We start from the raw sequence: 141,628 nt of genomic DNA, 5'->3' as shown, positions 1-141,628 counted from the left end.
TTATTATAGTTTTTTTCTTTGATTACAATAGTTAGAGTACCGTGTGTATATGGTTCGAGAATTTTATCCATCCTAATACTTCTTACAATTCTTAGAGATGGAAGAATTGTAACATACTTAACTCGAAACATGCATAATATTTATCTTCATCTTTACACAATTTATTACTTTTGTATATTTATATTGACACTGGCGGCTGGCGCTATAATTATAATCACTTAACAATTTAAAATCAACCAAAAAATATTCCGCCGTGCATCGCACGTGAGTTAACACTAATTTTTTTAAATTTGAAAATTGCATTAATAATAACTCATATCTATTTGTGTGGTGAATTAAATCACTTGGTTACAGAGGAAATGTCCAAGATGACATTTAATACACGATTTAAGATTCACTTGGTTGGAGAGAAAACATTTGAAAAATAATTAACTTTTTCTAGCATTATTTAATATTCCACATGTTTAGACTTTATCTTGCCAAAAAAAAAAAATCAATGTTGATGGAGATGGATCTTATATATTTACATAACCCTTCTTCTGCTTTTTTTATGGATAAAGGGATGAAAGTGATAGTTCTTAGCCTATAGCTGAATCCACATCTCACATGATACTACTCTATGTTTTGATAATATTTTTTTTATCAATATAATATTGATAAAATTATTACTATCAAATAAGTGGTGGATGTACTATCTTTTATTCTTATATTCCTATGCAAGTAACATAGTCGCTCAAGCCAGAAATTGTCAATCATCAAGCAACAATTCAAAAGAAGCCTCCAACCAAAAACACTAAAAACGAGAAATCCAACCAAATCAAGCAAACAAGGCCGGTGAAGAAAATGAGTGGAAATATATGCATTCCATTTCCACCCTTTTCTAACATTCAAAATCAAGATTAATTGTGAACAAGCATGCTGTAAAAGATGCAAAACAAGCAAAATAATTATGAGATTTTGGGCTACTAATCTTAAAAATGGCAAAAAAGGATAGCATAATTAGTTAGAGCGTCCAATTATAGTACAAGTTTGTGATTATCTAAGCACAGCCGTACACACAATATAAAGCCTAAAAACACCACAGAACACAACCACCAGTGACAGACAGAATCAATCCTCGGCAACCTTTCCACCAAAGCGATCGCCCATGTCAAATTGTTCTCGTAAATCCAGTGGCAAACCTCAATCAACCCGGGGCCCGACCCCAACCATGAAGCCGTGTCGAGGTGGCAGATCGCAGCGACGCCGTGGTTGATCATGGACTCGGATTTCGGATCCAGGATATCGGCTTCGTAGACCTTGACTTTTGGGACAGAATGGCAGTAGTGACACAAGACTGATTTCGTCGTCCGCGCCGTGACATTTGGACCCAGCACTGACGTGGCGAAGTCGACCATGTCCTCCGTGATGTCTGGCATAGGCATACCCAATTTATCGCGGATGTCTGGCATAGGCATGATGGCACCAGCCTTCAACGTGAAGAACATCCCTGGCTCAACCACGTTCTCCGTTTTTGTTTGTGCCTTTGTAGTTTTTAAACGAGTAGGATTGAAACAGAGGAGGTTGTCCTTTGTGCAGAACTGGGGGAGATCCGAGGAAAGCGAGCTCTGATCGGTCGAACAGGAAAGCTGGCGTAGGGACGTCCTGGGTGATATGCTTCTTCTGTAATGCTTTGCGTAACCCTTGGGCATAAGAATACATTGTGAGATAAAATGGTTGATCTAAGTGGAGAAAAAGATAAAATATAAGAGAGATTACATTGCATGCGAGGAGCAAGAAGATGATGAGAGGCGGAGGCAGAGGCAGAGCGCATTGTTGTTGTTTTAGCCATAGGAGAGTGAGAATGTTGGTGGTGGCTTTCCGGTTTGAGGCACCATCTTTTTATAGAGTTATTTGTGAAGAGTTTGGTCACACACATGGTGCCAATCAATATGAGCACATGTGATGGGTGTGTGCAATTTGGTGTGGGTGTGGGTGTGGTGTTAAATCTCACTCGTGCCTTAAACCTTATTTTCTTTTAAAATTAGCATCCAAATGTATTATTCATGGAACTATCATTATAATTTAGATAAGCTTTCATCCACTTACGAAACTACTATTGATGAAGTCTAGAATAGATAATAGAGTGATCACAATTATTGATAGGGTTATAGATTTTGTTACTCAAATTTTAATTCAAACGCATTAAAGATTGACCAATTATTTTAATGTAAAATGAGTGACCAAGGTATATTAATTTAATATTTAAATTTCGAATTTATAATATACATTTATTTGTCAATTGCGCCTTATCAGTAACAAGAAAAAATGAATCTTAGTAAATATATTATCGTTTTCAGTACCTTTTGATGCACTTTTTATTAGCACTAAAAATACCTGCAAGTATATAGGATAGATCTAGCGTAGCTAAAGGTCAGTACCGAATATCGAACACGGGGAATATAGTTGCAACTGGCTATTATGTACTAAGCGTTAAATACTATCTAGAGAAACAAGAGAAGTTTTGGATTTTTGAAAGTAAAAACAATTAGAAGCAATCAAACAACTAAAAGCAATTAAATACAGATAAAATATGAGAGATAAGAGAAATCAGATGTGCGTTCACAGTTATGGTTATACAAATTCCAAACTACAATACCCTAGCACAGTTATTACTTTGATAGAACGAGTCACCTAGCTTATGATCATGCGATGCAAACGTTGATTACAAGATTAGGGTTGTCAATCCTAACACGTAACTCCAAAAAGCTCTAAGGCCCTTGAAAAGTCCCCACTCTCAATTAACAGTGTCGTTTTAAGGGAAGCTAACTGTAGTGTCTACTAAGTGAATCTAACTCGCTAGAACTCTGTCACAGTTATGAAGCAAGTTATATTAAATCATACACGATTGTGTCACTCAATCATGCAGCATCAAAACTACTTAGGGAAGAAACAAAGTAAAAACAAAACGGATATTAGATAGAAAAAGGAATTTTCTAAACCAATAAAAGTTACTAACACATCCAAAGAATCCTATGAATTTAGTTAGACATAATTAAATAGGCTAAAAACATAGATTGAAGTGAAAACAATTGGAACATAAAACCAAAGCAAATAAAACCCGTAGGTTGAATCCTTGTCGTTCTTGATGTTCTTGCTTCTTTCTCCAACCCCTTGCACAAAGAAGAACTCTCAAATTTATGCTATGGAAGTAATTGGCAAAAAGATGATGAAGGATTAGGGTTGGAGGAGGAGCTATGAAAGTTCCCCTTTTGGGGGCTAAGGAAGGGTTAAATTTTATGAATGAGGTTAGAAGGATTTAAATTTGGTAATAAGTGTCCTCCAAGCATTAGGAAGTATATAATTTTCGTTCCCCATAGTAGAAGGAAAAGATTTGGCTTCACAAGGTAATATCTTCTTTCCTTCTTCAAACTCTCGCATAGACTGCAGCTGGCAGCTTTGCGCGACTTTGGTAGAACGACCATACCTCTCTCCAAAGAACTCCGATTGAGTTGATTCTTGAACCATCTTGAAGCTCTTTTCAAGACGAAGAGAATGGTGTGTAGAACTCTCCGATCGGACTTCAGGATCGCCAAAAAATTGAGTTTGAATACAGCTATCGTGCGCCGCATTTTTGTGGCGGGCCGCCGCACCTTTGCCGGCGGTCGCCGCGCGCAGTCCAGTAGCTCCTAACTCCTTGTGGCGGTCGCCACGCACTTCCCAGCGGTCGCCGGGCGTGTCTTTGTGTCCGCTAAGTGCCGGCGGTCGCCGAAGAAGCTCCAGATTTCCTACTTCGCGTTTTTACTCCCTTTTTAAGCTCAAATATGCACATTTCTCACAAAACATGTCAAAATACCAAAATAGATAAAATATGCAAATAATGGACATGTAATGCAACTTTGACCTTAAAAACGGGCCAAATAATGACTTTAAAACCGTGCAAAATCCGAGCGTATCACCTTTTCACTAAGAATTGCATATATATGTTAATATGAATATTTTTATTCAGTAAGTATTTTTAAAAAAAATATATACTCCCTCCGTCTCACTTTAGGAGTCCCGGTTGAGTTCGGCACGGGTATTAAGAAATACAAAGGAAAGTTGGTGAAAAAAGATGGTGGAGTGTGGGTCCTACTTTTATATATTAGTTTTATAATAGAATGTGAGTGGAAAAAGGTGAGTGGAATGTGGGTCCTATTACCAATTATGGAATATTTCAACCGGGACTCCTAAAGTGGGACACCCAAAAGTAGTAAACCGGGACTGCTAAAGTGGAACGGAAGGAGTATTAGATTCAACTTGACTTCATGTTTAATTTTGAGCCTAGTCTATTCACCATTTATGGACTTTATTAAAATAGTTACGTTCCTAATCATGGAATCATTAACTAAATCCTTTTTGGTTCTATTTTGTTTAAAGACCAAATTTATCATTATTTATGTTAGAATTATGCATAAAAACTTTTGATAAGTTTTAATAATGAATGGAGATCTCTTTAACAATTGAAACGAGACAAAGCTTTTTGAAATTAGAAAAAGGAAAAATAAAAAACCAAAATATTGAAAAGGTGCTTGCAAAGGGAATATATAAACAAAAAACACCAAAGGTAATTTAATCATGAAAAGAAAGGCACTGTATTACATGAAATGAAAAAAGGAGTATAATGATTGATAAGAAAATGATGACAAAACCAAATTAATGAACAAATAATCTTCTCCAATGTATATACCAAATAATTTGTAATACTACTAACATTTGTTCCTCGAAAACTAGAATATTATTAAAATGAACAAAATGTTTGAAAATTATAAATATTGATAGAAATCTAATTAATCCCGTAATTTTAAAATTTAATCTTAAAAACTGAATTTTATGAGAATAAAATCGTCAGCAAATTTTAATACTACCTCCGTCCTCCAAATTTTGACACAGTTTACTATTTCGGTCCGTCCCCCAAATTTTGACACACTTCACTTTTACCATTTTTGGTAGTGGACCACATATTCCATTAACTCATTCTTACTCACATTTTATTATAAAACTAATACTTTAAAAGTAGGACCCACATCCCACTAACCTTTTCAACTCACATTCCATTATATTTCTTAAAACTCGTGTCGGGTCAAAGTGTGTTAAAATTTGGGAGACGAAGGTAGTATCATTTTCTTAACACACTAAGCAAATAACTCAACAACATCATCAACTTGAAATACATGTACATTGAACCATCAATATATTACAAATTTTAAAAAAATAAAATTTGTGTACAGAAAATTGAGAAAAATGCATTAAGATTCATAATTTTAACGGTTGATTTTTGAATATATTTTTTTTTGGCAATATACTCCAATTAAAATTTATCATAAAATTGACAAATCGAAAGTGAATGACAATGGAGAACGACATGCATCATAGATGGGGGGCACTTTTATAATATCTGCGGGCCATTTATGTGAAAAATGATAAGTTTTGCATCATGAGAATTTATTCTTGTACCACAAAAAATAATTAATGGTAGTCTTGTGGAGTATATGATTGATTGAAACTATATACATATTTTTTACTTAGATAAAGAAAATTCGACAAAATGGGGTCCAATTCAATAGTGCATAGTTTTCATGCATCATAAATCAATATACCAATTAAGGCATTCATATCCAAATTTTTTAATCATCAATACTTATTTATCTAAATACTTATCTCAATTTTCTTCCATTTTTTTTACCATTAATATGTCAATAATTTTCATGCATCATAAATTAATATACCAATTAAGTCATTCATATCCAAATTTTTTAATTATCGATACTTATTTACCTAAATACTTAATCTCAATTTACATCCAATTTATTAATCTGTCAATAATAGTTAGTAACAAAAGTAATCCACTGCTAATAAGCTGCAAAATAATCTGTCAATAGGTAGTATTTTTGTAGTGACTATGTTTGGAATTTTTATTTATGAATTACAACGTGCAACTTGACAAAATAAAATGTATGACTTGGTAGACTTTTTATAAAACATTGAATTGAATTAAAATTCATATAAAAGCATATAATTGGCGGAAGTGGTTGTACTCGATTATCATTTCAACTGCAGTACCATTTTAATTTAATCAAATAGCATAAAATAAAAAAAATTATAAACATTATTTCACATGCTATTATTCATATAAACGATAAAGTGTTACAATAACGACATAAAGTGTTTTCCCTGGTTGTTTTTTCTTATAATCTTTACTATACTACCCATTTCTTTTCTTTTTGTATTAATATTGGAACAATTTTACAATGAAGACATGATTTGACCTCTAGTTATTTCCCACATACAAATATATTCTTCTTTTTATTTATTCTTTTCATATTTTTAATTTCTTCAATAATTTTTTTCCTGTCAAATCAATATATTTCTTCACGGTCCAAAAATAACATGTTCTCAGGCCGAATGATCAACACCAAGCCCAGAAACGACTCTTACACGAGCTAAGAGTGCAGAATCAGTAGCTCTTAAGCTGGATGCATGCTGGAATGAATGTCTCTCCAGCAACAGAAACCACCTGCAACAACACTAGGATTATTGGTTCGATCTCGCGATCAATCAAATTGTGTCTACTCACTCTTAACGGTTGATTTTTGTTTTGTTTTTTTTTTTTGTTTTTTTTTTTTGCAATATACTCCAATTAAAATTTACCATAAAATTGACAAATCAGAAGTGAATGACAATGGAGAACCGACATGCATCATGTGGTACATTGAAAATTATCAAAATACAAATATATGACTTAGATCAAAGATGTGATGTTGAGAAATAATTTAAAGATACTTAAATTTCAAGAAACGGTAATTTAAAGGAGAAAAAAGACAAGACATGATAAGGATTTAAATGCTCGGCGTAGCGTGGCCTATCATAAATATATTGATTTGACAGGAAAAAAATTATTGAAGAAATTAAAAATATGAAAAGATAAAAAGAAGAATATGTTTGTATGTGTGAAATAACTAGAGGTCAAATGATGTCTTCATTGTAAAAAAAATGGAAGAAAATTGAGATAAGTATTTAGATAAATAAGTATTGATGATTAAAAATTTTGGATATGAATGCCTTAATTGGTATATTGATTTATGATGCATGAAAAATTGAAAACTATGCACTATTAAATTGGACTCCATTTTGTCGAATTTTCTTTGTCCAAGTAAAATATACTCTTCAGTCCCATTAAAAATGAAAGGTTTTCCTTTTTTGGTTGTCTCATTAAAAATAAAATGTTTCTTAAAATAGAAACAACTCTATCCTTATTTTTTTATATCTCTTATTTTACTCTCTTTTCATTAACTCACAAAATAACACTTCATAAAATCATGTGCCAATTCCCAAATATTTCATTTTAAGTAGGACGATGGGATTATATAGTTTCAATCAATCATATACACAAGACTACCATTAATTATTTTTTGTGGTACAAGAATAAATTCTCATGATGCAAAACTTGAAATTTTGCACATCAATGGCCCGCCGACAAAAGTGGCCCAACCATCTATGACGGGCACTGTTTTAAAGCATTAAATTTATAGTATTAAAATTATTTAGGATACTGATATGTTGAGAATTCTCTCTTTTTCGGTAATTGCAGAACTAATTTGGATGATTAAATTATTATACATGTATAATATCAGTCAAATGCTATACATAAATTGTATAATATGGTCTAATATCGCTCTAATTTTTTTTTTATATTGTGTATGGTGAAAGCATAAATTGTCATTTGTGGTTTCATAACTCATACAATCCGTAAATAAAATTAAAATGATAATTTGTGGTGTGTGATTTCCAATCTCTCATTCTGAATATTGACTAAACCTGTCAATATCTTACTATGAAATTTGGCAAGTCAAATCAAGAATTCAGCTTCTTAATAATCGTTTTAATGATCATTGAAGATAAGATAAGAATGAAGTGTAGATATAATACAAATAAAAGTAGGTAATGAAAACTTATATTTGTTGAAATTATATCAGTCCGGCCCCATACACACATATCACTAATTTAGAGATAGCAACTCTAAATAAATAAATAAAGACACTTTTTAAAAAGTTGATGAGTCTACTTATCTAAATTGCAAACAATATTTGTTGAACAAATAATTTTATATAAGCTACATGGATAACATACTTGATTCTGTTGTTATGAACTTAAACGTTTGCAACATAAAATACTACTTAGTATTTAATTACAAGTTGAAACAAATAATGGAATAAACAAGAACAAAATTCAAAATATTACTCCGTATTTTATTGTTTTTACAATGGAAGAAACTAACTGCTAAAATGATTGAATGATACACAGATTAAAAAAGCAAACTTTGAAAAGCTGTTGGCCTTTTCTAAGGGAATCCAATGTGGGCTTCTCTCTTTTGTCACACTTAAATGCTATCGGAAAAGAGTAATGTGTTGTTTTTTAAAGATTAGGACAATTAGTACTTTTGTTACCTATTTAGTCTTCTCCAAACAATGATTAATCCTGTTATTATAATGATTGATGGTTAGTTTTGTTTGCTTAACTATGTCACTTTTGGAACTAAACTAGCTTTTCAATTGAATAAGATTTTACTTTAATTGTGAACTCCCCCACCTTAACGTGTTGTCTTAATCAACTTTGAAAGCTGACCTTTTTTTTTTGTCGATAAATGAGAAGAAATAGGCAGGCAGGTGGAAAGGTGGCATAGCTATTTATGGCAATATTGAATATCTACATTCTATATATGGCTATATATGGTCGTTGAAGTATGACTGCTGCCTAACTCTTTACCTCCTTTTCGGAAATCTTCACGTGGTCTCTTTTTATTCATACCCACCATTATTTATTATTATTATTACTGTCCGTTTTTTATAATTGAGATAAAAAATTTTAGCACGGAGTTTTAGAAATGAATGTTGGATGTGTTAAATAAATAGATAAAAAAGTAAGAGAGAGAAAAAGGTAGAGGGAATAAAGTATAGAGGGAATAAAGTAGAGAGAATGAAGTAAGAAAGAGAAAAAAACTATTATATATAGAAATGACTCAACTATAAAGAAACTTTCCGAAATGGAAAAATGACACAACTATGAAAAAACGGAGGAAGTATTATTTTCTTGTAAAATATAAATTTATCTAGTATTTTAATATTATCGTGTAAGTTTGTTAGAACACTTATAATTTGGGAGTAGAATTTCACGTGTGTGTGTATTATGTACACACACAACTTGATATATAGATACTAATAAACTAATTTTTTTACATTTATTAAATATTTATTTGAAACTAATTAATATTAAGAGATTAATGGGTCATCAATTAATAGGGCAAGTCACGCAAGCAAAGAAATTTCGTTTTGGGCTTTCGCACTACCAAATTTAGACGCAATAAATTCTTAGAACTGAGTTTAATTCGATATTTATTTCTAGAGTTCCATGGAAAACAATTAAATGCTTAAATTGTATAATTTGTTTCTAATATTTTGCACCAGTAAGCTAAATGCTATATGTATCCATTACAAAAAAATTTGTCTTTCTGTAAAAAAAAAAAAGAAAAAGTAAATAATAGTAAATAAAATTTCAGCCACAATTTATTTTAGCCCGCATGTTTTTAGTGTGAAATTGAAAGAAAGGAACTGTCACATGGGGTTGCGCTATAAAAAATAACTCATTTACCAATTAGTGTAGGCAACATGTAAAGGAAATAAACCTACAAGTACGTAATAAAAAATCACAAGCATCATATAATCAAGAGAAATATTGGTGAAGACTCCAATATAACAATAAGAAAATATACGAGATACAAATTCAACTTAGTAGATATTATTGTAGAAATATGAAATGCCCAAATCTTAAGTTTGTGATTAATTATTTAAAATATGTATGAAAAAAGTTTTAGTGCTTGAATCTTGGGCTTTTAATTCGGCCCATTATAATTATACCATGATCTGGTTTCACAGTTTGGGGTTATATAGTGGGCCCTATTGAGTAAATAGGGTGTAGATGTGGGCCCGAATGGACATGTATGTAGTGGAGTATATTTTATTTCAAGTCTTTAATACTCCATTAGGCATTAGTTCGTTATAAACGGTTAACACTTAATATAAACATTACTTAATATATTATCTTCAAAACAATGGCATTTTGTCCTTATCTATAACATGACTCATTCACTTTCTTGATCGGAGTATTATTCAATCGTTATAAACACTTATTTTAAAGTGAGACTCTTTAATTCTCTACTCACATTATATGAATCATTTTTATTAATATCTGCCGCACACCTTCACCTTACTTTGAAGTCAGATTTAGTTATAATGTGTCTTTAAATAATTCAGAATGTAGTCACATTACAATTATGGAATTGATGTATATGTAATCCATGCTTTTTAATATTTAGTTATTCACATTAGTTATAATCGTTACAAAATGTCATTTTTTCATAACCAAAGCCCCACAATTCCCACGCCTTTCCTTCATTTTCTCTCACACTTTTATACCCCATTCCTCAATTTCCATTTTCTTTTTTAGTACTAATATGTTCTCATTTTTGAATTAATATTTCCCCATCTAGAAATCATCCTCCTAAATGCTCCCACTAAATAATACTCCCTCCGTTCCATAGTAATGGAGTCATTTTTCCATTTTCATACGTTATACGTTCCATAGTAATAGAGTCATTTCCTTTTTTAGCACAAAATGATACGTTCCAAAGTAACACAATTTCTCACTCTTACTTTTCCATCTCTCTTACTTTATTCTCTGTACTTTTTCTTCTCTCCTATTTCATTATCTTTTTATTTAATATATTACACATATTTTTCTTAATCTCTGTGTCGGAAAGTAATGCCTCTATTACTATGGAATGGAGGGAGTAGTACTTCTTCATCCGTCCCACAAGAATGCATTTTTAGTTGGACACGAATTTTAATTTAAAATTAGTAAAATAAGAGAGAAGTAGATTGAAAAAATAATTAAAGTATTGTCAGTGGAGAGTTAGTCTATCTCATTTAAAATAGTTTCCAAATTTTAAAAATACATATTCCTGTGGAATGAACTTAAAAGGAAAAAAATGCATATTTTTTTTAAATGAAGGGAGTACTGATGTGAGAATGGAATCAAACTAAAGTAAAATAAAAAGTAGTGAAATAAAAATTCCAATACATAGTTTGCGTCTGGTACATTAGATAAGAGGAGTTTTAAAATCTATAATACGGGATGAATCAAATTAAAGCATAAGAATACATTGTGAGATAAAATGCTTGAATCAGTGGAAAAAAAGATAAATATAAGAGAGATTACATTGGGAGATGCAATGGAGTAGCGGGCGAGGAGCAAGATGATGATGAGAGGCAGAGTGGCAGCAGAGCACATTGTTGTTTTAGTCACACAAAGGAGAGTGAGAATGTTGGTGGTGGCTTGATTCCGGTTGGCAACACCTTTTTATAGAGTTATTCATCTCTAAAACTAGGATAAGAAGAGCACATGTAAAAAAGTTTAGTAACAGTCAAATCAATTATCACATGTTAGGTAATTGGGTTGGACCATAATAGTCAGAGGCGGACCTACGTGGAGGTATGGGGGTTCCTTGGACCCCCCATCCATTTGGCTATTAGTATAGTATATATAACTATACGCCAATTTAGAAGCAATTAGGTAGCTCAGTTGGTTGCCGAGTTTGTCATGTAACCAGATGGTGGCGTGTCAATTTTGCAAGCCTTTTCTGGATTTATTCTCTTTTTTTTTAATTCTGAGCAATGCTCTAATGCTCACAAACATAATAAGAGAAACATATCATTTTATCTTTGCATTCTTTTTTCACTCAGATATTAAAACAAAACAAATGTGGACTAGAGTACTATAAAAGCATAACAGAAATTAAACAAAATATTAAATACAAATATATAAGAGAAGGAAAAAATTGTATATATTATAACTTACTGGGGCAGCCATGATAATTGATAAATATGAAGCATATAAGAGGAGAAAAATGCAGCTCAAACTATTTATATCTCTCATTCATCTTTCGCGCAGCTTCGTAATGTGTAAGGTTATTTCTAGAATCGTCAACACTAAAAATATGCAATTATCGTTAATAGTAATTTGGATCCCCCAGTATAAAAATCCTGCGTCCGCCACTGATAATAGTGGACCAATAACATGATTTTCAAGATGCAAATTTCGAGCAAATTCAAGTAGTATTTGATTTAAACATTTCTACAATTCAATGAATATGAATTATTTTTTTGTCAAACACCCTATATTACTAAGATATAATAAGGCGCTAAACATCCGTTGAGAACGCACTTACGATTGATTCCACCAATGATATTTCAATTAAGAAATAACCCACGTTTGAAAATGACTCTTAAGATTATATATCAACTAGTAATAAAAATGACTTAAAACATAAAAACAATATTGTCAAGAAATACAAGTTCATTTTCCTAACAACAATGAAAGGAAGCCAACTAAAAAGGACGCCGGAATCTGAAATATTTGCTTACCTATATTAACGTAAAAAGAGCTGCGAAAGGAAATTTCCCCCAGCATTAAACAAGATGATGCAATATTGCAATCAAATAAAAAGTCCAAATTGGAAACTTCCCACTAATTTCCCTATAAATTCTTTTCATGAAAATGTGTATGCAAGCTTCCAACTTTCACCAAAGACTTGTACCGAATGTGGTTGTTATAGTCATCAGCTTAATTAAGTATTCTTAATAAGGATGTGGAACATGTGTTTCTCACATAATGTAACTTATCTTAAAACGTTAATTTGTATGTCAGTTTATATACCGAATTATATGGACGGAAGTATCTCGCAGGAAAAATATCTTGCCGGCAATGCAATATTCCCTACCCCAGTGCCATATCTTAATTTGAGTGTTTAATAGACAATAGTCGCCGGCAATGCAACATTCCCTACACCACTGCCATATCTTAATTTGAGTGTCGAATAGTAAAATTGTTCAACGAGGTTCTTTTTATAATATTATCAAAGAGTTTTCTCGATTTTCATTTCTATAGTACTAAGTAGTTTTTATATTTTCCATCACTCTCTGCCATTGTGATTAAATCGACTCAAATCAAAGTTCTTTCAAAAATAAGTTTAAGGATTAATATGAGTCGTGCAAGTCATAGTAACACTTTTTTAAAGCATATGCCAATTATATTCCTATTAACAAATAAATCCACAAATAACACATCTTCATATATCGAGTTATTTTTATATTAAATCCGATTTTTTTTTTATTCTCAAAATTAATTGGTGGACAAAATAATTTATCAAATTTAGATTTCACTTCCATTTAAGTTACACCCTCCAATCCAATTATACATGCATGATGCATGATTTCCTTCGTCAAAAGTCACAAGCATTTATTAATCACAATTGAACATATTAAAAAATTTAGTTATATAAACCTTTCTCAATACTTTTCAACCTTATGAAAAGGGACAGATATCAATTTTAATAGAAGATAGTAATATATAAAGGGTAAAAGAGTAACACGTTATTTGAAAGGTCCCAAAAAATGTCAAATCGAGTGGGATAATAATTCAATTTCACTTTCATCTAATAAACAGGCTTTATGTATTTTCTATTCGGTTAAAAATCTGGAGTGGTACAGTAATTGCAAAATATTTAACCTCTCATTAACCACAGTCATTAATCATATTAGAGCATCCACAATGGATACCCGATCTCACGCCCGATCGGCCGAGATTGGGTTCGGGCGTGATCGGGCATCCACTGCAGAGGTCGGGCGTGCCCGAAGACGACCGAGAGTTCAATCGCGACCGATCTCTCGCCCGATCCATCGGGCGTGAGATCGGGCGCCCATTGCAATACAACGCCCGAGTCCAATCTCGGAATTTTTTTTATTAAAAACCGATTTTTAATTCTAAAAAATCAATTTTTAACTTGAAATAAAAAAAACTATAATTTCACAATGATCCATACTAAAAGACAGATCCGTGAATTAGTGAAAGAATAATCCTTCACACTAAATGAGCAAGTTTTGCATTACTTGAGTAAACTTTTTATAGATAGGTTTTCAACTCCAACTTTCATTGTGACTTCGATGTAGGACAAATGGTAGTTTTATAGATAGGTTTTCAACTACAAATTTATTTGTGATTTCGATGTGGGACAATTAATTTCACACTTAAAAGAGAGTATTTTTGTTGCTTTTTATTTTTGTTTGACCTTAAATTTTATTTTGGAACTACACTAATATTCTTCGGCACAAAATAAAATATATTTTGTGATTATAATAAAGTACTACTGTATAATAGTATTAGAATGCGTTAATACACTAAACTATATATATCTATTTCTTACAAAGAAAATTTGTATGGATTGGAGCATCTAAGATTTTCTGTATGAGACTTTTTTTTAACCTTTACTCTGCAATTAGTTTTACTTTATTATGCATTGAAAGCTTTGTAGATAAACATAAGATAAATGAAGGATGAACTGGAAGTTTTTCGTGTGTAGCAGAGTATCAAATAATACAATGAATATATACTACTCTAGAGAAGGATCTAGAATCATAGTTGTGAAACCCTAGTCCGGCTAAAGAACAAATATGCATTCTGACAGGCAGTTACAAGGTTGAATCCTTATCCAATCCTACATATCTTTCTGGCAGCTGGGCAGACAACCTTGGGCAGGACCACTTGATTTTATCTTGTGCTATATGGTTCATGTAGCCCAGTGGATGGCTTTCCTTCATGATCAACTTCAACAAGTGTGCTTAGGAGAGCATGCTTTACACTTCCCCTCAATTCGAGCGAAGATAGAGAAATGACACCAAGCTTGTTTCTCAGCTTCGAGAAGAATTGATTCCCAAGAGGTTTCGTTAGAATATCAGCTATTTGATCAACTGAAGGGACATGCCTGAGTTCAAACAACTTGGCTTGCACTTTATCTCGGAAAAAATGTATGTCGAGCTCAATATGCTTGGTGCGAGCATGAAGCACCGGATTGCTAGCGAGAGAAATTGTGCTTATGTTATCAACCCACACAGTAGGAGTGTTCGAACACTTAATCTGCAGCTCACCAAGTAACGACTTGATCCATGAAATTTCAGATACTACTTGAGCTAAGCTCCTGTATTCGGCTTCGGTGCTGGATCGGGATACCACGGTTTGCTTCTTCGAGCACCATGAGATCAAGTTGCTGCCAAAAAATACACAGTACCCTGTAACTGAACGCCTATCATCTATGTCTGCAGCCCAATCAGAGTCGGAAAAAGCAGTTAGATCTCGGTTTGAACTCTTAATGTGAAGACCAAAATCCACAGAACCAGCTAAGTACCTAAGAATTCTTTTAACAGCCTTCCAATGCTCATCCAGAGGACTAGCCATGTATTGGCTCACTTTATTCACACTAAAACTGATTTCAGGACGAGTGATAGTTGCATATTAAAGGGCACCTACTGTGCTTCTATATAACTTACCATCAGAGAAGGGATTTCCATCAACCTTAGAAAGTTTAGAGCTTGATATCATTGGAGTTGGGCAGCCATTTGCTTCCGAAATTTTAACCTTTTGAAGAAGTTCCTTAATGTAACCAGCTTGATGAAGACGAAGACCATCAACTGTATGTGTAACTTCAACTCCGAGAAAGCATTTCACTTCTCCTATATTTTTGAGTGAGAATTGAGCACTCAATTTGGAGATCACATTATTTATGGCAGTAGGAGAGCTCCCTGTCACAAGCATATCATCCACATAAATTAAGAGGTAAATAATATCAGATTTTCTGTTCCGAATGAAGAGAGATGTGTCGGCCTTGGATTGAGAGAAGCCAAGCTTGAGCGGAGCTGATTGAACAGTCAAGAACCATGAACGCAAGGCTTGCTTCAAGCCATAAATAGCCTTATTCAACTTGCAAACCAGATGAGGTCCACCTTGTTCGAAACCAAGAGATTGTTTCATGTAACTCTCTTTATTCAAGTTGCCATGTAAAAATGCATTATTGACATCCAAGTGAGTAATCTGCCAAGATGAGGACACCGCAATAGACAAGATCAAACGGATGGTGTTTGGTTTTACCACCGGGCTAAATGTTTCAGTAAAATCGAACCCAGGTTCTTGTGAGAAACCTTGAGCCACCAAACGTGCTTTGTATCTCGCTATGCTTCCATTAGCATCCTTCTTGAGTCTAAAAATCCATGTACAACCTATAATATTCTTTCCGGGAGGAAGTATGGTGAGGACCCAACTGTTGTTTCTCAAAAGAGCTAGAAACTCCTCCATCATGGCCTGCCTCCATACAAGAATTATTAAAGCTTGAGTAATGGATTTAGGGAGAGAAGTTATGAGTAGGACTGTGAAAGTTCGAGGCTTGATGATTCCTGCTTTACTCCTTGTGACCATATGATGAGTAGGAGCCGGGGGTTGGTCAGGAGAGGATGTAGAATCAGTAGTAGACTCACTGATGGAATGGTTAGGAGAAGTATACATCAAGAAAAGGTTCAAGACCATAGCCTCGAACTGTAGCCAAAACTTGTTGGCGCCACATGAGAAAATTATCATCAGAAAGCTTGAGGGAGATAGGGTGGGAATGGGGAAAAAGAGGAGTGATTTGTAACTGATTTTGTGGCTGGGTGAAAGGGATGTCAGCCATTTTAAGAGAGAGACAAGAGATAGAAGTAGGTCCAAGGATTTTACTGTTGTGATACCATGAAAGCTTTGTAGATAAACATAAGAGAAATGAAGGATGAACTGGAAGTTTTTCGTGTGTAGCAGAGTATCAAATAATACAATGAATATATACTACTCTAGAGAAGGATCTAGAATCATAGCTGTGAAACCCTAGTCCAGCTAAAGAACAAATATGCATTCTGACAGGCAATTACAAGGTTGAATCCTTATCCAATCCTACATATCTTTCTGACAGCTGGGGAGACAACCTTGGGCAGGACCGCTTAATTTTATCTTGTGCTATATGGTTCATGTAGCCCAGTGGATGGCTTTCCTTCATGATCAACTTCAACAAGTGTGCTTAGGAGAGCATGCTTTACATGCATGATATTCATTTAATTTAGTATTTAATTTTTCTATTTATAATATGTGAAAATATAAAATAAAAAAAAAATTGAAATGAGAAATGGATAATAGATAGGACATGCACTAGGGCTCTACCATTGCAGAAATATAGGACATGCTGACGTGGCAACCACTAGAGCTTTCACTGGAGCTTCCACTAGGACATCCATTGTGGATGCTCTTAGGCTGCGTTTGGTAGCTATGTTTCGCTGAGATAAGAAAGTAATCTGGGTTTATTTGTGTGTTTGGTAGTTATGTTACCAAACATAGTAGCCCGTGTTTTATATCCGGCCCGCACAAAGCCCAACCAAAATCCTATATTTTAATCATATTTGTAACTACCCAAAATCCTATGTTATTTATCATGGAAGCCTAGTTAATTTAGCAAAATACAATTATACCCATCAAAATGTTAACCCTAAACCAAAAAGGAAAAAGAACTCAGACACAATCTCTTCTTCACAACAATAGCGATTGAGAGTTCATTCTAAATTCTCTCAATCTGCCTACTTCCCGGCGGGCCCAAATTCTGAATCTCTTCCGGCGACTCCATTTTTGAATCAAGGTTAGGATGTTTGTAATTATTCTTCTAGATTTTTCGGCAATACCCACAAAAAATTGCTGCTCGACGCCTCACCCTCACCCTCACCCTGTTGTGTTATTTGTGCAAATGGATATGTAAAATACTACACTGGTATAAAGGCTATGAAAACACAGCTGAACAGTTTATCCAAGCAACTCCGAACAACATTTAAGCCTGTAACAACAGATTCTCGCTGCTCAAGCTCGACGCCCTAGTTTCGATTCCGATCAGCTTTCGTTCGCCACCGTCTGTGCAATTATCTGATTCTTCTCCATTAGTTCAAATTGATTTTTTTTTTTTCAGATTTCCATTTGATTTTATGTGTATTTATTTTCCTGATGAAAATAGAGGTTGTGTGTGGTTGCAAGAGTCCCACCAAATTCAGATCTTTCCAAGAGAAAAATACACATCAAAGCATTCTTCTAGAGCTCACCTCTAGTCATTTTGTTGTGTTCCTATGTCTATTTTTCCCAATTATTGAGAAAAAGTTGCCCAACTGTGATATCTAAAAGTTGAGCATTCATATTGTAGAAAATCAGCAACAACCGATAGCAGCTCTCAGTGAGATGGACATTCTGTTTGCAAGAGAGAAGGGCAACAACAGCATGATGATAGTTTTAGTCATTAAGTTAAATTAACAGGGATAATTTAGACAATTCTAATTTTTATCGTTATTGTAACTTGTTGTACCAAACAATTAAATAGGATAACTCACAATTATCTTTAGCTACCAAACACCTAATCAAGATAAATTAACTAATCAAAATTATGATTATTATCATAATGGTATCATGTCTAGTTGAAACATGACATAGCTACCAAACGAGCCCTTAAAGCAAAGTACATGTGTCGATATCACGTTCCACCTTCTTAGTTTAGTCCACGAATGACGTCGTATTGAAGAATCCCCCCTTTTTTAACCTCACCCAACTATGGTTCGATTATATCCAAACCAAGGTTTAGCCCCACTTCTGAAGCAGTTTATATACAAATTGCTCTTTACTTTAGTATAATTTTGATTATTTTTAATAATTTTTTTGATAGCATGATCATTAACATATATTTACTTAACTTAATCATAAAATATAAACACATATATACATACAAACATTATTTAACAACAAGGACATTTTTGTCATTTTACATCTATCTATAAAGCACTATCATACCAATCAAACAACATCATAAAAATACTATCTGATACTAACTTACTTTCGGCCCAAAAACACTATCTCTATCTAGTTTTCTTGCATTGTACTCTCGTACCAATCAAACGCATCCTGTCTAGGCAACATGTAAAGGGAATAAACCTAAAAATATGTAATAAAAAATCACAAGTATTATACAATCGAGAGAAGTATTGGTGAAGAGTGAAGACTCCAATATAACAATAAGAAAATATACGAGATACAAATTCAACTTAGTAGATATTATTGTAGAAATATGATATGCCCAAATCTTAAGTTTGTGATTAATTATTTAAAAATATGTATGAAAAAAGTTTGAGTGCTTGAATCTTGGGCTTTTAATTCGGCCCATTATAATTATACCATGATCTGGTTTCACAGTTTGGGGTTATATAGTGGGCCCTATTGAGTAATAGATGTGGGCCCGAGTGGACATGTATGTAGTGGAGTACGAAGTACTCCCTCCGTCCATAAAAAATAGAGCATAATTATCATTTTTGGTCGTCCACAAAAAATAGAGCACAATCATTTATAGAAAGTTTTCAACAAATAATAACCCTACACATCATTCCACTTACACCATTTTCTCTTACTTTTTTCTCTTATCACTTACTTTATCAATTCTACATTAAAACCCGTGTCATACACAAATTGCTCTATTTTTTGGGACTATATAGTGGGCCCTATTAAGTAAATATTGTAGTACGGAGTATATTTTATTTCATGTCTTAATACTCCATCAGTTCGTTATAAAAGGTTAATACTTAATATAAACACTTCATAATATATTATCATCAAAATAACGGCATTCTTTATCACTTTCTTGATCGGAGTATTATTTAATCGTTATAAACACTTACTAGTATCTGAAAGTGAGACTCTTTAATTCTCTACTCACAGTACATCGACCATTTTTATCAAAACCTGTCGCACATCTTCACCCTACTTTGAAGTGAGATTTAGTTATAATGTGTCTTTAAATAATTCAGAATGTACTCATTAGTGGTCCTCGATGAGTGTAAAAATTATGGAATTGATGTGTATGTAATATATGCTTTTTAATATTTAGTTATTCACATTAGTTATAATCGTTAAAAAAAAAAGTCATTTTTTCATACAATTCCCATGGCTTTCCTTCATTTTCTGTCACACTTTTGATACCCCATTCCTCAATTTTTCATAACCAAAGCCCCACAATTCCCACGCCTTTCTCTCACACTTTTTATGACTGCTGCCTAACTCTTTACCTCTTTTTCGGAAATCTTCATTCAACTATGGTTCGGTTATATCCAAACCACGGTTTAGCCCCACTTCTGAAGCACTTTACTTTATATACAAACTCAACCACTCCATTTCAATTAGCAACAAAACAGAAACCCTCATCTCCCACCACCAAAAATATTGCAGATAAACTAAGAGAATTCGAGCTCGATCTGTGGCGATTATACCCCACACGGATCAACAACCTTTGATCACCCCTGTCAAATTGTTCTCATAAATCCAGTGGCACGCGTCTATTTTCCCGGGGCCCGACCCCGATGAAGGCTTCATGACCCGGGCTCCATGGAGGCAGATTGGTCGACACGTCTTCATGGAGGCCAGGTCATGAAGTCTTCATCCCATTGGGGTCGGCCCGGGGAAATAGAGGTGTGCCACTGGTGAGAATGATTTCACATGAGCGATCGCAGATGATCCGTACGTGTTCGCATTTGGGTTGAGGTTAGAATTGGAGCAGTTATGATATGGAAAGGGTGAACCACTGGTTCGACCATGTTATAATAATTGAACTCATGTTGGATATTTTAGTGTAATTGGGTTAACTTGATTGATTAGTATTATCATAATGATACATCGTATAAGTATGGAAGTGCGGAGTGCACGCTTATTTGAATTCATTATGATGGACGGGGGTCCGGGGGCAGCGCCCCCGGGTAGCGGGGTCCAAGGGGCATAGCCCTTGGCTGGGGTCAGCTTGGAAATTTTTTATTTCCAACGAAGTTGCTGTGTAAGAAATTCATCCGAAAATGTAATTTCTGAAAGTCAAAGGACTAGTTTGCAATTTCGGAAACCTTTTGAAAAACAGTTAATTCGGTTTTTTCCCTCAACAGAACTGGTTCATCTTCTTCAAAATCTGATCGATTCTTTTGGTTCTATATACTTTTCAAACATCAACATATAATAGTTCTGAATTTTCTGAATTATATCCAATCAAATATTTTGGTAGAACCACCGAAATTGATTTGATCTGAAAGTGATATCATCACGACTTTCAGATTATCCGTTTTGTTCAATATTTTAAATCTCCCTAATAACCCATTCTATGCTAAGCCTAACTTATTTATTTATTTTCAACGTTGAATAGTTGATTAATTCAATGTTCTATGTTATTTAATCAGTTATATAAATGTGGTATGCCTCCTTCCCTTTCCTATTTTCCTTATGTGCTATGATTTTATAAATTGTATGAGAACCCAAACACATTTATATGCACTTCTTATTCACATGGGCTCTTCTTATGCTATCTTGTTGAAATGTGTTCTCTTATCCTAGTTTTAAAGGTTCAAGCATTTTATCTCACAATGTATTCTTATGCTGTGAACGCGATCCATAGTTTTTGTTATTGGCAGTACTGTCGCGGGAAACAGATTGAGCAGAACTTGGGGAGATGCGATGAAGGCGAGCTCTGATCGGCTAGCGTATTGGGCGACGAAGCGGATCTCTATTTGATTACACACCCACCAACACAACCCCTTTCCCTTCACGTTGCATTCATTTTTTATAGCTATGTTTTTCATTAAATAAATGTAGTATTTCATTAAACGTAATTATTCCTCACCGCCAGTTTTTGCCTTTATTTGTTTTTATTAAGTAATTATTTATTCGGTGATTCGTCACAAAGGTTTTTGAAATGGAACCAAAAAACAACTAAATAAGTATAATTTCTTGAGAACGTAATATAATTTTAAATCAAACTTGACTCTTAAAACAGTTTTTTTTTTCAGCTATAAATAACTTAAAACTAAAATAATAAAAGATCATTAAAAAAATACTCTAGTAAAATAACGTTTAAATAGTAATTATAAGCAATCACAATTCACATAGAAATATCTATAAATGAAGAGCTGAGGCACAGGCCTGGGATTGATAAAGGCCCAATGGCTAGGCCCATAGTAATTTAAATAGGCCCGCCCACCCAATCACATAGCCCAGTGACCACTGCACACAATTAAAACCAATCTATTTATTTAAAAATGTATGAATATGAATTTATTAAATGCAATAGTATTTTATAAACTAGAGAAAATAAAAAGAAATTAATCTGGCAAGTCTATTTACAAAATCCTTAGTATGCCACATGCAACTCCAACAAAGCTAACAATTGTAGCAGCTACTTTTCCGTCATTTTCTATTTTAAAAAACTTTTTTCTTCCAAATGACTCATTATTCACTAATAATATTTTAATTATTTTTTTAATTGCTCTTACTTGCCTATTGTGTAGTATTATTTCTTTTATGTTCTTGAATTTTGTTTGATGAGCTAAAATGATGTGTGTAGCTTTTGGGGCGATTTGCTATGGATGAATAGAGAAGAAGGTAATTTATATTCTTAAATCGTTTTATTTTTCTAGTTTTATGATATGAGTGAACTTGTTTCTAGAATCTACATTGTTAGTGGAAAGATTTTAGTCTCGTTTTGGAAGCATGATCAATAATAAATTGGTATTAATGTGAGATTAGTTTGAGGATCTTTATTTTCGCTATTTATAAAAGTTTCATCGAAGATATCGAGGAGAGACAAGTAGACAAGTGACATTATTACGAGCACATCATATGATCCCAAATTCTCTAGATATAATCAGAGAACACCCGCACAGAAAATGTTTTAAAGAGAGGACAATCTGATAAAAGAATCGGTAAAAGGGTTATGTATATTATTTTCTGATTTTTACATTCTACATGGAGTACCAATATATAGGACTAGGGATTACTCTACAAGGTAAATCTGATTAACATAATTACAAAGATTGCATATATCCTATAATTGTAAAGAGATAATTTAGGCATATCTTCCTCCTGATATAGTGCAAACTTCTCTAACACAATCGAAAAAGCCTAAAATTAGAGAGTGCAACATCTAAAACGTGTGATCAATGGTAAAAAGACGCCTCAGTAACCAAGGGCGGGGCAGCCAGATCATAGATAGGTCATATGTTTGCCCAATCCCAGACATCAAGATTCAATACACAGAATACATGCCAATTTAGCAATCGTTACTTATGCTTAATCGAATATAAAATGGATTACACATTATTGCAACTGTGTGTATTAATTAAATCGAAACTATTTTCCATGCTACAACTACTCCGGTTTCCACTATCCAACAATGCTACACTATAAAAATATGATAATAGCTCAATTACACTCACGCAAGTTATAACTTTATGTTTTTAAATAAACTTTTACATACTACTATAATTTATGTACGACGTATCTTTTTTATTTGTACTTCCACCTCAATTAAATTAATTAATTACACGATAAATTGTTTTATTAATACTAATATAATTAAATTAATTGTAGATGTAATTAATTGAAAATAAGGTTAGAAATTTAGCTATAGGTTTGGCTGGCCGAACTCGAGGAGTTGGTCTGATTCAAATTAAATATTTTTTTTGAATTTTCGAACTCAAAGTTTTAAAATTAAATTTGAATAAAATTCTCCTCTTGACAGGTGGTGGTTTCCAAATTTTTTGAAGGTGGTGGTTTCCAAATTTGGCCGACACTTGACAGGAAAGGGATAGAGCTAAAACTAAAAGATGAGATTGAAATCAATGCAATAAATCAATAAAAATTTGTAAAAGAATGAATGCTTTTTTTTTTGTCCACTCACCTAAAGTTACAAAACCCTCCACCATTGGCATCAAATATTATAATATTACTCCACAACTTAGGAGGTATATGAACCTTAAAATGTAAATTAAGGGCGTTTTCTCGAAAAGGGTTGAGTTGTGGGCATAAATTTATGGTCGATCCTAAATTTTTTAAAAGAAACAAGACAAGACAACAAAAGTGAAATAAAAATCGAATCTTTCACTTTCGAATCGATTTCACAATGGCCACCACCATATCTAGTCATGGTCACAAAACAAGGATAGGAAATTTCTACTCACAAATTCATCAAAGGCATTGAACAAAGCAAAATGGACCCCACCCCACCTCCCTTCCAATCAACAACACAAACACATAGATCAAACATCCAATTCTCCAAAAACCACAAGAACACAAAACATACACAAATTTAATCAAGATATGACCCTTGCTATAACAACCAAGAATTTAGGGCTCTCCAATCGGCTACTCGCGGGTCCCGATCACGAAAACCCAAGCATGAACCCGATTAATCCGAACACAATCTACCTAAACCCGAACCCGGATATTTTCGGGTCGGATCGGGATATCCCGAAAATTTCGGGCACCACCCAAACCCGACTAATCCGAACAAAGTCTACCTGAACCCAAACCTAACACCAAGTACCGACGATTATCGGGTCGGATCTGGTAATCTCGAAATTTTTGGGCACCCAATCCCTAAAACCCAAACACGACCCAACCCCAATTAATCCGAACCCAATCTACTTGAACCCGAACCCGAAGCCCGGTAGCCGATGATTATTCGGTGGGATCAGGTATACCATATACCGAATTGGACAAACTAACCAAGAAGAGTAAAACTCCCTTGTAGACTCTGAAACCAAGGGTTGATGTTTCAAACAAGCATGATGCACTCATACACACAAATCCAAGAAAATATTGAGAAATGGGAGTTTTTCACTTTTCTAACATGGTTTCATTTTCATATTTCAGCACACAAACATCAAATAACCATGCATGAATCAAGCTCAGCCCCAAAATTGAAGTAGTAAAATTGAATTCAAGATTAAGCTTATTTTTTCCCCCAATTTATGTTCTCAACAAAACCTAGCTAGCTTCACTAACATCTAAACCAGGTTGAAATTGATCAAAAGTGAAACTGAAATTGCGAAATAAACATTCTTCGAAATTGAAATTGGGGCTAAGAGAAAAGAGGGGGAAAATTAGGGTTACTGTACAAGCACAAGCCTACTCCGATTCCCCAAATCCCCGCCGCCGCCGCCGCCGTCCTCCTCCTTCGGCACGGTCACCACCAGCTCGCCGTCCTCGTAGGCGGCGGAAACGAGCTCGGGGCGCGTGGACGGCGGCAGGCGGAACCGCCACAGATCGAGCTCGAATTCCGTCCCGGAGACATCGACGACGCCGTCTCCCCTCACGACGATCTTCGTGACGCCGGGGTAGATCGCGACGGCCTCCGCCCTCACGTCGCCGCTGATGTCGTCGGTGGCGGCGGTGAATCGGATCGACAGCGGCGTGTCCTCGATCGAGACGTCGGCGTCGGAGTGGAAGGGGAGCTCCAGCACCTTGGCGAAGATGTGAGGGAGGCGCCGCAGCTTCTTCTGCCGGCAGCCCTCCGATTGGGCGAGGATCGATGCGACGTCGTATCGCAGCGTGATGTTGCGCTTCCGCGGCGCTGGGTGGACCTTCATGGATTCAAATTGGGGGAAAAATTGAATCTGAATTGAACCGATTTTGATGAAATTGGGGGAAAAGGAAGAATCTTGCACAGGAAAAAGGGCGGTGCTTTGTGAAATTTGAGGATTAATCAATCGATTTTGGAGAAATGAATTGGGATTGTTGTGAAGAAAATCCAAGAAAAAAGAAAGAGGTGGTTTTGGGAGAGAAGGGAAGAGAGAGAAAGAAGATGATGCAGTTATATTGATTTTTTTAAATCTGATTTTATTCAATTTATGTAATATCAAATTATTTAGAGAAGTAAATTTAATTGATTATCCTCGTGCATTTCTTATAATGGCTCCATTGTTGGGGATATTTCGATGACTTTATTACTGAATTAGGAAAATATTCGATAAATTAATTGAATATTTATCTAAATTCAGCTTATTTTCTAGTTCCACAATCTTGATAATTGCATTTATTGTTCAATGCGGAAATTGTTTTGAGCTCAATTTTCATAAGGTTGAAAACTATTGAGAAAGGTTTATATTAGTAAAAATTTAAATATGTTCTATTGTGATTAATTAATGCTTGTGGGGTTTGAAAAAGGAAATCATGCATTGGAGGGTGTAATTTAAATGGTAGTGAAATCTAAATTTGATAAATTATGTTTTAAAAAGTGTTACTAGACTTGCACGAGTCATATTAATCTACTAGTATAAACTTATTTTAGAAAGAGCTTTTGATTTGAGTCGATTTAATCACAATGGCAGATAGCGAATGCAAAAAATAAAAACTAATACTATAAAAATGAAAATCGAGAAAACTCTTTGATAATAATACTACTTTTATAAACCTCAGTTTTTATTATTCAACACTCAAACAAATTATAATATGGCAGTGGTGTAGGGAATGTTAATTGCCGGCGAGATACCATTGTCCATATAGTTCGATATTTAAACTGACATACAAATTAGCGTTTTAAGATAAATTAATTGACATGATGTTAGAAACACATGTTAAGTGCTTTACCGAAACTTTGTTCACCGTTAACAATTAATACGATTTCGATAATCGAATAAGTACAATTTAGCATGTAGTATATACTTTTTGGAAGCTCCATTTCTATCCCAAATAAGCTCTTATAAGGAAGTCAAATAGTATTTAGCAACAAATAATGCATAGTTATATATGAGTTGAAGGTAATGAGTAGCGAAGCATAGTTATCTGTGGTTGGTAATCAGTTCCAAGGTAATGAGCATCGAATAAGTCATCAATTATATGTGTTGGCTCATCAATGTACTCCACTGGCTCATCATTATACAGCATTGGCGGATTAATGTACTCAATTGGCTGATCAATGTAATCCATTCGCATTGCACGGATGCTAGTGTCTCGCCGATTGGCCACCATTGGCGTTGCAGCATAGAAGCCTGTGTCTTTTGGCGTTGCACAAATGCTTCTCTCATTCATCACGTTATAAGAAGCTTTTACCTCTTTTTCTTTGCTTTGCCTGCTCACGGAAATCCTATACTTCTGAAAAATAAACATAAAATCGAATATCAAAACTCTAACTAGATTGATTACTACTAGAAGAAGAAGCATAGCATTTTTACCTGTAAGTGGCTAGCTACATTATCTCTTGTTAGAGTAGGCTCTCCCATTAAGTCAAGTATTTTCTTGGGGCCAGCTTCTTCAAACATACAATTGTACAATCATAAACCAAAGAATGAATTAGAAGGCCAACTTCTTCCATTACAAAATTGTAAACCAAAGAAAAATCATAAACCAAAGAATGAATTACAAGGCCAGCTTCATCCATCAGAAAATTGTCAACCACAAATCATAAACCAAAGAAAAGTCATAAACCAAAGAAAATTAATGTACTTACTCTCTAATCCTCCGATGCCGCGGACAGCATTCACGAACTTGTGGTGAAGTTCAGGGGTCCAAACCACCCGAGGTTTCTTGTTGGGTGGATCTGCACGATCAACACCAACACCAACACCAATATTATCCATCTGTTTTCTTTTGTTGCCAACACGAATATTAGTAGAATTATCATCTCGTTGGTGCATTCTCTTCCGAAACACGTGCTGCCATATGCCGCGGATCTCCTTAAGCCTTATGGGCTTGACGAGACAGTGGCAGGCGCCGTGCTGAACCCCTTTCATCACCTTGCTCGTCTCCCCGTCATCACACATCACTGCAACTCAACTCAACAAACCCTAATTAAATCATTCAAACCCTAAATATTTAAAACTCACACACAAAAAATCTAATTATCAACATGAACTCACTTATAACCGGAATCTCCGTCTTATCAACTACTTGTTGGACAAACTCGAAACCATCCACGTCCGGCAAGTCCACATCACCGAGTACTAGGTCGAATTCATCTTCTCGTGTGTCGAGCAGATCAAGTGCCTCTTGTGCTGAATTACATATAGTAGCTGAAAACAAGAATGCATAACATCTTAATTAATCTATATATGTACTTACAATGGAAAAAGGGGGAAATACCTTTGTATTTGCACTTGAGAAGCATCTTGTGAAGAGAGTCCAACCCTTGAGGATCATGATCCACAACCAAAATCCCAAGACCCTCAGGAAAACAATGAGACTCCATTAATGCAAATTATCCAAACTAGAAAAATAATACTCCTATTTGAAAAGGGGAAGACTAGAAATTCTCCAAACTAGGAAAATAATACTTCTACTATATAGTGATTAATTGAAAAGGGGAAGGCTCATTATTTAACAGAAAGTCGAGCATATATCTCCATAATTATTAATATATATTAGTAGTTTTTTCCCAAGAGGAGTGATTATCGGTTTATGGTTTTAATTACTTTTAAATTAATTCCTATGTTACATATTTTTGCTAAAAAACCGTGTGAGATATTTTTTCATGTATATCTCCTCTCTTTTCCACATTTTTTCTGTCATCTCTCCTCTCCTATATTTTCTCTCACCTCTCACTACTTCACAACTTTTTTATTATTTATAAACTTCTGTCTCCTCCTCCACTATTTATGATTGTAACATCTCTTTCCATAAAATAAGGAAAAGAACATAATTGATGAAAAGAAAAAAAAGAACAAAGTAAGGGTATCAAGATCATTCAAAAATCAAAACTTAACCGAGAACCGAAAAAATAAGGTTCGGTTCTCGGTTAACCATTTCCCAGGCCTATTCAAAATTGCTTACCTTCATAATCGGTTTCATAAATTGTAATTATAATATAGTTCAAATAAAAATATTTTTTGTCCTTTCATCGGATGTATGTGGTGTGATTTGTTCGATTGTGTACTTTCATAGGTCTCATCTTATGCTTTGCTCTACGGATGATCGTTTCAATACATATTGCTTATTGATTTTGTGCATTGCAAATTGATTTTGTTCCTTATTTTATTGTAGTTTTAGATGAGACAGACGGCTTTAAAGATGACAAACGAGTTATTTTACCTTCGAGTTATGTTGAAGAGTGACGAATTGTAAAGTATTGAAGGTTTTAGTTTATAATGAGATTGATTTTAATTTTAAAGTTAATGTAGTGTACAAAGAAGTTTTAAAAATAACGAGTAATTATCTATTGTGTTTAATTCTTTATCGTGATAGATTTTTTATCAACCTACTCCATGATTTAATATTTAAATATTATATTATGTATGCAGTTTGTTTAAAGTTTATTATGATTCAATGTTGATTTGTACACATTTTTTATTCTTATAAAATTGTTACCCATATTGTTCATTGTTAATATTGATTCTAATTTTATTTAATTAATTTAAAATTGAAAATTAATGTTTTAAAAATATACATATATTATCTGTGAGCACATATATGATTCTAGTTTCTTATAATGGCTCGATTGTTGAGGATATTTCGATGACTTTACTACTGAATTAGGAAAATATTCAATAAATTAATTGAATATTTATCTAAATTGAGCTTATTTTCTAGTTCCACAATCTTGATAATTGCATTTATTGTTCAATACGGAAATTGTTTTGAGCTCATGGAGATTTTCACAAGGTTGAAAAGTATTGAGAGGTTTATATTAGTAAATTTTTAATATGTGCAATTGTGATTAATTAATGCTTGTGGCGTTTGAAAAAGGAAATCATGCATGTATAATTTGGATTGGAGGGTGTAATTTAAATGGAAGTGAAATCTAAATTTGATAAATTATTTTGTCCAACAATTAATTTTGAGAATAAACGCTACTATAAAATAAAAATTCGGATTTAATATAAAAATAACCCGATGTATGAAGATGAGTTATTAATGGATTTATTTGTTAATAGGAATATAATTAGCATATGCTTTAAAAATAGTATTACTATGAGTTGCACGAGTCATATTAATCTATCAACTTATTTTAGAAAGAATTTGATTTGAGTCAATTTAATCTCAATGGCAGATAGCGATGGAAAAAAAGTAAAAACTACTTAGGTCATGTTTGGTTGCCAGGATTCTGTCTGTGAAAGTAATCTGATTCCTTAAATTTTAAATTTAAGTGTTTGTTTCGGTTTTTTAATCAAACTGGGAAAGTAATCAGAATCCGAGAACAAGGAAAGTTAATACAACTTTCCAGAATTCTGAATCCTGACTTTTCTTAGATATTCTTTTTCACAGTTTTAGGATTCTTACATATTTAAGCAATATAGTATAGGTTTATTATTATTATTATTATTATTATTATTATTATTATTTACAATGTTTTAAAAATAATTTAAAATTATAAATCATACTTAATTTCACTATAATAAATAACTATAATTAAAATTATCATAATTATAACTATATTTTATAATAATTCATAATAGTAATTAATAAATAATTATTATTATATTTCATAAGTTAATAATTAATCAATAATGTCATAGTGCTATTTTAATTTATAAAATTTATTCATTATTATATTTGTAAATATTATAATTATAGTATAATAATTATTATATTTATTATTATAATAAATGAGTATAATACTCCATGTAACTATATATTAGAATATATTATGATGGAAAATCCATATTTAAACTATCCATCGTAATAATAAATATAATAATATAATTATTATTATTTATAACTAAAAATTTATTAAAAGTTTTACAATATTATTTTTTTTATAAATAAAAAATAATAAGTATATTTTTAGTTTGGTGTTTAAATTAAATATAAATTTAAAATCTTGATATTGTCCAAACACAGGAAAGTAAAGTTACTAGGAATCATATTCCCGAGATTCATTTTCCCGGGAATCATTTTCCTTGCCAGCTTTACTTTCCTGCAAATCAAACATGGCCTTAGTACTATATAAATGAAAAATCGAGAAAACTCTTTGATAATAATACCAAAAGGGAACCTCGTTGAATAGTTTTTACTATTCAACACTCAAATTATAATATGGCAGTGGTATAGGGAATGCTACATTGCTGGCTAGATATTATTGTCAATTAGTAATAGCTAATATAGTATGACTAAAATAATCTCTCAATTCAATCCTATATTATATCTTGCTATTATTTTATTTTAGAAAAATCGAACATCACTTTAATATTATTAATAATCTTTATCTAAATTTGATTATATATCTCTAGAACTTTCTCTATCATGCCTAGTGTTGGGTCATTTTCAACCGCGATAAAATTGTGTACTATGTGCTCATATTAATGAATTATTTATGTGGCACCTACAATTTCGTGGGAGTATCGATTTTATTGGATTCATTTGGGAGAAATATTATGCATTAAAGCCCTAGGCTTAATGATTATTTTAAAAATGTTTCTATTACAGTGTTATTCATATCTACTTTATTTTTTCTCGAATTAGCTCAAAATTATATTAAATCTCGCATCAAAAATTAAATATTTAGTGGGACGGAGGAAATAATTACCTCTCAAATTTATGAAATCTCCCTAATTTTGACCAAAATTTCTACTCCCTTTGTCTTTCCATAATCGATTTTTTATTTGTTTTTATAGTGTCTTATATAGAGTGCATCATTTCATTTTCAAAATAATAATAGTACAGCTCAATTATTTTCTTTTACATTATTTTTTCTCCTATTTTATTATTTCCTCCGTCCTATATAAGTTTAGTCAAAACTTTAGACACGGAGATTAAAAAATTGTGTTGAAAAATAGGAGGGAATGGATAAAGTAGGAAAAATAAAGAGAGTGTAAAGTAGGTGGTGGATTAGAGTAAGAGTGATCGGATATTTTGGTTTCTGTCAAATAAAAAAAGACCCAATTTAGTTTAAACATTCCAAAAAGAAATACGACTCAACTTAGCTGGGGCTGGAGAATTATCTCTTAACTCTTCTATTTTATTGCACCTTCCGTTCGAAAATGTTGTCCATATTTGACTTGAATGCAGGTTTTAAGAAATGTGATTGGAAAAAGTTAGCAGAATGTGGATTCAACATTTATACTACTCCCTCCGTCCCACAAAAGATGTCACACTTGTGATATGACACGAGATTTTAGGAGGTTTTGTTTTTTGTGTTAGGTGGAAAGAGAAAATAGGGAGTAATATTTATATTAATATGAGAGAGAACTTTTTCCAAAAAATGAAATATGACATCTTTTGTGGGACAAACTATAAAGGAGAGTGAGACATCTTTTATGGGACGGAGGGAGTACTATTCTATCCGTCTCAACATAAGCGAGTCACTTTCCTTTTAGGGATATCCCACCATAAGTGAGCCATATCCATTTTAAACAAAAAATCACTTGTATTAGTACTTTATTTTTCCTACCTACTTTATCTTTTCACTTTTCTATTTTCCCTCTTATACTTTACTCTCGGCACTTTAACTTTTTAATTATTAATTTCTAAAATCTTGTGCCAAAAAGAAGTGTCTCACTTATGGTGCGACGGATGAAGTATTAATTTTATATAGAATGTGAGTGTAATAATTAGTTACTACCTCCATCCCCCAAATTTTGACACAGTTTACTATTTTGGTTCGTCCCTGAAAATTTGACACACTTCACTTTTTACCATTTTTGGTAGTGGACCTCATATTCTACTAACTCATTTTTATTCACATTTTATTATAAAACTAATACTTTAAAAGTAGGACCCACATCCCATCAACTTTTTCAACTCACTTTCCATTACATTTCTTAAAATCCGTGCCGGGTCAAAGTGTGTCAAAATTTGAGGGACGGACGTGGTAGTAAAAAGTGAGCTCCATTTATCAAAAATGGAAAAAAAGCAAAAAATGGACAACATGTTACAGATGAACCGAAATGAAAAAAGTGGACAATATTTTGCAGACAAAGAGAGTATATATTAAATTTCGTATTTTATTCTCTCACACTTTATTATTTAATGTTAACTCTCTAAATATATTGTTCTTAAATTATACTCCCTCTGTTCTATAGTAGTAAAGTCATTTTGCCATTTTGATACGTTCCATAGTAGCAGAGTCATTTTCTCTTTTGGTAAAAGTCAAAACATTTCTTCCCACCTACTTTACTCCCTCTTACTTTATTTTCTCTACCTTTTTCATTTCCTACTTAACTCATCTAACACAACTTTTTCTTAATCTTCATACCGAAAAGAAATGTCTCCACTGCTACATAATGGAGGGAGTAGTAGGAGTAAATACGGGAGGGAGGAAGGGAATTCTTTATAAGGGTAAAATTGTGACAGGAATTTTTTATTACGTCAGATTGAATATTTGAATTACACAAGGGGTAATTAGCAGTTACTTTCAGGGGCCATTTCGTAATTTAAAAATTACTGACGCACTCACATCACGACAGCACGCCGTTCCTGAAAATGAGATTTAAATACAACTGTGAGTCCATTTGAGATCCGAAGATTTCTTTTCTCTCTCACAAAATTACAAATCAAAAGGCTCTCGCAGACTGCTCTCTACTGAACTTCCAATCGCTCTCTCTCTCTCTCTCTACAAACGAGCTAAATCAGACCTTTACATCGATTCACACTCCAAAATACACTCGATTAAGCCGATTATTTCCGAACAAAGGACATTTGATTCGAAGATTTCGTTTGTGAAATCAGGTTTGTTCCATTCCTGTGCGTGTTTTTCCCCCAATATTAATTTTTTTATTGATTGTCCTTTTTTGGTGTTTATTTTGTGTGTAATGTTGGTAGATCTGAAGAAACTGAAGAGTGAGGGTACGGTTGTTTTGAATAAGTTCGTATATAGATATATGTTTGATGATTTGGACGGTTTGGCTGAAATAGAGGTTGATCTACTGAGGTTTTGGTGGTTGTGGCGGAAATTTAAACCTGCTGATTGCTTAAGATTGATAGGCTTAGAATTGTGAAAGTCGTTGATTTGATAGATCTAGCTAAGATTAGCTCAGAAAGAGAGACCGAAGTGAAAATTTGGGGGAAATGGAAACGTTAGTTGCTATTGCTCATCACAGAAATCATCAGTACCATGGAAGAAGCCGTGGCCATGGCTCGACAAGGTTTGGGTCTAGTTCACCACCTATGGGGGGGTTTCGGGGAATTAATTGTAGGACATTTCATTCTGGGGATGGATTGCTCTCAACTCCAGCTAAATCTGGCTCGAGTAAAACGAAAGCCTCTGCTACGAAAAAAGCATTTTGCCCTACCTTATCGCCTAAAACTCCTTCCCCGTCTGCCTGTGAACCCCCGAAAATACTGAAAAGAATTGCTAAGAGCTGTTCTATTCCAATACCTATGGATATCAAGTTTGAGAGCAGGGTTGAAGGGTTTCAATTTTCTGAGCTGTGGGCTGGACCTGCCTATTCCAATTCACCTCCCCCGAGTTCTTTGCCGATGCCTAAATTCTCACTGATGCCTAAAAGAACTGTTTCTCTTGATTTTCCGATGGTGGCATCGGAAATTGATCTGCCTTGCCTCTCTAAATCTGCACCTGCTTCCCCTAGGGAGCGCAGTCCGTCTCCTAGTGATTTGTTTGACATTGCTGATTCTGCGACGAAGACCCTGCGTCGCATGCTTAATCTTGATATTGATGAGGAATGAAGGGTGGTCTGGGGTGGTGGTGCTGGTGGTGGTTAATAATGTTCCTGTAATTAAGGAATTTAGCTTTATGTAGTTCAGTAGTGGTAGGGTTTAAGTCTAATAAAAATGATCATGCGATGCTAAAGCACTGGTGTCATGGTAGTGCTGGAGCTGTATCTTGTTGATCGATGATCTCTGGAACTGGAATCGGAACCTCTTGTGTGGTTGGGAATGTATGGTTTGGTTGCTCGGACATGGATTTTGCATATGGAAGTTGTGAAATGGAAAACAGGGGTTGATCAAGGGTTCAATTGGCATGCTTTATTGGAAATCTTATGGTTTAAAGTTCTTATGATTGCTCCATTAAAAGCAATCAAATTTTCAGATTGGGGTAACCTAGATGCTATTGAAAGTGGAATTTCAGCTTTCCATTCACTTCTCCTAACCTTTTCCTCAGTAGTTAGATTTTTTATACAGAATGTACATTCAGTGTATAACCTAACTTTTTTAGTGTCAATAGTTTGCCTGTTTCTTTTCTCCATGTTTCCGTCCTAATATTCTCTTTAGTCTCCTTTCACTTTCCTGTTCAGATGCTCTTGCATTCTCTTTTCGTTGTTATTAGAGTCGCCTCATCATCCTTTTTTCCCTTTTCTCTAGTTAAAAATGTTACCGACTTCTGATCTAGGTTTTCCCTTCACCAACTTTTCTTGGTTTTATAAAAAGAAAACTGGGAATGGGAATAGGTTAGTCGATCTCTTCACCTATAGTGCTTCCATTCCATAGTAGTTGAATTTGTTCTTGCAAGCTTAGCCTTTTCTCTTTGTTGATGAGGTGATTCCTTCTTTTAGTGCCTAAGCTTGATCCTTTCCGTGCATTCCTCTGTGTTGCCTATCTACTTCCATGAAGTGGGTTTTTACCTTCAACTCTTTCCTTGTTGGTCTTTAGTTCCATTGATACCGGAGATTGTCGATCTATGATGCTGTTCAAGGTAATTGCTTTTTTATTAGTAATATTTGTTTCATAGTAGATGCTAATATAGTACTCTCACTCATTCTCTTTGCCAGTGCTTGTTCATGTAGATGGATGGAAGAAAGATTCTTCTGGAGGCTGTTCCAGTGTCTCGTATCGCTGATCTGTTGGTTCTGGTCCTTTCGTATTCCGATGTATGGTAGTCTGCTGGAGCTCGAAGTGTCATGTTTCGAGTCTTATGTTTCTGTTAGCTGTGGACTATCGTCTCTTGCTGATGTCGTGTTGAGATGTTTTAAACTTGTGTCTGCTTGTGTGGTTTGGTTTCTTACTACCAAGCAACTTATCCTGTTATTCCAGATTCCAAGTTGTGTTACTTATCAATGTAGCTTTTGATGAATCTTCAATTTGTGTGAGCTTATAATGATGAAACATTTAAATTGGTTGATTGAATTTGAGCCTAAGATTTGACAATTTTACTCAATCCATTAAAGTATAGATTATCTTAGACTCTATTCAAGCAAGAGACAACCCATCTTAGGCAGCTAACCTCTATTTAATTGAGTTATATATTAAGCCCCTTTAATCTGAAAACGACAACTAGTTTTGGACTGTTTTCTATCATCGAGACATTCATTGAGATATTAAAATACTAGTACTATAATATGAAAGCAACCAAAGAGAAGACTTGTACAGTGATGGATTAGATTCAACGGCCAAGATGAAATGCAACAAGGTAATCATTGTTGCCTTCAAGTTACAATGTTTTTAATTAATTGAACCACTGATCAATTCTTACAAATGTTTCAATCGCCAAAATCATTCATCAAATGTGATACAAGTTCCAAGCAATGATTTGTGCCTCCCATTTATCTGTATATATGCAAAGGGAGAAGAAGAAGAAAGAGAAGCAACAAAATTTCAGAAGATTCAAAAACCAAAAAATCTTCACATCCCTAAAATGACCCTGGATTCTCCATCCCCTCAAACACCATTTCTTTGCTGCGGCATTCTTGGCTACAAAATGCTTTCTCACCCCTGCAACACAAAAAAGTTAAATTTTTTAGTATAAACATAACCTCAATCATTGATAACAAAAAAAATAAAAAATGAAAGCTAACCTGTAAATGTAAATGTCTTTATCCTCTTGAAGAAGAGCTTTGCAAGCGTGGCAAAAGCTGAAGAAATCCTTCGGTTCCTCAGTTTGGGGCTGCGAAAGATCCAATTTTGGATCATCTTCATCCAAAATGCAGTCATCGTAGATGTGTTTGGTCTCTGGATTGGGGCCGTGCTTGATCACGCACGTGTAATCCTCCGACATCTCCATCTCCTTGAGCGACAGCTGCCGCGCAAAACCCTTCCCTCCGCCGCCGCCGAAGGGGCTCGGGCTCGTCACCTGCAGCCCCCGCGTCTTGATCCCAAAATCCGCCGGCGATCTCGGCGATTGCTCCGAAATCGAGCTGCTGATCTCCGGAATCTGCACCTTCAGCGCCAGCCGGTTAATCGGCTTCGGGAATCGGCAATCGCCGCCGCCCAAATCGTCGGCGATCGAGTCAATTAGGGCCAGCCCGATCGATTTTTCGAAGTCGTGGTGGCGCGGCGGCGGCGGGTCGAGGGCGAAGGGGTTTTGGAAATTGGGGATTTTGGGGTCGAGAATTGAGGTGGGGCTGGTGGTTTCTGACTCAAGATTGGATTTTGGGAGGAGGAAGCCATTGAAGAAGGAGGAAATTGGGGAGGAATTAGGGTTTTTGGTGGGAGAGAGGAATAATGGAGTTTGATCAGACATTAGGGCTTGTTTGGTTCTCACTGCTCTTGATCTGTTCCACACCATTTCCTTTCAAAAATTCAAAATTTAAGCTAAAATTATCACAGAGAAAGTGTGTTTAGTGAAGGGAGGAAGGAGTTGTTGTGAGGTGAAATTTGAGAGAAATCAAAGGGAAATGGAGAGGAATAATAAAGTGGAGGGTGAAAAACAATGCCAAATCTCATTGGCTTCCATTTTTTGACACACAAACAAAAAAAAAGGTCTTATTAAAGCCTTTTGAAGAGTGCAGAAATGATCAAGAAGGAGAGAGAGAGAGAGTGATGCTTTTTAAAGAGTATGATTGATTGAGTTATAGGAGATGAGAGGAAGAAAATAAATACAGAGAAAATGAAATGCCAGCAAGATTGGGCCCCACTTGATTTCTATCTGAATTTTTTTTAATTAAATATTTTGGGATTCATTTTTCTTTGGGATTGTGTGATTTTAAATTGAAATAGTGATCTCAATAGTGTGTTTAATAATTGGGTGAAGTAGTCAAATTGTAGGCAATCCCAATGTGAATTTGAATTATTTGTTTCTTTTACAATTTTTATAAGTTATTTATGGATTTGAATTCAAAACAATTGTAGGAAAATTATAATAAACACTTTAGTAAATTAACTATAGATCAAGTCGACGAAAACTTCATTTTTTCATAAAGATTACGTATCGAATAGAGCCCATATTAACTTATTATTTTCTTCTAGTGATCATGCTTATATGTATATAAATAAGGACTCGTAAGATTTCGCCATTAATATTTGTATAATAAAAATTAATTTATAGTACTATATATTAAAATGAACTAAGACGACAATAAACTAAAACCCAACATTTGATAATAAAAAATAATTTGTAGTAGTAGTATAAAATAATGAATCAACATGGGATTTTGATAGCTTGAATTATTTAGAGAGTCGCATCATGTACGTAACAATGAAGATTAAAAATCAATATTTGCAATAATTAAAAAAAGTGGAATTAGTGGTTTATGCAATAATTGTGAAAGCTATTTTGTCGTGGTTTGTGTTTCGTCGCTATTATTTGAGCGCCCCACAAATGCACATAAATATATTTGCACGCACTTGGAGGTGAAATCCTGACAAGATGACGACATTTTTTACCCCTCTCTCAAAATTAGGGAATACTATTTGACAATTTTCAATTATATTATCCGAAAATACAAAATGAATACACACAAAAATATCATAGTATCAAATTTTATTGTGTATTTGTATTCTTCTAGGATAGTGTTAGTGATCTTATTAGGTTGACCTGACGAACACATAATAATTTCTAATTTGAGTTTAGAGAACAAGCTAATAATTAAAATTAAAATTAAAATTAGTATAATAATAATTTTTATTTTTGAAATTTATGTTTTGTGCGAACGGTGTTCGAGTTTGGTGTTCGAGTTTGAATGTAGCAACTCCATTTATATTTAGGATTTGAATTTTTGATAGGCCATATTTAGATTTTCGGCGGAACTGCGTTGCTATCAGATTGACATTGTAAGGGCATCCGCATCGCGTCTCGATGCGGTCCCTACCTCGTCTTGACGAGACGAGACAGCATCGAGATGGCGATGCGGCATGCATCTCGTCCCGAAGAGACGAGCCGTCTAGTCGCGTGACTCGTCCCGAAGAGGCCGGCCTCGAGCTGGCGAAACACGCGCCTTGGTGACGTGGCGTGCTCCGGTTCGTGCGTGACGCCCACTCGTCGGCCCGCGAGTGGGCGTCGTTTAATCCGTTTAAAATGTTTTTTTTTGTTTTTTTTTAAATCAAGAAAATTCGAAAATAAAATAAATTAAAATATTATAATTTTTAATTTTTGTATTTTTCAATATTGTAATAAAAATTGAAAATTAAAAAATTAAAATTATAATTAAAAATTAAAATACTCCATAGGATTTCAATTATGTATTTTTCGTGTTTTCGGATGTTGTAATTTTTGTGGTTTTTAATGATTTAATGAATTATTAGTATTAATTTAATATTTCAATGAAATATTAATTAAATTTGTTGGAAATAAAAATAAAAAATGAAATAGAATGAATAGTTAAGGGATGAGATGGTTAAGAGATGGGGGGATGCATGTGTTGTTTCTTAGTTAAGAGCATCCACAATGGTAATAGGCCAGCCATAGGTCAGCCACTCTCTCTCTCTGTCACGTCAGCAGCACTAAAAATCCACCTGCCACATCAGATTTAGGCCAGCCATTGGCCAGCCGCAATAAAAATAATTCAAAAACAACTACATTTTACGAAATAAAATTTACGATTAAATTACGGAATAAAATATACGGAAAATTCATTCATTTCATTAAATAAAAAGGTACATAGATTAAAAAAAATACAGGATTTTTTTTTTAAAAAAAGGCTTCCACTCACGAGCCCCGCCACTCTCTACTCCTCGTCGTCGCCGTCGCCGTCCTCGCCGCCGCCACCCGGGGTATCTGAGCCCGCGTCTGAACCCCCTACCAGTGCCTTCGAGGCATCCAAATCCAACCGCATGTTCTCGAGCATCGAGTAGAGGAACCTCTTCTCCGTGGGGTCGGTTGCGGTCTTCCACTCTTGGAAGACCGCAAACATACGTTCCTCCGTCTTTGCACGCGATAATAAAGTGTACGCGCGTGGAGGTGGGGGGGCTGAGATGACCTCATGGGGCGATAGGGGGGATCCTCCCCTCGCTGCCCGTTGCGCCCGGTTTTGGCCAACTGGGCGAGGGCGACGAGCAACGGATGGAGGGGAGGGAAACTCCTCAGCATCTGGGGGGAGGTCGTGGGATCCGCCGCTGCTGCCGCTGTAGTCGCCGGAATAGTTCAGCCTCTGCTTCTTCGGCCACCCAGCGTCGCACCCCGCCCGGAACTTCTCGGAGTCCTTCAGCAACTCATAGCACTCCCAGAAGTGGAACTCCTTGTACTTCCCCGCCAAGGGGAACTGACTCTCGGCTATCTTTTGGGCGTCGTCCTCATTCTGCCCACTAGTGAGCTGACGGAGGGCGTTGGCGTACAACGCCGAAAAACGGCCGACCGCGGCCCTAATGCGCTCCCACCCCTTTCGGACCTCCTCCCAGCTGAAGTCCTTCCCGTGCGGACAGTGCCTCCTATAGGCAGCTCTGATCTTCGCCCACATGTTGACGACCCGCTGGTTGTTCACAACCAGCGGATCGTCGCACACCTCCAACCACCCCCTGGCCACCCCGGCGTACTCATCCTCCGTCCACTTCCTCCGGGCGGGGGTGTTGTCAACAGCGGGCTGCGACGACTCGCCGACCGCCTTGGCCTCCCCCCTCGTCTTCTTCTTCGCCGCGGCCCGCCCCGCTGGAACAGGAGTGTCCGGATCGCCGAGATCGATCCCCATGTCATGCAATGACAAAAGGTCATCGCCAGTGAACTGCGTCTCCACTGGGGTCGACGTGTGAGACGAAGCCGTCAAAAAATCTAGAGAGGGACGATAGACCGCGTCCCCTCCCGGTGACCCCTGCATCCCGGGATGCATACCGTGCCGCATCCCTCCCTGCCACATCATCCCCATCATCTGCTGCAGCATCTGCTGCTGCATCTGGGGCATACCTCCCCACCCCGGCGTTGACTGCCCGCCGCTTCCCTGGCTCCCCTGCCCCCCGCTTGGCATCCCCCACGGCATACCCCCCTGCATTCCCCCCGGCGCACCGGCCATCATCCCCATCAACTGCCCCCAAGGGACGTTAAAAGGCCCATCTGACCCCATCCAGATCCCACGGGTACCGTGGGAGTATGAGAGCCGCTCGTCGCCGGACTGGACTCGTTGTTGTGCAGAAAGTTAGAGAGAGAAAACTCGTTAAAACAAGTGGTGCAAATAAAAATGAAACTAAAATCGCGTATATATAGGTTTTCAAAAAAAGAAAAAAAAAGAAAAGAAAATAGGCGCTGGCCGATCGGCACGCCACAATGGCGGCCAGCGCATCGGCCAGCGCCCCTCGACCGGCTAGCCCACTCCGATTTTCTAGCAGATTTGCCGCTGGCCGATTGCAATAGTTCGGCTAGCCGATCGACCAGCGCCGCGAATCGGCTAGCCGGCACTGTGGATGCTCTAAGAGATGGGGTGAAAAGTACAGTAAGGCCCATGAAAAGTGAAGAGATGAGACGGATAAGAGACAGGGATGCGAATGGCCGCTCATGAATAGTGAAGAGATGAGACGGATAAGAGACAGGGATGCGGATGGCCTAACGATCCGATTCGTACAATTTGTCAACAGTAATTAATAGAGTACCATTCAAAATAACCATTCAAAATAGTAATGGTAAAATGGTGTGTCGTCTCATATTTCTACAATTTAATCCAGCATGGCTTCAATAAAATCACAAGTAATTATTTTTTAAAATGGAAAATCAGTTCTGAATTACAGAATCTCACTCATACTAGAAACTTAAATTTTTTAAATTTTTTAAATTTTTTATATTAGCATCCAAATGTGTATTGCTACTATTTCTCTTTTACCACATTGTAATTGAAACCATAAAAGCACAGATGGACCTATCATCATAAGATTTAGATAAGCTTTCATCCACTTACAAAAGTACTATTGATGAAGTCTAGAATAGATAATAGAGTGGTCACAATTATTGATAGGGTTATAGATTTTGTTACTCAAATTTTAATTCAACACATTAAAGCTTGACCAATTATTTTAATGTAAATGAGTACCAAGGTATAATAATTTGATATTTAGATTATAAATTTATACTTTCATACTAATATACATTAGTCGCCTTATCAGTTAAACGAAAAAATGAGTCTTAGTAAATATATTATCGTTTTCAGAACATTTTAACTAAAAATTGCATAAGTATGTTAATATAAATATTTTAATTCAGTAAATATGCTTTTTAAACTTGACTTCATGTTTAATTTTGAGCCTAGTCTATTTAACATTTATGAACTTGGTTAAAATAGTTACATTCCTGATTATAGAATCATTAACTAATTTTTTTTTTATTCTATTTTGTTTAAAGACCAAATTTATCATTATTTATGTTAGAATTATGCTCAAAAAAACTTTTTATAAGTTTTAATAATGAATGGAGATCTCATTAACAATTGAAACGAGACAAGGCCTTTTGATATTAGAAAAGGAAAAAATAAAAAGTAAAAATAAAGAACAAAATATTGAAAAGGTGCTTTCAAAGGGAATATATAAACAAAAATCACCATGATTGAAAGGTAAATTAATCATGAAAAGAAAGGCAGTGTGTTACATGAAATGAAAAAGGTATATAATGTTTGATAAGAAAATGATGACAAAACCAAATTAATGAACACCAAAATAAACTACTCCGATGTATACCAAATAATTTGTAACACTACTATATGTTACTCCAAAACTTGAATATTATTTAAATGAACAAATTATTAGAAAATTATAAATTGCGATTCATCCTATAATTTTAAAATTCAATCATAAAAAAAAATTACAAGAACAAAACTATCAGTAATTTTTAGTATCATTTTCTCAAATACTCAACAACAACGTCGATTTGAAATACATGTTCATCGAATCATCAACATATTTCAAATAAATAAAAAAGAAATTGTTGAGATTCATGATTTTAATGGTTGATTTTTAAAATTGCAAGACATAACCCAATTTGAAAAAATTGAGGATTTTTTACAATTTATCATACTTAAAATATACAATAAAATTGACAAATCGAAAGTGAATGACATTGGAGAACGACATGGCACATTGAAAATCATCAAAATATAAATATATGACTTAGATCAAAGATGTGATGTCGAGAAATATTTTAAAGACACTTAAATTTTAAGAAACAGTAATTTAAAGGAGAAAAAAGACAAGACATAAGGATTTAATGCTCGGCGTGCGTGGCCTATCATAAATATATTGATTTTAAAGGAAAAAAATTATTGAAGAAATTTAAAATATGAAAAGAATAAATAAAAGAAGCATATATTTGTACGTGTGAAATAACTAGAGGTCAAATCATGTCATTCATTGTAAAATATTAATACAAAAAGAAATGAAATGTGGAGTAAGAAAAAACAACCAATCTAAATTCGAAGGGAAAACACTTTATGTCGTTATGTAACTACTTTATCGTTTATATGTATAGTAGCATGTGAAATAATGTTTATAATATATTTTATTTAATTCTATTTGATTAAATTAAAATGGTACTGTAGTTGACATGATAATAAAGTACAACCACTTTCGCCAATTATCTGCTTTTATATGAATTATAATTTAATTTCATGTTTTATAAAAAGTCTACCAAGCATACATTTTGTTTTGTCAAGTTTTACGTTGTAATTCATAAATAAAAATTCCAAACATACCAATTAGAAGCGGAAATTTTCACTAGTAAATTCTAAAATTTCGCCGGTAAAATGAATTACCGAAGAATTATTGGCGAAATTAGATAATTTGCAGCTTATTAGCAGTGGATTACTTTCTGTTACTAACTATTATTGACAGATTAATGGTAAAAAAAATGGAAGAAAATTGAGATAAGTATTTAGATAATATAAGTATTGATGATTAAAAAATTTGGATATGAATGCCTTAATTGGTATATTGATTTATGATGCATGAAAACTATGCATTATTGAATTGGACCCCATTTTGTCGAATTTTCTTTGTCTGAGTAAAAAATATATAGTTTCAATCAATCATATACACAAGACTACCATTAATTATTTTTTGTGGTACAAGAATAAATTCTCATATGCAAAACTTGACATTTTTCACATCAATGGCCCGCGATATTATAAAAGTGGCCCATCCATCTATGACAACTATTGTTTTATAATTGATAGTATTAAATTTATATTATAATAATATATGTAGGATACTGATATTTTGAGAAATCTTTCTTTAGGTAATTGCAGACCCAATTTGGATGATTAAATTATTATACATGTATAATATCAGTCAAATGCTATACATAAATTGTATAATATCGGTCTAATATCGTTCTATTTTTCTGTATTGTGTATGGTGGAACAATAAATTGTAATTTGTGGTTTCATAACTCATACAATCTGCAAATAAAATTAAAAATGATAGATTGTGGTGTGTGATTTCCAATCTCTCATATTGAATATTGACTAAACCTGTCAATATCTCACTATAAAATTTGGCAAGTCAAATCAAGAATTTAGCTTCTTAATTATCGTTTTAATAATCATTGAAGATAAGATAAGATAAGAATGAAGTGTAGATATAGTACAAATAAAAGTAGGTAATGAAAGCTTATATTTGTTGAAATTATATCAGTCCGGCCCCTTGCCCACGTATCACTAATTTAGAGATAGCAACTCTAAATAAATAAATAAATATAGACACTTTTTAAAAATTTATGAGTCTACTTATCTAAATTGCAAACAACATTTGTTGAACAAATAATTTTATATGAGCTACATGGATAACATACTTGATTCTGCTGTTATGTTTGCAATATATAATACTACTATTTAATTACACCTTGAAATAAATAATGGAAATAAACAAGAACAAAATTCAAAATATTTGCTTAGATTGTGTCAAACCCACCCTTTTATTTATTGGAATTCATATTTTTATTTTCTCATAATAAATTCATCATGTTTTCTAATTCGTACATTTATATGGTAGTAATTAAGAATAGATAAAATTCAATGTTTATCTATTTGGCTTATCTATTACAAAAGTATAACCAATTAACCATGTCACTTTCTACTAAATGATCATCAATTTCTCAAATTAAGAGTTAGGTAATTCTTCTTTACACGTATCATCAATTTGTTGTTTTTTTTATAGAAAAATAGAAAAATCTGAGGGTGGAACAAATGTCGAAAATTTCTCAATCTACACGATGTTTAATTGTCTTCTTCCTACGTTTATTCTTTGAATTATTGGTTACCATCTAAATCAATCATCTACCATTGGCCACGATTTTTGTCATTTTTTGTTACGATTTTGTATTTACTCATTTTCAAGAATTTTTCATATATAAAAATTCATATCTCTGTCACAGATGGCTTCGATTATTGGGCTCCATTTGTTTTCTTAAATCAAATAGAATGAATTTACTAATTTGGGAAAAAATCTAGAAGAACAGCCGGCAGTCAATAGAGGAAAAAATGGAATGGGAAATGAAATTTTTTAGTAGTATTATTTTAACAATGGAAGAAAATAGAGGAAAAGTCAGCAAACCCAAATTATTAAATTATGGAAAGATAAACATGTGAATAAAATTTTAAACATAATATAGCAAGATTTCCATATTCATACACTACAAAACTATATCATATTACAGGCTATGGATTGATCTTCTTATCATTTCGTCCCCGTTTTCTGAAGTCTCGTCCCTCAGCCGAATATTGCTTCTTGATCAGCAAATTGCGCATTGCTGTTTTGACTGCTTCAGCAGTTGTCAAGGATGCTTCTTCGCTTATTGTCAATCTTCCTTGCAGTGCTTCGAGCAGAGGCTCTCCTCCGGGTACCTCTTTATCTTCTACCACGGAAGTCTCAGGCACAATGGGTTCCGAATGATGAGCACCAAACCCAGAAACGACTCTTACACGAGCTAAGGGTGCGGAATCAGTAGCACTTAAGCTGGATGCACCCATGACCATCCACAACAACGGGACTGAAGAGGAAGCTGAGATACTTGTTGGAATGAATGTCTCTCCAGCGACAGAAACCACCTGCAACAACACTAGGATTAATGGCTAGATCTCGCTTATAGATTCAAGCAATGTATAACAAACGATCAATCAAATTGTGTCTAATGTTGTATAATATCTTTAGAATACTCACTTTGGCAATGGAGAGAGTCCTGGAAGAAAAATTGCATCTTAACAGCATAATCCCTTGCAAACTGACGGGATCAATTTCGGATTTTTAGTGAAAGATTTCAGTAGAAACCTCTAGAGGAAGTTGAGTTAAGAACAAGCGTAAGCTAGAGCTTACCTCTGAATAGCAGCAGCAACCATCGAGCCATCATAAGTTTCGCAGAGATCAGTTACAGCGGGTAGCGCATCCTCTTGCTTTTGATTAGAATTTAAAAGTCCTGTCTTCGGGAATTAGAGGATGAAAACCACAAAAACTACTATATGAGAAAAGAGTAAAATAATGGAAGAGAAATACTCCTCTAAATAAGGTTTAAATGCAATAATGAAGGGATAAAATTACATCCTACCTTAGTTCCAATCTCGCACGTATCCAGCAGAGAACCAGAGTTATAATCTCAGAGCCGAACCTTCAAAATGCAAGAGCTAAGTTAGAACTTAGAAGTGAAAAAGTGAATGGTGACTAATCATATCATTCATATATGTTAACTTCTTCTATAACTCACTGTTGAGTCACCACTTCCAGAGACTAATAGGCCTCGTGCATAATCCTGACTACGGGGAAACGCAAGGGAAGAAACAAACCTGGAAATGATAAAAAGAAGGGATGGGTATAATATCAGTGTTCGATACATCACTAACAGCATCCGACTCGATGATGAGGACAAACATCTAAATTCGCTTGACAAATGGTAACTGAGAGGCATCATTTTCTGCTATAGCAATACCTTTCGAGCGTATTGATCAGATGCAATGACAAAATATCTAACAAATACACATCACAATGCTCAATAAACTCAGGCTATGTTCCCATATAGTTGCTGCAGAGACACAATTGATTTCCATGTATTAACTTATTAAATTTCTCTCTGCTTTAGTATGTGTTACTCAGTTAAGGTGGGTGCTTCATTTTTCACCAGCCAAAAACCATATATGATAAACATAATCCCATAGTCCACATCCATCAAACAGGCAAATGAAAAGCACTTACTCAGTATGACCAAGGCAAAAACATTGAATCTCATGAGCTCCTTCTAAGCGCTCTTTGGAGAAGAGCGTGACCTGCAACCAGATACAATAAGGTAACAATGCCAAAAAATAGAAAAACACAGTCAACCTATTTAATAAAAGTTATAAGCAGCAAATCATTCTTACACGAATTTTGAAGTCACGATCAGCACTGATAATATATCGCCCATCCGGTGAAAAATCCTGCAAAATGACAGTACTAAATGTAAGCTACCTCTTAGATAACATAAATACAATCTCTTCATACTCAAAATTTGACGATTGTCAAATGTTAAATTGTACACACAGCTCAGATATAAAACCACATACCAGTCGAGTAATTATGCTACAATAATGTGAAAGGATTGGGACTGCCTTCTTACGAACCGTAGCTCGATTCTCATCATCATAATCTCCTATATCCACGACATAAACAACACCAAACTTATCCGCAAAAGACACAAACTTGTCATCACCACTTACTGCAAGAGAGGTCACTCTCTTCTCCGAAACACTGCCCTCGTCACAACAAAAACAATTCAAACAACATTCAACAAACTACTACTCCTTTCACACTGAACTGAATCAAAACCTTTTCAATTTCAATAAAAAATGCTTACACTGAATAAACACAGCGCCAGGAATCAGTATCCCAAACTTTCACAAGCTTATCATCTCCACCCGACACAAAAAGCTTCCCGCTTTTACTGTATCGGATGGCGCGAATAGAGTCATTGTGGCCCCCAGTTTCATCCGACAATTGAGCTGCAGAGCCATGTCTGCTTAGCAAAATCATATAATTAACATAGATTTCAATCCAAATATAAATCAAGCTTGTTGCTTTTCTTACTGGAAACTGAAAACCCGGAGATCCGAACCGACGGCGACGGATACGAATTTCTGATTGGGATGGACCGCAATTAGTGCCGGAGCTACCTCTGCTTCGAGTTTCTGCTCGCTTTCATCGATGTCGTGCTCCTCCATTTTTGCTGGGAATTTTTTCCTAGGGTTTGGGATTTGATCGCCGAAGAATGAAGTTCGAAACCGTCCCGCCCAATTTTTGGGCTGAACTTGTGTTGGGCTTGAATTAATTGCCCAATACTTCAAATATTCGATACCATTGATTAATAAAATGGAGTGAAAAATATGGTTAAATGTAAAATATATCACTATTTTCGACACTTAAAAATTTAAATTGCTTGCCCCTTATTATATAGTCTAACTCTATTCGATACCAACATATAGCTACTTTTTTTAGTATGTCTGTAAATTCACTATTAGTTTTTATTAAGAATGGTCAGTTTTTATTAAGATGCTAAAATAGAAAAATAGAACTATTAGTTGTCACAGATAGAAATAAAAGGAGTAACATCGAACATAAATTCACTAAACAAACTAATAATAAAAACAATAAAAAGAATTAGAGCAGCAACAGCAACAGAAAAGGATAAACATGAATGAATAGAAATCCATTGATGTCAAATGTATCTTAAAACTAACCTAGAAAAGCAAGTAATGTAATGGCAATGCCTCATATTCAACAAGTATTGGACAACCCAAAAAAGTATGTCCAAACACCCAACGTTACAGGCAAATCAAAACATGTCTTCCCTCTCTTCCATCACTGCCCCTAAATCCTAAGGTGTGTGCACCCAAGAACCGTCCCCTTGCAACGCGTCATCGGGGCCACCCCGCGCCACACCAACCGCTCGTTCCCAAGCGTCAGCACGTCCACGTCGGACGTTACCTTGATCTCGCAGTTCATCCTATCCGGCCCGATCACACCCCCGATGACGTAAATGTCGTCCCCCAACCCTATCATCGCATAGCCGATCCTCCGGCGGAACTCGTATGCCGAAACGATCAGCTTATATGAATATCTCTCCTGCTTGAAAATTTGGGAGTGGCTCATTATATAGAGCTTCCCTTTCACAACTGCCATGGGACCTTGTAGCCAGCTGAAGTCATGAACAGTCCACCCCTGCTTGATGTTTTCCAACACTTGCACAGTTGATAAACCCTTGTGCAAGATATGAACTTTACCGTCAATAACCACCCCCGAACACGCAGAGTTATGGGATTGGTGGAGATCGGGTATCGAAAGCCATGTATCCTTTTCTGGGTCGTATATCTCGGCTTTAGTGATCGATTTCCTGCAGTTAGTAAAACCACCTGCAACAATTATCTTCTCATCCAGCACGCAGCAAGCAAACATGGCACGAGGGACAATCATGGACGCGCGTAGGCTCCATTCCCTTGTCAGTGGGTCGTACGACCAAACCTCATCGGTTGCAAAACACCCATCTTGGTCACCAGTTAAAGGATCTACGGCATCACTACCACCACCAAGCACGAACAACTTTCCTGCAGCTGAGACAACGCCAAAGTGTGCAAGGTGGCGGATACTTGAGGGAAGCACAGGGAGAGTGATCCAGAGGTCATGTTGAGGATCATAAAGTTGCCATAGATTGTCAGGATCGTATGCACACACACATATGAAGTCCTCAGTTGCATTTACCTCTCTACGGACTCTGAAGAGTTCGGCACTGCGAATGGCTTCCCTCCAGGAACGTGAAACGAATTTGAGCATGGGATGAAGATGAAAAGGAACCCGCGCAAGGCACCTTAAGGCCACAGCATCGGGAAGACCTTCGATGAGTCCAGACATCTGTTGTGCTGTCCACACTGTCAAATCGTTTCTTGTTGGACAATTTTAACTAGCCAATTGCAGGGTTCCCTTCAAGATGCTTAATCTGAGATAGTCAGTAAAAAACACATTAGTACCACTAAAACAACTAACACTAGTTTTTCAGTTTCGAACACATAACAGGAGGATAATCTTCGTGGCATCAAATAAAAGAAATTTAAGAAACATTATGTTGTTGTCAATAGTATCAACCAATCCAAGTGTGACCGGTTTTAACATGAGGTAGACAATTACTATGTAGCAAAGGTGAAATGACATTTAAGGACTAAAAGCTCATCCAATATAACCTTATTGCGGGCACCATAAAACACTTAAATGAATATAAAAGTTCGCGAACAAGGCCAGAAACAAAGTTGCCTGAAAATGAAATTCACTGACTGCTACTCCCTCATCAAGGATGCCAAATTGATCGAATTCTCTAGTATGTAATCGAGTAAGGCTAACTTGTTATCCCAGACTACCAGTACAAAGAAGAATTAGAATTTGACATGAATAATGTAGATGAGAAATTACAAGCTAACTATTCGTGACAGGTTCTAGTTAATATTCCACAGATGATAAAATTGAAAAGAAACTATTGCCTTAAATTACGAACAATCTGTTTCTGAAAGGGGGAAAGAAACACATAAACAACATCAAACCAGTCATTAGTAATAGGGATGGTATGACAAGCTACATTAGCTGAATGAGGCCATCATATAAAATAAATAAGGAAGGGGATAAAGAAGATTACACTATATCCATATATGCATGAAGATTCATCAGACACAGATCAAAAATACTTTTCCCTTTCACCACACTTGACTTTAACACATTTTATCATAACATTTTGCACATACCAAGTTGATCATAATGTCCAAACTTCCAGATAGCATAGCAGTATCTTTCACACTAAAGATTTTAAAAGTAATTGTAGATTATCTATGCTATACCAGTACATCATAAGATGTATTCAGAACACAGTTGTCTAACAAATATACACCAATTCTTATGAAGTTCCCATGGAGCAGCTCCTGAATCTTAGAGCACTAACAATCATAGCAGAAAACTTAATCAGAAAAAATGTAGCACACATAACAAGCAATCATTAATGTGTTCATTTTGTTTACTTAAAATGTGTTCAAGTTCTCTGGTGTTCTTTGGATACTTATTCATTGCGGTCAAACCCATCATGCATTGAACCACACAGAGCAGTGTGGCAATCAAGTCACAGATTCAATTATTCAGAAGAAAATTTAAATAAAAGATAAGAATGAATGTTTCCGCGTATAAAACCAAAACCATCAAAATTATACTGAGAAATTAATAATTTATCATTTCCATCTTAGTGTTTGGATAGGTTAACAGACATAGAACCCCCTTCACACCAAAGACAACGTAGACACAGAACCCCTAATGGAGAAAAGGAGAGACCAGATTGCCAAAAACATTGGTACATTGGTTAGAGACTAAACAAGGTTGGACAAGGCTACCAGTGCCACGAAAAAGAGAACACATGGCAATATATTTTCAGCACTAAAGCCTTGTAAGTCGGAAGCACAATCTTATTGCAAATCAGAAACAAGAACAATGGGTTTCCCAGCTTAACCATACAAGGAAGATCCCAAATGCAGTCAGAGTACCAACTCCAGCATACAAAACCGGAGCTTGCTCACTTAACCATGTTTAAACTTATGACCGCCTAACATCACATTCATATTGCATCTTTACCAAACCCATCCGCACTAATTTGGTTACGCTTTAGGTCATTCGGCAAAAGGGGGAAACCCCAAACAACTTCTAGATTCGAAGCACTCAAATCAATGAGGAACAGCAATGAGGGCACCCATAAATTTGTCACCGCCATAAAAAATCAACTAAACACACTTCGAAAGCCGAAAACACGTGCTCGAATCCAACAAATTCACCATCGAGCTCAGAGGCAGGCAACATGTGAGACCCCTCAATCCATCACCCAAAAAGAACCCTAATTTACAGTTACCAAAAAAGTCGAATTTCGATCACAATTCACAGCAAAATCAAACGCCAAACAACAATAAGAAAACAAAAATAGCTGCTACTCCACTAAATTCGAGAAAGAAAACAATCGAATTACAGCGCAACCCAAGAATTTCAAAATAAAACGAAAATCACGTGCGATAGAAAACCTACCTCAATTACCGAAACCCGATCGAGAAAACAAAATTCCAGCTCAACTCCAAGAATTCTCAGGAGAAATGGAAAAACGCCGAGGCAAAATTCCCCCTTTCTGTGCTGCCGCAGTTATCACCCAAATTCTTTATTTAAAAAAAATAATAAAAATCGGAGATTGAAACGCTACGCAAATGCGTGAAAACACATTTGTTGCAGAGGTGAAGCGAGAAATTGAGACGGGCGAAAAAGTGTGAATTGAAATCAGAAATTGTGTGCAAAAATTAGGTAAAAGAGTTTACCCTCATAATTTGGGCATAAAATTGGGCATTAGGATATTCCGTCGTGCTCTCTTGCCACGGCCACGTGCCCACCACGTGTTCCTTCTCAATTTTGAAATTCCACTCTTTTTTCTTCTTTTTATTTTTTCCCTCTCACTTTAAATGATTATTACTACTCGTATTTTTAATAAAAAAATGGATTAATCAATTTTTCGTGTGGAAATTAATTTTGTGATTTATTTGTTGCAAGCTGTTTCCACCTGTAACACAGCATGATGATGATAAGCCATAGTTTTTTCTTTGTATTTTGGTTGTAAAATGATTAAGTTTTACTTAATTTGCAAGATATGTTGATTCGCATTGAAAATTGTGGAACGTGGTGCTTGTGTATTATTAAAATAATAATCATATATTAATAGTACAGTAGAGCATTGATTGTGGTTTAATTTACGTATAATTTATAAACATTATCTTATGAGAAATAATCTAGAAGTCACATTCATATAATCAAAAGTAAGGAGTACTTGTATATAATTATTACAAGGAGAAATTGTCGAAAGAGACTATCAAATTGTGTCAACATAAGGAAATAGTTGATTATAGTACTACAATTCTAACAGTTTTCTCAATTATTTTATGACCAAAAACTTTGACGTCTTACGTGTCTTTATTTATTTTTATATAAGTATGTCTTTAGCCATTGTTCTTAACTTGTGAATCTATCTTTAAGCTCTCGGATAGATAAAATGGCCAAATACGGATTATATATAACATAAAATGAAGACAATTGGAGATTTTTTTTGACAATATCCATTATTACAAATACATTTTAAAATAATCACTTTTTAATTTCCTAGCTAGGCATTGATTTCGGTTTTAGGAAAAAAATGATCATGGGCTTATATACTATAGTTGAGGATATGTGACATTTTGGTGTATTAAGTACCATACAAAAATGATTTTTTTTATTCATAACTTATAAGTATAATACTACTATATCCTAGTTGAACTTTAAATTATGTACCTACGAAATCAAAGATTGAAATAAATACCCTAAAATCCCATGTGCTCATGAGTCATGATATTTCCAAGACCACGTGTGAAATTAGCAATTTATGAGAGTGGGTGAAATGTTAAACTCTCACAGCTTCGGACATCCATTAAATTGGAGTATAACTATAAACTATTTTTCACTAAGGGGTCTTTTATTTCTCAAATTTAATATTTCATGTATATAAAAAGATGAAGCCAAATAAGGGCGAGTAAGATATGTCCATAAGATCAAATTAAAAACAATACTACTAAATTACACAAGTTCACAAGGAGGAAGGGAAAATGGAGTCACCAACCTGCAATCCAAGCTCCCAAATTTTAAAAACAAGATTTTTACGACCCCTAAATTAGGAACAAAGCCTTAGAATTTAATTAATACTATTGATTTAAAGAAACAATCATTTTCTTAGAAACAATAATTTAATATCCAACCGGTGTGTTTGCTCATCCGACTTGAACAAACTTCATCATGATAGTTTGATCCATCATATTATGAGTTACATGCCTTATTTAAATTGGAATATGTAATTAAAATTAAAATACAAATAATGTGTATGTATATAGATATAGTCATTTGTCAAAACTCATCAATTTCAAGAAACTTATACTAGTATATAGCTTCAATACTTATCAAAATCTAATGCCACAGTCCACAGTACATACTTGTTAAGTATTCATAGGTTTCGATTGTCATAATTACATGTAATTAAATATTATATCTAATTTGATCTCTTGTTTAATTTTTGTTTTCTTTATAAATTTGATCCATGACAATGTATCATGATCACCTGTCTCTACAATACTAAAATTAGACTGTATTTCATGATTAAGCATCCTTTATCTCTATTACTAATTTAATCCTAGATAAATTCTATTCTCTAACTTATTTAATAATTTATCTTATAATTATCTTATCTAATGAATCCAACGCTAAAAGTTAAAGAAAAGGATATAAAGCCATTTGACTGACCCAAGTCCAATGGAAACAAAGGATACGAAGGCAACTTAAATTTCAAACTATTGACCTGTCTTAAACAATTCCCCTAATCATTCACATTGAAAGAAAAATAAACTCCACTAAAAAATAGGTTTTTTCGCTAACTATACTTATTTAATTAACAGTTTTATTTAGACCAATCAAATACTCTTTATCATTAGTTTATTAACTATCACCATCAGCTGTATATTGGCTTATTATTTAAGTCGTTTTATTTGCATAATGAATTTAGCTTTTTTATGGGAATTCAATAAAACAACTTAATTATAATCTGGTACACAAAGAAGCTTCTTAATTAGAACCGCAAACTCAAACAAACAAATCCATTAGGGGAAAAAAACAACAACAACAAATAATTGACGCAAGATCAAAACATCATTGATTCTTGGCAAAGAAACAGTCTCAAAATCCAGCTACGAAGAGTGCAGATGTTCCAATGAAGAGGAGGAGAGCTGCAATGTCTTTTGTTGCTCTAATGTTGCCGGCGCCGGCACCATTATCCACCGACGGGACAGTTTTCGAGCCTGCACTCACATGATTATCCATATATAAGTATAGTTATTTGTCCATCGTGTTAGATCGTTTGACAAGTTGTGGTATGTTGGACTATATATAGTCTTCTACTTTTAGTACCTAGTGGGATTTTCATCTCGTGTCCGATTGTTTGACAATTCAATGTCAGTATAATTACAAATATGCCACTGGATACGAGTATTGGTACGTTGGACTATATATAGCCCTCTACTTTTAGTACCTAGTTGGAATTTTATCTCAGTGTCTGATTGTTTGACAATTCAAAATTAGTATAATTACAAATATGCCATTGGATATGAGTCTTTATACGTTTGACCAGTCCTAGTTTTAGTGTACCTGATGGGATGGAGTCCGGTTGTGTGGATGCGTCAGCCGGAGGGATCTGGGCGTCAGGTGAAGCGGATGGCGCGTTCGTATTGCATCTGCTAGTGGGAGGGGTCTTAACGCTGCATGCGTCAGGCAGCCCGAGGGCTAGCGTCTGGTTGATGTTGAGGCCATATGAGGAGGCGGTGCCGTTGAGCAGTAGGCACAAGCACTGTGGCTGTGAGGAGACCACGTTCGATAGTTGGGAGCAGCATGAGGTCGTAGGGGTGGACGAGTTCCCCTCCACGTAGTTCAGGCAGGGCGAGAGGGCCATAAGGGTCTTCGTGCACCCAGTCTGGCCCCTCGCACCGCCACATAGCATAGCAAGCGCTACGAGGACGATTAGGGGTATTATGGTAATTTCATTAGCCATTTTGAATCTTGAGAATGTGGAGATTGATTCAATGTGGATTTGATTTCTAGGACGGTTGAAGAAGCTATGGCTTGAGATTGGATGAGGATAATGGGGGTTTAAATAAGGATTGCAAGTAGGAAAAGGACAAGAAATGTTTTTGTTGAGTTGGCCAACCGTTTGGGCTAGTTGGTTGAGTTTTAAGTATAACTAATCAAGTGATTAGGCCTTAATTAGTAGGAAATGTGCTTATGTAAGAATCAGAGCATTTCAACTGAATTAGAAATCTTTGATTACTATTTATGTTGATTTTTTTTCATATGTAAAAACTAGGCTAGATAATGCCAACAAAAAAATTATCACAATTAGAAGAAACTTCGTGTGTGTGAGAAATTACTTATAATTTTAATATATATATATATATATATATATATATATATATATATATATATATATAGGATTGTGATCAATTGAGATTATTTAGGCTAATTGAGAAATGAGATGCAATATCAGCCACTCATTTTTATTAAATGAGTGGTCCAGATTTTGCCACACAATAAATATATTTAGATTAATTTAATATGAAAGGGTAGAATGGTAAATGTTGATTCCTTGCATCTGGACGCATTGTTGGGAGAGAAAAATTGGGTTTCGATCTGAAAATCCCCAAAACAGAGAAGAAAACCTCTCAATCTCGACTGCAATTGAGCGGCGAGGCATCAATTGGGGAGTGCTGAAGAAGAGCTTATGCCCGCCGTGGGGGTGACGCGGCGCGGATGCGCCGGTGTGCGATTTCCGTCTAGAAACATAGGGTGAAACGGAGTGGTGAAACAACAGAGGCTGTGGCAGCTGTGAATTGAGCTTGCAGCGATCATGTAGCGCATGTTTGAGCGCCGCCTGCGCCTGCGATTGCAATTGCGCTGATATGACGGCGACGAGTTGGTGGCAGCTCGATCATGTCTCCGCCGGAAGAGCTGCCACAGCAGGGAGTCGGACGCCATCGCCTAAAGTGACGGCAGACAAGCTGACGAAGTCAAAATCTAATAATCAATCAATTAACGCGGACGGCGAATTCAGCTTCGTGTTCAGGCAGCTCGCCGGAATCACGAGCGCGAATCTGAGGAGCGAGCCGTCGCCGTTCCGGACTTGGCGAGCGGTTGGAGGAGCTTCGACGAGTAGATTTGCTGCTGCGTCTCCGATTTCCATTCGATTGGTGAGTTTTGGTGCTGATCGTTATTTTCTGCTATATCGCGACTATGGATTTTCTTCTTGTTCCGTCTCCTCATCGACGATCTACTGGAATTTAGTGCTGGATTCGCTGATAGGAGTGATGATGACATCTTATTAGCTGCTGCTGCTTTTCAATGAATCCAACGAATTTGATTTGAAGATTTTGCAGCTGCAGATTCAACAATTAAAGATGAGACAAATTCAATACCACCGCCAGATTATGGAATTGGATGAACTGATTTCAAAGATTGATTCATCAAAATTTGCTTTTGTTATAAAATTTGAACTTTTTGCAAGCTTGATTATTAATTCGTTTATGGAATTGAAAGTTTTAGGTTTAGATTATCAATTGTGTTGGAGTGAGGAATCAAGCTTAATCATAATGCACTCTAGGTGTTTGGTGATATTTCCTAATTGGGAATTAGTTGCTAAGAGTTAGATTCTCAATTTTAATGTCAACTACACACCTATAATGTCAACTACATATAGGTGATCGGAGAAGGTGAAATGCTGATCGGAGATGGTGAACTTTGGGAGTATTTCACAAAAACAGGAACCCGAAAGCTCACTCTGCATGTCTGTTTAAATTTGGGAGTAAATCGTTTGATAGGGTGAGATGCACTTCAATTTTTGTTCTCATTTCACCGCATCTCTCATACTCTGTTTCTACTTTTCTGGCTAATTCTATTTTATTTTCATGTTTTGATTGTTTGAGCTAACACTATGTGGTTATTTGGGGAAAGTAGATCAGGTTTAGGTGAATTTCTTTGTTCTCTTTTCCATTTTTATTTATTTGAAATAAGCATTTTTGTTGTGGTTGTACCATGTTTTAATTCGAATTCATCTATTTTCTTTTCATGTTTTACTGATTTCTGTAAAATAGAGGCATTTTGATACGTCTCTGTTTTTTTTTTTTGCCTTGTAGTGCTTGCTGTGATGACTGTAGACTAAGTAGTTGTTTTTCCTTGATCATGATTTGATGAGTTGCTATTAACTTGTGTTTTTGCTATCAACATTTTTATGAGATTTTCGCTTCTGTTGCAACCATATTACCATATTTTTGCAGTAGATGATTCAATTGTATTAGATGTGAACTCATTTGAGAGATTGATTTTCCAATATTTGCTTTTGTTATAGGATTTGAACTTTTTGCAAGCTTAATTGTTGATTTGTTTATAGAATTGGAAGTATTATCAGGAATTGGATGTCAACAAAACTTAGATTTGGGTTGCAGAATTTACCCCAAGAGAAGATGCCTCAACTTGTACAGATAATCATGAAGAGGGATGAGCATTTGGCACAGGATGTCAATGAAATTGAGTTTGATATTGAGGCTCTTGATACGGAAACGCTGTGGGAACTTGATAGGATGTCAATGAAATTGAGCTTGATATTGAGGCTCTTGATACGGAAACGTTGTGGGAACTTGATCGGTTTGTGACCAATTCGAAGAAGATGGTGAGCAAGACAAATCGGCAAGCGTTGATGATGAACAACAATCCAGCTGCTGGAGTTTCTATTCCCTCCAGTCCTGTTACTGATGCTGATGTGGTAAGTTAAATTTGCATCAAGATTTTTGTCTTTTTTGTGGTGTTTTCACTGTTTATTCATGTTGTTGGTAATGTTGTGTAGGGCGCATTGAGCGACAAGAATGATGATTGTGGCAAGATGATGAAACAAAATGATGAAGATGATGTAGATATTGATGACGATATGCCAGCAACGAGTTTCCCTGTTGTTGTGGAGATTGAGTTTGTGAAAGAAGGTGTTGCTGGGCAGGAGAATGATGGTGTTGTTGGACAGGAGAATGATGGTAGAGGCAATGGCAGCAGTAGCTCAAGCAGTTCTGGCAGCTCAAGCAGCGATTCGTCATCCTCGAGTGGTATTGATACTGATTCTTCTTGCGTTTCTACATTGTGTTGGGGGTGAAAGTATGGAAAACGGAAACAAAAAAAGATGTTCATTCGTTTAAGCTTGTTTTTTACAGATTCTGATTCAGGGAGTTCCTCTGGTAGTGAGTCCGACGCAGATGATTGACCAATTTGATGATTGAACTTTTATTTGATGATTGAATTGGATGTCTGGCAGTTTTATTGCTTTTTCTTGCCTGTTAACTGTGATATCTCAACTTTGTTTTAGTTCATTTGATATTTTGGCTATTGATATGTGAATTATAAGTGTTATTTTTTAGTTGTTGACATTCGATATTCTCGGTATTATATGTCAATTGTAAGTGTTATTTTTTAGTTGTTGACATTTTAATACGAGTTGTTGACATTCGATATTTTCGGTATTGATATGTCAATTATAAGTGTTATTTGTTAGTTGTTGACATTTGATATTCTCGATATTGAAGAAATGTTAAATGTACAATTTTTTTATTGTTGTTGGATGATTTATCAAGTATGAAAGGAACGGAAAATACGTAAAGAATTCTGCTTTTGAGGCAAATGTTACGTGTCTCTCTCTTTTATTTCTCCAAATTAAAACATGAAATATTTTGCACTCTGATTGTTTGGTAATATTTCTCATTTGAGAATTAGTTGCTAAGATTTAGTTATCTCCCCTTTTTAATATCAACTATGCATGTCAACTACCTATATAATCTATGTCAACTACATATACAATTAATGTTAACTACACACATATAATGTCAACTACATTTACAATTCATGTCAACTATGTGTACAATCCATGTCAACTATATATACAATTCATATCAACTACACACATATAATGTCAACTACATATACAATTCGTGTCAACTATACACATATAATGTCAACTATAAGTTGTTAACATTTGATGCAGGCTATTGACATTTGATGTGCAAGCTATTGACGATAATACCCCTAGTTGACATAAACTACACGCTGTTGACATCGCACGAAAATTATGAATGAGTGGCTGCATCAAATGTCAACAACTTATAGTTGACATTATATGTATATAGTTGACATGATTATGCCAACTAGGGGTATTATCGTCATTTCATTTCTAAAATGGCGGAATATCGAATGTCAACAACTCGTATTAAAATGTCAACAACTAAAAAATAATACTTATAATTCACATATCAATACCGAGAATATCGAATGTCAATAACTCGTATTAAAATGTCAACAACTAAAAAATAACACTTATAATTCACATATCAATTGACATGTAGTTGACATGGCTTGAAAGTGTAGTTGACATGGCTTGAAAGTGTAGTTGACATGACTTATAATTTCGTGACATGGCTTGTACATGTAGTTGACATGGCTTGAAAGTGCAGTTGACATTATTTATAATTGTTGACATGGCTTGTGCATGTAGTTGACATGACTTGTACGTGTAGTTGACATGGTTTTTTTTTGAATTTTTTTTACATTTAAAAAAAAAAAAAAAAATTATTTTTTTTTTAAAAAAAAATTAATTTTTTTCAATTTAAATTTTTTTTTTATGTCAACTACACAGTTGTTGACATTTGATGTCAACTACATAGTTGTTTACATTTGATGTGTAGTTGACATGGATTGTACACATAGTTGACATTATATGTGTGTGCAGTTGATATGATATGGCTTGTACGTGTAGTTGACATGACTTGTACGTGTAGTTGACATGGTTTGAAAGTGTAGTTGACATGGCTTATAATTATTGTTGACATAGCTTGTAGTGTAGTTGACATGGCTTGAAAGTGTAGTTGACATGACATATAATTGTTGACATGACTTTTACGTGTAGTTGACATGACTTGAAAGTGTAGCTGACATATTACTTACTTTCAGAAACATCGCAGAGCTTCCACCAACATACACAAAATCTATTGGTCAATTAAAAAATTTAACAATTTCGACACGAGGATTCAATATCTCACAAATCTTATTATTCCAATTTTTAGATCTACAAATTCCAATTCAGGAAAAATGAGTAAAATTGCAGATCTCACTACAAAATCCAACAAAGAGTAGAAATCAATGCTGTCGGCGAGGAGCTCTCGGCATCCATCTCGAGATCGGGCAAAACGTCGCCGTCTTCGATTCCGAGGAAGAGATCGTTGAAATCAATGCTATCGAGCAGAATGACGCCTAAGAAATCGGGGAACTCGGCAGCGTCGATCGAGAAGCCTTCCATTTCGCCTTCCATATCGGAAGGCGAAATGTCAACATCTTGTCAACAACTTGTATATAGTGTCAACAACTAAAACAATTCTTGTAATTAAAAGATAACTACTATTTTATGGCTCTGCACATCATCATCGTCATCATCAATATTGAGAGTGCTGCTTTTCACTCTATTCCTTACAAGATCAAGATGTTTTCCTCTCTCTCTCACTCTTTCTCTCAAATATATCAATATGTTTCTTTCAGGAACCAAGAAGCTACGGAAATCTTAGCTCAAGAGGCAAACAGAGAGAGAGATTAGATATGGTAAGATATCAAGACCAATAAAAAATTAGCAGAATTAAGTAAGACAGCAACTCCATCAAGAACAATTTCAGCTCAAGAATAAGAAAAACAATCCACCAAAAAAAATCCCTCATTGAAAAGAAAGGAAACATTTGCTAGAAAAACAGAACACATTCAACCATCACTATAAACAAGAAAAAAGAACATTTTATTCTGGAAAAAAATCGAAGCTTAATAATTAGATTAGAGAGACAATTCACTCTAAACTTTCACACGCATAAACGCACACACCTTCTGAATCAATTCATCAAACACCTGGAGAATCCGATCGAGCTCCACCACCTCTGCCGCCCCCTTGCGCTGCTGGTGGCTCCAAAACGGCACAAACGCTCTCTTCACCTACTGCAGCACGGAGAAGAGCTCCGGCGGCACGCCCTGCGACGGCGGCTGCTGCTTCGTGATCCACCACGACGACAACTCCTCCCTCGAAGCCTTCCTCCTCTCCAACGGCTTCACCGTCCCCCCCCCCCCCCCCTAGCTCGATCCCCTCAAATTTGCCATGGAAATCCTCACCGACCTCCAACCACTGGAACAGCCGGAGCAGTAGCCGGAAAAATCAATCGAATCCATCTCTCCTCCTCCAATTGAACACAAAATCAGATCTGGAAGCTCGAGAATCCACGAAATCACACTCCCATCCTTCCGATTCTGGAAATTGAGTTACAGGACGAAGCAATTGCTCGTCAGCAACACATTGCAAGCCATAGGACTCGGAATCGTGCTCGACACGATCTACATCAACATCGGATTAGACAAATCGGGGATCGAGAAGCGATTAGGTCTCTTCGTGTACAAACTCACCTTCCTCCTCTCCTCCACCACCGAAACCCTCCCGATCTTCATCAACGAGCGACCAATCCTCCTCCGAGAAGCCTCCAGCGGCGTCTACCGCCTCTCTTCCTACCAATCCGTCTTTCAGATTTTCCTCTTCATTCGTCATTTAGATCAGCGAGATTTTGAATGTTTACGTTTTGAATTTTGAAGATCAGCGAGATTTTGCAGATGAAGATTTGAAGATTTTGGAAGAGAGATTTTAGAGAAATTTTAGAAATTGGTTTGAAATCAGTTTGGATGTTTCACGCTTTCTTTATTAATGAAATTACAATTTTACCCCCTTGTTGACATAATGTTGTATTTGTTGACATTTTGTTTAGCTTGTGGATTAGTGGCCCATATTGCATCTCATTTCTCAATTTAGCTAAATTATCTCAACCTAACAAGACCCTATATATATATATATGATCTAACAAATCTATTAAACTGCATAGTGAAGTACCTGTGTTATTTTCATTCATATACATTATCACCTAAATCAATCGAAATGCCTAATAGCTTGAAACAGTATTAAAAAATGTGTAGGTGCTTATGAAAATTTATACTGGCAATTTAAGAAGATTAATTCTTGAATTAGTTGTAACTGTTTAGAACACCCTCAAATTGAAAATTTCGGATGTATATGTTGTACTGATATATGTGATTCATTTCTAGGCAACTAAGCTTGAGAAAGATAGATGAAATCGATGGAAATTCAAGTTTTTACAAGTCTTTTTGTGGTTATCAGATTCCATTTCAGTTGCTTGATTTGAGAAGATTGTGTTGCGTGTTTACTGGTTCGTGCGCGTTAGTTGGATACGTTATGATGCAAAGACTCTCCTAAATGAGACAGACACGTTTGATATTGTTGTTTGTTAGTTGATTTTTGTCTTTGCTATATTATGTATTGTTTTTATTGCTATGTTAGATTGTATTGTTGTTTGGATTGACACTGTTTGTTGAATTTTGCTCGTCAGCTCAGGCAAATTTTATGTGATTAGGTGGTTTTCTTGCTACAAAATTCTAATTAATTATCGAGTAAAGTACGCCACTTTTGATAATAAAAACAAATCTAAAATCTCCTTGTATAATCAATGCACGAACTTTGTCTATAAGAAACAATCCCAATGAATTACACATTACACCAAATCATTAAACAAAACAACAAATAACATCATGTTTCAAATTTGTGGGAAATCGAGTTCAAGAAAGAGCCCACAATGAAGCCATCATCAACACAACAAGGCTCATTTTTGCTCCCACATTGCTTCCTGAATTGCTCGATCCGTCCGCCCTAGGAACTGTCTTCGACCCACCCGATGGAGTATCCGTCACGGATGGTGTCGTCGGATCATCAACCGTCTCGTCAGGAGATCCAGAAGGAGCATCACCAGGCGCGGGCGCAGAAGTTGGTGATCCATTCACATCTATCAAATTAATAAAATTATTTTATTATTTATTTCTAAGATGAAAGTTTTGGGTGGGCTCGGGCCCACGCAAACACAGAGTAATGGCGCGATCTAGCTTACCATCGCACCGGCTCAGTGGAGGAGTCTGCACCTTGCAGACCCCTGGCAGAGCAAGTGCCAAGGTCTGATTCACTGTGATACCCAAACTGGAGCCCCCGCCTTTGAGCAGGGTGCACAGGCACTGTGGTTGTGAGTCCACCACGCTCGATAGGCTAGAGCAGCACGACGATGAGGGATCGGACGAGTTGCCAGACACGTAGTTTAGGCACGGGCTCAGGCTCATCAGCGCCACCGTGCACCCCGACTGTGCCATGCCTCCCCTTAGGAGCGTCGCCGCCACCATCGCCACCGCCAACATCACCCTCTTTGCCCAACTCATTTTGCAAATCAAGTTAGAAAATGAGACCAGATTTTCCTTTCTACTTTGGATTGAAAAGTTTGTTTTGGTGTTTTTGAATTAGAGATTTGATTGAGGTTTAAATAAGGTGTTTTTTTCAGACAAGAGAGACAAAAATAGTTATGTCTTGTTGACCAACTTCTTAAGTTCAAGTGATTTAAGATTAGCTAAAACAGGTAAGGTTTGAGCTGAGGTGTGCTACCTAATGTTGATTTTTAATGTTTAGTTTTTTTCTTCTTATTTGTTCTGATTTTGAATGTTAGTTAAGAGTAGTTGAGCTCCCTCCAAAATTATTCCCCCCAAATTCTGTTAACTGTTATATAATTCAAAGCTTAATTGATAAAATAAGAGTAGTACTAGTATTAATTTGCGCTAACTTTGATCTATTTACTTGTGTACTTTTGATACTATATTCTTGCGATCATCTTTTATTAATTTTCAATGTAGGTTTTCCGATTATCTGATACTGATATAAAATTGACGCGAACATAATATCCAATCCAAGTATGCGAGAAACATGTGGCATGACACGACAATCTTCCGATATTTTCAAAAATTGAGGTGTGGATATTATGATAAATTAAAATGTATGACATTTGTATATATAATTTTTTTTAAAAATAGTAAAAATAAACCCTATGTTATTTGGCAAGCAACAATTACGACTTGACGATATTCAAGATTTTCAGTATAATTTAACAGCTTGTGCCATTATTGCTTATCCCATGACTCATAAAAATATAATAATTTGTTTTAATGGAGAAAGGAAAAGAAAAGTGAAGCATTTTGGAGTAATAAAATTGCAAGAAAGCCAACAACCAAACCTACTAAAATTTAAAAATCAACACATTCGTTATGAATATCAAACTTAACAAAATCAAAGAAATTACACTAAATTTCCATAAATTAGAGGGAACATTTAGAATTCATACTTATTTACAGTGGTTATGTGGCATATAAGAATTGAGACATAACACATAAATTTTATAGGATACTTGAACCCATCTATGTATGAAAAAAATTGGGTGCTATAAATGTAAAATTCTACAAATAAGCCCAACACATCTCTATATAAACTTGACCTGTAGCCTATAGGCTATACCCTAGTAAATCCAGAGAATTGAAATGGCACAAACAAAATCTTTGATAGCTATTTGTTTGATCATCTCCTTTACCCTTCTCTCTGTATCATCAGGTAATTCCATTTTTTAGTTGATGACTTACTTTTGATTATTTCAGAAATAAGGTTTATAATCTTTTTAACTTTGCCTTTGTAATTGCTGTTAATTGAGGCTTTTAATTACTCCCTCCGTCCCTTAAATTTGGTTACACTTTGACCGGACACGGATTTTAAGAAATATAATGAAAAGTTAGCTGAAAAAGTTAGTGGAGAATGGATCCTACTTTTACATATTATTTTTATATAATAAAATATGAGTTGGAATGAATTAGTGGAATATAAGGTCTATTATAAAAAATGACTAAAAAGTGAAATGTGACAAAATTTAAGGGACAAAGGGAGTATATTACCACAAGTTTTGTTCTATATTAAATACTATTAAAATAATAATCTTATGGGATTGTAAAAAGACATGAAATTTGGTCAAATTATGGCCTATCTATCCCGCAACTTTAAAAACTCAGCTGCAAAAAAGATAAAATTTGGATTTGTTCGTAATTACCCAAACAACAAATATCTCTTGTTATATACGTACGTGTAATATATTTAATTTGCTAATGTTTTCAACCAAATGTAGTTGTTTTTTTTAAAGAACAAATGACATGATTTAAACTCACTTACGGTGACATGCCACATATGATTTCCACGATTATCGCATCTGATACAATTTTTTTTTAAAAATGGATGTGGCATAATTGTGAATAAATCCAAACTATGTTTTCTCTGGCTGTTTTTTAAATTGTGGAACCCAAAACTCATGTTATTTCCAACAATTTTTCAGCTTGGGCCTGCCTAACTTGGGTCAAGGCCCAAAGTTGATAATAGTCTGATTGATACATGCTTCAACTAATAAGACTAGACCAGATCCACTAACAGCTCGGTCCTGGACCATGTTGGCCTGTGTCGACCCGGCCCAATTAAAACTCTAAGTATGACACATACCAAAGTGGATAGTTTGTTATATTTAGAGAAAATTCTAATCAATACATAATGTTGATTAAATTATAATGTTAATAATGAAAATATATATGTAGTGAGTGGAAAGCAATGCAGGGAAGGGTATCCATGGATTAAGGTGAACTGTGAAAATAAGATCAGAGTTGATCAAGATTGTTGGAGCGAGTGCCAAAAGCGTCACGGCATACAAGCTATTGCCGAGTGCTATAACCCACATCCTGGTCTTCCTGATTTTAAAGTTTGTTATTGCTATTGGAATTGCTAATTTATAATTATTACTTTTATTTCTCACATTAATAAAAATCGAACTCTAAATTCGATATTTTCTGCCATTGATTATTATTATTATTAATTATATTTTGAACTCAACCTGCCACATTCAAACTGAATACGACAACTTATAGACACGGTCCGATTCTTGTAATTGACACTACACGATAATTAACAGCACCACGTGATAGTTACACCGCTGACACCCTAACCTAAGGCGACATATGAAAAAAATGAGATTTTGACTTTAATAACGTAATTAGAATAAGAGGATAAGAAATAAAACAATAATGTAAAAGATGTGATGGTTTTGATTCAAAATACTAAAGACTGAACTACAAAAATAGTCCCTGTACTATGCGTTTATCTCGCCAGTGAACCCTAAACTTTAAAAATATCCCCAGACAACCCTGGACTAAGCATTTATCTCGAAAATAGTCCTTTTTCACTGTTTCGTGACGAAAATACACTTTTGGGGGGGTTTGGGCAATTTGGTCTTTTTACATTTTAAATATGATATTATTTCAGTTATGTACTAAATCTGATATTATTTCAAAATTATCATTCTTCTTCCATTTTGCCATCCTTCACATTGTTTCTTTATTTTAATATTATATTTAATTTTATAAAATTTAAATTTAAATTTCGATTCTTAAATATCAATAAATTTTTTTAATTATTAAAATTACTATTAAATAACAGATTAATAGTTTTAATCAATATTTGATAGCGTCTGATATTTAATCAATAAGGTACGACGACACCTTAGTTTTAATCATAAATAGATCATATAACACGATTTATTCTGAATAAATATGCATCTAATGTAAGACTAATATAATTTTCGTTTATTAATTTGAAACCAATCAAAATTAACTAGAAAATTTCAATAAAAATTCTCCTATATCAAATTTTAAGTAGTATCAAATTTTTAGTCAACTTCATAATATTTTTAGTCAAATTCTCCTATACATTAGATGTATATTTATTTCAAAATAAATCGTTTTATATGATCTATTTATGATTAAAACTATTAATTATTGATTAAAACTAAGGCGGCGTTGTACCTTATTGATTAAATATTAGACACTATCAAATATTGATTAAAACTATTAATTTGTTATTTAATAGTAGTTTTAATAATTAAAATAATTTATTGATATTTAATAATCAAAATTTAAAAATTAATTTTATAAAAGTAAATTTGATATTGAAATAAAGAAACAAAGTGAAGAATGACAAAAGGAAAGAAGAATGATAATTTTGAAATAATATCATATTTAGTAAACCACAAAAATAATATCAGATTTAAAATGTAAAAAGGCCAAATTGCCCAAACCTCCCAAAATCCCCCAAAAGGGTATTTTTGTCACGAAACAGTGAAAAAGGACCATTTTCGAGATAAACGCTTAGTCCATGATTGTCTGGGAATATTTTTAAAGTACAGGGTTCATTGGCGAAATAAACGCATAGTCCAGGGACTATTTTTGCAGTTCACTCAATACTAAAACAAAATAAAATCGGAATAAATAAAATCAGTATTTGGATATTTCAACTTGACGACCAAATATAAAAGACTTCATTTTGTAATTAAAAAACATTACTTTATGATAAAAAATAATCTTGACTTTTTTTAGGCAAAATGCAGATATTAGGATTTATTAAAAATTAATTTACCTATAACTACCAGTAGTCTTTACGTAGGTGTTCGATTTGAATGATAATGTATGTTACACTAGGGCTGGGAAAAAATACCGAAAGAATGATATATCGCTCGTATCGTATTGAAAAATATCGAAAAATTATCAAATTTTCGGTATATCGTAATTTTCGATACGATACGGTATCGTATCGTAAGTTTTCGATACGATAACGATATGAATTTCCTTATATCGCGATATATCGTTTTATATCGATTATACGATATATATATCGATATTTTCGATATATCGTTTTATATCGAATATACGATATATATCATATATATCGAAATATATTGAAATTCAATACATATTGAAGTTTAAAATTATAAATATATGCAAATCCATTTAATTCATTCATATATTTAGAAAATATATATATGAAACCCTAATAAGACCACTATTTATTTTATTGGTTGAAGTTTTATTAATTTTTGTGTTATTTTTCAGTTTGAAATTATATGTTTCGATATACAGGTATTCGATACGATAATGATATTTCGATATATCGTATCGATATTTCGATATATCGTATCGATCTTACGATAACGATATTGATATTATCCATATCGAAAGTTTGATATATCGAAACTTTCGATACGATAACGATAACGATATGAAATTCTTTCATATCGATAATTTCGATACGAAACACGATACAACGTTTTCGATACGATATATCGTATCGACCCACCCCTATGTTACACATCCGATATGCTAACCTAAGGAGACATATGAAAAATGAGAAATGATAATGTAATTAAAATAAAAGAGTAAGAAGTTAAAAATTAGTACTAATTATTATTGTTATTATTATCATTATTATCAATAGGTTACTTAAATCTTACTTGAACTCAAATAAAAAATTATTGTATCTTGATCACAATAAGGCTTGACACTAACCATTAATTTTGTGCATTTATGATATATTTTTTTGTTTTAAATGTTAGGCCACACAAATGATTTCATATGCCAAAAAACATGTTAAAGATGTGACATTTTTTATTTAACTAAAAAAAAATCGAAATAAGTAAAACCGGTTTTTGAATATTTCAACTTGACAGACCAAATAAAAAACACTTCATTGCAATTTAATCTAATTAAAAGTCATTACTTTATTATAAAAAATAATCTGACTTTTTCCCATCAAAATGCAGATATTAGGATTTATTACCTATAACAAAGGTTATTGGACCAAAAATAATTGTGGAATTGCCGTAGATCAAGGGAATAACTTTTTTTCTTAATCTCTGATTATGTATTAATGATAAATGTGCTTTTCTCGATTACTTATCTGGCAGTGAAATTAATTTATTTGACTATAATTAATAGTAAGTGAAAAAACTCAAAATATTAGGTGAAATGGACACACTACTCTTTGACAAATGATGAAGGGTAAGATAAATGTTTTTATGCAATAGACTTACGTCCTATTAGAATAAGCTGCCTTTGTTGCTTTACATAACTCTCATTAAAAGAGAAAAGAGATTTTATGGTTTAGTAGTATTACTTAATAACTTGCACGAACAATTACAATACAAACAAAAATAAAATTGACACATTAAAAACTAACAAATGACAAAATCAACTAGCACAAAACAACGACGTAAAACAATGTCAGGCTTATCTATCTTCTTTAGGAGAAGTATCGAATCTGCATCACACAATATATATTTAAATAACGCTCGTCAATAGATAATTCTTTACTACTTTGGATTATTCAAAGTATAATCAATTGAAATTAAACTCATGGATTTTTCTCAAGTCTCAAATTTTTTGCTTTGAATATCTACTACCATTCAACCTCCAACTACAAGGCATTTATGTAATTATTCAACGGTCATTGCTATGAATAGGGTATCTTAATTACTTGTTAATAACAATGGTCGTATATATGTTAATTTGTACTTTTCCGGCCATACATATAAATGATACGATTGTGGAAAAGTTGAGATGTTGGTATACAAAATGAATTTTTTGAATCTTGTATTCTTTTTAATTGTTTATTTATCAATATTAAGAGTTAATGTAAGAATTTAATACTCCGTCTATGTTAAAATGCACCCAATCATAATTAAAAACGAAAAGTGTAATAAAAGTAGTTGGTAAATTATGATGTTTATTTTCCCGCCACCCTATTTACCTCACTACAAACCAACACAAGAAATGTACTAATAGGTTGATTAAGTCATGAGTAATAACAAAAGTGACATATAAAATCAAATTATAGGTCAGTATTCACTAATATGCATATGCGTGTTGTTTTCTCATTTAATAATCTTTAATTGATGAGTTGAACATTAGAACCTGTCACTATCAAAAAATATGGGGTGTCAAATTTGAGACTTAATTTCCAATAGATTTGCACGCAATGTTAGTACGTTAGATGCTACTAACTTTGTAATAAATGCATTCAGTGTTAATATTATAATCTTCAATTGTTTTTATTTTGGTGAAGTTGCACTTTAGTTATTTATGGTTAGTTTTGAAAATTTATAATCCGACAAAATTTATCATTCTAATTAATGAACTTAAATTTAGTAAAAAATGTATTCTTGTCACTCATTAAAATATATTTTAATTTTGAGTTATAATAATACTCATTTGTACGTGTAATTAGAATATCAAAGTATCAAAAAAAATATACTCCTGCTCGAGGATGTGATCAAATACAAATTTTAAATATTATACAAACTACAAACTATGCTCTGAGTCATTAAAAAATATCAATAAATTATAAAATAATAGCAATAAAAAATGTCAACACAGAGTCAACAGTTGATGTTGTATTGACATTTTTTGTTAATGTTATTTTGTCATCTGTTGACATTTTCTAACAGTCCAGATCATAGTTTGTTAATGTTACCCATAACCTGTATTAGTTAAAAAAATCCATGCAAAAATTTCGAGCCCAATTAGCCTGACAGATAAGCACGAAATCCAAAAATTTAGGATTATGATTCATAATTTATAAACCAAAAAATAAAACGTGAATGACCCGTAATGAATAGCTGACAACTCGTTATGGTTGACCCAAACTCAGACGAATTGACCCAATTGACATCCCTCGTTTCAATGTTCACCTGTCACGTAATATAAACTTCAATAGATCCTATTTACCTCAAAATTTGATGTTCAATGTTCACCTGTCACGTAATATAAACTTCAATAGATCCTATTTACCTCAAAATTTGATGTACACACAAAGCTCCGAGTTTCCATTTTATTCTTCAATTCCAAAATTAAATCCCTTGTCAAAACAAAATTATATGCAAACTAACCCCATCAAAAGGATTTAATTACTAGGTTGCTCTATCTAATACGCAATAAAAATAAATAAAGTAAAACTGGGAAGCCACCCACATTCAATGGACAGTTAATTACCAAAATATTGCAATTGAAGCTTCCTCAATGTTGAAAGTAGAGCGTCTTTGTAATTAAACTCAAACTTGAACTTAGACTATATATATCTATAATTGGATAGCATAGTGGACGATGTCGGCCATTCTTATGTCGATTTCATTTTTCATATCCAGTTTAGGGGTGTTTGGTAGGTTTATTTTGGAGAGGTACTAGCACATGAGATGTTTCAATAATTTATAAAGTGCAATATTTTAAAAGCTTCTAAAATGTAAAGGCATTTGGATGATAGAGACTACTAAGCTTGATAGTTAATTATATGGAGTAATTGATATTATAAAGGATATAGAACATAGTATAAAACTTTAGTCGAGTCCAAATTATTTCAGAGTGTGTGATACGAAAACAATTGGTCGTATAATATGGAAGTCTGTATTTTCTAATCACAAAGTTGGGCTGGCATTTGCAACATCAACCTCCGTCATTGTATGTATCAATCCGTACAAGTTTTCGCATTGTGTAATTGTCAGTTTTTGGTAGTTTGTTTAATTCTTCTTTTGGGTGAATTCTCAACCCGATCAGCATCTCTAGGGACTAAGGCTTATTTGATACTCCACTTGGAAACATTTAGTGACTGAGAACCACCTAGAATGAGAATATAAGCAACAATACGGTGTTACACAATATAGAAGTTCATCATATTTAGACACAACGATATACTGACACTTATGATGGAAGTTGACGCTCATAGGTTGTAATGCACAATTTCATGTGCACCAACCTCCACCGTAGCATATCTCAACTTGTCGGTGTTTCTCGAAATGACTAACTTCCGTATTGTATGTTTCTTCTTTAACATTTTTCGCTTCAATTCTCATTCTGAGTAGATTCTCAACCGACCAATAACTCAAGTTCCCACAGGAGAAACACAAGAATCAAAGGCTCACCACGAAACATTGTAATTTACAAATTTTATAATATCTAGTGGTGAGCTTATTGACTGTTGCAGTTAAAAATTTTGTGTATGTTGACAATGATAATAACATATAGTATAAATTTTTTCTCAAGTTTTGGAAACGTGACATGTACGGTCCTTAACCCCTATAAATAGCCCCCCAATTTTAAACTCATTTTCAAGCTTCTTCACACTACTCTCTCCCCATTCACGCATAACAACACTACACTACTCTAACCCCTACGCCACATTCCGCCAAAAATGCCGGTCAAGCGCAGCCGCGCCGGGAGATCCACGGCCTACCTCGACTCCGCCGACGCCGCGCCGGGCAAGCTCACCAAATCAGACGCCTCCGCCGATGCGGAGCGCCCGAAGCTGCTCCACTTTGCTTCTCCGGTGAATACCGTCGAATGTGCCGCTGATCGGACCAAAATTGGCGGTTTCCTGGAGCGGTGCCACTATTGCAACAAGCGGATTGCTCAGAATTCTGATGTTTTCATGTACAGGTTGGGGAATTGTTCTCGATTCGCTCAGTTTTTTTATTAGATTTGATTTCGTTGATCATATTCGCTAATCATTGATGCTTATTGCTTCTGATTTTCGTAGATTTAGCTCTTTCATAACTTTACAAGTCCTTTTTACCAATTTTGAATAGTTTATTGCTGTTTTTCAGATGAGTTGTGATATTTGATCTGAAATTTGGTGGTGCTAACTGTTTTTAGCAATAACTAATTTGTAAATTCGTTCTGTATTACGTTCTACCTTTCCAGATGTCGAATATTGAGCCAATTTTTTAGTAGATATATTGTCGTATCTCGCGCTTGATTAGTCTTCATATATGCCTTTGCTGACTAATTCGTCGTCTTTGAGGAATCTCGTGTTCTTTTCCGTTATCGAGTTCACTTTTAGGAGCATTTTCCTGTCCCCTTTTTATGATTGCAAACTTTGTAATTTGAATGAGCATTTGATTTCCTTGATTTGTGCCTATATTCTTGCTTATAGTCTTACTTTTAATGATCCATTGACTAAATTCAGAGAACCAGCATACACACTTTTTTACTACAGTATGTTTTTCATTCATTTTACCTACTTCATTTACTTTGATGACAAAAGTAATTTGAGTCTAATATCTAATTATGCCACTATACATTGCTGTATAGTTACATTATGTTGCTTGATAAACTATGGATATCTATTTAACTAGTGGTACTTCATTCTTATCCTTTATATTCTGGCAAACTTATATTTGAATTCAAAATTTCATGCAGCAACCTATGTGCTTTCTGCTCTGTCGAATGCCGTGAGTGTCAGATTAATCTCGACAAGTTGGCTGGGAAAAAGCCACAACATTAGCAAAAGAAGTTGTTTGAAGGGCATAACTGAAGTCGAATGCTGATCGTATATCACATATCAAATACTACAAATCATAGATGCAGGCTGTTGGTTTTTGAGGAACAGTTTGTGCTTCTGCATATAGGATAGAAATAGTATACGTCAGTCGTCATGTTAATAGTTCTTAACTACACTTATAGTTCCAGTTCTTTTGCTTCTGTTGATATCATATTATGAAATTTTCTCTTTTTTTATTGCTTTAGAAAATTAGATCCAACTGTTCATGCTCTTTACATGTTCCTTTTTAATGTGCAAAGGATATCCCCACAATGAATTCGTTTAAGATAATGAACTACTGTGTCAGTGACGTCTGAATCATTTGCTAAGACAACGAGAATTAAGAGAAGGAAACTTCATAATGCTCTGTCTTGAGATAATTAGCTTGGCAGAAGAATCCTAAATTGCAGTTACCTAAAAAAGTTTTTTCTTGCAGATGATTGTATTTTGCTTACATGTGATTTTTTTTGCAAGAAGATACAAAGATTAGATGCATCTGTCCAGCACTTGAAGTATTTTACAGTTATAGGAGTAATTAAGAAGTATTTTACTGTTATAATTTGTCCAATTTCTTTCTCAACTATGCTCTTTCTTATATTCTATGTTACATTGAAATTGTACCATGATTCCTTTCCTTCTTCTCTCCTTTCTTAGTTTCCTGAAGAAGACCTTTTTATCTTCTAAATGTTCTCGAAATTGATTGTTCTGTTCATCCACGCGTTGAATGTTTTCAATCTGCTTTATTGTTCAGTGCTCTGTTTTGATGCCATCTATACTTCTAGGAAACCTAGCTCCTGATTCATATTTCATCGCGAATTCACGATTCTCCTCTTCCTATCAGACATTTCAAATTGACTCCTGAAAAGTGTTGGTTATAAAATATGAACTTCATTGAGTTATGTTGAGAACTGGCCTAACTGGATGAAAGATCCTTTGACATGTATCATCGATGCTAGAGCTCTGCTAGTTTGCATTCTGGTTCTGTGTTAACTTTAACCAAGGATAATTCCACATACTATGCGTTTAATTTTGGTTCAGATTCTGCTTGTGTTCCATATTGCAGTATGAAGCGTGAGACGAGGGCGTCCACCTCGATGATCTCCTTTCGTCTCTTATTATGATCACCGTAAATTATCTCTTCGATTGTGTAGACGACCAGGAGCCTAATTTTCCCCAGCCCATCTTAGCTTGAAAAAAATAAATGGGCTTTCAGAATTGATTTCAGACTTGTTTTGTGCAGTGCTTTTCTGTTGATAGTTTCCTTCAAGTTCACCAATTATTAGTGTCATTTTGTTGTTACTACTTTTCCCAGAACTTAGCAGACTCTGGTGCAACTTGTTGAGCAGACTGCTGATGAAACTTGTTTGTATTTTTGCAGGTTTTTTGCTGTCATAAGCTCATGCTCAACTGCAGACTGCACAAGGTAAGAGTTTCTATGCATTTCACAGAGCTCATTGCTTCTTGTTTTCTTATGCGGTTATAAATCTTCCCTTTAGATATCTGCCCCGTATTTTCCACCATTTTTACTTCAGCTTCTTTGTCCTATCCTCCCACCAAAACCCCACAAACAATGTGATAAACAATCACCTTTTCAAGATCCATATAGATTCTTTCATCTGCAGTTTCATGACCATGGTACTTGAGTTTCGTATAGTTAAGTCGATGATTAGGAAGACGAAGACGATAACATTAATAGTATACCATCAACTAGAAGTAATGCCTTGAGTAGTTAGACTTGCTTAAGAAATTTAATGACCACTAAATTCATACATACCCTATTAGATGAAGTCATCTTATGCCTATTCTTGCTAGACAATGGATGTATAGTAATCTGCAACAAGAAGTTTTTAGAATTTGTATATTTACTAAAAGAAGTAAATGCAACCCAAATAAATATTGTAGCCTGCTTCACGCCAACTCCCATATTCTGTAAATTATCATGCATTATTAGAGACTAGTTGAATGTTAAGTATTTACTGATCTCTGCTATGCTGAGTTGTACCTGCACTGAGAGTACAACTGAAGCATCATCACTCATCACTGTCTAAATTCATCGCTCGTGCTCAAAACTGACAAGCTTGTTTTAACAAGCAAAGTCTAGTTTTTCCCAACAAAATACCCTATTGTTAGCTCGTAACTCCTTGTGTGACATCATTTTTACAATTTTTGAGCTAGCTTTTTCCATAAATGGTTCTAGTTTGTGTGATTCATTCTTCATCTTTTGCCATTTTGGTCTAAATTTGATCATTTTTAAATTACAATGATAAGGTCTAAAGTGACTGAGCTGTGGTATATACGCTGTGTCATCATCAATTAATGTGGCATAAAGCTATGGACCATTGAATCTTTCTGATGTGAGAGAGTAGTTTCACCCATTTAGCACGTAACTCAATTTCATCACCATGAGATCTTGATTTTGATAGTCCATTAATGAAAATAATTGAGTTTTTGTTTTGATTTGTCATGTCATAATTATTGCCTTTGTATATCTCAGTCAACGTCCGTGCATTTTAAGTTTGGTATTTGTAATTAATTTCTTAAGCTTATGATGTGTGATTATTAAGAAGATACTGATGTGATGGTCTTTGCAAAATGTTGGGATACAATGTCTAAACTTAGTATTGGTCTTTGTTATCAGTCAAAATCAAATACTTATCCTAGATAATACTATTTGTAATTTATTAGTAAGTCATTTTCTGCAATATCTAGGGAATTGTTTTGTGTACGTCATTTTCTAGTCGATTTAGGAATTCGTGATGTATGTTTTGTTTTGTCTTATACTTTTAACTTTTTTAGCAAGTCACGGTACTTCAGATAGATTCCACATTAAAAATAATGTAAAAACTAAATTTGTTGAAGATTAAAATACTGAAAATTAAACTAGTACTAGTAGTACTAAATTAAGCAGTCTTTAATGTTGGGCAAAGTTTTGGGATGAAATTCTAAATGAGTATATTAATTCCTCAAGGGATGTTCATTTGGCACGAAGGTAATGATATATAGAGTTGATTTTATGTGATATAGTATGTGGTTTTAATAGTAAAAAAACAATACTACATTTCTTTATTTTCATCAAAATTTTTGAGCAGTTGTGTTGTAGCAAGAGATCCAGATGAACTATTGAATTGAAGAGACAGACATGATAACATAAAATAATCCAAAATAGGATAAGTGGAGGGACCATAAACACATTAATATGTTGGTTAATTAGGTGAGGTATGTACATCCACTCACTATTCATTTAATTATTCTCTACTTTATTATTTATATTCGAAACCTCATTAAAGACATCGAGATGTAGATTTTCCTAAATCTTTTTATGGCTGGTTGGGATCAAAGTTATTGATTTACACTTTGTAAATAATCAACTTTTTAACAAAATATATTTATTTATTGGAAACCGTAATGTAGTTTTTTTAATTCTAAACACAACCTCTTGATATTCTGTCTCATTTGTAGTAACATAGTGAGCGGTTATGAAGGAATGCTGATTTTTTTTTAAAAATGAAATGGGATATAATGTCCTGCAAATGGAAGGCAAGGAACAGGTCACCCCATCCCCTTAGATTTTGTCTCCCCTTCTTTTGTATCTTTCACTTAAATTATATAAAAATAATTTGCTACCTTAACACCTGCTACTCTCCTATTGTTGGTCAAGCTAGGAATATAGTATTATATTGATGTATTTAAATTAAATGAATTTTTGGGGGATTAGAATATGTTAGGTGGATGAAAATTCAAATTCATGGAGTACTATAGAACACTGATAAAATTATTATAAATATAATACTACTACTGAATATATAAATTTGGATCATTATGTGAGCATTGCTCAATAAATATTTTTGGCTCAATACATGATTTGAGTATTTGTAATATACAATCAAGAAACAAATGAAATGTTCTATTGCTCTTTTCACAAAACAAATCATTAAATTATTTTATAGTAACATATCAATATCAATAATAATAATAATAATAATAATAATAATAATAATGTAAAAAATCGCATTCCAAACCCAAAATAAGGAAAAATTAAAATATGTCACATCTAGTGGTGGCATTCTTACATTTGGATGTTTCCAACATCCAAACATATCATGTGAATTTAACCGTCGGATACAAAAAAAAAAAAAAAAAAAAAAAAAATTACATGTACAAATTCAGTGAAAGAAAAAAGAGAAAAGGAAAAAAAGCTGAAAAAAGCAGAATCCGTAGTTAATATTCTCCTGTGACAAAAATGTATGCTCTCTTTATTTTCAACAATGCTACTTGCTGCTGCTCACTCTATTTTTTTACTCTGATTCCTATTTTTCTTATAATATTTTTTTTATTTCTTTATCTTGGATAAGTTGACAAGATCATATAAAAATCGATATTAAATCATTTCCTTAATTAACGTAGATGGGGTAGTCACGTCAAATGAAAATTCAATGAAAATGGTGAAAAATCCTTAATTTTCGGAAATTGTAAAAAAATAACAAAAAATTTCACTGCTCATTACATTATTTTCCAATAATAGCATGGCTACAAGAAAGAGCAACACCCAAAAAAACAAAAGGCAATAGTTAAACAGTATTAACACAACTAAAATTGATCTTTTCTAAGTAGCATAGCCCTCAAATTTTGAGACACTAAAACCTTGGGTGTTAAATCACTTCATCCATGTTTTATGGAAAAATCATATCTTCTGCAAAAAACTATTCTTACACTGCAACAAATTCTAGAGTTCCATAGCCTCAAAAAGGAGAAAAGAATTCAAGAAAGTGAAACAATATACACTATTGATAAATCAAAAAATTTGCCCTCAAAAAAATGTTCTTGAATACAATGCTTAATTACAGTTGAATTAGCCATCTTCAATAGGCCATGATATTCTAATGTGTACAAATCTTCCTAGAAGAATTTGAGTTTCTACATCTAATGAACTGGCTTAGCATACCGGCGTTTTGCAAAACCATAAACCTACGATATCGAATGAGAAACTTGTGATTACAATGAGCAAGGCTGAAATTTCTCACCGAACTATTTGCAGCAATCTTTTATTTGATGTCACTTTTCAAGACGAGTTATGAATGCTCCGTAAGGTTTAGCAATGAGTCGGGATTCTCATCTGCAAATACGAGCCAATGTTAGATGATGATATGACCAATGTAGGATTTTCAGCACTAGTAGTTTATGCAGTAGGAGAGTGATTGAGTATCGAAAATGAAAAGGGCAATCGGGAGTCACCTCAAATCATCAAAGGGTGACTCCTGAATCAGCCATTGAATCATAGGAACTTCACTCCATGAAAGAGTTATATTATACCTGTTGAAAGAAACCAACAATTTATCTATTTATTCTTTACTATAGGGATGGAAATTGGAGTTTTGTTAGGAGAAAACGACGTACTTGTTGAGGGGCAGCGGCACGTCTCATGTTCAAACACAAGATCCAAATGTGAATTCCATTTAGAAGAAATTTGGTTGAAGATATCCATGTGCATATGGCAGCATTTCTTCAGCCTCAACTCTTGAGCTTGAATAAGCCATATTTTTCTTGATGCGGCTGCGGTTGATGGACTCGACTTCTGCCAGAAATATACTGTACACGGGCCTGTGATCCGAGAATCTAGACTCACCACGAACATATGATAGCTGTTGGATGCCACGGCCATGCCATAGTATACGATCGCACCAAGCTGGTGTTCTACGTTTCTCTTTTGGATGCATATCTTCACCAGCATACCGGTCAGAGTTATTCAAATATTTGTACGTTGGAGGGAAATATATCCTCCCTTCGTTCCATCTGGCAAAGACTCTCCCGTGTCTCTGCTCTATACTAAGCTGTTTCGAAGAAACAAAACCAATCATTACAATGGTTTTAAAGGTAAAAAAATGGAAGCTTTGAGGAAAAACTATAGTGTGCTTGCCTGGTCATTTTCTAACAAAACTCTCCAGTCCCTCATCTCAACGAGAGCTTTTGCACATCGGTAAGAAAGGGCTATTCGGTAATTCAAGTCCCCGAGCCATATGATTCGACTGGAAAAAGGCTTTTTCTATATCAAATCAAGAACGAAAAATAGTTCAAAATTTGCATCAAGAATGTGTGAAGAACTTACTCATGCTCAAGAATTGTTTGAGGAGATTTCTCATCACCTACTCCGTGAACTCGTGGGAACCGTGTTTTCCTCAAAATCTCCATTACATCGGAGTTCCTCCTCAGCTCATCGCCATCCTTCTCTCCAGAGGTCAAATGGCTACAAACGAAGCAAAAGCTCGTTTGGTGCAAAGACATGCTGATAGATATTGAGCCCTGCAAAGAAATACACCACGATTAAGACTCTGCCTTTTTAGTTTAATTTCATTCTTGAATTCAAGAACCATACCTTGTTTCCAAGATAGCCCATCAAGCCTCGACCTACACACGAGACCTTCAGATTCCGCACACCGTCTCTCAAATCCCTCTTAATCCAAACGGTGAGAAAAATCCCCACCATTTGCTTGCTTGCAACCAAGCAATACCTCGACTGAACGGGACCCCTATCTCTATCGTCCATAGAAGCAGAACCATTGTATGGAACGGGCGAAGAATAAGTGCAATGTGACTCACTCAGTCCGTTGTTATTATCATCATCCGAGGAGCAATCCCACCTCCCATTCGGATCAAAACTATAATCACTTGACCTGCTATGCCCGTAGATAGCTCTATCATAGACACTGTACCTACGTTCAAGCCTTGGCTGCGACGTATCCTCCATCACTCTCATGCTACGGCTCAATGACTGGAAGGAACGGCGCTGGAAGAAAGAGGGAATCTTCTCCCTACTGGAATTAGACCCTTCAAAATCATCATCTAACTCAACAATAGGGTCGGGCACAGGTGAAGGAGTGCGACAGTTGCCACTACTCCCCGGTAGACTATTCAGCGTTTCTCGAATAAGTGCCAGCCATTTCTTAGCAGGGCCATTATCTTCTGTGCCCAAAACATTACCAGCGTTCAAAGGCACAATTTCTTGAAACCTTCACAAATATGCAAGCAACCCTTCATCAATACTAGGCAGCAGAAACCAAGACAGACGCGAAAACAGGACAATTCTCGACCGACTCAAACTCACCCTAGGACATAAACATCAGCTGGAGGTGAAGTGTGCAGCCATTCCTCAAGATTCAAACAACTAGGAGGAGATTTCCCAGCCACATTCCATGTTGCCACAAAGACTCTGATACATAAATAAAAAAGGCATTAATAACTATGCATTTGTAAAAGTGATAGCTTTTTCTAGAAATTCAAGAACACACACCGGTAGTTATTCACATCTGTGAGGTGAGAGGCCTCAAGATCAACCTTACTTCTCCGGAGACGATCCGAGGTTCGTCTCCCTGATCTCTCTACCAATCCAAAAGGGAGGAAGTAAGCACACAAAAACACCCAAAAAAGAAACATTTGCAAAGATTAAAAATGGCTAGTAATGATATATAGATAGTGGTCCAAAAGGAAAAAAACAAGTTGTTTTGATGATTTCTAAACCTGTTTTGCTTTTCTTGATAGTGCATGCCTCCTCCCTCTCTCTGAAATTGTTCCTCCATTCTTCATCAACACCTGAAAAAGCAAAAAATACTTACTTCAAAAAAAGGCTTTTAAAGCAGTGGCCATTAACTGTTGCAGCATATGACCCACATTTGCACGAAACCAAAACAGAAATTGAATTTTTCTTTTTTTTTCAAAAAGGGTTAGCTTCATTTAAATATAGATAAATCCCAGAGATATGATACAGAATGCAAAAAAAAAGGGTCTCAATCAGAAATCTCTGCCAAAAATCTAAAATTCATGTGCTGTGATTCAACACACAGCTTCTATTTAATCATAAAAAATGTCAGAGAAATAAAAAAAGATTCAATTTTTCCTTCTTCTTCACAATCCCAAATCAGATTCACCATGATTTTTTTTACCTCCGGAAATGATGTCATCGGCGTGAAAATCCTCAGTTTTGCCTTTGATGTTGAGCCATTTCTTCACCAATGTCTTGGGCCATGAAAGCTTAATATCAAGAAAATTGAAAAAAAAATCAGAAATGTTGAAACAACAGTCAATGCAGTAATGGTTTGTTCTTCAAACCTTGCTTTTCTTGGAGTTTTCATCTCTCATTTTTCCACCGATTCATATATGATTGAGAGATTTCTCCACTGTGTGAACAAAAGGGGCTGAAAAAGATGGGATTTTTAGGCTTCCCGTTTCTTCAAAGAAGGAGAATGAGATGGAGAAGTGATGAGAGTAATGCAGCAGTTGAAATCAGGCAGTTTTTTGGCATGATGGTTTGGGATTTCAAGAAATTCAAGAAATTGTGTGAAGAAAGAAGTTTGGTTGTGTGTGTTTCAATTGTTTGAAGAATGGGAGGGGAAGTATGGGTGAGGAAGAAAATGAAATGAAGGGAAATCAAGAAAGTGAGGAGTGCAGTGAGATAGTGAGAGGATGTGAATGTGGAGACAGGACAATGCTGTACTTCTTCATAAAGATTTATGTATGCATATATATATATATATATAATTAATTGTGTGTGTGTGTGTGTGTGTGTGTGTGAGAGAGAGAGAGAGAGATTATATGGTAATTGAATATTGGTTAAATTCTAGTCTATGACTACACTACTATAAATTCATAAATTTTAATAATATTTTCTCAATTTTCATAAATTATAATTTGTGAAATTGTATTTAATGTAACATTCAAAAATTTTAACTTGGACAACATCATTCTTAAATTTTACAGTTCATCACATTTATCAAATAATTTAACTATAATGTCAATTTAAAATATATATGCGTCAAATTGACAACATACTGTATCATGAAGTAAAAAAAAATCAGATTTTTTTGTTATAGAAAAAATAAGAAAATGTTAAAATTCATAGCTTTTATTGTTGATTTTCAAAGTTGCGGAACATATTCAAAACTCGTGGTTTTTCCTCCAATTTATTCGAATTACTACTATATTAATATTAATATGTGTTTTCTCTTCTCAAAAACCTAGTTGTGATTGTGGTTGAGTACATATCAAAGTCAGAATTTTGAAGAGAAATATAGTGCATAGGGGAGAAAACACACATATACTACACATTAGTGTATGTATTATCTAGCCTTAGCATAGGTTTGTATTCAATGGGGGGCCTGACCCAAATTAGATTTAGGGGTGACATGGAAAAAACAAGATCAAAAAAATTGAAAAGCAACAGTTTGATTTGGTCACCTTTCTTACATTTCTTCAGAAACTAGAAAATGTTAAATACACATCACCTCACACAAACATTGTATTAATTAAGTGGGGGTAAAAAAAAAGTATGGAATGTTTTTTGGGAGAAATTATGCATTCAAAAACTAGTCTAGATTAGTGGGTCTTGGACAATCTTGGAATAGCTTTATTGGGTTTAGTTTTGCATGGGGGAATTGACCATTTCTCAAAATGTAGGTTTTTGGGTTTATAAATATTTTCAACAAAATTAATATTATGAGGTTCTTACATCTATACAATTGTTTTTATGTATACAATTGAATGTCACAACAACATTGTGTTTGTTTGTAAAGCAATTTGGAGATTCATATTGAGTCAAACTAGAGTAGTGTCTTGGGATTCATAGGCAAATATGTCCTAATTTGAGAAATGTTGTTGGAATTATTCCATTTGCCACAAATCTATATACATGACTCAATACAATTTTTTTGTGCTTGGGAAATTCCTCTTTCACATGTTTAATTCTACAATTTTTTGAAGTATGTTTTAATTATTTACTATATCTATGTGTATATGGTATGGTAACACGAGAATATAAAATATCAGTAAAATAGTAAAAAATAAGAAATGGAAGGAAATAAAAGGAAATTAAAGAGTTGACCTAAATCCCATCTCAGATCTGACGAAATTTAAATGCAGTTTCCTTTCTTATATTTAAAGATAGTTTAATAAACGCAAATCATAGGTCATTATGCGTAATTATTAATATCATAAATACTATCTACATTTATATATATACAATAGTACTACCACTTTTCATATATGCACATGCATTTATTAGAATATCAATATATGGAGTATCAATTTTGTTAATGTATCACTACCAAAATGGCGAGCTAGATTACAAAAAAAAAACTCATAAAGATATATATTTAGAATATCTACCAATAATATAGAGGTAAATGACTTTTTTCATGAGGCAAATTAATATAATTAATGATACTTGGCCTTATTAAAAAAGAGCACTCTTGTTAATGAATCAAGCTTAGCCTTATTAATAAGATCTTGATTAACCCTAGATTAGTCGACCCACAAAATCTCCTAGGGTCTTGAGCAAGAACTCCAAATTAAATGAATAATTAACGAGTTATACAACAAAGTAATTAATTTCATTGGATGAAGCCTAGTCTTGGAGTATTAATTGATTAATCTAAAAACCCACATGCCACATGTGGGAGACTGTGTATTGGTCCCAACCTAAGTCATTGTTTTCATATTTCCAAGAAAAAATCATATAATAGGAGTATGTAGAGTAGAAATTGCGCACATACGATTATAGTGGTTTCTTGACTTGCATATATTTGGAGTACCATAGTACTTAACAGAAATCAGGAAATGGTACAAAATAGTTTAGTTTTAATTCGATAATAATACACGCATTAATCGAGAAATGAATTACTATTAGTTTCGACAAATTTTGGTTTATTATATTTACTTATTAATTACTTTGAAAGTTATAAAAGGAAACCTTTCTGGCCCGCGCTACAATATTGTGAATTTTCCATCTAATCATGCACTAAATAAATTTGTATGTTTTCTTCTAATTATTCCATAATTATTTAAGGAATAAGTATTGCCAAATTCCGAGTAAAAGCTTAAGTTGGCCCAAATAAAACATGAATTTAGTAGTAAGAATAGTGGGCCTTTGAAGCCCAATATTTTTGCAGTAAACTAGCTTCAACCACAGCATAATCAAGCAAATTATATGCATTAACTTTTATTTAATTCGAAAAATAAATATAAAAACTTACAACACCAAAATTAAAGGGGAAAATAACAATTTGTATATACTACAACTGTCTAAGAAAAAATAGTACATATAGTGTTGAGAAAGTTTTCATAATTGAAAATAACAATAATTTTGTTGGACGGACCCAAATACAAAAATAAGATAATCTTTCGATATAATTTTTGAAGAAAAAAAAATGAGAAGAAGCTTTGAACTATGATGTGAAACTTTACCATTGGGTGTAAAACAAGTTTACATAAATTTCCTGAAAAACTTTAACTTGGGAAAATTAAATTCAAATCAAGTCTATTGACTTGGGCCTATGCCTAAAGATCATGTCATTGTCTTTCTTGCATTTCCTTTCCAATTTTTTCCCATTTATTTCTATATTACTATCTCACATCAAATCACTCTATCATTAGTTTTTACCAATGCATATAAATAATCTGTTATTGACTTTTGATTTCACATCAAAGATAAATTAATTGTGTTTGAGCTTTAGTCATCAAGCATGATAAACAAGTTTAGAAGAAAAAAAAACTATTTTTACATTTAGTTTCCTCATTGCACTAATCGAATATAAGTTCAACGCACCTAATATTAAGTTTTCAATTTTAATTATATTTATATTAATATAACAGGTAACGCACAAATTTAATTGAAGAATTTCAGATATACAAGAGTTCTTATTAAATATGTATATATTTTATCACTAACATAATCTTATGAAGGAAAATAAATACGTACGAGTAGTATTTTATAATGGCAACATATTTCTTCCCTACTTTCAGAATTGTTAGTTTAAACATTAATTTATTACTATAGTCAATTTGTCAAATTTATTTTCTCTTTTGTTGATAATAAGAAAAGCCGAAAATAGATTAGAATTAAATAAAGATGATTGAAATATAGGGGATAAAGGGAACATTTTACTTAAACAGTTCTTTACTTCCATCAATTTACTGTTTGCAAAACATGTGACATATTCAAATAAATTTCACATATCGTCCAAACTCATTTCTACGCACTAAAATTTCTATAATTTCACATCGTTCGTCATGCCACGACGGTTGGTTGGGACTAGCATTATTTATTCAACTCCATCACCAGATAAGAAGTCACATTATTCGATTTGATATTCCAATTAGCCGACATCGCTAGATCCAAATCTTTTTACTGAACAAAATATAGATCCGTTGTTGTTTATTCGGATCAAGAAGAAAATCACTATCATTTCGATTCATCTTTTATGGGGTTCGACCTCATCACCAGATAAGAAGTCACATTATTGGTTTGATTTTCCAATTAGCCGATGTCACTAGTTCCGAATCATTTCACCAAACAAAATTATCGATCCGTTGTTTATTCTGATCAAGAAGAAAATCACTATGATTTCAATTCATTTTTATGGGGGTTTGGTTAGAAAATTTTGTAAATAAATGAGTTGACATATGACCGGAGGAAAAGAAATTGAAATGTGAAAATAATAAATTAAAATTTTAAAACTTAAATCAAATATTTTACAGTCATAAATTTTATTTAGATTATCATTATATTAGTAGTACTACAAAATTTTATAATTAGCGAAGCCCTAGTTTTGATTTGGGGAAAATTTGAACTCGTACCAATAATTCGGTGAAGATGAAGAGGGGATTGAAATGGAGCGACGGCGACGACGATGATACGTCGTCGTCCGACGACAACTCAGCTCCCGAAACCAACTCCCAAGGTATATCACCAAATCATTCGATTCGATTTTTGAATTTCACCTGAGGTTTTACTGTATCTGTTTGTGCGAATTGGAATTTGAATTGAATTCATCTCAAAATTCTTAATTTTCATCTGAAATTTGCCTTTGAAATGCCCTTTTTGCTGATCGGATGCTCAGTTGTTTTTATTAGGTTTGTGTGTGTAAAATATCTGCAAAGTTCGATTCGTTCAACGTAAGTATGAAATTTGATGAATTGCTTAATTGTATGGAATAAGATTTAGGGATTTTGATTGTGAGCTATTCTTAACTGTAAGGAATAAGATTTAGGGATTTTGATTGTGAGCTATTTTCTGGCCTATTTTAAGATAAGTTGATGGGTTGTGTAACAGATGATTCTGCAAAGAAAAAAAGGAAAGGCATAGATTTTGAAGCTCTGAGTCGACACGGATACAGAGGGGGGCTATCGGTGTTGAAGGTGCCGCCTCCCAAGGAGGCGGAGAAGGAGCAGGACTGGTCCTGGTGCTCGGGGAAGGAGCAGAAGTCGAAAGAGGCAGAAGAGGAATCTTTCAAAGAACGACAGAAAACTCGAGATGCTCTAGCTGATGGCGAGCAGCTTGCACATGTTCTGACCCGGAAGGAGAAGAACAACCTCTCCTTCCAACAGAAGGAGAAGAGGAAACGGGATCTTGGCCAAGCGAGCAGAGGCAAGAACTATGTTGAAGAAGAAAAGAGGCTGCTTAGAGACAACGGGGTTTACTCTGGTTTCGACTCTTGATTTATATAAGTTCTTAGGTGTTGCAGAACTCAATCTTGATTCTTGATCAAAGTTGTTGATGAGATTCTCTTTAAATGGATTAAGTAATACTTTAAATGTTTGTTGTTTGAGATTATGGAATTTAATATGAAGTAATAAAAGCTAGCCAATTATGGATTACAAAAATGAAATGACCTAAAAGTTGTGATTTTTAATGCAGTTAATCCAAAAATTAATAGTGGAAAGATGATTTTGTAACTACTATATAAGAAGTAACATAGTAATGAACAATATGTGATGGAAGAAGACAGTATTTTTAGCCTAAAAAGGGGAAACAAAAACACAACACACAAGTTTTACAGATGTGGAAAAAACATAACAAAACTTCGATTTCCAGATGCTGACTGAGCCTCCTCTTCCCCAGTCGGCTAGCCCTCGCTGGGTTGGAGTCGTGGTGCCTTGAACACTAAAGATGGATCGGCAGATTTGCACGAGAGGGTTTCATAGATGGATCGGATGGTGTGGGGAGTAGTACGGCAGCAACCTCCCACAAGCGATGCTCCTGCTTCGCACCATTTGTTTACATACGAGACGAAATCTTTGTCCGAAACTCCTGTATGTTGCTGCCAAAAATCGAGCAAGACATGCGTTAGGGACGCTGTTATTATTTGTTTCCAGAAGTAAAATTGACAACAGAGTGAAGGAGCTTACCACCCACTGCTTTATATCAGCATCATAGCTCTCACCGCTGTTCGGGTAAATAAGTATTGGTTTGGATGTCACCTGAAATGGAGTCAAGAGCAGCAAACACTGATATTGTCAGCTACAGCTTGTCAATATTCAGTTTTACAATCAAGATAGGAAAATAAATTTAAGTGTTATCTTTCAAAATTGTTTAAATATGAGTTGGCAAGTGAGTATATTGGAATGGTTAATCGTAGCCAAGTCGAACAATACACAGCAGAGACTGGAGCATGCATCGCGGTAAGCAAAGAAACAGATAGAACAAAAGAACGTGTAAAACAGAAAACTGATACCTTCTTGATGGATAGAACCAGATCCCTGATAAATCGGGGTGGGGTGCAGTTGATTCCAACTGCAACAACTTTGTTCGATGACTCAGCAGCAGCAACACATTCAGTGATGGAATCGCCACTAACCACATTGATTCCATCCTTAGAATTGAAGGATAGCCATGCGGGAACATTAATATTTTCTTCCTCAAGAAGCATAGCAAATGCCTGGTTCACATCAGAATCACGTAAAACAGAATACTTTAGATGCATTACTACATTTATTCATATTTCACATCAGAATCAACCTGAAATAAGTCTATAAGATATGGTAGACAAGTCGATTCTAATTTCTTGTTATATTCGGAGAGAAAGAGAAGGAAGCTTTGGAGACTAGAGTATCCGTACCTGCGCTTCCAGCCTGTTTGGTACTGTTTCGAAGGCTATAAGATCAGGACCAGCTTCTGCAAGAACCTTGACCCTCCTTCGATGAAAATCCTTCAAGAACTCCAAATTCATAGCATCTCCATAGTCACCACTGGATGTCACCCAGTATAATTATTAGCATTTACTACTAATATGTACATTTAGTAAAGAATGATAATGTCATCTAGTGCAAATAAGTTGATGATCACTATAAGGTTTGAAACATTGAACACAATGACAAGATATTAAATCCAGAAAGTTTGCATCAAAGCACCTATATTCCGATCCATCAGCTAGGTAGGCCCCATAACTTCCAACAGATGCTGCAACCAGTATTTGACGCTGCTTGAGAATTTTATCACCGGCAGTCTCTTTAGTCTGAGCTTCCTTACACCTAGTGTAGTATATGTCACGCGCCTCACGTGCAAGTTCCACACTCTTCCTGAGCATATTCTCACCTTGTTCCACAGAATAACCTTTGTTCTTAAACCCTTGAATAGTCGCCTGTTCAATTCGAGAAGTGATAAAGTTCAGTCTCACATATACATACCCATAGCAAGACATTCATTTTGACTTCGAGGGAGCAAGGAATCACCTGATAAGAAGCTGTGAGTATTATATCTGCACCTGCTTCAAGGTAGTCAAGGTGTACCTGCTCAAAGCTAACGTTTGAGTTTGACAGATAAAAATGTTTTCGACCTAGCAACCATATGATCAACTGTCGAAAATCCATCCTAACGAAACTTCCTCCATAAAATTAAACAAATTCCCTAATTTTAACTAAACCTATGAAACACCCTCATCCAGATCCAGTGTCTTCTGATTAGCTGCTAAATGGAAAAATCCGAAATCTACATGTGAGCTTTTAATCATCTGTGATTAATTTCAGTAAACCTCAGCTAAAATCACAAACCAAGATGATTCAATCAGCTAAAAGACAAACCATTTATGCAAAGACTTCCAAAATTCTTTTTTTGGAAAAGAGGGTAAAGAGGGGACCAGTCAAAAAAACAAATCTTTCTTTCAAAACCTTCTTCTCCAACTGAAATTATATCATATTATAATGACCCCATAGATTATTTAATTGCAATCCGTGACACCATAGATGCAAAAGGTAGCTAGATAGAAATGGATAAAATGGTGGGCAACCCCTCATTAATGAAATTTGTTCTTTTCCCAACTGAGACTTAAAGCATCACATCCACTCACTTCACAACCTCTTACTTGGCCAGCTCATACTCTTCTCTAGACAGAGACAACCCTAATCTCACTAAAATCTCACACAGTTTCATAATTATTGCACATAATATACCAGAAAGATTTCATTTTTAACATTAATTTGGGACCAATAATCAAAAGGGGCAATCAATTGAAACGTAAAACTGTGAAAAAAATGAAAAAACAAAAACAGAGGAAAGAAAGATCATACTCTGCGGATGAGGTCGGGGGAGGTGAGGAGGCATTTGGCGCTCCAGAGAGGGTCGTTGAGATCGGCGCCGTGGCGTTCGAGCTCCGTGGCGAAACCGCCGTCGATCACGGCCACGCCGCCGCATTGGCGGAGGAAATCGGACATCATGGCCGCGTGCCCCATTTTTAGCGGCGGAATTTCAGGAATCGAGTAGCTCCGCCGAGATTGCTGAGATCCAGCCGGAAATGGGGTGGATTTTGAAGAAGAAGAGAGGTGTTGATGGAAGCGCCGGCATTTATATAGAAACAGTGGCGTAGAAGAAAGGGGTTTCTTAAAACCTTTTGCATAAATTGATGCACAAATTGCCCAATAATTTGGGGATTTTTGGCATACGTGTAAATCATTCCTACATTAAAAATTACTCCATAAGTTTCAAATTTTGTTTTACCAAACATCATCATTTTTATTGACTTTCAGGTTCATTTATGAAAATTTACACTTAAATATTCCAAGTATTGATTTTTATTAGATTTATGATTGTTCGAACATTTCATTTTTTACATACTACTAGTACTATTATTTTGGGATATTTTGTTAAACTGTCAATAATTTGAGGATGAATTATGATTATATTTTCATTTTTCCAGTTGAAGCCAAATTTGTGGAAGCCTACTACTATAGTAAAGCTCATTAATTGGGGATAATTGATCAACACCAACTTGAGATCAATGTTTAATTTAATGTATGGCTTTTTTGAGATGATAAAGTTATTCATTGCGCAAGCATAACGAGTGCAATATTTTAGTTACTATATTTGTAATTTTGTTAAGAGTGATTAAGATTTATTCATTTATTATTATTCGATTATTAGTACTTATTCTCTCGTTAATAAGGAATTATAAATCTATATAACAAGAAAGGGTCTTATTCTAATGTTTATAGCACCCTAATCCAAAATCAAGACTAAATCTCCATAATTGGATTTTAAAATGAGTGGATGAGATTAAGGCTCACAAAATCTCAATAAATAGTAGACAAAATATCAACAAAAGGGTAATATCGTCATTATGTTATCATATGATAATTTTCGTGAGTGTTTTTTTATATCAACATTGTGTATTACAAATATCAACAATATGACATTAGAATATCAATATAAGGACAAGAAAATATCAACACATTTTTATTGAGATTAGACATGCATAATATTAAGATTTTGCCTACAATATATTGAGATTTTTTGTTGTATTTGTTGAAAATAGCTGCTTATCAACATGTACAAAAATTGAAATATAATTTATCAAATTTCATCACCCGAACATCGTCGGAACATATGCAATTGAGATCTCGTTGGAATCCTTATTAAATTATCTTTAATTTGATATATTTTTTGCGAAAAAATAATTTAAATTGAGAGAGTTGCGTAAATTTAAAGATTTGAGATGATTTTAAGGAAAGAGAAAGTAGTTAGTTATAATTACTACATATAGGATTTGACATTAATATCCTTTTAATTTAATTAATAATTATTTAAAATTAAAATATATTACACTTAACATTATATTAACCACAAGATCTTCTAATCTAATGGTTGAAAATGATCCCAATTTAAAATTGATAATTAGTTAGCAATTGATTAAATCCCTAAAATAAAAAAAAATACTATTCCTCCCAAGTCTAAACTGATGTCTCCATATTCATATTTAAGTTCTCATTTATTTTCACAATTCTCTCCTTTTTTTCACTCTAATAAGTACTAATAACTCAAATTTGATCAAAATCTATCAATAAAAAGTAGGAATAGAAGCATTTCTTCAACCAAAATGACGCATTATTTTTCTCAAATTCTTTAACATACTTACAAATTTCAAGAAATCTCAGTTCCACATTTCACTCAAACCTTAACTACTAGATCAGGCTATTGCACATGAACGAGGTCGAAAACGGTGCCCTCACGGGCCGCGACTAGGTCTAAAACAAAAGCAACCACTTGCCTCATCGTCCGGTATCATCCCACCGCCTTTGCTCGTGTCCACTGCTTCCAGCATCCTCACAACCTCATCCATCTCAGGCCGGTTCTCGGGCTTCGCATCCCAACATCTACGCATAATGTTCGCAAACGGTGCTGGGCAGCATCTCGGGATTTCCGGCCTCAGATTCTAGCATCAAATTTAGATGTCAAACTTATGAGATTAGACGTCACATTTTGTCATTTTGGCCTATCCGCAATTACTTATCTCATTTCACTTTTACTATATATGATCAGTAGGCCTCATATTCCGTCAACTCATTCCACATATAAGCGGGACTCACACATTCCGTCACATTTTTTAAAATCCGAGCAACGAAAAAGATACAAACCTGCTGAACCACAGCAGCAGAGACTTCAGCAAAGCTCAGATTAGGATAAGGTGTGCTGCAGCAGTATATTTCCCACAAGCATATGCCAAAGCTATACACGTCGCATTTCCGATTGTAAGGCTTCCCGTCAAGAACCTAAATTTCCGAATTCGATGAACCATGCGTTTAAGCAATGCAGCTGAAATCTTGATTGCAAGAGGGAACAATAGCATACCTCTGGCGCCATGTAACCAAGCGTCCCGGTGTTTCCAGTCATGTCCCTCGGATTCTGAGCTTCAACTCGAGCAACGCCAAAATCCGCAATTTTCAGAGTTCTGTTAGCATCGAGCAGCATGTTCTCCGCCTTGACATCACGGTGCACGATTTTCATGGAGTGGAGATAGCTCAAGCTGCAAGAATTGGGAAATGAAAAGTGCTATTCGAGCAACGATGAACACAAGCATGGAGTTTTTCTTACCCTCTAGCAAGATCCAGAGCAAGTTGAACCACAATCTTGAATCCCAATTTCTTCTTGCTGCTCTTGATCAGGAGCTTCTTCAACGTCCCACCGGGAATGTACTCTACCACGACACAACACGCACTAGATGGCAGCGAATTGAAACTAGCAGCTAAAGCCCCTTCAGAAGGTAGCTTAAGATTTGCAGTTCCGATTGAGGCACCAACGAACTAGAAACCAAGAACGAGTTTCAAGAAACAGACACCAAATGCAGCATAAACAAAAACTCAGTAAGGAATATCTTCATCTTCACCTTTGTAACATTAGGATGGTCGAGCTTATGCCAAACGGCTACCTCTTGTCGAAAAGACGTCTGAAGAGCATCGCTCTCCTCAGCCGTGGTCATACCATCCTCCCCCCACTCCAATACCTTCACTATATGCAATTGAGAATAGCTTTAGCTGTGAATGTTAGGTTACATAAATCAAGAACTAACAATGGCGAAACGGGGTGGCTTTCCACTACTTGCTCCAGTTACACTAGATCACATCACTGTAATAGCTAAAGCTCATACTAATAGACAATGCTATGCATCTCAAATTCACCTTATCCATTTAAGATAACTATATCCAAAACACTACTAAGCAAAAATCTTATTGATTCAAAAAATTCATAAAGATTGCGACTAAGCATTTGAAGGCATTCATTCCACTGAAAAGATTAAATTTTGCACACAAATTCAACCCTATCACAATCAAGAACCCCCAAAAACCAACTCAAAGCACACAAGATGAAATCAATAAAATGGAGCTTTGATCCTAATGTGAGCTTACCAGCAACATCTTGGGCATCATAAACACCTCTATAAACAGTGCCATAGGTCCCATGAGCAATGGCATTCTTGATATCAAGCTTAGCCAGATCAATCTCCCAGTCCTCGGGCTTGGTTCGGGCCTCGGTGTTTCTGGGCCAGGCCCGGTTCAAATGCTTCTCCAATTGCACATCCCAGGTCTTGAAATCAATCATATCAGCCCTCAGCAACACACCACTCTCTGTATTACCAGTATTAGTACTATCCCCCAATTTATCCAAGGCCCGTTCTTCCAATTCCCGGGCTTTCACCACATTCTTCAGATCCATGGTCAAAGTGTAAGCAAGAAAGTGGTCGAATGCTCGGATTTGGTGAGAAGCCCAGTTGAAAAGATTCAAACTTTGGAAGAAGGGGTGAAAGTAAAGAGTGGAAATGCTGTATGCATCAAGGAGGAGAAGCATATGTACTTGACATTGAAGAGAGAGACAGAGAAAGGAACAAGAAATGACATCTCAATGAGAGCGATGTGAAGGGGACAAAAGATTGAGATTTTGAAGGACACCCAATGTACCATTGGATTTTTACAATTTTTGAGTAAATTGAATTTGATTTCATAATCATATTTAGAAAATGTCGTGACTTTGGTTCACCCTTTATGGTAAAGAATTTAAGATAGTGTTAAACCCTTTTGTGCAGGGAAAAGGATTGGATTTATGACAGGAAAAAATGTCAAAAATATCATGAAATATGATTAAACAACTTTAATAGTACCACTTAGTAGAAAAAGTACTAAAAAATTTGGTTTTATTCATTATTCTATGACGAAAAATATGGTTGATTAGTGATGAGATTTTTCAACTAAACGACATTGTTTATTTATGAATTAATAATAGTATCATTTAATTCATTTACGGTGGCATCCGCATATAATTTCACAGTTTTCTGATTCAATTTCACTTAAATGTTTCACCTTGGAATAATAAAGAACAAATACAAAATTTTACTATGATTTTTCTAACTGATTTTTAAAATTAGAATACAAACTAGAATTTGAACAACAATTTATCCTTTATAATAGTGCTACATATTGTTTTTCACCATATCAGGTTTATATTTGAGATATATCTAGATTTTTTATTATATTATGTTCAGGTATAGCTTTTCACTCGTGGCCACTAACACGATTTGTTAGTAGATTAAAAATAGTAGAGAATACACTAACCAAAAAATGAGCAACAATAAACCATTATTTTTAATTTAAGAATAGATTGTTGAGCACGTTCGTTCAAACTTCATGATTTTTTTGCACAAATTGCCTTTATTTTAATTAGGTTATGCAGTGAAACCATTTTTACCCATGAGAGTTAAAATGAGACCATCACTGTCAACTCAACTATGCAGAAGACTATATATTCAATTTATGTCAGATCATGCATGATACAGAGAATTTGCTTTTAATGTTAATAATATTGAAGGACCACTCTTACTCATACATGTCACACCAAATTGAAGATAATTTTACTAGTTTGTTGGGCCAAGTAATAGTAGAACAAGAACACCCCATATCTAACAATTTTGGCATCTTCAATCCAAGTCCACAATTAAAAGTCTCGATTGAGTTCATGGTGAAAAAAATAGTAGAATATGAGGCTCACTTTTATACATTATATTTATAATGGAGTATAAGTGAAATAAGGTAGTAGAATGAGTAAACAAGACTCCTAATCACACTAGGTAAAACTGACAATGCAAAACTAAGAATTAAAAATCCTTAGACGCAAAATAGATGGTCCAAATCAAATATTAGCCGCAATATAATCGAAAGGGTGTGATTTACGAACCCAAATCAAGAACAATGGGCGTGATTTACGAACACAAATCCTCCCACAATTATAAGGTTCGAAACTTTAAAGCATAAAACTAATCGAATAAATTCCATGAATTAGTACATTATAACATACACTTACGAAATTATACTTCCTTCGTCCCATAAAATTTCATTTTTGGACACTGCTCCACCACGAATTTAATTGTGATATCATGTAGTAATGATATTAAACAGAGAAAAACGAGGAAATAAATTTAGACATAAAGATTTAGGAACATGATGACCCACATAACCCACTTGGATACAAGAATAAAGTCTGGCAAACTTCAAATCAACACACACTGGAAAGTGTAAATAGTTGTTTGATGTATTTTTTCAAGATTCTTACATCTTTTATCTGAGATATATGGACACATACAAGGTATGAAAGAGGTACATTATTTTCCTGTTTATTTGGACAACTTACGACACATCTCCACAATTTTCCTGTTTCAGATAAAATACAGTATGCTGCATTATCAAAACATCCCAAAATATTAAAAATATTTATGAGTAATAAATTTTTTATACTTACCTTTACAGTGAATAGAAGAGTACCATCGGAAACTTGTTGGCCGGCAGAAACCCGAAGCCCACTGATGTAACCAGCACGAGTTGCCTTCACAACATGCTGCACGCGGAAGTTAACACGAATGGGATAAGGCATCGTAACGTAGGTGGAGGAAAGCTTCGCAGGAAATAATGACATACCTCCATTTTCATTGCTTCTAAGACAATTATCGGTTGCCCTTCTGGAACTTTATCCCCGTCCTTCACCAAAACTTTAACGACTAGACCAGCCATAGGAGCTGCAACAGAACCAGGAGGATGTGAGGATGCCTCTGTGGTGGGTCGGTGTTGATTGGATTCATCAATGTCAACGAGATCGTGTCTGTTTTTCCATCTGAAATGATGATGGCACGATCCATGCCAGATGTCGATGTGCTCGAACTGATCCTGTGAATGTGGGCGCAATTCATATTCTTGAATTAGTACAAAAGTGAAAAACGGATAGCATCAACAAAGGTGCAATGATAATCATGTAGCAAGAGATATCATGCTTGCTATAATGGTTATTGGCTCAAGACCTTCTGGTAAACAGCCATGCTGGCATTCGTGCTTAAACCATCATGTTCAACTCGAAAATCGTGGTTGCCCAAGTGCACTATGTTCAGCTCGAGATCAGGAAAACTGCTTCCTCCCGTCTGTAAAGGCATATTAATAGTTAAGATGCGGGTTTCTGAAATAAAAAGTGCAATATCTGAAGGAATCCAAAAGCAAAACAAAAATTGGCTCGAGAAGAGGAGACAACAAGAAAACCTCAATTAGATATTTCCCTTTCGGCATATGTGTGACATGTACAGGTACGGGTTTCGGGCCACCCTTGCTTGATTCATCTTCCCACTCAAGCTCCATTGTGCGTTTGGCAAAGTGATTCACTCGGAAAGGAGGATTAGCATACCATATAGAAAGACTACCTGCACAGATTACAGAATATGTATCAACAGATTCTGCTAATACAGCAGCTTCGATGCGTCTAGGGGGTTGAGTCCTAAATCGAATTACCAGGGGAAATTTCACTCATTGATGCATGCTCTTTTTCACAAAGACAAGCAGCAGCAATGGCTGCACTACGTGCAGCAGAATTGTACACTAGCTTAGTTGATAAATCATCATCGGGATCAACAAACAGATCATCTTTATGCAGCTCAATGAAATGGGTTTCAACTTCTCCTTTCTCAAAAGCTCCGTGATTTGCAAGCTTTGAGAGAAAATCAATATTGGTTGGCAGACCTGCAACCTAAGAAAAAGTAATCCATCTAGTAAATTAATTAAACCATTCACTGCAATTTAAAATTTATGCATCAAGAAAAACTAATCTGGTGATTAAATTATGAATTAGATGGCAGATCTCCTGTAGCTGTTCATATAATATAAAATTCATTGAGAGTCTAAAGAACCTTATCAATATTGCCAGTTCATACTACCTGAAACTTCGAAAGGCTGTCCCTCATTTTAATCAATGCACCTGTTCGATCTTCTCCCCACACTACAAGTTTAGCTATCATGGGATCATAATGCATGCTAACTGTATCTCCCTGCTCAACTCCAGTCTCCACCCTAACTGGTAATTGGAATTAACTAGATATAAGAAAAGATGTCTACAAAACAAGAAAAGTGCAAAATTCCACATCAAAAGAGAATGATATTCAAAACAACAAAAATAAAACAATGAAAGGAGGATTCTATTCGTCAAACAAGCTATAACATTTTGAAAAAAATCATCTAAACTGTATATTTCTCTTTTCGAGTCTATGGCCACCAAAACTATTTAAGTTTCTGCAAACATTTATGGAATATTAATATTCCTTAGATAATCTGGCTAAAGTGGAATTAGATGGAAACTAGCAGTATAATACTAGTTCAGGTGGCAATTGGAAAAAAATAATCTTTTGCATGGAAAATGCAAAAGAGAGGCAGAATTGAACAGAAATAAGCAATTTACCCAAAAGGAGATCAAATTAGTTAAAGATTTCCTTTATTAGAGCCAACAGTTTCCCTGTGCATATTTGTTAGAAGGAAAATTTTGAGGTACGGCGTGCCCTTTCCTTTGATTTAGTCATCATTACTTTGTGTACCTTCTGATGAAGCTTGGACAGGATGATAATGATGAAGAATTCCAGTTGCTGGAAGAAATCCTTTTGGAACATTCTCAGCATATATTCGGGCTTCAAAAGCATGGCCTGTCACAAGAAAATCCTATAAAGAATCTTGAATAAACCCAAGGAGTGGGAAACGTTCAATTAAATTTCAATCCCAGGGTTTGGAGCAAAATAAGGTTAATCATTAGATTAAGTAACCATATCTTTACATGAGATGCAAAAAAAAAAAACTATATTAGGAGATGTCAACTATACAAGACAACAGTCAAGAACATAATACAAAACCCACGAAGGGTGAGAGATGTTTAGTGGAAACTTATACTCCTAAGAAACAACCTGTCAATAAATTTTTTTGACTCAAAATCAGAACATCCTGACTACGACATTTGCCTATTTCCAGGCATGCAATGACATAAATAAGAATGATAAGATTGGTAATGTTCAACAATTACACGTACTTATCCAGTAATCAATAAAAATTTGGATGATCTGAGTTTGGGAATAAAAGCCCTAAAATCTATATACTCTATACAATCTGAGATCCGATCTCAACTCAAGCTCTATATAAAAAGCTCAAAATCAACTCCAAAGCGCACACACAAACACAATGTAAACACGGTGAATTTAAAGCTCCCACATAGAAGATGTCTTACCTAACAAGGGCACCTCTGATTGACTAACTGGAAGAGGTTCTCCATTAGCAACACGTATTTGCCACTCCACGAGATCTTGACCAACAATCATCTCAGTAACTGGATGCTCAACCTGCAAGAAAGGGTGATATTTTTTTCTGCATTTAGAGGATATAGACATAGAATAAAAGAATAGATGGCCTGGAGTGATCTAATCACCTGGAGACGGGTGTTCATCTCCATAAAATAAAATTCTCCAGACAGAGTATCAACTATAAATTCAACAGTACCCGCACTGTGATAATTCACTGCCTACAAAAATAAAGAGAAGACATTTATTATGAGGAGTCACAACAATAAAAGAGAGGTGATAATGGACATAGATTATATGGGTGAGCATAGTTCACCTTAGCTGCAGACACAGCTGCTTGTCCCAAGTGTGACCGAAAATCACCACTGATGTTCGGCTGCATATACAAAATTTGTCAAAGATCAGGAAGAAATCATTATGGTAACTCACTATTAGAAATAATGCAGCAAAGGTTGAAAGAGGAATTACAGCAGGAGCTTCTTCAATAATCTTTTGGTGTCTCCTCTGTACACTGCAATCTCTCTCATTTAGATGTACGATATTGCCATGTTTGTCCCCGAATATCTACAATTAGAAACATAGATAAAAGTACTGCTGTCCTCACTACCATGGCATTAAGTGGATTACATCTTTCAACCTGTCTTTGTATCAAATTCTGTGTTGAAATTTCCAAATAGTAACAATATGACCATTTCATCTCTTAAATCCCCTTACCAGTATATTGCAAGAGCTTCAGAAACAAAAGTTAACAGATGAAACGTTTTATATAGCCAACTGAATAATCAATGTCAAATGAATACCTGTACTTCTATATGCCTTGGTTTTGTAATATATTTCTCTAGCAGGATAGTGTTTATTCCAAAAGATGCTGCAGCTTCCCTTTGCGCTCCAATAAACGAATCAACAAAATCTTCAGGACTTTGTACAATCCTCATGCCCTAAAGTAGGCAAGAACCCAATAATGCTTCAAGGATATCAATGACATTGACCTAATTCAGGTTATAAATAGAAGGAACGACAAGAAACATAAAAAAGACAAAAAGATAAAATAATAGTATCATGATCAGAAAATAACCTAAGTGGCTAATTTTCCCAAATGTCACTTTTTCAGATTTCAAAATCATTTTCTATACACAATTCTCATTTTCAAAAATGAAACAACAACAAACTCATAAACTACATTGGAATCAATTGCAAACTGAATTAACAATGAAATGAACTCGTATAGTAAATATTACACAAAAAATGGTTCAAGCAAGTGTCAAAATCAATCTTGCATAGTTTGAGCACTTACTGCTCATTGAGTATACTTGCTAACTGTTCTCAGAATTAGTACAGTAAAACATGCCCAAACACGATGTGCCTCAGTTCCATGCAGTTGTTAGATTTACAAACATTAAAAAAACAGATTCCTACATGCTACTAGTTGTGAAAAAAGTATTCATATGATTAAAACAGAAATGGCATTTCTCCTATGACATTTACATCAACAATAATCATAGGCATAAGATCATAATAAGAAAGTAGCATCACCTTTCCTCCACCTCCATGTGTTGGCTTGATCAATATAGGATATCCAATCTTGTCGGCTTCTAACTTCATCAGATCAATATCTTGTTCATAGCCATGATACCCAGGCACAAGAGGTACTCCAGCAGCACCCATTATTCTCTTTGAAGCACTGGCAGGGAATAAGAAGAAGGTTAAGAAGCAATAGCTTTATCTCATTTTCTCCATAGCACATAATAATTAGGAACCTTTTGCACTTAATTTATCACATGCAACATCTACTGTGCCCTTTCTACCATATCTTAGATGTTCAAATACCAGTCAATCAAGATGAGGAGTAGAACATGTTTATCCTACCCCAACTGTATTTTTTCTTCAAGAGTCAAATTTATGTCAATAGAGCATAGGAAGTACAGTTTTGTGAGATAAGTCAGCTATCACACATAACTACTTGGCATTAACTAAATTTTTACGATGGAGGAGAACCAAATGGCATAAGAAAAGGAATGAACGGGGAGAAAGGAGATGAGAGAGAGGGGATAAAAGGAGTAGAATAATGAAGAAGAAAAGGGAGAAGTATGCAAAAAAAAGAAGGTAACTCAATACCCTGTTGTTTTACCTTTTATCACCCATGTCACGAATTGCAGATGCAGGAGGTCCAACAAATGTAATCCCCTCATCTTGACAAAGTTGAGCAAACTCAGAGCTTTCTGATAAGAAACCATAACCAGGGTGGATAGCCTAACTATCACAAACAATACATCCCACTCAAAATGTGTCTCAAAAACTCCAAACAACCACACACATCAAAATACGTTATGCAATATACACCACCTTTGTACCCCTAATTTCATCAAAATGGACTCTAATTGACTATCCATGAAAACTTAGATATCCACTTTCACTCATTATTTTAAATTTTACTTACGTTTCAGAACATTTATCCTCAATGAGCATCATCTACACCTTCCTAGCACCAAAGTTACTTTATCCAATCTGACTTTCCACATAAATTGATACATCCAGTTTTACTCATCATTTCCAAATTTCACTCATGTTTTAGAACATTTAACTGCATAATTGGTGATTAATAAGTTACTTATCCAAGCGAAATTGATGCATCCAGTTTTACTCATCATTTCAATTTTTCACTCATGTTTTAGATCATTTAACTTCTATGAGCATCAATTGGTAATCACCAAGTTAATTTATCCAAGCTGACTTTCCACATAAAAAATTAACACGGAGAATCAACCAATCAGCACAGCGTACAACCTGCGCGCCAGTTCGGGAAGCGGCTTCGATGATGGCGGCAGCGCTCAAGTAGCTGAGACGAGCCGGCGGCGGTCCAATGCGAACGGCTTCGTCGGCCAATTTGACGTGCAAGCTCCGATCGTCGGCGTCGCTGTACACGGCGACGGTCCGAATCCCCAGGCGCTTCGCCGTTCGCATAATCCTGCACGCAATTTCGCCTCTGTTCGCGATTAGCAGCTTCTCGATTCTTCCAGTAGCTCGGTCGATTGAATTCGACGAGAATCCTCTCAGCCGGAGAGGTACCGGCCTGGTTCTTCTGCGGAGTAGAGAAGCTAAAGACGACATCGTTTCGTAGTTTATGCGTTTAAAGAGATGAATTTATAGTAAGAAGCTGCTGCTTTGCATTGCATTTATGAACGTTGATTTGTTAAATTTAATTCAAATAATGTTATACTATACTTATTTATACAGGATATGGATAGATGAACAATGCAGGTGCAGCGATTGCGTGGCATGTCTATCATATTTTGCTTACAATTTGTTGACGAATAATTGGCCCAATGTCAATGTAAAAAGAGATATTTTTTATTCAAATCATAGCATGCTTTTAGATAGGTGAGAGTTAAATTCTAATTCATTTTTTTTTAAATTTTTATACAGAATACTCCCTCCGTTCCCTCATAGTTGAGGCGGAACTTTTCGGCACGGAGTTTAAGAAATGAATGTTGAGTGTGTTAAATAAATAGATACAAAAGTAAGAAAGAGAAAAAGATAGAGATAATAAAGTAAAAAGTGAATAAAGTAGAGAGAATAAAGTAAGAGAGAGTAAAGTAAGAAAGAGGAAAAATTTATGGAAATGACTCAACTATGAAGGAACTTCCCAAAATGGAAAAATGACTCAACTATGAAGGAACGGAGGAAATAGTATTTTACGATTGTAGCACTAAAATATAATGACATCATCGTGTTCAAAACAATGTTGATTTCGTCATTTTGATTTAACCATGGTCGGATAATTGCAAATTAATACTCCCTCCATCCTATATTATTTGCACTTTTCATTTTAGACTGTAAATTTGAGCTTAATTTTTTTAGTATAATTAAATTAAAATTTTAAGTGTAACATATTATTTAAATGCATTAATTATAACTTTAAAGTTTAAACTATGAATAGCGTAAGGTGTCTATGACGAGCCGAAAAGTAAGTGGTAAGGTAAAACGGAGGTAATACTATATGTTAGCAATAAAAGGAAGCCCATTTTGAATACTCATGCTGTCGGCCCAATCCATTACCATCACCATCACCATCACCATCACCATCACCAAATTATATACGGTAGCATATTAATAAAAGGAAAAAACAATACTCTGAAATCGCAATTGACATGGAAAACCCTAATTTCCCGATTGGGGGAACAGAATCGGATCCGGATTCCGGTGCCTGTTGTAAACGGAATAGAGGAGAGATTGATGATGTACCGAAAATCGATTTGGGTGGCGAAATTGCGAAAATCGATGATTCCTCCATGGGCGAGGGCGAGGAGAAGAAAACGAGGGAGGTAAGGGAATTCGAAGATAGATATGATATAATTTATCCCTACCAAAGAAGGTTGATGTTCGAAGACGAAGATTTTGATATGAGAGGTTATTTCTCAAGTGACGATGAGGAGATGCTCGAGGGTATGGAAAGAGCTCCTTACGACCGCAAGCCTGTTCTCGAATACATCTCTCAAGTCCGCAATAGCTTTGTAAGTATTTCATATGTAATTAAACTAGATTCAATCCAATTCTTGTTTAATTTGGATTTTTGAAGTAATTAATAGTATTATCTAGGGTTTTGATGTGGATGCGCATATCCCTTATTGGATGAGGCAAGGCATCTTTTATTTCATCCCAATTCGGTTGTCTCGTGCCGGCCCGGGCTATCGTGATTATGTGAACGATGCAGCCAACATTGCCATTCGCGAAATCAATCTTGACATGGTATGCTATTATTCTCTTGATATGTAATCAAATTTGTTACTAGTTTATTGATGAGTAGTGAATTGTGTTTTTAATTTGCAGAAAAACAAATCTAGTTTCGAGCTTGTGGAAGTAGCCAAGGCTGTGATCACGTACGCCCCATTCAATCTGCTGTTTTTGACTCTTGCTGTGAAAAGAGTTGAAGAAGCAAAAACAGAAACTATTCGAGCAATTGTCTATCATCCCGTATGTCAACCTTGGGAACTCCATCAGTGGATGCTCCTCAAACCAGATGCAGCCGAGGCTTGATTGTTTTATCTATCTTGGTATCCATCCATGTGTTTACTTATGCTACTATTAGACAAATTGATACTATGATGTACTAGAACATGTTTTAGGTTGCTTGGCTACTAGTACTATGTTTTTATCGGATTAGATATCTTGAACAACTGATATGTTATGTATCAACAATCCTCCTCCTCCTTAGCAGGATCGGAAGCTTGTGAGTGTTCTATTTATGCAACTGTGTGTTTAATTACCTATGTAAATATACTCGAATATTAGATGTGTTTTTCAAATTTACTTTCAGTAAGGAAAACATTTTTTTAGAATTTTGATTCCTTTTTCTATTAGGATCAATTTTTTAGGTCTATAAATACAAATTATTTAGTTGGTTGGATTTTTATTCAGTTCTAAAGTTTGAGGATATAACACTTCCAAGATTTCTCAAAACACACGTCGTATCAACAATGAATGAAATAAAACATGATATAAAAAGGGATCATCACATTGCAGATGATTTCATTCATCAATCATATAAGGAAATATAACAGCTGAAGCAATTGAATAAAATTTCTTTATAACTGAGTATCATTTGCAGTCACTTCCACTGAATAGCACAGTTGCAATAACTAAACCAAAATGATTTTTCTTACTCAGTTAAGGCAAGCTCAACAGTATTCTGGATTCTCAATTATTTCTTGAGGAATAGGTTTATGTTTATCATGCATGGAAGTACAAATTATACCGGTCCAAGGCACGGCAAATCATTTCAATATAAGACCCCCACACAAGACAGTCAATTTGCTTCTTAGAGAATTATCTCAGACCACTAACCAAGCAAACACACAAAATGAGTTGGAAGAATAATGAACTCTGTCCATCACTAATGACACCTCTTTCCACACTCATACGAGGGTAGCAAAATGCAGGTAAACAACCTTAATTCATCAAGCTAGCATCTCAACGAACATATTATCTACTAGCACCATAGTTCCCAAAATCACAGACCTAACCTAAAATGCTGCAGATGTTGTTCTTCATTATTGTTTACATTAATTTCCAACTATTTTATGCTAAGCTAAGTATACTGCAATTCGATACTAATACTCATCTATAGGCACTACTGGACAATCAGTCAAGTATTCAACAATAGTGCCACTAAACTATCCAACAATAGAAACCAGCAATTGATATTGAAGCAAAGTGAGTAGAAATGAATTCAAATAGAACTTGAGCAGATTGAAAAAATCAACAAACAAAATAGTAGACTATTTGACACATCGGAACCAATTAAAATACACCAATTAATCGTGGTGGCGTTTTCAAACCAGAGATGGTGTCACACCTCCCCACTGTCTACAAAAATGACAATATTAGGATGGCACTTGAGCGGCCAAGATACTAACACAGGCTACTGAAATGGCATATCTTCCATAGCAAATGGACTCTTAGAAGTATCACAATATATAAAGAAGTATCACAATACATAAAGCAGACAACTAATATGCAACTAACGATTTCAGTTAGATATAGAAAGGCTGATAACATAGCATATTAAGCGAAGCTACATGTTTTGCAGACAAAAGATAATTTGAAGCAAGGTCTCCCCTTTGCATTTTGCAAGCAACCCCCGAAATTTGTCCTAACACAATTCGAGAATATATAGTGCATAATATAACAATCGAGCAAAATAAGGGACATTAGTTTTAATCAGACGCTTCAGCTTCAATCTCACCAACTCTCTTTGCAACATGAGCTAAAAACATCAGCATAGAAGTGCTTTCAACCTTCACAAGTTTTGCTAATCTGCAAATGTTGTTTCATTCACAAATAAAAAAAAACAAAGTTAGACCAATATAAAAAAAGACAAATATATATGAAAAACAAATAGCAAAAAAGTTAACTTTAACCAAGTTGTCACCTTTTCTTTTCTTCCTTGAAGTTGAACTAGGACTCTCAGTTTCCTCTGGAACGAACATACGGCCAAGTAAATCTCTTGAGATTTTGCAGTATCCCTTGTAACCCCAACTGCGGCCGTATGTATTTTGACAAATATAGTACTTGTCTTCGCCCTCCTGTCCATAACCAACAAGGGTTATGGCATGACGTGCCACATCTACTTCCGCCAAAGGCTCGGTTACGTCATGAACTGGTGCATCCGACACCGATACAGGTACCGGTTTCAAAATATCCTAACAATTAATATCAATATAAATTAATAATGTTTTTAAATATTTTATCAATTAATAAACTAAAAATTGAAATGTAGAAAAAAAAGTAATTCATACCCCACTACAACACCTTATGAATTCCGGTGTAAATAAAACAGAACTAGCCACTGGTTGCTTATGCAGCATGCGTTCAACGTCATCATGGGTCTTCAGCCTTACAAAGTTTTTAATCCGAATCTTTTCATGCTATTCAATCAGCCAATGATTAAAATATCAATATAAAGAGTTTTTGTTTATAAAATGTTATGTAATACAAATTACTCACATCTTTGACTTCATATTCCCCCACCTTCACAATACCATCCCAGTCGCCATTAGGAGGTTCATATCTTGAAGAACTTGGGTGACCCACCCACGGATAAAGTGCCTCAGGGGATAAGCCATGTTTCTTGACATAGCCAAATGAGTTAACAAAATTACATGGAAACCCTTTCAAAGGGACATCAAATGAACCTGATTCTGCAACAAGTCTTGGACGCTTGAAACGATGAATATAGTCCATGAACTCTTGAACTGCTCCAAGACAAGAGGCTTTCTTATTTGCGACCTCTTCACCATACATCGTTGCCGTGACGACGAATGCATAACACATGTATGACAATTAACAACGAAAAAAAAACTAACAATTTATAAACATTAAGGCAATGCTAATAAGTAAAGAATCTAATTTTAAATTTTACTTGTGTTTCCTTGATTTCGGACTGGGTGAATGCAGGCGGGATTTGTCATCAGCAAACAACTCTCTGCCTAAATTAACAAAAATTAATTAATAAGATTGTGGCATACAAAAAAATAACACTACAAAAAATGTGTACCTCTTTAAAGAATGGAATATTCTCTATATTAGGGTCACTTAATACATCACCTCCCGATATTTCTGAAAAAATAGAACAAAAAAAAGAAAAGTTAGAGAATTATGATATAGGCAAAGACTATCTAATTATTAATATAAAAAAGATGAACAAACAAAATGAAAAGTTAGAGAATTATGATATAGAAATCAGAGGCATTCTTCACTCGATCTTTACTCAAAAGTAATTATATCTCCATCTCACACACGCACACGCGCACACACAAGCTGAAGTATTGCAGTGTTATGTGATGCATTCTATTTACTTGATTCTCTATGAATAGGAAATAAACGAGAGATGAAGATAGGGCTTTAGCTACTGGAATGTTATATGGAAAGTCAAGGTCTGAAATTGATGATAAATTGCAGTTTTTCTTTTAGTTATAACTGACAGAAATTTTTTCTTGTGCTTTGGAAATAATGGGATCGTGTTATATGTGGAGCATTTTGCTGGAATCTGATGCGGAAAGATGTTATAAGCTCAAATGGTAGAGAAATTGGAGTGTCATGTCTAGGATATCAAATTATATGTGATGCATTCTATTTATTCCATGTGATTAGGAAAGGAAAGAGGGATGGGAAGATAAGGCCTTAGATATTGGAACAATGTATGGAAATCCGAGAGTCGATTTGACCATTTTGATGATAAATTGCATCTTTTCTTTTAGTTATAATTGTCAGAAAATTTCTTTTGTGCTTTGGAAATAATGGAATCGAGTTAAATGTGGAGCATTTTGCTGGGATTTAGATGTGGAAAGATAAGTTATAAGCTCAAATGGTAGAGAAATTGGAGTTTCATTTCTAGGATATCAATTTATGTGTTATGCGATGCATTCTGTTTTTTTGTGTGATTAGGAAAGGAAAGAGAGAGGGAAAGATAGGGACTTAGCTATTGGAAAGATGTATGGAAATTGAAAAGTGGATTTAACCATTTTGATGATAACCTTTTAGTAATAGTTCGCAGAAAATAATGGAATCATGATATATGTGGAGCAATTAGCTAGCCTTATACTCTAAACCGGGGAGTAGAATTTAGATGTGGAAAGATAAGTTATAAGCGCAAACGGTAGAGAAATAGGAGTTTCATCTCTAGGATATCAATTAATGTAAAAGTGGTGATGTTAATAAGAAAACATCATGGGAATCGTGTTGACACTATTCTGGGAGCTGGTTTTGTTGTAATTGGTACCCTAATAAGTTGCTGAAAGTACCATATTTCAGATGAGCAAGTGTGTTAGGATATGCTAAGCATGATTGTGAAAGAGTGTACACATATCTTGATGATTCAGATTATGGACAATGAGTCACTAATCTAGTTAAAGAATGTGAGTGATAATGCTTGTAAGTTTGCTCTTCCGTAATGGTTGTGTAAAGGTATGGGAGAACTGGGATGAAAATGAAGTTAGTGCAATGGTTAAGTATCATAGACATGGATGCGGAAATCTCAGGTAAACTGTGCTAAAAAAAGAATGATGTAACTGGGACAGAGAGTTATATGAATCTACTGACTTCTTTGTGTTTCTAAAATGTGCTAAAATGTTGACTCCATTTAACTCAAACATGTATCAACTATCTCTTAAAATGTGCTAAAATGCTGACTTAGGAAATTCAGCAAACAACTAGTAGGCAATTTATATTTCAACAAAAAAAAACATGATTGAGCAAGACCAGATGACACCAACTCGATTTAGGGTGTATAATTAGTGATTTATAATCATAATTACTAGTTAGAGCTAGCTAATCACATAAATGAAGAATTATAAGACAAATAAAAGAAAAGGAATAGTTACTAACCAATGCTTGTGGACATGATTCTTCAAACTTCCTACAACTTGAACAAGGGTTTACTTTTTGAAGATGATTTTTCTTTTTGAAGGATTTGCTAGCTAGATAACTACATGAAATATTAACCCTATAATATTTACATGTGTGGAACCAGGAGAAAGATGCAAAAGATGCAGGGATGGGTTCTAAGGGTGTGGAATCAGGTGGGGAAATGGACTTTTTCTAGGGGTAAGTTCTATGTAAGGGTGTGAAACTAGGAGGGGGAAGGGTTTTTGTTTTGCTGGTGGGTTCTATGTAAGCTAGGAGGGGGAAGGGTTTTTTTTCCAAGTGTATTCTATGTTAAGCTAGGAGGGAGGAGGGAAGGGTTTTTACTTGCATTGCACTAACCTTTTAAGTTTTTAATACTGAATGAATTATTAAGTGTTCCCTTGTACTAATACTAACTTTATTCTATTAGTATGAGTTATTAAGTGTTCCCTTATTAAACTTAAAATGATAAGTTTATTACACTAAGGCTGCATTCGGTATCATGTAAATGGGACTGCAGAATTGGAATTGGAGCGGCTCCAATTCCAAATTTAATGTTTGGTACCACAAATATTTTGATTTAAAATTGAATTATGTTAACTCAGCAAGACTAACACTCTTTAATTATCTCACACACTCACAGCATGAACAATCACACACACAAACACACAGAACACACACACTGATTTCTTGATGAAAATGTAGAGAGGATTTTCTTGGAGAAAGGGTATTCTCTTTATTGACTGATTTCTAACTCTACAAGATACAAGGGCTGAGCTATTTAAGCTGGCATAAGAGTGGTAACTGCCACTAACTAACTTGAAACAAGAAAACAAGAATCAGAGCTAATAACTGCTCTCTCATAACAGAATAACTAACTCCTAACGGCTAGTTTCTAGTCTTGATTTCTGCTTCCATTCTTTAACTCTTCTAGAACTAAGATCTGAATGTGCACTCATTCTTACAAATTACAATTCCAATTGCCTCAAATTCCACATCAAAAGTAGATAATTGGAATTCCAAATAGTTATAAAATTGGACACATTCACATTCACATACTACACACAAATACACTACACACTATACACATTTCACATCTATTAGTATGTCATTTACCAAGCAAATGATTTGGAATTGAATTATAATTCAATTATTTCAAATTCAATTCCATATAATTCTAATTCCAATTCAATTTCAATTTCGTGTCATGAATTGTTTAACTTGTAATTCCAATTCAGTTTCAATTCTGTGTACCGAACGGACCCTTATTACTCATTCCTTAACTTCCATTCAATTCCGTATAATTCTAATTCCAATTCAGTGTCAATTTCGTGTACTGAACGGGCCCTAATTACTCATTGTTTAACTTGTAATTCCAATTCAATTTCAATTGTGTATCGAAGGGACCCTAATTACTCATTCCTTAACTTCCATGACAATTCAATTTCAATTCCGTGAGAGAACGGACCCTAATTACTCATATCTTAACCTCTGTGTCTAGGACACATATAAGTTAATTCTAGTAAAATAATTATATATAACTTGTAATGCGTAAAATCAACTCAAAGAGGCACGGCAAATCATGAAATGACAAACAAGAAAACAAAGAAATCTGAAACATTACCACATTAAAAAGAGGTTGGGTATATATTACTCGAAACAGAACAACTTTAGTCCAATTCAATCCAGTTGAATAGCATCCATGGCAAAGGAGCACATCGTAGCTCTCCCCGGCGCTCGACCGCCAATCCATATCACCAATTTCTCCTATCATCTATGGAGCAGATATCAATCGGGAACCAGATCAATTCAATTCGTATGGATGATACGAACCAAAGGAATTCTATTCAGTTGGTATGGATAGATAATTACCTCAATTCGTATGGATACAAGTGTAAGGAGCTCTCTGTTTTTGTATAATTGGGTTCGAACGAGCAACCAAATGCTCTGAATCTGGGAATTGAGTGAGAGACAGAGAGGCGTGGTTGGAGAGAGAGCAATTTTTTTTCATTATTCGTTTCCTAGTCTCGAGGCACTATTATCTCCGCATTGAAATAGTCAACTGAAAATATATATTAGAAATACTTAACCGTTACCTGTTTTATTTCCATAACTAGTATACGTGTATTTCTAATATAATGGCGGCTTTCAAATCAAACACTAATATTTACCTAATTTCAGTAATATATTTCACCAATTTTTATGTTTTTTAAAACTTGTATCGATTTCAACCACGATATCGTATATTTAGTGACTCTTCAAGCATAAAATACTTGATGCGTGTGATTGTTAATTACTACTACTGTTTTCTTTTTCTTTTTTGTTTATTTCGATTTTGTGACAATAGGTTTCCTCCAACATCTCTCCCTAAAAATGTTGCTCACAAAATTAAAAATAATGCCTTAACAACTGAATCGATTAATAATTGAACATAACATTTATTAGCTTAAAAATTGGAACAATTCAATTATTGATGAAAAAAAATCACAATATTTGATTTCCAAGGTTAGAAGTAATTTGGCAACTTCATGTTTAATAAACTATATCCAATTTTCCAGCATAAACAATGCACCTCACTATCTAGCAATATTACAGTTATGTATCTTTCCTACTTAATATTTTCAAGTAGCAAGGCTTCCCTGCACTTAGTGTGTACCAGTCGTATTGCAATGAAGCAAATAGTACCATTTAGGTGGCATGTGTCTTTGATATATCATGAAATGCAGCTGTAATATTTTAAAGAACAAAGTAGTTGTTCAGGATTTATTACCATAGCTGGTTAAACTGGAGGATTTCTCCAAACAAGGTAGTTGACTCCAGTAAACATACATAGAATTAGCACTTATCTGGATAGTAGCATATAGTACTAAATTACTACATCTCGAACTAGAGGATCATCAGCTTCCTAAAAAACAAATCATACAGTCTGTTGAGAAGAATTTGGTATCCATTTGACTTTATATCAAGACATCGTAAATCATTTTAGGCTATGATGTGCTATTGCATTCAGAGTAGGAGAACATTTTTAAATATACAGAGATTGCCAGAGATGACACACCTCTTCAACTCATCTTTCAAAACAGCAATTGCAACACCAAAATTTGGTTGTACATTGGACATGCTTTGGCAAAGCAACATAAAAAATGGGTATATTGTAAATGCAAAATTTAAGAAAGCAGTATTTGTAATTACAACAATTGCAGAATAGTATGAATATTGGCAATTAGGCTAAACAATGATCAAACTAGAGAGACAAGAAGAATAATTATGTCTCTTAACTTGCTGTCGAATATTTCATACACAATTCACTCATTATTCTCATTTGTAGTTACTCAGTAGCAGACGTCCCCAAAATTCCCTGCATTCTATTTATAAGAAACTACTAAAGACTCTTATATAACTTGATTCAACTCTAACAGATAAATACCAGACTCTTACTCCAACAAAGACTCCTTATGATAATAAAAACTAGTAATAACTAGCTAGATATAAACATGCCAAATAACTAAGGATACACAGTGAGTGCAGTGCAGGGCAGGGAATGTACTCCATTAGTGCAGCAAAGTCCTCTATCAATTACTCACTGTATTTTGGTTTTGCACACGAACTTAAACATTTTGATGGCAGTTGATGTGGCTTGTAACAATTAGACGGGAAATAACAATGAATTATGCAACCCAAAAAATTGATTTACTAGCAGTCAAAAGTTCTTCAAGAATTTCTGGTAGGATTCCCTGAAGTTAAGTGAGGAAGAGGTAAAGAAGAATTTGCACATTACCGAACTGATCATAAATAAGGAGATTTTGGGGATGCATAAACTACCTTCTGTAACATGATAGCACAAATGTATCACCCGATGGAGTTTTATTTATACACTCTGGTGGAAGATTAAGTTTCCGGGCCTCTTCTGGGGTTGCCTAATAATATTCATTAGGACATCCTAAGCATACTGGATTTAGCGCCTTCATACTAGATTGCACAGTTAATCTAGCTCATACATGCAAATTGGTCAAGGCTCAGATTCATCCATAGCACATTATATCAAATAACATGAGATTTATGCGCCTATGTTCTAATGACGCATGTTAGCAACATAGTAAACATATTCACATGACTCCATAAGAAGTAAAAGTACTTAGTCCCCACCTTCCCCGGACAAATCACTGCTAATGTTTAGATATAAACACATTCTGGCAACATTATGCTGTGGCACGCTTGCCATAAGCAGTTTGTATAAAATGGACTCGGCATCTTCCCTAACATATCCTGCCTGAAAAATGAGATGTACTTTTGTAAGCATAAAGACACAACAAAACATGATTTACAATCAAACAGTTGGATCGTGTTGTAATTGGAAGAGTTGTTGGCTTGTAAAGGGGAAATCCTCTTCATAACAACATCAAAAGATTTAATTTTTCTTTATGGGAAACATTCTGTCAGTCCAAAGTTTGGCCAGCAGGTCTGTTACCATCTGCATTCGCAACAGGCCTAGCTTGCAAGGTATAGCATAACATCAGATATTCATATGCCAACATAACAAAAATCAGTAACATACTGGACAAAATTCATAAACATTTGATCCAAAAACCTGAAAGCCACCTAGTCTTCACAGAAGAGAAGTATTGTAATGTAAAATATCTAAATGGAACATACTTCCAAGTTGAGAAGCCATGGACCTTTTTAGCTCTCTCCTGGCCAATCACTAACTTTTCCAGGCATCTCCTTTGGGGTTGGAAAATTCGACCTCTAAACTTGTCTTTCTGGCCTTGTCCAAACCCTCCACCCGAGCCAAAATTGCAGGCGCGAGTAACCCCAGTTGAATGAATTTGACCCCACGATCCCATCACCACCTCATATAAAGAGAATGCATTTCGTGTCAATCACAAGAAAACATAGAGAGATCTAAAACTATAATCTAGCTCATACATGCAAATTCGTTAAGGCTCAGATTCGTTAAATTCTATCAACTGCATCCTTATAAGGAGCTTCATTTAAGGACTAAAATTACATAACAAAAACCAAGGAATACCAGAAAGACAAAAGGAAAGTTGCTAAAATTCATGATGCTAAAAAGTGCAAAAGGTATGAGGACCAAGATCCAATTGCTGGCAAAAATATGTTGTTCCATCTATCACCACCCATGTGAAAATCAATTTTATGCATGCACTACTCACTCCAGAAGACCAAAACGTACACACACAACCAGAGCAAATGGATCTTTACCATTCTATGGTTCATTAGATTTATTGCAGAAAACGCATCAAGAAACCATGCAGTTTGAGGTTCAATATATTTGATATCTGAAGAGAAGGGGGAGAAAAATAACAACAATAACAAAAAGTAAAATTTATAGATTATGTTTACCTTTATGGTGCAGTTAAAAATAGATCTTCAAGATCATTTTCCCGAAGAACTCCATCCTATAAAAGCACAAAGGAAGAAACAGGCATAAAGATAGCAGTATCGAATGTTTGATAGTCTATTGGATGAATTTGACCATCTTTAAATTAGTCAAGAAAAAGCAAGAGAATAAAACATTTAATAATATCAACCTAATAAAACAATGATGTTGAAAGCTAAAAACAAAACAAATTTTATGTTGGTGTCTAGCTAGCTTGCTATTTTAAGCTCATGATTATGTTCTTAAGAAATGATCAAGTGAGTCCTCAGTTGTAAATGTACGTACTACTACTGAATGTAATGCAATTGAAAGCTCTAATGAATGCAAAAGCTCCAACTCCAATAGCAATGCCCTAAAACTCCATAATATAAACACGGTGTAGAAGTTATCATAAATTTCCAACTTACTTGTCATTTAGGAGGCATCATCATTAGTTTTCCTCTTTATAAAAAAAGGAACAGTACTGGATTGGTTTTACAAAATTTAACAGCATAACATATACAATATGTCCCACCAGCCACCAGGAGGTCAGAGCTTGTAACACTAATAGTCAGTTTTTTGGACTAGTGATTAAAACAATAGGCAAATAAACGCAATTATGAGCCAGAAAAAAATTATCTTCAAGAAATAATACTCTTCAACTTGTTCTTTTGTGATTCTTCCTTTTCCGTTTTCAGTAGATAGGTATATTTGTTTGATTTATGGTTCAAATATTCTTATTCCAGCAACGCAACGATTAAGCGTAACGTATCTCAGATAAATGGCATGAGCAGCACCCAAGCATCAAAACAAGACTAAACAAGCACATCAGTAATTATATAGAGAGACGTTCTGTTAATTCAAAGAAATATGCTCAATGAATAGAGACACGCCTGACAATCACTATCCCCAAGTTTTAGCACATAACTTTCTCAAAAGAGTCCATGTGGTTTCAATTCGTCCTTTCTCTATAAAATGAGTGTGAAGAAAAACAAACCTTCACCCCTTCAACCAACTTTTCTCACCCAAGTAAAAGAAATTAGATAGAGTTAAAGAAATGTGAAGTAGAAACTTTATCATCAAGTTTTAGATAAGAAGAAAAATAAAAATACCCGAAATTCATTTAGCTCGTCATCCATATCAAGATCACAAAGAAAAATATCCTTTGCGCTCTCATGCATCATGGTCTTAAACCTTGGGTTTCTTGCTGTAGTAGAACACTTCTTGGATCTAAAACAATTTATAAAGACCTCAGTTATCTGAAAATTCTCATTTATCAAGGGAATTTCAAATGAACGTCATAAAACAGGTTACACATTATCTCAAACCTGGACCATATTAGCTGCCTACGCAAGAATTTTATATTGGGGGTCCAAACTATGGTTAATTTTAGTATCAACGTCCGAAGAAAAAAATCCCGACATGAACAATATAAAGTTGAGAGAAAAGTTGATAATGATGAATAAATAATTTGAGATTAAGCAATCTAAATTAAAGATACATACAACGACATTGTCATCATCGAAATAATTAAAAAATAATTTTTCTAATCAAAATTAAAATAAATGTACTAATAGCAGTATTTTTTTTGTGGGGCTAAATAATTATTAATTTTTTATTCTTAGATTATAAAAACTACATAAATGAGAAAACAACAAAAGTTATACTCTAAAATTAGTAATCTGAAAGAAAATAAACAAAAATTGTACAAACTTACTAGTATGAGAAAATTTAAAAAGTACAAATAATGCATAAATGTAAACGCATGCCAATTAGAAAAAACTGCTTCTGGTATGGGAAAATTTAAAATTATAATTGAAAATCCACAAATTAAAAACATACAAAAATGAAGAGGAAGTATTTGTAAAATTATAATTGAAAATCCATAAATTAAAAACATTTATGTATGGAAAAATTTAAAATTATAATTGAAATTCCATAAATTAAAAACATACAGAAATGAAGAGGAAGTATTTGTAAAATTATAATTGAAAATCCACAAATTAAAATATACAGAAATGAAGAGGAAGTACTTGTGACCCGCTAGGAGTCGGAACCTAGAGTCGCAGGGATATTTGCCTAACTCAGAAACCAACTGCACTAGACACTATTATGATGAATTAAATATAAACACATTATATACAGTGAAAACTCAAATTGTTGGGGGTTCCAATGAACCCCATGCTTCCATGTAAGTCCGCCGCTGGCTGCCGATAAGGTGAAGACACTATATAACTCTAAGAAAACTATGACAAGAGCAGAGTTCTTGAGCAAAGATAGAAGAATCAAGCCTCGGCCGGGTCTGGTTTAACCCTCCATTGATAAGTTTCAGAGACGGATCGGAGTGGTAATAATTCTTTGAGAAATTGAGTAACAAATTGAGCATGAAAAACGCACAATGGGAAGACATGGGCTCTGCCTCAAAATGGGCTTCAAAATCACAATTCTTTGACTCCTTTGGTGCTTTAATACTCAAAGAAGTTGTGAAGCTAAAACTTAGGTGATAAATTTCTCCTTTATTCCTAAAAATCAAAAAAGGCTTAGCTTCCCGGCCCGCATTTTGAGCTAAAATCATTGATCTACTACTAGTACAACATATGGTTTGTTATCACATGTTTTAATATCAATCAAAATCGTTACACTGTATTGGACTTTTTCCAACATAAAATGCTTAAAAATAAACAAGAATACTCATATATCTCTAAAAAATCATGTCAAAATTTCACAATTTTTAAAACTTCAATCCCATAATCATTAAATTGTATTGAGATTTTCCCAACATAAATGTGCTGAAAAAAAAAAAAAGAACTCATATATCTTTTGAAAACCGTTTCAAAACTTTACGTTTAATAAAACACATGTCCAGAAACAAACAAGATTCCTAATAAGGTAGAAGCGATGACATAATTCATATTCAACATAAGTAGTACTACTACTAGTTCCCTAAACCCTTCATTCTTCTTATGATAATTTTGGTATTTATAGGTACTTAATTTACGTTAGGCTATATTGGGAAATGGTTGATCGGTTCCATTAACAGATTTACCTAAACGAAACTGTTTGAGGTGGGTTTGGTGTTGAATTTGGTTAAGCCAAAGAACTGATGTCTTCATAATGGATATAATAAAAAAATATAAATATAAAAAAGTATCAAACTCGATTATTGTGTTACGGTAGCAAATAAGCATTGAAAATTAGAAATGGAAATATTGATTAAATTATCTTGGAAGAAAGTTAGTTCTTCCAAATCAATGTTTTAAAAATCGGACCGGCCGGCGAACCGGCGTCGTTACTGGTTCACTGGTTCAACCGGTTCACTGGTCGAACCACTGGTCGAACCGGAATATTATTATAAACATATATAATTAAATATATAATATATAAAATATATATTAAATAATGAATGATAAATATAATTAATAATTTATTACTAAAACACATTTAACATTATGTACTTATATAAAAATATATTACACAAAGAATAGTAGTAAAATATATTGAATATTAAATTTATACTAATATTTTTTATAGTAAAATATTTTAAATATACTAAAATTTTGTTGATATTTTATGATAAAAACAAATAAAGTTCATTTTTTTTCAAAATATGTTTTATTTGACGCAATAATATAACATATATATAAAATGTAAATGCATACTATATACATTAAGATTCAATAAATAACAAAATGCAATTAATAATATATAAAAATATTAAACCCTATGTATAACTGATTATATATAAATAATATTAAAATTTAGTGAATGTTAAATATAGTTATAGATAATATAATTAATAATTATTTATTAAATTTGGATTATAAGTTAGTGTAAATAAAAATTTATCATGTTTAATATATAAATTTAGCTAATGTTCATATCATATCACTCAATGCATTGTGGTGGAGTGGTAAAGGTGTTACTAATTTGACAAGAGGTCTTGGGTTCAAGCCTCTTTGACAACAAAATTTTAAGCATTTTTAGTGAAAACCGGTTTCCAGTTCGCGGTTCAACTGGTCTAACCGGCCGGTTTCACTGGTTCAAGGCGGCTCAATGTGGAGGCGGTTTATATGAGCAAACCGGACCGGACTACTTACCGGTTCGCGGTCCAACCGATCGAACCGGCCGGTCCGGTCCAGTTTTTAAAACACTGTTCCAAATCCATCAAAGATCAAACCAAAACACAATCTTCGAATTAAAGATCATGCTAACAACAAATTAATGCAAATATTAAATATAATTACCAACTCAATCAACTCCACTTTCCTAAACCAAAAAAACTGTACTTTTTCAAGGTGGGTTGGTGGGGTTGGTTACGAGGAAAATAAATGATTTGCATTTCAGCATACGGTCTTATTCTAATGCTTGTAGCACCCTAATCCAAAATTAAGACTAAATTTCCATCCTTGAATTTTAAAATAAGTGGATGAGATTAAAGCTCACAAATCTCAATAAATAGTAGACAAAAAATCAACAAAAGGGTAATATCGTCATTATGTTATCATATGATAATTTTCGTGGGTGTTTTTTTATATCAACATTGTGTATTACAAATATCAACAATATGATATAAGAATATCAACATTAGTACAAGAAAATATCAACACATATTTATTGAGATTTTTACATGGTTTTATTGAGATTTTTTGATGTATTTGTTGATAAAAATCTGGGTATCAACATTTACGAAAACAAAAATAAAAAATATCAAATTTCATCATCCGAACGTCGTCAGAACATATGCAATTGAGATCTCGTTAGAATCCTTATTAAATTATCTTTAATTTGATATATTTTTTGCGAAAAAATAATTTAAATTGAGAGAGTTACGTAAATTTAAAGATTTGAGATGATTTTGAGGAGAGAGAAAGTAGTTAGTTATAATTACTACATATAGGATTTGACATTAATACCCTTTTAATTTAATTAATAATTATTTAAATTTAAAATATATTACACTTGGCATTATATTAACCACAAGATCTTCTAATCTAATGGTTGAAAATTGGTCTCAATTTGGAATTGATAATTAGTTAGCAATTGATTACATCCCTTTCAGCATATACAATAAAAACTGTATCATAATTGCAATATTCTTCTAAATAATCACGAAATTTGTAAATTTAAGCTAATTCAAGTTGCATTAGTGGGGATATAATCATATAATCCGAATTTAATATCTATATATTGGGATAAGGGAAGTAATCAATTGCTAACTTATCATTTAATTGCTAACTATAACTAATTTAAGAACATAGGATTTTAGAAAACGTGAGGTCTACAATTTGCCACATGTAATTTTCGTTTTTATTATTAAAATAAAAAAAAGATTAAAAAAAAATTCTAAATTAGGGTTTTGGATAAAAATGTCAATATAGTGTTTCGAAAATATCAACACAATGCTTTGGGAATGTCAACACAATGCTTTAAGAATGTTAACTCATTGCTTATATTGACATTCTATATGTATTATATTGACATGTTTTATATAGTATGTTGACATTTCTGCTTGTACGAAAAAATTTAAAAATTTTGAATTTTTATAAAAAAATTTTTGACATCGGAACAATTGCATGTAGGATATCGTTGGAATCCTTATGAAATTATCTTTAATTTGATATATGTTATATGAATTTAAAGTTTTGGGATTTCTTTTAAAAGTTAGTTATAACTAAACATGTAGTTAATTGACATTAATACCCCTATTGATATTTTTTGGAATTAATCATATGGCCTTATTGACGTTTTTCGTTGATCGTATTGACATTTAGGGATTAATGATCTAAGCCCTTAATTTGAATATCTAATGGCTATTATTTAATTGTAGTTAGCAATTAAGTTATGAGTTAACAATATAACACACCCTTTGGGATAAAAATATTAATCAAGTATCTAAATATTAACTCAAAAATTAATTACACTAGTATCACGCCTGTGCTATGCACAGATTAATATATTTTTAAAATATTAATTTTTACTTTTAAATTAATTAAATAAAATTATAATTAATATTAATAATGAAAAATATGAGTAACAATTTTAGTTATACGAGAATCAAAATTTTATACAAATCAACATTGAAGTATAATAAATTTGAAACAAATCGCATAATATAATGTTTAAACATTAAATTAAGGATTATGAAGATAAAAATCTATCAAAATAAAGAATTAAACACAATGAATAATTACTCATCATTTTTAAAACTTCTTTATACACTACATTAACTTTAAAATCTCATCATTATAAACTAAAACCAATAATTCTTCACAATTCGTCACACTTAACAGAACCCATAGGTAAAATAACTCGTTTGTCATCTTTAAAGTCGTCCGCCTCACCTAGAACTACAATAAAATAAGGAACAAAATCAATTTTCAATGCACAAAACCAATAATCAATATGTATTAAAACGATCATTAGATGAGACTTATGAAAGTACACAATCGAACAATTCACACCACATGCATTCAATGAAAGGACAGAAAATTATTTTTATTTGTAATTCTAATCAAATTTAAATGACATAGTAAAACCTCCCACTCACTCCACTTAATCACACATGACATAGTAAAATAAACATGATTACCCCAACGTATATTATCCCAAAATAAAGAGACGATGGAAAGGAGTTAAGTGATTACCATGAAATAAAGGAATGGGTAGAGAGATGATATTGTTAGAGCTGGAACAGAAAAAGAAGGTTAAATTCGTTCTTCGAAAACAACACTTTGAAAGGAAAGTTTCATTATTCCACAACAATTGTTTGAGTTTTTGTACTCTCCTTGATTCAAACTACTACTACTACTCATGCCGATGAATTAACACAAATAGGCGCAAATTTAAATGACGTAGTAAAATCTCCCACTCACTCCACTTAATCATACATGATATAGTAAAATCTCTCGCTCACTCTACTTAATTACACGTTTAATGGTCTTTAAATTACATATATTTAATTTATTATAATTTTTAAAATTAAATGGCAATCTTGTAAATTTCTCCGAAACTCCCCTTTTATATATTGTTTAATATACATTTTTAAATTAAATGGCAATCCTGTAAATTTCTCAAAAACTCTCCTTTTATATACTCCCTCTGTTTCACTATAGTTGAGGCGGAACTTTTGGACACGAAGTCTAAGAAAGAGATGTTGGGTGTGTTAAATAAATAGATAAAAAAATAAGAGAAAGGAAAAGGTAGAGAGAATAAAGTATAAAGTAAATAAAGTAGAGAGAATAAAGTAAGAGAAGGTAAAGTAAGAAAGAGAAAAAAGTTACCATATATGGAAATGACTTAACTATGAAGAAACTTTCCGAAATGGAAAAATGACTCAACTATAGTGAAACGGAGGGAGTATTGTATAGATTTGATCAGCAGTTTACAGGTGGAACAAAAAAATTTTATTTTGAATGTTTTTTGTTTTTTAAAAATTAGAGTGACCTACAAAAATAGTCCCTGGACTATGCGTTTATCTCGCCAATGAACCCTGGACTTTAAAAATATTCTCAGACAACCCTGGACTAAGCGTTTATCTCGAAAATGATCATTTTTCACTGTTTCGTGATGAAAATACCGTTTTAGGGGGTTTGGACAATTTGGTCTTTTTACATTTTAAATTTGATATTATTTCAGTGATGTACTAAATCTGATATTATTTCAAAATTATCATTCTTCTTCCCTTTTGCTATCATTCACTTTGTTTCTTTATTTCAATATTAGATTTGATTTTATAAAATTAAATTTTAAAATTTGATTTTTAAATATCAATAAATTTTTTTAATCATTAAAATTACTATTAAATAAAAAATTAATAGTTTTACTCAATATTTGATAGTGTCTAATATTTAATCAATAAGGTATGAAGGACGCCTTAGTTTTAATAAATATTTAATAGTTTTAATCATAAATAGATCATATTAACACAATTAAATAAATATGCATCTAATGTATATGAGAATTTGACTAAAAATATTATGAAGTTGACTAAAAATTTGATATAAGAGAATTTTTGTTGAAATTTTCTAGTTAATTTTGATTGTTTTCAAATTAATAAACGAAAACTATATTAGTCTTACATTAGATGCATATTTATTTCGAAATAAATCGTGTTATATGATTTATTTATGATTAAAACTATTCCCTCCATACTTTGTCATTTTGGGACGTCCACAAAAAATAGATCACTTTGTCATTTTGGGACGTCCACAAAAAATAGATCACTTTCTAAAAATGCAAAGTTTATCTCTCATACTTTTCCCACTTTTTCTTTCATCTCTCATACTTTACTCACTTTTTCTCCTTATCTCTCTTACTTTACCTACTTTTTCTCCTCATCTCTCTTACTTTACCAATTATACATTAAAACCCGTGCCGAACAACAATAGATCTATTGTTTGTGGACGGAGGGAGTATTAAATATTGATTAAAACTAAGGCATCGTTGTACCTTATTGATTAAATATTAGACACTATCAAATTTTGATTAAAACTATTAATTTATTATTTAATAGTAATTTTAATAATTAAAAAAATTATTGATATTTAAAAATAGAAATTTAAAATTTAATTTTATAAAATTAAATTTAATATTGAAATAAAGAAACAAAGTGAAGGATGTCAAAAGGGAAGAAGAATGATAATTTTGAAATAATATCAGATTTAGTACATCACTGAAATAATATCAGATTTAAAATGTAAAAATACCAAATTGTCTGGGGATATTTTTAAGATAAACGCTTAGTCCAGAGTTGTCTGAGTATATTTTTAAAATCTAAGATTCATTGGCTAGATAAACGCATAGTCCAGAAACTATTTTCAGTTTACTCTAAAAATTATTGCAAAACCAAAAATAAGTTGAGGAGTTCACCGAACACAACACAGACTTATAGTCTTATACACGTCGATGATATTTTCTTAATTTACATTTTTGTCCCTTCATTTTCCCTTTATTATTTTTTCCACGTTCTTTAATACGGAAATTTGGAATAGCCGATTTTATTGCTTATGTAGATTTGAACAGCATATAATGCTATATAAAAAGTAAAAAAATGATATTGTGTATTAATAAAGAGGAATCCTTCTTCTTGCAACTAATAATCTATAATTCAAATGGTTTTTAAAAAGTACTACTAGTATTTAACTGTATAATTTACCTTTCTTATTTTCATCCTTTTCCAATCCATAGTCCATACTCATAAATTTCATATTTCCAAAGTTCCGCTAAATTAAAAATAATTTTGTAATTCTAGCTTCCACACTACAAACCATTTCATCCATGAGTAATTGAGTTTCAATACACTGCACAGAAAATATTAATTAGGGATATTAATGTTAATTGACCAAAAGTTAGCAATTAAAAGTTGAGTTAGCAATTGATGACTCTCCTATTAGTAACTGGGTAACTCATCTTGTTAATAGACTTTTTAAATCATCTTGTTAAAAGATTATAATTACAATAATTCTAAACCATAAACCGTATTTGGCATTTAATTTTTGGATTTGGGAATTTTATAGTTCGAATTTTCGGACAATCTGAAAAGAGGGATTAAGGAAATATCGAAACAAAAATATGACTGAAATTGCAAGATTACCCTAATTTCCAATGCGTGTGGTAAGCGAAAAAGAATAGAGATTGAGGATATACCGAAAATTGATTCCGCTATGGCAGATTAAAAAAACGAGAGAGGTAACGGAATTCAAAGAAAGATATGATATACTCTATCCCTACCAAAGAAGGATGTCGATATTTGAAGACGAAGATTTCGATTAGACATCGAAATAAGTCCGCAATAGCTTTGTAAGTAAACTAGATTCAGTCCTATTCATGTTTAATTTGGAGTTTTGAGTAATTGGTTGATTGATTAATAATGATATTATATGATTTAGGTATATATTTGTAATTGGGTAACAATTTAAGTATACATTTAGTAGACTTTTACAAGTAGACTCCAGACTTCACTAAATCTACATTACTCTTACATTACTCTCACGGTATTTTGAAAAAAGTAAATGAGTGTAATGGTACTATAAACTCAAACAGGGGAGTAGTACTACTCATCCATTCACTACCACATAGTATTACATATATTACTAGAACAATGCAGCATTATATAACTTGTAAAAGGGAATTCAAATATTCTTGAATTGGTAGAAGAGACAGCATAATAAGTTGAATCAGATTCTAAAAGAGTTGTTCAAACATAAGATACCTAAGTATTATAGTGCATGGATGGATAACATATGTAATGTTAGTGCATAAATACCAAAGTAAAAAAACTCAAAACTCACAAGCCTCCTGCTAATGATGAGAGCAACCTAAAAACTTGTTCAACATGATCTAATTAATATTAGTAGCAAAGATATGCAGGGTCTGGTTTAAAAAACATCCACTGATGGAGTTCCATGGGTTCACATATGGGGTGATGCACAACTGCTCGGATAGTTTCCACTTGTGCTGCTTGGACAACTTTTTTTACAGCGAGAGTCAAAAATAGCAGATCGTATCACAGCCTTGGTAACTTCCACACCTGCAAAAACATGTTTCAATCATAAATAAACTACACCTGATCATCATCATTAGCAGGCATAGTAGCATACCATTTCAAGATTGATTCCATCAATGGCAAGCTTGGCTGCCTCATTCACAAAGTCAATATCGTCTGATGAGGCCACAAGGGGCTGCCCCCCATTATCAGCCTTAAAGGAAGACTAATATCCACATCAAAACCCTACGTAAATTACCATTATCAATCAATCAATTATATAATCCGATTTACTTACAGAGCTATTGCGGACTTGAGAGATGTATCGGAGAAGAGCATTGTGGTCGTAAGGAGTTGGATCCATATACCTCACCACCTCATCATTGCTGGAGTCGCTGTCGTAGTCATCCTCATCAACACGAGCTTGTTACGATCACAAATTGATGAAGAGGAGGGGGCTGGGGTTGAGCGCCACGTCAGCTAATAAGGGAGGACATCTGGAGATCTAACTATCTAACAACCATGAGGGAGAAAGAGGGGCTTGTGAGAGCTGGATATAAAAGGAGAGAAATGAGCAGCATATTCTCATTCATGAAAAATGCGTCTTGTGTGCGCTGACGCTGAGGATCGTGGATCCGACGCATTTACCTTGGTTATTTCTATCTTGTTTATCGTCATCAATTCCTATTGTATCATCATTCCTTTATCCGTTGATTATCAATTCAATACCATTCGATTTCTACATTTTGTCTTATAAATTGCTGTTTTGGTGTGTGAGTGTGGCAGAAGTGTTGCATTTCCAGCTGAGATTGAGCTGAAATCGCAACACGAGCTCGGGACAGGTCAACGGCCGCTCCTCCACATAAACGTAATCTTCGCCTTCGAATACCATCTTTTTTTTTGTAGGGTTCAAGTATTCCATATCTATCGTCGAATTCCTCTACCTGCCGCGTTTTCTTTTCCGATCCACCACCGGAATCGATTTTCATAACCTCGCCGCCACCGGAATCGATTTCCGCAATCTCGCCGCCACCGTAATCGATTTCCGCAATCTCGCCGCCGCCGTAATCGATTTTGGAAATCTCGCCGCCACGGTAAACAATTTTGCCACCGGAATCGATTTCCGGTATATCCTCGATCTCTCCTCTTTTCCGTTTACCACAGGCACCGGAATCAGGATCCAATTCCATCGGAAAATTAGGGGTTTCCATGATTTCAGAATTCACTCTTATTTTTTGCTTTGTTTTTCCTTTTATTATTTCATAAATTAATTGATTGGGCCGTGAGGATTCTATATGGGCTTTGCGTTATTATTTCCAAAAACTAGTCAAACTAATTTAGGAAATTGGGGTTTCCATACGAAATATATAGCCAATAATAAAATGATTATAATTACCTTAATTCTAAACCATAAACCGTTTTATATATTAACAAAGTTAATTACTAATTAGTTTCATATATGAAAAAAAAAAATTAATTAGTTTCATATATTACATAATTACCCTTCTACGATACTTAAGATTAATTATGTTTATCACAATCAGCTAGGCCTAACCGGTTCTCCGATTCTCGGGACCCGAAATCGGAACTTTGAGATATTGTTTAATCCCTTTTGTTTGGTTTGGATATTATTGTTAGTTTGATTTGGTTATTGTTAACATTGCTACTTGTTTTGTTTTGTTTTTTTTACTTGGTATCACTGATTCGGAATTTTTGATGTTGTCGTTGGTTTGATTCGATCGTTTGGATTTTGTTTAAATATTGTTGGAATGTTGGTTTTGGTCTTTTGGATATTATTTTCTTATTGGAATATTGGTTGTATACTAGTTAGTATTTTGTTGTGCTGTGTTGATTTTATTTTTTAGGGTTATATTTTTTAGGTATTTATTGAATTATTATTTTTAGGTATTGAAATATTGGATGATAAATAATATTATCTTGCTGATTTGTATTTTTGTCATATTATTTGAATTTTTAGGTATTAATTGCTATATTTTTAGATGTTGATTTTTTTTTTTAATAAAATAAAATGAAAACTAGTATAAATCAGATTCGGTTCGTAACCGGAATTGGCCGGTTACGAAATTGATTTGACCCAATGTTAATCACGTTTTTATAGGTTATAATATTGGAAAATTTAAAAAGTTTTTTTTTATTGTATCCAGTATAGAAAGTGAAAGGATTTTGGAAGAATCTCGTAATACTTTTTTTGTCTATAAATATGGTAGCATGTAGTATTTGGTGAATCAAATTTTAGTGTAAAGGCATTCATTCTCATTTCCCTAGCTTCAATTATCTTTTGGATATATAGAATATTCTTTTGGGTTTGAGCTTGGTGTAATGGAGTAAAATTACTTTTGGTGGTAACATATATCCAAAAATGGATTTAAATTTGATGTAAATGATTGGAAATAACCTAATTAAGGAAATACTGAAACAAAAATAAGATTATGAAATCGCAATTTCCAGTGCTTGTGGTAAACGAAAAAAAGAGAGATTGAGGATATGACGAAAATCGATTCCGCCATGGCATTTTCAAAGAAAACGAGGGAGGTAACAGAATTCGAAGATAGATATGAAATACTCTATCCCTACCAAAGAAGGATGATATTTGAAGACGAAGATTTCTATATTAGAGATTATATATATCCCAAGTGATGATGAGGAACTGCTCGAGGACATCGAAACATTTAGGTATATACATTTAGTAGACTTTTTCAACAAATCTTGTTAAAAACATTACACTACAGAGTTTTTGTTAATTCATTTTAAGATGTGGTTGTTAGCCGTTGTGATCAATTATCCCTTATAAATAATTGTTACTACTATGATATGTTTATCTATCGAGACATATTGTAAACCATTTTTCTAAATTAACATTTCCCCTGACAAAAATTGATAACACAATGCGTGTTTTGAGAAATCTTGCAAGTGTTATATACTCAAACTTTAGAGCATCCGCAATGGTCGGCTAGCGACCGGCTAGCCGAACCATTGCAGTCGGCCAGCGCAAAATCGGCGAGCGGATCGGCGTGGGCTCGCCGATCGCTCGTCGCTGGCCGAAACGCTAGCCGATCAGCTAGCCGCCATTGTGGAGGCCCGATCGGCCAGCGCCGATTTTCAGATTTTTTTTTTATTTTTAAAATCATATATAAACGCGATTTTCGTTTCATTTTCATTTGCACCACTTGTTTTAACGAGTTTTCTCTCTCTCTAACTTTCTGTTCAAGAGCATCATCGAGCGATGGATCACGCGGGTGGTAGCGGTAGCGGTAGTGGTGGGGATCCTGAGGAGTACGAACGGAGGATGAACGAGGCTATGGAGGCCTACATGAACCGCGGGATGGAGCGGTACATGCGTATGGTGGAACAGCAGGCGATACCTCGCCCTCCACGAGTTGTCCACCACCGAGCAGTGATTGATCGGGATCACGTAGCTGCACATCAGCGGCTGTACAAGGACTACTTTGCAGAGTACCCGCGGTTTCCCGCCAACATGTTCCGGCGGCGTTTCAGAATGCGCAGGGAGTTGTTTATGCGCATCGTTAGGGCATTGGAGCGTCAATATATGTGTTTCCGCTTCAGGCACGATGCGGCTGGCATACCCGGCCACACCCCTATCCAAAAGTGCACGGCGGCAATCAGGCAGTTGGCCTACGGAGGCGCGGCAGACATGTGGGATGAGTACCTCCACATCGGTGAGTCGTCAGCCCTGAAATGTCTGAAGGAGTTCTGTGGGGGCGTGATCAGCATTTTCGGTGAGCAGTACCTTCGAAGCCCTACTCCCGAAGATTGTCAGAATTTGATGCAGATGCACAGGGAGAAGCATGGGTTCCCCGGGATGTTAGGCAGCATAGACTGTATGCATTGGGAGTGGAAGAACTGTCCGACTGCCTGGAAGGGGGCCTACACGACCGGCTACAAGTCAAAGAACCCCACGATAATCCTCGAGGCCGTAGCTGATTACCGGCTGTGGATCTGGCATGCGTATTTTGGGGTAGCCGGGTCGAACAACGACCTCAACGTCCTGAACTCGTCTCCCCTCTTCAACGAGAAGTGCCAGGGCGTTGGTCCAGCCGTCTCATTCGTGGCCAACGGCAACCGGCATGATATGGGCTACTACTTGGCGGATGGGATATACCCTCGGTGGCCGGTCTTTGTGAAGACGATCCGACAAACAAGTGATGAAAAGAAGGCCTACTTTGCGCAACGACAGGAGTCGGCGCGCAAGGACGTGGAGCGCGCATTTGGTGTGCTCCAGTCTCGATGGGCGGCAATCAAGGGCCCAACGCGTTTGTGGGATGTCGGATGCGTTTCCGAGATAATGTACGCCTGCATTATCCTGCACAACATGATCGTCGAAGACGAAGGCGTACAACTGACTAGTTGGGTCAGTGACGATGAAGCTGGTCCAAGCCACGGAACGGCCACCCCTAGTGTACGACAGGGGGTACCCCTCGATGAAGCCGGCCGACTCAAGGAATTTGCCAGCATGCGCCAAGTGGATGCTCATATTCAACTCCAAAAGGATATAATTGAAGAGTTGTGGGCACGGAGGACTGCACGACGATAGTTTTTTTTCTTTATTATGCATGTACTTTTTTTTTAATCTATGTAACTTTTTTAAATGCAATTAATGAATTTTCCCGTACACGTGTCTAAATTTAATTCCGTATTTTAATCGTAATTTTAATTCCGTAAATGTAGTATATTTTGAATTGTTTTTATTGCGGCTGGCCTAAATCTGACGTGGCAGGTGTTTTTTTTAGTGTTGCTGACGTGGCAGAGGAGAGAATGGCTGGCCTATGGCTGGCCTATGCACCATTGCGGATGCTCTTAGCATCCGCAATGGTCGGCTAGCAACCGGCTAGCCGATTCGTCGCGCTGGCCGATCGGCTAGCCGAACCATTGCAGTCGGCCAGCGCAAAATCGGCGAGCGGATCGGCGTGGGCTCGCCGATCGCTCGTCGTTGGCCGAAACGCTAGCCGATCGGCTAGCCGCCATTGTGGAGGCCCGATCGGCCAGCGCCGATTTTCAGATTTTTTTTTTAAAATCATATATAAACGCGATTTTCGTTTCATTTTCATTTGCACCACTTGTTTTAACGAGTTTTCTCTCTCTCTAACTTTCTGTTCAAGAGCATCATCGAGCGATGGATCACGCGGGTGGTAGCGGTAGCGGTAGTGGTGGGGATCCTGAGGAGTACGAACGGAGGATGAACGAGGCTATGGAGGCCTACATGAACCGCGGGATGGAGCGGTACATGCGTATGGTGGAACAGCAGGCGATACCTCGCCCTCCACGAGTTGTCCACCACCGAGTAGTGATTGATCGGGATCACGTAGCTGCACATCAGCGGCTGTACAAGGACTACTTTGCAGAGTACCCACGGTTTCCCGCCAACATGTTCCGGAGGCGTTTCAGAATGCGCAGGGAGTTGTTTATGCGCATCGTTAGGGCATTGGAGCGTCAATATATGTGTTTCTGCTTCAGGCACGATGCGGCTGGCAGACCCGGCCACACCCCTATCCAAAAGTGCACGGCGGCAATCAGGCAGTTGGCCTACGGAGGCGCGGCAGACATGTGGGATGAGTACCTCCACATCGGTGAGTCGTCAGCCCTGAAATGTCTGAAGGAGTTCTGTGGGGGCGTGATCAGCATTTTCGGTGAGCAGTACCTTCGAAGCCCTACTCCCGAAGATTGTCAGAATTTGATGCAGATGCACAGGGAGAAGCATGGGTTTCCCGGGATGTTAGGCAGCATAGACTGTATGCATTGGGAGTGGAAGAACTGTCCGACTGCCTGGAAGGGGGCCTACACGACCGGCTACAAGTCAAAGAACCCCACGATAATCCTCGAGGCCGTAGCTGATTACCGGCTGTGGATCTGGCATGCGTATTTTGGGGTAGCCGGGTCGAACAACGACCTCAACGTCCTGAACTCATCTCCCCTCTTCAACGAGAAGTGCCAGGGCGTTGGTCCAGCCGTCTCATTCGTGGCCAACGGCAACCGGCATGATATGGGCTACTACTTGGCGGATGGGATATACCCTCGGTGGCCGGTCTTTGTGAAGACGATTCGACAAACAAGTGATGAAAAGAAGGCCTACTTTGCGCAACGACAGGAGTCGGCGCGCAAGGACGTGGAGCGCGCATTTGGTGTGCTCCAGTCTCGATGGGCGGCAATCAAGGGCCCAACGCGTTTGTGGGATGTCGGATGCGTTTCCGAGATAATGTACGCCTGCATTATCCTGCACAACATGATCGTCGAAGACGAAGGCGTACAACTGACTAGTTGGGTCAGTGACGATGAAGCCGGTCCAAGCCACGGAACGACCACCCCTAGTGTACGACAGGGGGTACCCCTCGATGAAGCCGGCCGACTCAAGGAATTTGCCAGCATGCGCCAAGTGGATGCTCATATTCAACTCCAAAAGGATATAATTGAAGAGTTGTGGGCACGGAGGACTGCACGACGATAGTTTTTTTTCTTTATTATGCATGTACTTTTTTTTTAATCTATGTAACTTTTTTAAATGCAATTAATGAATTTTCCCGTACACGTGTCTAAATTTAATTCCGTATTTTAATCGTAATTTTAATTCCGTAAATGTAGTATATTTTGAATTGTTTTTATTGCGGCTGGCCTATGGCTGGCCTAAATCTGACGTGGCAGGTGGTTTTTCTAGTGTTGCTGACGTGGCAGAGGAGAGAATGGCTGCCTATGGCTGACCTATGCACCATTGTGGATGCTCTTAGAATTGAATAAAAATCCAACCAACTAATTAAATAACTTGTATTTATAGTCCTAAAAAATTGATCCTAATAGAAAAAGGAATCAAAATTCTAAAAGAAATGTTTTCCTTACTGAAAGTTAATTTGAAATCTGGAATTCTGGAGATTGTCCTAACCTAACACATCTAATATTCGAGTATATTTACATATGTAATTAAACACACAGTAGCATAAATAGAACACTCACACGCCTCCGATCCTGCTAAGGATTGTTCATACATAACATATCAGTTGTTCAAGATATCTAATCCGGTATTCGTGATAAAAACATAGTTAGTAGCCAAGCAACCTAAAACATGTTCTAGTACATCATAGTATCAATTTGTCTAATAGTAGCATAAGTAAACACATGGATGGATACCAAGATAGATAAAACAATCAAGCCTCGGCTGCATCTGGTTTGACGAGCATCCACTGATGGAGCTCCCAAGGTTGACATACGGGATGATAGACAATTGCTCGAATAGTTTCTGCTTTTGCTTCTTCAACTTTATCCACAGCAAGAGTCAAAAACAGCAGATCGAATGGGGCGTACGTGCTAAAGTGCAATCTTGTTCCAAGCTCGCGCTGTAGACTAATCCAAAATTTTGAAGTGAACTTCGGGTCACGATCAAACGTAATCGTCACTGGGAATCCATACAATCGCACGATTTCTTTTATGTAGATACGAGCTAGTCTGTCCGATCCATGAGTTATAGGAATCGGTATGAAGTGCGCACATTTGGTGAGTCGGTCTACAATCACCCAAATGGCGGTGTTTCCTTTGAGGGTCTTTGGCAAAGCCGTCACGAAATCCATGGTGATGTGCTCCCACTTCCACTCTGGTATTTCCAACGGTTGTAATTTTCCATACGGTCGTTGATGTAAAGCCTTCACCTGTTGGCAGGCTAAGCAACGCTCCACAAATGTCGTGATATCCCTCTTCATGCCATTCCACCAAAATGACCTCTTCAAGTCTTGGCACATCTTTATACTTCCAGGGTGAGCAGTGTATGGAGTCTCATGAGCTTCACTCATGATCTCGTTCTTGAGCTCCTCGTTGTCGGGCACGCATAATCTTCCTTCAAAGATGAGAGCATTATCAGACTCCTCACTAAAATTTCCCGACTTTCCAGTTCCCACTTTCACTCGAATCTCTTCAAGTTTCGCATCCATTCGTTGCGCTGCAACGATTCTTGTTTTCAAATCTGACTCTACCACTAAGGTGGCGATAAGTCCTTTTACCGTTTCAGGTGCCCTTATCACTTCCAATCGCAATTTACTAAACTCTCGTACCAAAATTTCCTCCTTCGTCAGGAAAGCTAGTTGCGAATGGTCCTTTCGGCTCAAAGCATCTGCCACCACATTTGCTTTGTCGGGGTGGTAATTGATACCACAATCGTAATCCTTCACTAGTTCGAGTCATCTTCGTTGTCTCATGTTTAAGTCCTTCTGCTCGAAGAAGTATTTCAAGCTCTTGTGGTCCGTAAAGATTTCACATCGAACTCTGTAGAGATGATGCCTCCAAATCTTTAGGGCATGAACTACTGCTGCTAACTCCAAATCGTGTGTTGGGTAGTTCAACTTGTGTGGTCTCAACTGTCGTGAGGCGTATGCGATCACCTTGTTGTTTTGCATCAACACGCATCCTAGTCCAACCTTCGAAGCATCGGTGTAGACTACGTAGTTCACTCCAGACTCTGACACAGCTAACACTGGTGCGGTTGTCAACTTCTCCTTTAGGAGTTGAAAGCTTGCTTCACACTCCGGGGTCCAATTCACCTTGACTCCCTTCTTAAGTTGTTGGGTCATTGGTCTCGCTATCTTGGAGAACCCTTCTTTAAACCTTCGGTAGTATCCTGCCAAGCCTAGGAAACTCCGAATCTCATTTGGTGTTGATGGTGACTTCCATTGCTGCACGGCTTCAACTTTGGCGGGGTCCACTCTGATTCCTTCTGCCGACACAATGTATCCAAGAAAATTCACTTCTTTCAGCCAAAATTCACACTTGCTGAATTTGGCGTATAGCTTCTCGATCCTCAAAGTCTCCAAAGCGATTCGTAGATGCTCCTCGTGCTCCTTCTCGTTCCTCGAGTAAACTAAAACGTCATCGATGAATACTAGGACGAATTTATCCAAGTACGGGTGGAATATTCGATTCATCAAATCCATGAATACCGCTGGGGCATTCGTTAGGCCGAACGACATACATCAAACTCGTAGTGTCCGTATCTTGTGCTAAATGCAGTCTTTGGTACGTCCTCCCTTCGAACTCTCAACTGGTGATATCCGGACCTCAAGTCCATCTTTGAAAACACTCCGGCTCCTCGAAGTTGATCGAACAAGTCATCTATTCTCGGTAGTGGGTACTTGTTATTAAGGGTCAATTTGTTCAATTCCCTATAGTCGATGCACATTCTCATCGACTCATCCTTCTTCTTCACGAAAAGTACTGGTGCGCCCCATGGTGAGACACTAGGCCTAACAAAACCTAGGTCCATGAGCTCCTGGAGTTGTATCTTGAGTTCCTCCAACTCCTTAGGCACCATTCGATATGGTGCTTTGGACACGGGTGCGGCTCCCGGCTCGAGATCGATCATAAACTCCAATTGTCGATCTGGCGGCGGTCCAAATAACACTTCGGGAAAAACGTCTAGAAATTCCCGCACAACAGCGACGTCTTCCACTTTTCTTTCATCATTCTCATTGCGGTGAAGATAGACGAGATAGGCAGGTCGCCCATTTCTCATCATCGCGGTAGCTTGCAGTGCAGAGATTATCGCGGTTCGCCGATTCATCGAGATTCCATGATACACGATGGGTTCCCTTCCCGGAGCTTGTAGAGATATTTGTCTCTCCTTACAACGAATCGTCGCGAAATTCGCGGCCAACCAGTCTATTCCTAGGATTACGTCGGTATCTCTCATCGCCATAACTTGCAGGTCGTGAGCGACTAACTTAAGTTCTCCTAACACAATTTCTATGTTCGAGCATATTCGAGATATTTCTACTGTCCCACTCACTGGTGAAGACACTATCATCTTACGTTCAGATTTTCTAACAGCCAGCTCAAAGAGTGCACACATAATTCAGATATAAACGAATGCGATGCGCCCGTATCAAACAACACAACAACAGGGGTGTTGAGAATTTCGCCCATACCTGTCAAATTTCCCTTCTCGCGTTCGTCTTGTTCAGTCTTCGGTTTCTTTTGTTCCAACGAGTACGCTCTCGCTTGTGGAGGAAGCCTTTGGCGGGGAGGTTGTTGCTATCGCGACGGTGGGTCGCGATTTCCTCGTGGTTCACTTTGCGGTCCCCTTGAATGCTGACAGAATCCCTGGTCATTTCGCCTCGATCCCGATCCTCCCGTCTTACTTGGGCTCTCCCTCGAGTAGTGACCGTTTCCTCCGCATGTGTAGCGCTTGACAACATTCTGTTGCCGACATTCTCCGAAATGATACTTAGAGCACACGTTGCACTGTGGCGCCCTAGTTCGGTAGTCTCCTCTCTGGCTAGATGTATGTTGCTCTCCTCCGTGTTGGGATCGATGTTGATTTCCTTGGTACCGTTTCCCATCGTAGAAAGTCCTAGAATCCTCCCACTTCCTCTTCTCCCGGGAGTGATGTGATGGGGGTAAGGACGGTGTAGAGTTCTCCTTGGCTCTCTCTCTAGGCATTGCGGCTTCAATATCCAACGCGAGTGCCAATGCCTTAGCGTAGGAGAGTCTCCCTCGGCTGGCCAACGACATCTTTATCTCAGACCTTAGTCCCTCACGGAACTTGTCGAACAGCTTCTCGTCAGTATCGACTTGATCAGGGGCGTACCGGGTCATGCTATTGAGCGCTTGATCGTATTCGGTCACAGCCATGCGTCCTTGAGTCAGATTGTGGAACTCGGATGCCTTCGCTTTCCGGTAGCTCTTCGGCACATACTTGTTGTATAATTCGGTCTTGAAATCTTCTCATGTCATTGCTTCCACTTGGTCTCGCGTCAAGGTCTTCGTTCTAGTATCCCACCAAAAGTCAGTTGCTTCGGTTAGTTGGTGAGTAACACAACTCATTCGTTCCCTATCATTGCATCCCAAAATTGCGAAGATACGCTCTATCGAGCGGATCCATGATTCGGCCTTGGCTGGTTCTCCACGTCCATCAAACACAGGTGGTTTTTGCTCCAAGAACAGCTTCACTATTTCCCGATCAACCGGGGGTGGGGGAGGCGGCGGTGTCGGAATTGACTGTGTCACACTGTCCTCGCTCGAAGGATGAGGTGTCGGTTGACGGTTATGGCGTCGCGGCGGCATTCTGATTTGTCAAAACACGGATTATTCTCAAAATTCTAGCAACAGTCGCGTGGTATAACAAGGTGCATGAGACAATTGTTTTGGTATATATGGCCAAGCAAAAAGTTCGTCACATAGATGGGTTTCACAAGTAGTGTCAAAGCATGATCATCACAAAATCGGTTGTGCCATAGGGTATCAAAAGAATCATTGGTCCTTATCAACAAGGTAATTGTAATCAAGAGGCACTTATGCAATTCAAGTGGCAAGTATAGGGCGCAATAAGGTATTCAAAGATAGTGGTGTGATGATATGATGACATGATAACATAATGATAGATAATTTTCCACAATGGCATGAGAAAAACAATATGGAAATCCATTGCATCATAAGGTAGTGAGTAAATAAATAAAAAAATTCTCCCCATAGCATATCAATCAAAACATTGCCTCAATGAGGTCTTAGTATCAACGGAATTTTAAAAGACAGAAATGGAAAGGTACGTCAAAAGTTTAGCAAAAATCATCAAAATATGGGGGAAGCAAAACAACGTTTTCCACGACCAACACTCCTAGTCAATATCATTCATATCCTCCTCGGGGTCCTCATCCTCATCAACATTAATTTCCCATGTCCAAATCGTGTCCTTCCTCGTAAGGTTCCTCGTCCTCGCTTGATCCACCAACATTCGGGGGCGGAGGGGTTATCGCACGCATGTCCTCCACATTCCCATTTATGACCAACGGGTTAGACGTACAGGTCTTAAGTCTGGGTTTGGTAGGGACACGATCAAGATGCGGCTCCTTATCACGACGATATCTCCATCGACGGGCCTGACTCGGCGGATACTTGTGCGCTGGGGGACTAAGCGGCGGTCCGTCCCTTGCAGCTGCCATGGCTGGGAGTAGCACTCCTATCAAGCCAATCATATCGCCTCACGGCTTGTACTCGGGCGGACTGAACCACGTAAACGGTAACGCAGCTTGAGCAGTCCATTCACTCCATGGAGAAGGCAGGTTGTGGATCAATTTCGAGATCCCCGCGTGATGGGTAGCTCCTCCATACGCGTATGCATCCATCCAGCGATCGTAGAATTCAGTGACGTAGGTTAGGAGGAATGACTTTCCATCCCACTCAAAATCTTGGTAGGTCTCGACAGGGAAAACCTTGTTCTTTGCGTAACGGTCGCGCATCGGTGCGTAATACCGGTTAAACATCTACAAAAGAAATCTCAGCATCAGCACAATGATCGAAGAAAATATCAATAGTGTATAAGGTTTCAAATGATGCTGAGAGTATGATGGACATATATATATGGGTCGAACGATGGAGGTGTGAAGGTAATATCATATCAAGAATGAACGGAATTTCATTTCCGAGGCAAAAGGTTCGTGTGTGTATATATATATATATATATATAGGGGTGTATTCAGATGAAAACCATAATGTATATTAAAACATCAAACCATGTAAATAATTACATTATACACACTAATAATGTACATTTTATTCATGTATAATGTACTGTTCTAAATATTGTACACACTAATAATGTACATTTACATTATATGAATTCTGTACATTATGCTGACAGTACATTATACATGAATAAAATGTACATTATTAGTGTGTATAATGTACATTATTTTACATGGTTTGATGTTTTAATATACATTATGGTTTTAATCTGAATACACCCCTATATATATATATATATATATATATATATATATATATATAGTTCGCAATTTCGTTCTCGTAAGTCGTTCGCCTCGCATTCGGCGTTTTTATGCCTCCAAGTTCGATATCGTCATACAAATTTTCCAATCACAACACGATTTACAACTAAATATAGCATGCTCGGGTTCAACTCATAATGTTGTTCATCGAACAATCACGCAATCACAAATCATATAGAATTCCCATAGAGTTGTATTCTTTCAACTCATAACGGTCTTAACATATAATCCCTTGCATAACAGCATTCATCATTTGTTTTGCATAATCGCAATTTGCAATTTCGCATGCATGCATAATCATCATTTTATACTCCAACACAAATTTCCAAATATCACAACAACTCCCATTCACTTCAACTTCCAACATTTCATAATTCAAATCAATATTCAAAGATACATGTTACCTCATTCATCGTGGTTGAGCGGAGACGAGTCGTGGTGTTGAGCTTTCGACGATATTATTTAATCAATTCCCACAAATTTCAGATTTTATTACAACAAGACTCTTGGGTCCAAAGCGGAAAGAACTGAGGCTCTGATACCAACTGTAACAACCCGGATTTCTAGGGTATAATAAATACGGCGACTGCTACCTAGGAGAACTTAAATGCAACAAGAACATAGGCTAGGGTTTCATTTAAAGAGATTTGACCAAGTGTTTAATGAACTATCAAGGCAATAAGTCAACGGCTTACTCACGAAAATCAAGATTTAATAGATAACATAGGCTAAGCTCAAAAGTCAAGGGTTTACTGTAACTCCAACAAAACACAATATTTCCCAATATTCCAAGACAAAGAAATAAGTTCAAAACAACCAAAGATAATAAGTTTCCAAAAATTCAGCGGAAGCATTTCAAGAGAAAGCGAAGCCATGTATGAAGACACGACTACACTCAAAGTTCCAAACATCCATGTTATTCGATTCAACTGTCTCAACACCACCGACCGCCCATCGCCGCTCAACCTGCACATAGGGAAAACACATGCAGGGCTGAGTATTTTAAGCATACTCAGTGGACTCATGCCAAAACGTTTTAATAGTTATGCCACCCTTACCATAGTGAACTCGAGGTTTAGCATTTAATTTAAAAGATAGCATCGAGTATCACAAAATATTTCATGGACTGGCCAGTCAAACAATACCTCCCATTTTCTCATCAATCAACAATATCATGGTGCGACGAAGTGTGGCCACACTTTCGCCCATGAGACCGGCCGACTAGCAAGGACGACTCCCGATCTCCCGTGTACACTAGCCTGATAGGGTTTGCGGCCCTACTCAGACCCGAATTCGTTTATATAGCCCTATAGCCTAATGGAGCGCACTCGCAAACTAGGCATCAGGCACACACAATATCCAAAATAATCATAGGCATGGCATAACAGTTTAATCCACCCTTATCGCTCCACTTTCATATATTTGCAACATAAGAGAGAGTTTAAGAATAAAGCCCACCTCGATTTCCTTCGATTTCAAGTACGTACTTCTTCTTGTTATCACACCGAGAACGCGAGCTATCACCTTTAGTTCATGTATTTCAAATAAGTCTCAATCATGGATCAAAATAATGCATGTTCTCACGTTTCCCTTTCCCATCGATTATTTTCAATATTCCCATTCAAAATCAAAGTACGATTATCATATCGTTTTAATTCACACAACAACTCCAGATTTATCATCAAATCGTGACACGCATGAGTGTTTTCCACACACGACACACGCACACACACACAACGCATGTGCATGCATCCCGAGGCGTACACACACACACACACGGTCACACACACATACACGGTCACACACACATACACATATGCATCCCAAATTCATCGATTAATTTCCCCTTCACTCATTATAAATGCATGTGGACTCAAGAACACCGATTGATCGGTAGAAGAAGAGAAGATCAAAATAAAAAAAATACCTTTTCAATTGAACAATCGGTAGGAAACAAGTAGGATCTTGATTCTTCAACAAATTCTCGAATTTCAGCTTCAATTCTTCACACAAGATGAAGAAATAATGGAGAAAGTAGAAGAAAAATTTGAGAGAGAGAGTGGGAGAGAGATCGGCGAGAGAGAGGGAGAGAGGGGGCGATTTTTGTGATGTTAGGGTTTTGACTCTCCCTCTTATATTTATAGAGTGCAAGATATAATCCAATAATTAAATAAATCAAGATTTGGAGGAGATTTGGTGGGTGATTGGCGTTATTTCTAGTGAGAAATAAGGGGGAATTCGAATTTCATGCTATTTAATTAGCATATAATTTTATTTGGATATTTTATGGAGCAGAATAAAATATCACGGAGCAAGAATAAAAATAATAATTCTCCCCAATTAAATAGGAATAGGCGTGATTTTCAATTCCTACTCTAGGGAATTAATTAAAATCCTAATTTAAATAGGATATGACAAGATCTTCTTAGATTTGGCAAGATATGCTAGAATATTTGGATTTATTTATGGAAGAGAATAAACAAGGGATCAAATAATATAATAATAAAATCCCTTCTCCCATAAAGTAGGGGATTTCCGAAAATCACCCTTGAGACAAACATAGGGGCCGAAAATTTCATCAATTAAATAAGGAATATTGGACTTTGGATTTAATTCAGATAATTATCCCAAGCAATAATTAAATCCAAGAAAAACAGGATTTATTCTCCATTAAATAGGAGGGGTCGAAAATTCCACTTAATTAAATAATGCTCCTATTTAATTCTCACTCATCCCTTAGGAAAAATAATTCGCCACAATATTATTTCACCCCACATCAAAATATTCACAAATTCGAATTTCACCTCCACTTCACATTTTCCAACGACTTTGACCATTCCACGGCCACGTCATAATTTCCACAATATTGACTATTCAATAGCCACGTCACATATTCAACAAGTTTGACTATTCAACTCAAACTCAACTCAATATCGCAATTAGGTCACAAAGAATATTGCAATAAATCACTCATCATTTAATTCCACATATATCATAGCATTAAAAGCATTTAATGCAAAAAATTTCACGTCACAAAAATTAGGGTTCGAAAAAGCGGGGCATTACAGATATATTTGAGAACGACCTCGCGGTCGTAAGGATCTTCTTCTTCAGAATCCTCCAACATATGTAAATTACCTCGTCCTCGTTTCCAAACCCCTCCAACATATGTAAATTACCTTTCCCATCTTCCTCACTTGAGTAATCATCATCTTTCCTCATAGGATCGTAATCTTCATCTTCTAAGGCCATCTTTCCTTCGTAGCGCCAAAATAAACCATATCTATCTTCGAATTTCGCTACCTGTCTCGTTTTCTTTTTCTTTGCCATGGCGGAATTGATTTTCGCAATATCGCCACCACAGCCACCGGAATCAATTTTCTCTTTTTCCTGAATCTCTCATCTTTTCCGTTTACCACACACAATGGAATCGGTATCGGATTCCCCCAAAGCTGTTTCTCCCATCTGGAAGTTAGGGTTTTCCATATTTTCAGAATCTCTATTTTATTTTTATTTTTATTTTTTGTCTAATGATAAAAAGAAAACCTTGCATGAGATGAAAATAGAAAATAGTTCATTTAAATTATGGCATAAGTATGTGGAGATGTCAAGTAATTTGGTTAACACAATAATTTTTCTTCAAACCACACCACCCTCAAAATATAATAATAATAATAATAATAATAATAATAATAATAATAATAATAATAATAATAATAATAATCCATAATTAAGGATTATGTGTCTTGATCAGCAGTACCTTCACCACGGTTAACTACACCTTGAAATGAATTTAAAAAATTATATAGGGTAATAATTTTGATATTCATGACTAATTGATATATTTATTTATTACACACATAGTACTTAGTAGATAACATGTGGAATAGTTTATTTTAAAAAGAATTAATTAAAACGATCTAAAAATAATCTCCCTGTTATCTAAAAATGACAGTTTTGTGGTTGTCTCTAGCAATTATTTTGATATTCCATATATGTATATATTCCACGATTCTATTAATTGCAAGTGTTAATTAATTTATCTCTAACCAAGATATTCAAGAATAGATTAAACAAAACATACAATATGGAGAAATTTTTAGAAAAAATAAGGATATATTGGTATTGGAATATAACCTAAAATACCATTCCTTTATTTATGGGACAATTGGTTTTGGCAGCAAGTTTCTTTGGTCTCATGTCACCCGGTCGGTTGCCATGTCAAGACACGGTCACCCAGTCGGGTGTGAGGTGCTGCTAGATCTGGATACATCCGCACGGTCTTGTGCAGATGAGAAACCCATCGCACAGTCTGTGCGGATGGGTGGGGATGTTGTGCGAAGGCATCACACGGGC

General features: G+C 35.1%; 16 protein-coding genes, 3 long non-coding RNA genes and 1 pseudogene across 29 annotated transcripts; 5 read left to right on the top strand and 15 right to left on the bottom strand.

The window, feature by feature from the left end:
- Positions 1-971: 971 nt before the first annotated feature.
- Positions 972-1,864, bottom strand: LOC148933705 (uncharacterized). The gene is made up of 2 exons (XR_016134445.1): positions 1,759-1,864; positions 972-1,682 (listed from the first exon to the last, which is right to left on the bottom strand). It is a non-coding gene; the product is annotated as an uncharacterized LOC148933705 (long non-coding RNA).
- Positions 1,865-24,731: 22,867 nt separating this feature from the next.
- On the bottom strand, positions 24,732-25,637 carry LOC125223806 (uncharacterized). The gene has a single exon (XM_048127099.2). The coding sequence runs from the start codon at positions 25,398-25,400 to the stop codon at positions 24,921-24,923; it is 480 nt and encodes a 159-aa protein (XP_047983056.1). The 5' UTR covers positions 25,401-25,637; the 3' UTR covers positions 24,732-24,920.
- A 916-nt stretch (positions 25,638-26,553) lies between these two features.
- LOC125220786 (two-component response regulator ARR11-like) lies at positions 26,554-27,997 on the bottom strand. The gene is made up of 5 exons (XM_089061217.1): positions 27,892-27,997; positions 27,669-27,821; positions 27,260-27,574; positions 26,985-27,061; positions 26,554-26,904 (listed from the first exon to the last, which is right to left on the bottom strand). The coding sequence occupies exons 1-5, from the start codon at positions 27,995-27,997 to the stop codon at positions 26,554-26,556; spliced, it is 1,002 nt and encodes a 333-aa protein (XP_088917343.1).
- Positions 27,998-33,231: 5,234 nt separating this feature from the next.
- On the top strand, positions 33,232-35,766 carry LOC125218644 (uncharacterized). Its single transcript, XM_089062969.1, has 3 exons — positions 33,232-33,411; positions 33,505-35,335; positions 35,412-35,766. The coding sequence occupies exon 2, from the start codon at positions 33,751-33,753 to the stop codon at positions 34,366-34,368; it is 618 nt and encodes a 205-aa protein (XP_088919095.1). The 5' UTR covers positions 33,232-33,411; positions 33,505-33,750; the 3' UTR covers positions 34,369-35,335; positions 35,412-35,766.
- A 235-nt stretch (positions 35,767-36,001) lies between these two features.
- Positions 36,002-37,414, bottom strand: LOC125218643 (FCS-Like Zinc finger 8-like). The gene is made up of 2 exons (XM_048120361.2): positions 36,435-37,414; positions 36,002-36,351 (listed from the first exon to the last, which is right to left on the bottom strand). The coding sequence occupies exons 1-2, from the start codon at positions 37,142-37,144 to the stop codon at positions 36,270-36,272; spliced, it is 792 nt and encodes a 263-aa protein (XP_047976318.1). The 5' UTR covers positions 37,145-37,414; the 3' UTR covers positions 36,002-36,269.
- A 7,930-nt stretch (positions 37,415-45,344) lies between these two features.
- LOC125219264 (uncharacterized) lies at positions 45,345-48,028 on the bottom strand (annotated as a pseudogene). The gene is made up of 10 exons (XR_016130220.1): positions 47,809-48,028; positions 47,579-47,737; positions 47,289-47,472; positions 47,106-47,162; positions 46,942-47,012; positions 46,457-46,535; positions 46,301-46,360; positions 46,072-46,175; positions 45,919-45,979; positions 45,345-45,806 (listed from the first exon to the last, which is right to left on the bottom strand). The product of XR_016130220.1 is annotated as an uncharacterized LOC125219264 (transcript).
- A 370-nt stretch (positions 48,029-48,398) lies between these two features.
- LOC125224168 (Galactose oxidase/kelch repeat superfamily protein) lies at positions 48,399-52,103 on the bottom strand. The gene is made up of 2 exons (XM_048127526.2): positions 51,817-52,103; positions 48,399-49,711 (listed from the first exon to the last, which is right to left on the bottom strand). Exon 2 carries the CDS (start codon positions 49,624-49,626, stop codon positions 48,589-48,591), a length of 1,038 nt encoding a protein of 345 aa, XP_047983483.1. The 5' UTR covers positions 49,627-49,711; positions 51,817-52,103; the 3' UTR covers positions 48,399-48,588.
- Positions 52,104-54,398: 2,295 nt separating this feature from the next.
- LOC125224241 (non-specific lipid transfer protein GPI-anchored 15-like) lies at positions 54,399-55,455 on the bottom strand. The gene is made up of 2 exons (XM_048127608.1): positions 54,997-55,455; positions 54,399-54,650 (listed from the first exon to the last, which is right to left on the bottom strand). The coding sequence occupies exons 1-2, from the start codon at positions 55,394-55,396 to the stop codon at positions 54,529-54,531; spliced, it is 522 nt and encodes a 173-aa protein (XP_047983565.1). The 5' UTR covers positions 55,397-55,455; the 3' UTR covers positions 54,399-54,528.
- A 514-nt stretch (positions 55,456-55,969) lies between these two features.
- On the top strand, positions 55,970-58,749 carry LOC148933704 (transcription factor GTE2-like). Its single transcript, XM_089061213.1, has 6 exons — positions 55,970-56,004; positions 56,092-56,105; positions 57,829-57,911; positions 57,974-58,153; positions 58,238-58,487; positions 58,593-58,749. Exons 1-6 carry the CDS (start codon positions 55,970-55,972, stop codon positions 58,640-58,642), a joined length of 612 nt encoding a protein of 203 aa, XP_088917339.1. The 3' UTR covers positions 58,643-58,749.
- A 4,184-nt stretch (positions 58,750-62,933) lies between these two features.
- Positions 62,934-63,799, bottom strand: LOC125224487 (non-specific lipid transfer protein GPI-anchored 15-like). Its single transcript, XM_048127892.2, has 2 exons — positions 63,402-63,799; positions 62,934-63,299 (listed from the first exon to the last, which is right to left on the bottom strand). Exons 1-2 carry the CDS (start codon positions 63,718-63,720, stop codon positions 63,076-63,078), a joined length of 543 nt encoding a protein of 180 aa, XP_047983849.1. The 5' UTR covers positions 63,721-63,799; the 3' UTR covers positions 62,934-63,075.
- Positions 63,800-72,357: 8,558 nt separating this feature from the next.
- On the top strand, positions 72,358-77,440 carry LOC125224006 (FCS-Like Zinc finger 15-like). 2 transcript variants are annotated; one of them, XM_048127336.2, is made up of 3 exons: positions 72,358-72,666; positions 74,928-74,972; positions 75,818-77,440. In XM_048127336.2, the coding sequence occupies exons 1-3, from the start codon at positions 72,422-72,424 to the stop codon at positions 75,864-75,866; spliced, it is 339 nt and encodes a 112-aa protein (XP_047983293.2). In that variant the 5' UTR covers positions 72,358-72,421; the 3' UTR covers positions 75,867-77,440. The 2 variants fall into 2 exon arrangements, with proteins under 2 accessions (XP_047983293.2, XP_047983294.1); XM_048127337.2 differs by lacking the exons at positions 74,928-74,972; positions 75,818-77,440 and adding an exon at positions 73,429-73,746.
- An 872-nt stretch (positions 77,441-78,312) lies between these two features.
- LOC125222039 (type I inositol polyphosphate 5-phosphatase 4-like) lies at positions 78,313-82,016 on the bottom strand. Its single transcript, XM_048124435.2, has 11 exons — positions 81,650-82,016; positions 81,484-81,571; positions 81,062-81,133; positions 80,835-80,922; positions 80,649-80,753; positions 79,920-80,553; positions 79,653-79,846; positions 79,464-79,572; positions 78,944-79,377; positions 78,782-78,859; positions 78,313-78,662 (listed from the first exon to the last, which is right to left on the bottom strand). Exons 1-9 carry the CDS (start codon positions 81,677-81,679, stop codon positions 79,003-79,005), a joined length of 1,695 nt encoding a protein of 564 aa, XP_047980392.1. The 5' UTR covers positions 81,680-82,016; the 3' UTR covers positions 78,313-78,662; positions 78,782-78,859; positions 78,944-79,002.
- Positions 82,017-86,115: 4,099 nt separating this feature from the next.
- On the top strand, positions 86,116-87,141 carry LOC125222042 (uncharacterized). Its single transcript, XM_048124439.2, has 2 exons — positions 86,116-86,274; positions 86,646-87,141. The coding sequence occupies exons 1-2, from the start codon at positions 86,187-86,189 to the stop codon at positions 87,029-87,031; spliced, it is 474 nt and encodes a 157-aa protein (XP_047980396.1). The 5' UTR covers positions 86,116-86,186; the 3' UTR covers positions 87,032-87,141.
- Positions 87,142-87,242: 101 nt separating this feature from the next.
- On the bottom strand, positions 87,243-90,194 carry HMT2 (homocysteine methyltransferase 2). 2 transcript variants are annotated; one of them, XM_048124438.2, is made up of 7 exons: positions 89,879-90,194; positions 89,045-89,101; positions 88,724-88,953; positions 88,432-88,561; positions 88,048-88,251; positions 87,722-87,793; positions 87,243-87,633 (listed from the first exon to the last, which is right to left on the bottom strand). In XM_048124438.2, exons 1-7 carry the CDS (start codon positions 90,038-90,040, stop codon positions 87,439-87,441), a joined length of 1,050 nt encoding a protein of 349 aa, XP_047980395.1. In that variant the 5' UTR covers positions 90,041-90,194; the 3' UTR covers positions 87,243-87,438. The 2 variants fall into 2 exon arrangements, with proteins under 2 accessions (XP_047980395.1, XP_088919094.1); XM_089062968.1 differs by lacking the exon at positions 89,879-90,194 and adding an exon at positions 89,393-89,511.
- A 1,472-nt stretch (positions 90,195-91,666) lies between these two features.
- Positions 91,667-93,989, bottom strand: LOC125222040 (serine/threonine-protein kinase 52-like). The gene is made up of 6 exons (XM_048124436.2): positions 93,488-93,989; positions 92,968-93,089; positions 92,676-92,884; positions 92,433-92,607; positions 92,219-92,353; positions 91,667-92,016 (listed from the first exon to the last, which is right to left on the bottom strand). The coding sequence occupies exons 1-6, from the start codon at positions 93,924-93,926 to the stop codon at positions 91,810-91,812; spliced, it is 1,287 nt and encodes a 428-aa protein (XP_047980393.1). The 5' UTR covers positions 93,927-93,989; the 3' UTR covers positions 91,667-91,809.
- A 1,606-nt stretch (positions 93,990-95,595) lies between these two features.
- On the bottom strand, positions 95,596-101,909 carry MCCA (methylcrotonyl-CoA carboxylase alpha chain). 2 transcript variants are annotated; one of them, XM_048124432.2, is made up of 16 exons: positions 101,503-101,909; positions 100,847-100,968; positions 100,252-100,399; positions 99,519-99,656; positions 99,187-99,282; positions 99,035-99,094; positions 98,847-98,939; positions 98,649-98,760; positions 97,972-98,076; positions 97,321-97,457; positions 96,899-97,133; positions 96,653-96,810; positions 96,421-96,537; positions 96,044-96,289; positions 95,868-95,963; positions 95,596-95,779 (listed from the first exon to the last, which is right to left on the bottom strand). In XM_048124432.2, exons 1-16 carry the CDS (start codon positions 101,824-101,826, stop codon positions 95,756-95,758), a joined length of 2,211 nt encoding a protein of 736 aa, XP_047980389.1. In that variant the 5' UTR covers positions 101,827-101,909; the 3' UTR covers positions 95,596-95,755. The 2 variants fall into 2 exon arrangements, with proteins under 2 accessions (XP_047980389.1, XP_047980391.1); XM_048124434.2 differs by having other exon boundaries at positions 100,847-100,972; positions 101,503-101,639.
- Positions 101,910-102,830: 921 nt separating this feature from the next.
- LOC125218250 (uncharacterized) lies at positions 102,831-103,981 on the top strand. Its single transcript, XM_048119887.2, has 3 exons — positions 102,831-103,229; positions 103,315-103,464; positions 103,546-103,981. Exons 1-3 carry the CDS (start codon positions 102,867-102,869, stop codon positions 103,750-103,752), a joined length of 720 nt encoding a protein of 239 aa, XP_047975844.2. The 5' UTR covers positions 102,831-102,866; the 3' UTR covers positions 103,753-103,981.
- A 1,267-nt stretch (positions 103,982-105,248) lies between these two features.
- Positions 105,249-110,660, bottom strand: LOC125224022 (uncharacterized). Of its 6 annotated transcripts, none has more exons than XM_089060674.1 (8): positions 110,491-110,660; positions 110,243-110,392; positions 106,772-106,833; positions 106,637-106,703; positions 106,246-106,505; positions 106,014-106,142; positions 105,647-105,917; positions 105,249-105,531 (listed from the first exon to the last, which is right to left on the bottom strand). In XM_089060674.1, the coding sequence occupies exons 4-8, from the start codon at positions 106,683-106,685 to the stop codon at positions 105,527-105,529; spliced, it is 714 nt and encodes a 237-aa protein (XP_088916800.1). In that variant the 5' UTR covers positions 106,686-106,703; positions 106,772-106,833; positions 110,243-110,392; positions 110,491-110,660; the 3' UTR covers positions 105,249-105,526. The 6 variants fall into 6 exon arrangements, with proteins under 6 accessions (XP_088916800.1, XP_088916696.1, XP_088916709.1 ...); XM_089060570.1 differs by having other exon boundaries at positions 106,222-106,505; positions 110,491-110,659; XM_089060583.1 differs by having other exon boundaries at positions 106,222-106,505; positions 106,637-106,699; positions 110,491-110,659.
- A 2,492-nt stretch (positions 110,661-113,152) lies between these two features.
- On the bottom strand, positions 113,153-115,296 carry LOC125217924 (uncharacterized). The gene is made up of 3 exons (XR_007175839.2): positions 115,111-115,296; positions 113,983-114,038; positions 113,153-113,468 (listed from the first exon to the last, which is right to left on the bottom strand). It is a non-coding gene; the product is annotated as an uncharacterized LOC125217924 (long non-coding RNA).
- Positions 115,297-124,176: 8,880 nt separating this feature from the next.
- LOC148933703 (uncharacterized) lies at positions 124,177-125,720 on the bottom strand. 2 transcript variants are annotated; one of them, XR_016130592.1, is made up of 3 exons: positions 125,130-125,720; positions 124,597-124,994; positions 124,177-124,526 (listed from the first exon to the last, which is right to left on the bottom strand). It is a non-coding gene; the product is annotated as an uncharacterized LOC148933703 (long non-coding RNA). The 2 variants fall into 2 exon arrangements; XR_016130591.1 differs by having other exon boundaries at positions 124,597-124,707; positions 124,780-125,703.
- Between the last annotated feature and the right edge of the window lie 15,908 nt (positions 125,721-141,628).

Source organism: Salvia hispanica, chromosome 1 (genome assembly GCF_029641045.1).
Source record: "Salvia hispanica isolate PSC_SH4W2 chromosome 1, Shi_PSC_v1, whole genome shotgun sequence".
Lineage (NCBI taxonomy): Eukaryota > Viridiplantae > Streptophyta > Magnoliopsida > Lamiales > Lamiaceae > Salvia > Salvia hispanica.
This window is presented reverse-complemented; position numbering and strand designations above follow the sequence as displayed.

What these genes read in the sequence shown, in the direction of transcription:
- LOC125218250 (XM_048119887.2), top strand. Translation starts at nt 102,867, where the DNA reads ATGGAAAACCCTAATTTCCCGATTGGGGGAACAGAATCGGATCCGGAT. An exon ending in CTCAAGTCCGCAATAGCTTT is followed by an intron (nt 103,230 to 103,314) that starts GTAAGTATTTCA and finishes AGTATTATCTAG; the next exon opens with GGTTTTGATGTGGATGCGCA. An exon ending in GCGAAATCAATCTTGACATG is followed by an intron (nt 103,465 to 103,545) that starts GTATGCTATTAT and finishes TTTAATTTGCAG; the next exon opens with AAAAACAAATCTAGTTTCGA.
- LOC125222040 (XM_048124436.2), bottom strand. Translation starts at nt 93,926, where the DNA reads ATGCTTCTCCTCCTTGATGCATACAGCATTTCCACTCTTTACTTTCAC. An exon ending in TGATGCCCAAGATGTTGCTG is followed by an intron (nt 93,090 to 93,487) that starts GTAAGCTCACAT and finishes AATTGCATATAG; the next exon opens with TGAAGGTATTGGAGTGGGGG. An exon ending in CTGCTGCTGTGGTTCAGCAG is followed by an intron (nt 92,017 to 92,218) that starts GTTTGTATCTTT and finishes ATTTGATGCTAG; the next exon opens with AATCTGAGGCCGGAAATCCC.
- LOC125218644 (XM_089062969.1), top strand. Translation starts at nt 33,751, where the DNA reads ATGGAAACGTTAGTTGCTATTGCTCATCACAGAAATCATCAGTACCAT.
- HMT2 (XM_048124438.2), bottom strand. Translation starts at nt 90,040, where the DNA reads ATGGGGCACGCGGCCATGATGTCCGATTTCCTCCGCCAATGCGGCGGC. An exon ending in TGGTTCTATCCATCAAGAAG is followed by an intron (nt 87,794 to 88,047) that starts GTATCAGTTTTC and finishes ACTCCATTTCAG; the next exon opens with GTGACATCCAAACCAATACT. An exon ending in CTGATATAAAGCAGTGGGTG is followed by an intron (nt 87,634 to 87,721) that starts GTAAGCTCCTTC and finishes GATTTTTGGCAG; the next exon opens with CAACATACAGGAGTTTCGGA.
- LOC125224168 (XM_048127526.2), bottom strand. Translation starts at nt 49,626, where the DNA reads ATGTCTGGACTCATCGAAGGTCTTCCCGATGCTGTGGCCTTAAGGTGC.
- LOC125222039 (XM_048124435.2), bottom strand. Translation starts at nt 81,679, where the DNA reads ATGAGAGATGAAAACTCCAAGAAAAGCAAG. An exon ending in TGGGCTATCTTGGAAACAAG is followed by an intron (nt 79,847 to 79,919) that starts GTATGGTTCTTG and finishes ATTTCTTTGCAG; the next exon opens with GGCTCAATATCTATCAGCAT. An exon ending in CAAACAATTCTTGAGCATGA is followed by an intron (nt 79,573 to 79,652) that starts GTAAGTTCTTCA and finishes GCCTTTTTCCAG; the next exon opens with TCGAATCATATGGCTCGGGG.
- LOC148933704 (XM_089061213.1), top strand. Translation starts at nt 55,970, where the DNA reads ATGGTAAATGTTGATTCCTTGCATCTGGACGCATT. An exon ending in GTCCTGTTACTGATGCTGAT is followed by an intron (nt 58,154 to 58,237) that starts GTGGTAAGTTAA and finishes AATGTTGTGTAG; the next exon opens with GGCGCATTGAGCGACAAGAA. An exon ending in CGATTCGTCATCCTCGAGTG is followed by an intron (nt 58,488 to 58,592) that starts GTATTGATACTG and finishes TGTTTTTTACAG; the next exon opens with ATTCTGATTCAGGGAGTTCC.
- LOC125224241 (XM_048127608.1), bottom strand. Translation starts at nt 55,396, where the DNA reads ATGGCTAATGAAATTACCATAATACCCCTAATCGTCCTCGTAGCGCTT. An exon ending in ACCGGACTCCATCCCATCAG is followed by an intron (nt 54,651 to 54,996) that starts GTACACTAAAAC and finishes ATGTGAGTGCAG; the next exon opens with GCTCGAAAACTGTCCCGTCG.
- LOC125224006 (XM_048127336.2), top strand. Translation starts at nt 72,422, where the DNA reads ATGCCGGTCAAGCGCAGCCGCGCCGGGAGATCCACGGCCTACCTCGAC. An exon ending in TCTGATGTTTTCATGTACAG is followed by an intron (nt 72,667 to 74,927) that starts GTTGGGGAATTG and finishes GTATTTTTGCAG; the next exon opens with GTTTTTTGCTGTCATAAGCT. An exon ending in TCAACTGCAGACTGCACAAG is followed by an intron (nt 74,973 to 75,817) that starts GTAAGAGTTTCT and finishes TACAATGATAAG; the next exon opens with GTCTAAAGTGACTGAGCTGT.
- LOC125223806 (XM_048127099.2), bottom strand. Translation starts at nt 25,400, where the DNA reads ATGAAGGTCCACCCAGCGCCGCGGAAGCGCAACATCACGCTGCGATAC.
- MCCA (XM_048124432.2), bottom strand. Translation starts at nt 101,826, where the DNA reads ATGTCGTCTTTAGCTTCTCTACTCCGCAGAAGAACCAGGCCGGTACCT. An exon ending in GCATGGCTGTTTACCAGAAG is followed by an intron (nt 96,290 to 96,420) that starts GTCTTGAGCCAA and finishes CCACATTCACAG; the next exon opens with GATCAGTTCGAGCACATCGA. An exon ending in TAGAAGCAATGAAAATGGAG is followed by an intron (nt 95,964 to 96,043) that starts GTATGTCATTAT and finishes TTCCGCGTGCAG; the next exon opens with CATGTTGTGAAGGCAACTCG.
- LOC125224487 (XM_048127892.2), bottom strand. Translation starts at nt 63,720, where the DNA reads ATGAGTTGGGCAAAGAGGGTGATGTTGGCGGTGGCGATGGTGGCGGCG. An exon ending in TCCACTGAGCCGGTGCGATG is followed by an intron (nt 63,300 to 63,401) that starts GTAAGCTAGATC and finishes TTAATTTGATAG; the next exon opens with ATGTGAATGGATCACCAACT.
- LOC125218643 (XM_048120361.2), bottom strand. Translation starts at nt 37,144, where the DNA reads ATGGTGTGGAACAGATCAAGAGCAGTGAGAACCAAACAAGCCCTAATG. An exon ending in AAAGACATTTACATTTACAG is followed by an intron (nt 36,352 to 36,434) that starts GTTAGCTTTCAT and finishes TTTGTGTTGCAG; the next exon opens with GGGTGAGAAAGCATTTTGTA.
- LOC125222042 (XM_048124439.2), top strand. Translation starts at nt 86,187, where the DNA reads ATGAAGAGGGGATTGAAATGGAGCGACGGCGACGACGATGATACGTCG. An exon ending in TCCCGAAACCAACTCCCAAG is followed by an intron (nt 86,275 to 86,645) that starts GTATATCACCAA and finishes GTTGTGTAACAG; the next exon opens with ATGATTCTGCAAAGAAAAAA.
- LOC125220786 (XM_089061217.1), bottom strand. Translation starts at nt 27,997, where the DNA reads ATGGAGTCTCATTGTTTTCCTGAGGGTCTTGGGATTTTGGTTGTGGAT. An exon ending in CGGCATCGGAGGATTAGAGA is followed by an intron (nt 27,062 to 27,259) that starts GTAAGTACATTA and finishes GTATGTTTGAAG; the next exon opens with AAGCTGGCCCCAAGAAAATA. An exon ending in ATGTAGCTAGCCACTTACAG is followed by an intron (nt 26,905 to 26,984) that starts GTAAAAATGCTA and finishes TTTATTTTTCAG; the next exon opens with AAGTATAGGATTTCCGTGAG.
- LOC125224022 (XM_089060570.1), bottom strand. Translation starts at nt 106,685, where the DNA reads ATGACAAATCCCGCCTGCATTCACCCAGTCCGAAATCAAGGAAACACA. An exon ending in CCGAAATCAAGGAAACACAA is followed by an intron (nt 106,506 to 106,636) that starts GTAAAATTTAAA and finishes TGTATGGTGAAG; the next exon opens with AGGTCGCAAATAAGAAAGCC. An exon ending in GGGAATATGAAGTCAAAGAT is followed by an intron (nt 106,143 to 106,221) that starts GTGAGTAATTTG and finishes CTGATTGAATAG; the next exon opens with CATGAAAAGATTCGGATTAA.